This window comes from Daucus carota, chromosome 2 (genome assembly GCF_001625215.2).
Source record: "Daucus carota subsp. sativus chromosome 2, DH1 v3.0, whole genome shotgun sequence".
NCBI lineage: Eukaryota > Viridiplantae > Streptophyta > Magnoliopsida > Apiales > Apiaceae > Daucus > Daucus carota.
In genome coordinates, this window is record NC_030382.2 from 54,880,546 (window position 1) to 55,020,451 (window position 139,906).

At 33.1% G+C, this 139,906-nt stretch overlaps 18 protein-coding genes, 3 long non-coding RNA genes and 1 pseudogene across 57 annotated transcripts in view; 15 read left to right on the forward strand and 7 right to left on the reverse strand.

The window, feature by feature from the left end:
• Positions 1-1,426: 1,426 nt before the first annotated feature.
• LOC108206248 (transcription factor bHLH112) lies at positions 1,427-4,294 on the reverse strand. Its single transcript, XM_017376484.2, has 7 exons — positions 3,754-4,294; positions 3,003-3,519; positions 2,753-2,866; positions 2,558-2,623; positions 2,383-2,448; positions 2,185-2,232; positions 1,427-2,035 (listed from the first exon to the last, which is right to left on the reverse strand). The coding sequence occupies exons 1-7, from the start codon at positions 4,086-4,088 to the stop codon at positions 1,892-1,894; spliced, it is 1,290 nt and encodes a 429-aa protein (XP_017231973.1). The 5' UTR covers positions 4,089-4,294; the 3' UTR covers positions 1,427-1,891.
• Positions 4,295-14,729: 10,435 nt separating this feature from the next.
• LOC108209857 (uncharacterized) lies at positions 14,730-21,140 on the reverse strand. Of its 17 annotated transcripts, none has more exons than XR_010289257.1 (13): positions 20,414-21,135; positions 20,291-20,341; positions 20,098-20,207; positions 19,823-19,949; positions 19,439-19,656; positions 18,944-19,036; positions 18,662-18,733; positions 18,504-18,575; positions 18,210-18,283; positions 16,758-16,821; positions 16,543-16,630; positions 16,370-16,444; positions 14,730-15,117 (listed from the first exon to the last, which is right to left on the reverse strand). It is a non-coding gene; the product is annotated as an uncharacterized LOC108209857 (long non-coding RNA). The 17 variants fall into 17 exon arrangements; XR_010289256.1 differs by having other exon boundaries at positions 15,028-15,375; positions 20,414-21,134; XR_001804734.2 differs by lacking the exon at positions 14,730-15,117 and adding an exon at positions 17,778-18,104 and having other exon boundaries at positions 16,218-16,444; positions 16,758-17,006; positions 20,414-21,140.
• Positions 21,141-22,670: 1,530 nt separating this feature from the next.
• Positions 22,671-23,309, forward strand: LOC108207805 (uncharacterized). The gene is made up of 2 exons (XM_017378235.1): positions 22,671-23,091; positions 23,260-23,309. Exons 1-2 carry the CDS (start codon positions 22,671-22,673, stop codon positions 23,307-23,309), a joined length of 471 nt encoding a protein of 156 aa, XP_017233724.1.
• Positions 23,310-24,847: 1,538 nt separating this feature from the next.
• On the reverse strand, positions 24,848-25,850 carry LOC108207806 (transcription factor DYT1). Its single transcript, XM_017378236.1, has 4 exons — positions 25,644-25,850; positions 25,382-25,558; positions 25,087-25,266; positions 24,848-24,919 (listed from the first exon to the last, which is right to left on the reverse strand). The coding sequence occupies exons 1-4, from the start codon at positions 25,779-25,781 to the stop codon at positions 24,848-24,850; spliced, it is 567 nt and encodes a 188-aa protein (XP_017233725.1). The 5' UTR covers positions 25,782-25,850.
• A 4,696-nt stretch (positions 25,851-30,546) lies between these two features.
• On the forward strand, positions 30,547-36,400 carry LOC108207908 (nuclear transport factor 2). Of its 2 annotated transcripts, XM_017378338.2 has the most exons (10): positions 30,547-30,686; positions 30,930-30,979; positions 33,199-33,440; positions 33,881-34,184; positions 34,279-34,460; positions 34,551-34,701; positions 34,796-34,917; positions 35,037-35,099; positions 35,455-35,518; positions 35,906-36,400. In XM_017378338.2, the coding sequence occupies exons 2-10, from the start codon at positions 30,973-30,975 to the stop codon at positions 36,097-36,099; spliced, it is 1,329 nt and encodes a 442-aa protein (XP_017233827.1). In that variant the 5' UTR covers positions 30,547-30,686; positions 30,930-30,972; the 3' UTR covers positions 36,100-36,400. The 2 variants fall into 2 exon arrangements, with proteins under 2 accessions (XP_017233827.1, XP_017233828.1); XM_017378339.2 differs by lacking the exon at positions 30,547-30,686 and having other exon boundaries at positions 30,838-30,979.
• A 6,105-nt stretch (positions 36,401-42,505) lies between these two features.
• Positions 42,506-45,271, forward strand: LOC108206819 ((R)-limonene synthase 1, chloroplastic-like). The gene is made up of 7 exons (XM_017377236.2): positions 42,506-42,769; positions 42,857-43,121; positions 43,223-43,595; positions 43,769-43,987; positions 44,058-44,196; positions 44,368-44,616; positions 44,704-45,271. The coding sequence occupies exons 1-7, from the start codon at positions 42,539-42,541 to the stop codon at positions 44,995-44,997; spliced, it is 1,770 nt and encodes a 589-aa protein (XP_017232725.1). The 5' UTR covers positions 42,506-42,538; the 3' UTR covers positions 44,998-45,271.
• Positions 45,272-50,262: 4,991 nt separating this feature from the next.
• On the reverse strand, positions 50,263-54,605 carry LOC108205788 (uncharacterized). Its single transcript, XM_017375860.2, has 6 exons — positions 54,344-54,605; positions 53,253-54,180; positions 52,991-53,169; positions 51,479-51,515; positions 51,123-51,190; positions 50,263-50,986 (listed from the first exon to the last, which is right to left on the reverse strand). Exons 1-6 carry the CDS (start codon positions 54,430-54,432, stop codon positions 50,539-50,541), a joined length of 1,749 nt encoding a protein of 582 aa, XP_017231349.1. The 5' UTR covers positions 54,433-54,605; the 3' UTR covers positions 50,263-50,538.
• A 5,420-nt stretch (positions 54,606-60,025) lies between these two features.
• Positions 60,026-62,038, forward strand: LOC108208501 (F-box/kelch-repeat protein At3g04660). 2 transcript variants are annotated; one of them, XM_017379032.2, is made up of 2 exons: positions 60,026-60,246; positions 60,748-62,038. In XM_017379032.2, exon 2 carries the CDS (start codon positions 60,768-60,770, stop codon positions 61,926-61,928), a length of 1,161 nt encoding a protein of 386 aa, XP_017234521.1. In that variant the 5' UTR covers positions 60,026-60,246; positions 60,748-60,767; the 3' UTR covers positions 61,929-62,038. The 2 variants fall into 2 exon arrangements, with proteins under 2 accessions (XP_017234521.1, XP_017234523.1); XM_017379034.2 differs by having other exon boundaries at positions 60,753-62,038.
• Positions 62,039-62,618: 580 nt separating this feature from the next.
• Positions 62,619-66,396, forward strand: LOC108206474 (uncharacterized). Of its 6 annotated transcripts, none has more exons than XM_064088301.1 (4): positions 62,620-62,809; positions 63,048-64,797; positions 65,844-65,910; positions 66,128-66,396. In XM_064088301.1, the coding sequence occupies exon 2, from the start codon at positions 63,082-63,084 to the stop codon at positions 64,444-64,446; it is 1,365 nt and encodes a 454-aa protein (XP_063944371.1). In that variant the 5' UTR covers positions 62,620-62,809; positions 63,048-63,081; the 3' UTR covers positions 64,447-64,797; positions 65,844-65,910; positions 66,128-66,396. The 6 variants fall into 6 exon arrangements, with proteins under 6 accessions (XP_063944372.1, XP_063944371.1, XP_063944373.1 ...); XM_064088303.1 differs by having other exon boundaries at positions 63,048-64,049; positions 64,697-64,797; positions 65,844-66,396; XM_017376788.2 differs by lacking the exon at positions 65,844-65,910 and having other exon boundaries at positions 63,048-64,049; positions 64,697-64,797.
• Positions 66,397-68,402: 2,006 nt separating this feature from the next.
• LOC108208308 (putative F-box/LRR-repeat/kelch-repeat protein At1g11620) lies at positions 68,403-71,840 on the forward strand. 3 transcript variants are annotated; one of them, XM_064088305.1, is made up of 2 exons: positions 68,403-68,581; positions 68,775-71,840. In XM_064088305.1, the coding sequence occupies exon 2, from the start codon at positions 70,299-70,301 to the stop codon at positions 71,553-71,555; it is 1,257 nt and encodes a 418-aa protein (XP_063944375.1). In that variant the 5' UTR covers positions 68,403-68,581; positions 68,775-70,298; the 3' UTR covers positions 71,556-71,840. The 3 variants fall into 3 exon arrangements, with proteins under 3 accessions (XP_063944375.1, XP_017234317.1, XP_017234316.1); XM_017378828.2 differs by having other exon boundaries at positions 70,277-71,840; XM_017378827.2 differs by having other exon boundaries at positions 70,282-71,839.
• Positions 71,841-72,502: 662 nt separating this feature from the next.
• LOC108208623 (transcription factor bHLH115) lies at positions 72,503-95,026 on the forward strand. 2 transcript variants are annotated; one of them, XM_017379159.2, is made up of 5 exons: positions 72,503-72,780; positions 73,518-73,580; positions 73,766-73,843; positions 73,957-74,119; positions 74,214-74,600. In XM_017379159.2, the coding sequence occupies exons 1-5, from the start codon at positions 72,635-72,637 to the stop codon at positions 74,475-74,477; spliced, it is 714 nt and encodes a 237-aa protein (XP_017234648.1). In that variant the 5' UTR covers positions 72,503-72,634; the 3' UTR covers positions 74,478-74,600. The 2 variants fall into 2 exon arrangements, with proteins under 2 accessions (XP_017234648.1, XP_063944379.1); XM_064088309.1 differs by lacking the exons at positions 73,766-73,843; positions 73,957-74,119; positions 74,214-74,600 and adding exons at positions 94,106-94,183; positions 94,289-94,451; positions 94,582-95,026 and having other exon boundaries at positions 72,509-72,780.
• LOC135150850 (uncharacterized) lies at positions 78,632-82,856 on the reverse strand. 8 transcript variants are annotated; one of them, XR_010289266.1, is made up of 9 exons: positions 82,666-82,856; positions 82,453-82,558; positions 81,473-82,382; positions 80,868-81,354; positions 80,730-80,786; positions 79,955-80,661; positions 79,642-79,851; positions 79,446-79,479; positions 79,120-79,338 (listed from the first exon to the last, which is right to left on the reverse strand). It is a non-coding gene; the product is annotated as an uncharacterized LOC135150850 (long non-coding RNA). The 8 variants fall into 8 exon arrangements; XR_010289269.1 differs by adding an exon at positions 78,632-79,097 and having other exon boundaries at positions 79,277-79,338; positions 79,955-81,354; XR_010289267.1 differs by adding an exon at positions 78,632-79,113 and having other exon boundaries at positions 79,277-79,338; positions 79,955-81,354.
• Positions 84,815-87,589, forward strand: LOC108207808 (cysteine-rich receptor-like protein kinase 44). Its single transcript, XM_017378239.2, has 7 exons — positions 84,815-85,645; positions 85,724-85,864; positions 85,937-86,064; positions 86,185-86,395; positions 86,534-86,771; positions 86,886-87,036; positions 87,120-87,589. Exons 1-7 carry the CDS (start codon positions 84,871-84,873, stop codon positions 87,456-87,458), a joined length of 1,983 nt encoding a protein of 660 aa, XP_017233728.2. The 5' UTR covers positions 84,815-84,870; the 3' UTR covers positions 87,459-87,589.
• On the forward strand, positions 88,383-91,709 carry LOC108208621 (cysteine-rich receptor-like protein kinase 10). 2 transcript variants are annotated; one of them, XM_017379157.2, is made up of 6 exons: positions 88,383-88,533; positions 89,817-90,410; positions 90,499-90,639; positions 90,793-90,917; positions 91,051-91,261; positions 91,371-91,709. In XM_017379157.2, exons 2-6 carry the CDS (start codon positions 89,948-89,950, stop codon positions 91,592-91,594), a joined length of 1,164 nt encoding a protein of 387 aa, XP_017234646.1. In that variant the 5' UTR covers positions 88,383-88,533; positions 89,817-89,947; the 3' UTR covers positions 91,595-91,709. The 2 variants fall into 2 exon arrangements, with proteins under 2 accessions (XP_017234646.1, XP_063944378.1); XM_064088308.1 differs by having other exon boundaries at positions 90,502-90,639.
• Positions 95,027-101,178: 6,152 nt separating the features above from the next.
• LOC108208617 (cysteine-rich receptor-like protein kinase 10) lies at positions 101,179-111,474 on the forward strand (annotated as a pseudogene).
• Positions 105,858-109,409, forward strand: LOC108208625 (uncharacterized). 2 transcript variants are annotated; one of them, XR_010289273.1, is made up of 4 exons: positions 105,858-106,019; positions 106,108-108,699; positions 108,787-108,820; positions 108,940-109,409. It is a non-coding gene; the product is annotated as an uncharacterized LOC108208625 (long non-coding RNA). The 2 variants fall into 2 exon arrangements; XR_010289272.1 differs by having other exon boundaries at positions 105,858-108,699.
• A 3,220-nt stretch (positions 111,475-114,694) lies between the features above and the next one.
• On the forward strand, positions 114,695-117,913 carry LOC108208619 (cysteine-rich receptor-like protein kinase 10). Its single transcript, XM_017379152.2, has 7 exons — positions 114,695-115,551; positions 115,629-115,769; positions 116,080-116,204; positions 116,335-116,545; positions 116,736-116,973; positions 117,104-117,254; positions 117,382-117,913. The coding sequence occupies exons 1-7, from the start codon at positions 114,768-114,770 to the stop codon at positions 117,718-117,720; spliced, it is 1,989 nt and encodes a 662-aa protein (XP_017234641.1). The 5' UTR covers positions 114,695-114,767; the 3' UTR covers positions 117,721-117,913.
• A 2,064-nt stretch (positions 117,914-119,977) lies between these two features.
• Positions 119,978-123,511, forward strand: LOC108208620 (cysteine-rich receptor-like protein kinase 44). The gene is made up of 7 exons (XM_017379153.2): positions 119,978-120,913; positions 121,413-121,544; positions 121,823-121,950; positions 122,103-122,313; positions 122,408-122,645; positions 122,785-122,935; positions 123,037-123,511. The coding sequence occupies exons 1-7, from the start codon at positions 120,109-120,111 to the stop codon at positions 123,349-123,351; spliced, it is 1,980 nt and encodes a 659-aa protein (XP_017234642.1). The 5' UTR covers positions 119,978-120,108; the 3' UTR covers positions 123,352-123,511.
• A 2,097-nt stretch (positions 123,512-125,608) lies between these two features.
• Positions 125,609-129,027, forward strand: LOC108208618 (cysteine-rich receptor-like protein kinase 44). Its single transcript, XM_017379151.2, has 7 exons — positions 125,609-126,541; positions 126,785-126,928; positions 127,062-127,189; positions 127,352-127,562; positions 127,699-127,936; positions 128,084-128,234; positions 128,340-129,027. The coding sequence occupies exons 1-7, from the start codon at positions 125,767-125,769 to the stop codon at positions 128,697-128,699; spliced, it is 2,007 nt and encodes a 668-aa protein (XP_017234640.1). The 5' UTR covers positions 125,609-125,766; the 3' UTR covers positions 128,700-129,027.
• Positions 129,028-129,087: 60 nt separating this feature from the next.
• Positions 129,088-131,827, forward strand: LOC108207809 (cysteine-rich receptor-like protein kinase 10). Of its 2 annotated transcripts, none has more exons than XM_017378240.2 (6): positions 129,088-129,846; positions 130,096-130,415; positions 130,496-130,706; positions 130,788-131,025; positions 131,212-131,362; positions 131,448-131,827. In XM_017378240.2, the coding sequence occupies exons 1-6, from the start codon at positions 129,276-129,278 to the stop codon at positions 131,751-131,753; spliced, it is 1,797 nt and encodes a 598-aa protein (XP_017233729.2). In that variant the 5' UTR covers positions 129,088-129,275; the 3' UTR covers positions 131,754-131,827. The 2 variants fall into 2 exon arrangements, with proteins under 2 accessions (XP_017233729.2, XP_063944376.1); XM_064088306.1 differs by having other exon boundaries at positions 129,675-129,787.
• A 4,751-nt stretch (positions 131,828-136,578) lies between these two features.
• On the reverse strand, positions 136,579-139,562 carry LOC108210162 (cysteine-rich receptor-like protein kinase 10). Its single transcript, XM_017381439.2, has 6 exons — positions 138,633-139,562; positions 138,288-138,404; positions 138,018-138,211; positions 137,235-137,445; positions 136,906-137,143; positions 136,579-136,767 (listed from the first exon to the last, which is right to left on the reverse strand). Exons 1-6 carry the CDS (start codon positions 139,450-139,452, stop codon positions 136,605-136,607), a joined length of 1,743 nt encoding a protein of 580 aa, XP_017236928.2. The 5' UTR covers positions 139,453-139,562; the 3' UTR covers positions 136,579-136,604.
• A 192-nt stretch (positions 139,563-139,754) lies between these two features.
• LOC108210164 (cysteine-rich receptor-like protein kinase 10) overlaps positions 139,755-139,906 on the reverse strand; it is a 3,681-nt gene continuing 3,529 nt past the window's right edge. The window contains exon 7 of the mRNA XM_017381441.2: positions 139,755-139,906. This exon is cut by the window's right edge and continues 357 nt beyond it. The gene's annotated coding sequence lies outside the window, so the exon portion shown is untranslated.

Consider the following 139,906-nt stretch of genomic DNA (forward strand, 5'->3'; position numbering starts at 1 on the left):
GGGACACTACGCATGATTAATGCGAAGATCTATGACCTTGAGCAGAGTTGCAATAGACTATTGCACGCTTTGAGCCTTTGATAACAATAAGAATACTTGAACCAGGCCCAAATAAAGAGCTAGGAAACATGTCTCCATGTCTACAACTCTACGAGACTTGTACAATTATACTCAATGATACTTGTTTCAGCAGTCCTAGAAACCTTTTAACAAACTGAATCAAGCGTTGGTTGGCGTCAAAGCAATTAGCCAAAAAGAATTATGGATCACCGAAAAGGGGATACAACACATGATTAATACAAAGATCTATGAACTTGAGCAGAGTTGCATAGACAGATGCACGCTTAGTTAAATTCAACACTTTATTTTACTACGAAAGAGCTGTGCATTGACATGAAACGCCAGAGAATCAGCATTTAGAGCCAGGAATTAAAAGTATCCAGTAAGAAAACAACCATTGTATCGATATAGACATTTCAATTGAAGCAACGCCTCATCAATTAAGCATTTTGTGGCAAAGATCAGATTCAAAGGTGAATACAGAAAAGATAAGTACCCTCATATACAAAGACAAATATAGAGGTGTTGCATGTTTAGCAAATAAAGAAAACAGTATAATAACATGACAGAGCTTATTGTAAAGTACGATTGCAACTACTTAAAGCCAGCCAGCCACACACCATGATGCCCTCATGCTTTTTCTTTACTTGATTTCTTTATATTCACAAAAATGAAGTATTGGATTTCAAGTTTCGTAAAGAAAAATCAGGAACAAGAGGTACAGATCCCAATGCTAAAAAGATACACCAGGTGGGTATAATTCCCATCAGTCAATCATCTGAAAGCTGATAGCCTGATATAAAGATACCAAACAAGAAAATTTTATCAATGTTAAAGTACCTTTCTTATTTTATTCTTGTTCCTTTTTTTTCTTTTTGGCTATCCATGTTTATTTTGCCAGAAAGATTCTTGATTACTGTATTAAGTTAAATTAATGTTTATAGGAATAATTTGATCTTTAACAAGAGTGTAGCTGAAGACGAGTCTGAGAGAAGCAAGCAATTAGGCTACATCAACAAATAGTAACGAATTTCTTAGTCCTCTCAAGTACCCTACTACTGGAGATACTGTAATATGAAAACAAGAGATTTGGTCACATTCAGCTATATTCTCGCGTAGACCACTCAGAGATGAAATGTGTGTGTGGATCACGATTACTTTTATTATTCACCCAAGTAGTGGCAGGTCGATAGTATGAATTAGAATGCAATGAAGTACGCGAGTAAATGATTTACACGAGTTATTAGTTGAGGATTAGATAAATTAATTATGATTTATGAAGTTCCTGTATTGTATTTTAGATGCTTGCATATGTCCATGCATTTGCAGGTTAATTAGCATGAGAAACACATTCCAACAAAAAAGATGAAAAGAAGAAAGCAAGAGAATAATTGCATATATGGAGGAACCCTACTAATAATTGTAATAAACAAACCAAAAGTGAGACACAAGTCTGCATCTTTCTCTTCTTTGTCTCTCAAATGAAAATGTAAAAGCATAGAAACAGGAACAGATAAGTCTTTTGGTTTACACCATATACAGCTTGTACTGCTAAATTCAGCTCATCACCTACTACCAATCATGGATTCCTGCTAAATTTAGCATCCATTCCTGTTCCTAATCCAACTCGATCGTACGTGTTGCACGTAATATTTATTTAATTACAAACTAATCCACATTAATATTATCCTTCTTCAGTAGTAATACCTAATCAACCATTTTCTACTTGGAAGATCTTTCTCTAGTTTGATCTCTCCATGCAGCTTTTTAGTTGATCCTTCCATGTTAAGTTGTAAGTATTCCAAAATATAAGGTGGAGGCTCTAGCTTCTCTACCTGAAGTTTTTTCCAAATGTTGGTGTCCAAAAGTCAGCAGTTGTCTCTGATGCAACTGGGAAAGTGCTCGATACAGGCACAACGCATAGTCCTCGGCTTCTTAATTCTTGATGATCTGCTCTTTTAGGATCACCCAGAGTCTGCCAAAATGGAATCAACATCTTTCACATTATTAATGATGAAACAATATTTAAAGCCAAATGTAAATTTGTAGACATATTTGTACCACTTCTACTTATCTACTATATATGTTAATTTGGTGGTAAAGAAAAATAGGAAAGTCAGTCACCTGTTCATGTTGAATGGGAGATCCTCTTTTATATGGATTAATTAGAACCTAAAATTGTTCAACGGAGCTTAATTAGATACTGTACACTTAATTGATAACTTAACATCACATGATATAAAAGAAAATAGATTATAGAGAAAATATTTATTTTTCTATCGCATGCATATATATAGAAGATTGCACGATGATGGAACTCACAGTGACTTGATCATGAAGGAGCTTGATGTACTCGATAGCTTCATGGAGAACTGATGCTGTGTCGGTCTGGTCGAATAGAACATTATGATTGCAGTTAATTATATTTGCAACAAAGATTTTGATTATATATCAGTAAGTTTGGGAAGAAAACATAAGAGCCAAATTAAAATTCTACCTTTCCGAAAGGAGAGACCAATTGCTGGAGGGCTGTTACCCGGTCCCCAAGCTTCTCTTTCCTTACCTAATAGCACAAATTTTACTAAGTAACTAAATTTCTCATTGAAGTATCTATGTAGCACGTATCAACTCTAATGCTTTATATATAGAAGAGTTTTTCACTCCATGCCATATATTGCGAGAGCATTTTTACCTTAAAAGTTGGTAGTGGTGATGGCGTTTCCATTCTTGGTCTCTTAAATACCGGTTCGGTACTGCTGTTGTTCTTCACCACCTTGCTCATGTCTCGAATTCTTTCATTGTTAGGCTGCAAGCAATGACGTGCACTAATTTTAACACTTCATAAGTCCCAAAACCCTAATCTTGTCTGTTTTTGTCCGTGTGCTTGAAAGAATCATTATATGTGTTTGTGTGTCTGTGCAATTTAAATATTAGACAGATACCTTTACACCGAGATTGGAGCAACTGAGCTTCTCTTCAAATGTTGGTGGCAAGAATTTAGACTGCAGTGGAGTACTGAAAAGGCCATTACTGGATGCACTACTCCAGGTTGAATTATCTAGTAAAGGCGCTTGTTTTGGCAGTGCTGGTGAAGGCTTGTGTAATGAGGAAGAAAGAAAGCCATTTAACTTTTCTTGATAAAGGTTAGTTGTATCCGGATAATCCATTGACCGATTACCAAAAATCGTATCTTGATCAGAATTAGTATCAAAAAGGGTTTGTATTAAGGAGGAAGTATAACCATATGAGGATGAATTCACTGGAAAACCTTGATTTGTTGGCCCTTTATAAGCATCCAAGGAAGTAACTTCGTCGATGGCAGAAAAGTTTTCAGGGCTCCAATCTTTCTTGATTTGAGAAAAATGATCAACACCAACAGCTTGTTGATAATTTGAGCTTGGATTTAAGCTATCTTGTAGGCTATGCTGATAATTGCACTCATTCCTCTTGCTATCATGACTAAAGCACCACAAAAAAATGAATCATAGTTTAACTTCTTTGCTTTTTTTATAAGATTACAAGGAAATAAGTCCAAATATATATACAAAGCAACTTGTTATATTAGCTGTAAAAGTATGTATGGACCATGAACAAGTTCAGTGGAAGCTAAAGTTAGAACAATAATTGAAACCAAAAGAACAAAAGTTTTTTCATCTGTACTCGTGTGACTAAAGATTACATAAGTAAACTTACAATAAAGCTTGATTCCAGTCTGCAGTTGTTATCGACGACGAAAGCCCGTTATCCATCAGGTCTAAGCCAGAATTCACAGATAACAAATTCCCTTCAACAGAGTCATGATTCAACGGTTTTTGAGTATCTTGGAAAAATATAGACCCTTCGGAGTTATTTGCTGAACCAGATTGATCATCAGTGCTGGCCCTTGCTTTCGTATCCAAATCAGCTGGCCACGAAAACATGTCCATGTTGTTGATGATCGGAGAACAAACCGATGATCCGAAGTTGCTTTGGTATGGATTCATCCACCAGTTTTCTGCACAAACCCCAGCCTGAAATTTATCTGCCATGCTCAACTTTTCTTGTTCTTGGCTTGTGTGATCTAGTAAGTTGAAAATTTTCAAGTGAGTTTCATACTTTGGACCCTATTATATATAGGTAGATTTCACAAACATATGTGATAAGTGTGAAGCTGTTGGAATGTTTAAACAAGATATAGAATCTGGTTGACATTTAAAGAGACGATGATTAGAAATATACAAGGACAATTATATTTGGAGTACGAATTTTCAATAGTTTAATTTTTATTCTTTCATCCTAACTTTAGTTGTTTACTTTGTTTATTTTTAGTCTCACTTTTGTCAAATGAAAATGCTTATTTGAGCTATTGTTGCTTAAAAATAAAGGGATGTGGCATGATTTTTTGAACTTGGATCTGGCCGCCTATGTCATGTTTTGGACGAATATAGTACTCTCTTTTTTAATCAATGGCTGAAAATTTTTGTGCTAACGAACCAGAAATTCTGGACCATTGACCCCTCTAGTTTACTTTTTAATTATAAATATTGAATAATGGACTCCAAATTTGTCTATATCGACAGGTTTTAGGGAGATATAAAGTTAGATGAAGAAAATAATAATTTACTATTCCCTGATTTAATGTAAAATAGCAATAAAAGTTAATTTCTCAAATTGTGTGTTTCAGTTAATCTTGAGTCCTTTGTATAAACAAATTAAGCAACGCAACAAATTTTGGATAGCTAGTTAGTAAACTTTGTTTACATATATATAATCAAAAATCTACTAACACATATATATTTCTGTCGGAAAAAAAAAACTACTAACATCAAATAAACCATAATTATATAACAATTGTAATGCTTTCAAATATATTAATATAAGTAATATTAATTAGTTATCACATTAATGGATTTGATTCTATTTTTATTTATAAAATCTCATCTGATGAGGACCTAGTTTTGATACAAATAGAATAAAAGATGAAGGCCTAATAACAACGGAGGGATTATGATTTCTTAGAGCATCTCCAACGGCGTTGGCTATAATCGTTGGCTAAATTAGACCTGTAAGATATTATGTAAAATTTGCTGAACCTGTAAGACATTTTGCTTCAATGGTAATAGCTATATTGGTTGGCTATAATTTAAAAATAGTATGTTATTAATATTTTAAATTGTTAAAATAGAATATATCAGTTCAATATGGTAATAAATTATGTACAATCTTCCTACAGATTTTCTTACAGACCTGTAGAGGTTCGACAAATTTAGCCATCCATAGGAGGTTGGCTAAATTTATAGACAACATGTGAGCATGGTTGGAGTTGAATTTTTGGAGCTGTTGGCTAAATTTTCTTAATTTAAGTAAGCCAACTCACCTTTTAGACAAAGGTTTTAGATGGTTGGAGATGCTCTTATGACTCAAAATTACATAATATTGATAGTTAGAAATGTATATTTTATAATAATAAATTTTTGATTAAATTATGAATTATTGTCATAAACGGCATAAATGTTTAATGAATATCGATCGGGACTAACAGTAGACGTCCGGCAATTGGCCTCCGAATTGTGAGTTTCCCACCAGAAATTTATTTGTTTGACAATTACACTAACATCAGTTTTGGTTGACTTCTAAATTAGTCAAATCAGGTCAGCTGCGAAATCTTTGTAATAGTCGAAAACTTCAAAGACTAGTGTCAAGATTATTAGTATAATTCAGCTATTTGCTTATTTTCCCATGACGTGACATATATATACCGATAACATAATTCGAAAACTCCCTCCATCCCCTGAGTTATATACATTGGGGAATGGGGACGCGGCACGGACTTTAATGCACCCGTAAAGTATAGTTCTATAACTTATTTTTAAGATTTTTTTTTTCTATATAAAAGTTTGAATGTTATATTTTTATTCAGAAAAAGAAAATTTTAAAAATAAGTTATAGAACTATGTTTTATAAGAGCATTGAAATGCGTGTCGAGTAGTGAAAAAGAAACGTATAGAATTAAATGGGACAGAGGGAGTATATTTTATGAGAATTCTGGGTCCAATTTAAATTTTATATATCACAATCAATTAATAATATCAGAGTTTAAATGTTTTCAAATTTAAAAATCTAATAAATCAAATCAGTGAAAATATAATATATATATATATATATATATATATTATTCATTTAATTTTTAATTTGTTTTTGAACTTTCGTTTAGCTTTATATTTTGTTTGTGCGGTACCTCTGACTCGGTCTTGGTCTAACATACATATAAATTATTTAGTTAAAAGTATAATAAAAATATATATATCATTATAATAATTATTTTGTAACAGTAATTAATTTTATAATAAGAGAAAATTACACTTCCAATTCAGAATTGCTAAAATTAAATTTTTTACGGTAATGATTACATGAATAAAATTAGATGTAGAACAATTCAAAGTTTATTATTAAAGTTTATTATTGTATTTACATGTATAACTCTGATTTATCTTTCATGAACGTATCCTTGCTGAAAAAGAGAAGAGTGGTTGGTGCCTTTCCACTCTTGCCTGACGGCCTCAACTAGAGTCCCCCGAACTCAGGCGCATTCCCTAATTCGACTAAATTTGGATGCAGAAAATAGTAATGATAAGCTTTACTCTCAGCAAGGTAAATTGTTTACTCTTATTATTTTTTCTGTTTGTTTTGGACACGTTTGCCAACACACTTTCTATCGTTAATATTTTTAGTTTCATATTAGTATTGAATATAAAAACTTTATCGTATTAAAATACTCATAAATACGAATCTAACAAGATCACTCATAATTATATCTGGTCGTATAGATTTGGCGCAAGTTAATCATTTATCTCATGTTATGAACAGTCCCGACATTTCAAGCGATGAAAGGGACGGAGTATATGTTACTGTAATATGAGTACTGACCTTTGGAGGTACAAATGTACAAAATCTGTGGCAGGTGAGATTAACTTACTTTAGCTAGGTAGAAAAACGTTATAAAATACACATTCTAGATGGTCCGAAAGTACTATAAGCTGTTGATGGTAATTATTTTATTATCCTCAGCATAGTTGATTCACATTTAGAATAGAAAATACAAACATATGGGCACGGAACGTATGTTGTGAATTATATATTAAACTTAATTAAACTGAAAGTCAAATACTAGTGTTTGCCATCTACTATTTGGAAGTTATACATTGTCATTGCATGCAGATATATCTTTAAATTAAGACGTACGTGGACTTGATGATTATTCATTAAATATATACTTTCAATGGTCATCAAGTGACTGATAAATTCATAAATTACGTAGATAATATTCCCAGACACAGAATTTGAAAAAAGTTGCCGGAAAAACAAATTGGATGACATAAGATAATAGGGAAAAAATAGTTAGCTTTGTGACAATTAATCATATATACTTAATACAGTTTAATTAACTAACTGCAACTCCAAGTGTAGTTATATCTTATGTCATGGATCATGACTCTTCCTACCGTAACCTAATTCTTACGAGATGGTTGTTTGAAAATGCAATAACTACTGTTACAGAAAACAAAGTGTATAAGGTATAACGTATCCATTCAGAACAATTATCACCTGCCATCTAAATATATTCTAAATGCCTAGCTTAATAATGCTTAATCTAGCTAATCGTCTCTAGGGTAACCCAATTATAATGTACTTGCTTTGACAATCATATAGAACATAAATTTCTTATGTTTACTAGTATAATCGTTGATATAAGCTAGAGTAGTAAGGCCCTCCTCATTACTAATTAATCACGCTAGTGAAATAGTGCGCGCAACGGCTAGTGTATATATCTATGAGCAATGTACACTCTAAGTTGTGCTTGGTAAAACACAAATATACCGGTGCTAAATATATCTCTATAAATATTTGGTTTTATTGATGTCATGGTGATGAACGAGTTATGTATATAAGGTGACAAAATAGAGAAGCAATGTAGACAAAGTAGTGGAAGAAAGGCGAGTGATGCGTGGCCTACAAGGTCACGAAATGTTGGTAGGAGGTGACTTGATAAATGAATATATAGATGGAGCTTGGCGTGAGTTTTAGTCTCTTTACAGATCGATGGACACAAATGCTAGTGGTCCGGACCCTAAATTTCTGACCGCCTTCTCCAACAACAACCTTCCCCGCTCTGTCGGGAATGATCCATATATACGATATTTCTCCTTGTAACTCTGTACATACATTTCGACAGTGTCACTACCGGTTACCATTTTTATATCAGTCAGTGCATAGACACATGTACACCCTTTTCTGGTATACTCGATTTTAATTGTTAAGCGCTTTGTTAGAGCAAGTTTGAGTGATATCACTACAGGAAAAGCGGTCATTTTTGACCGTCCATCTCTGGTCGAAAATGACTAATTTCAATCTTATATGATCGAAATTAATCATTTTCGATCGCAGAATGTGCGGTTGAAGTTAGCCGTTTTTCTTGTAATGTATGATGTTCTAAATTATAACGTGCTGATAGAAAAAATTTGATCCAATAATATCTAGTCTGGTCTGTTATTTTTTGACCATCCTTTTAAGCCTTACTTCTCTTATTCTACTATATATTTTATAATAAATTATTATCTTTCTCTCTATTTTAGTTTATCTTTTAATGATGAAAGTAAATTTTTAGTGATAAAATATTAAATATTTAGTAAGTTTAACATTATTCAAATTGAAATTAAATAAATAAATCTTAACTTATTAGAATATAATTTTTCATATTATATTTAAAACTTGAATTAAAAAATTACTGGACACTTTGTCTAATACGAGTCATTATATTTTTCTGGTCCCATACATGCATGTGCCGGCTCATGTCTTGAACGCGTTTCTATATGCACGATAGGTCATAGTCAATATTGTTCGAAACGCTGCAGAAACATCCACTTCAAGCTCGCCGCCCATGCATGCCTTTGGCTTCTGGTGTCCCAGAGAGTTTGTTAAATTTTCTTCTCTTACTTTTGTAGCCACAATTTTCTTTCACTTGATGTCAAGAAGTTGACTCCATTTCTTTTTGTATTACGTAAAGTTGACTCCATTCTCGAAGACGATTGTGTTGCACAACAAATAAAAGTTAAAACCATCGGCCACGACCCACAAACACGTTTTAGTTATGATTACATATCGGGAAAAAGTTGATGAATGGAGAAATAACGGTGGAAAAAGAAAAATTAGTCACTTCGCGAAATTAAATAAATGGGTGAATATTTGATAATAAATGGGCACTAGGAAATAGTTATTTGCATAATTCCATGGGCACGCCATATTTTAATCTTTCAAAAATAATGAGTCATTTTATAAACGCGTGTTAGGGAAGTGGTACAGAACCATGGATTACTCGTGTTAAGTATTATCCGATTTTGACTCACCCAATTTTAAAAAAAGTGTTATTAGATATTAATTCTTAATTCAAATTATTTTTACAAAATATGTGTTAGAACAGTAGATTTGTAGATAAAATGTAGTGGATATATGATTAATTTTGTTAATAAGCAATAATGACGTTATTAAGCAATATTTGGCGAATATAATATTAAACTGGGTCGTCTAACTCTTTTATAAGTACATCTCTATTATTTCGTAAATCTGAGATGAGCACGATCAATATAATAATGAAAGTTTGAAGAGCTTAGTTAGAGGATTGAACAAGACAAATGGCATGCGAAAAAAGGTTATGATTAAAGTGAGACAAATTAAATTAAAGTAAAGGCCGTAAGCTTCCTGTTTGTGCCGTCCTATCTACATTAAACTTTAAATTATTAATTTGACGGGGATCAAGGAAAAAACCTGCTCTAATCTTCTTGCCTATATGTTTCTTACCTACTACTCTCCTGCCCTCCAATATTTTTCTCATTTTATATTCACAAATTGTACGCATTATGTTGTTGAGACTTGAGAAGGAGGCGTCTCTTTCATTACTAGTAATTCATATATAATTTTGTTTTATTTTGTTTCGTTTATTTTCAACTTATATCATTCAATTTGTGAATATGGCAAGAGCTGTTATTATTATAAAACTTAAATGATCATATTTACAAATATTAAATCATCGTTATATCCCGGTCGTCATGGGTGGAGAGGGTGGTAATCAGATTGACTAATGACTATGATGTACAATGTGCCATTTTTTTTGTTCTACTTACTTGCCTCATCTATTTTCCGCATCTAATTATTACCTTCTACCATATTCATGTTTGAGCTGAATCTTTTTTTTTTTTAAATATGTAATAATAGAATATCTCACATCATATAGAATTATTAGATAAAAATTATTAATTAATATTATAAATAAAAATATAGAAATTATGTTGAAGAACCTCAACCCCGATAGTACATTACCTTGTCTGATTGGTTATATTTGTCGAATATCTATAGAACCGGTAAAAAATCTGGGAAAAGATTCAACATCATTTGTTATCATATTCAAATGATATATTTTACTTACAATAATTTAATATATTAAAATATATTATTTTTAAAATATAGTTTGGTGAGTACATCGAAACACAATATATTACATGAACGTTTAGATAATAACCTGCATGTACAATTTAACCAACTAATTTTAAAGAATCATGCTAGATATGCTAGCTCTTATACTCAAATACATTGAACAATTTTAGCTCTGTTAGTGTTCAAACTTTTATAATTATACTTTTATAATTGTAATATAAAACAAAGAAATAAAAAAAGTCAGGCGAAGTGGAAAACGAGTTGAAAGGAATAGGTTGCCGACCTCCTTAAAGTCCATCTTAGCAAGTCAATTGGTTATGTTGCACGAGCAGGAGGGATAAGATGGAGTGGAGCAGTGTAAGTATGAACTAGTAGGAGTCGGGAGAGAGCTAACATAGGTCAATTTCTTTTTAATTTAATAAAAAGTGAAATGAGTTCTGAAGCCATTGACTTAAGATTGTGTTTAGGTTCCATAATGGAGTTGGGGAACGTGAGAGATGTTGGAACCACTTTAAAAATTCAAAAATATACTTAAGAAAAAGATTTCATATATTTTTCTAATATTATATATTTAATAATTATATAATATAATAATAATATTCAAAATTCAACCAGAAAAAAATCGAATTAAATCATTAACTTAAAACGGAGGAAGCATGTCATTGTCAAAAAGCACACAAAAACATTTTCCATGCTAAAGAAAAAAAAATTAAAAATCTAATATCCAAGAAAAGCCATGACTCACATATAAAGCTAAATAACTGACAAATGGGGAGAGCAGTAGACATTAGGCAGGGATCAATTATAGTAAGGAAGTTGGTAAATTAACTGTTCGAACTGGTTGCCTTATATGATAAACAACTAGTGAAAAAAGCCGCGCTTCGCGGCGGCGATAAATTTTGATACAAATCAATATTATAATAGCATAAAAATTATTTTGAGTCATCTTCCCGTTAAACATGTCACTAATAAAAAATATTATAATTAGTATAGAAAATTGTTTAAATGACCATCATGTCAAACACAATACTAATAATAAAATTACTTCGAACTCCCCCTCCCATCAAAGATAATATAAATCCATAATCATTATTTTAATGATAAAATTAAATATTATAATTTAGATCAAAATTAGTTTGAGCTGCTCTCTTGTCAAACACAATACTCATAACAAAATATTATAATTTAGATATTCGTTTGAGTCGTTTTACTGTCAAACACAATACTAATAAACATTATTCTAATTATAATAAAATTAAAGATTATAATTGGATTAAAATTATTTTGGACCGTGGTCCCGTTTTAACGAAAAAAATATATTATAACATAGATAAAAAAATTATTCCAGCCACTTTCCCGTCAAACATAATACTAATAAAAAATTTATTATTATTTAGATAAAAATTATTTTGGGCCGCCTCCCGTGGCCGTCAAACACAATACTAATCAAGAATCATTTACATTATCATAAAATCAATATATGATTCCTATTTTATGTATCATATTATATTTGTTAATTATTTTATTTTATGATTTCTATTTATTAGTTAAAAATTATTATTCTTTTATGGTTTTAATTTTTTTGCTATTAGTTCTTTTAATGATAATAATCTTTACTATCCTTTATTTTATATTCAAAATTTAAGAAAATCATAAAACTAAATCGAAAATAAAATATGTATTATCTTACAAATCTTAAATATAAATTGTATTTTATTAATGATTGTTAGTTTAAATTAAATATAATCCTATTCCTTTTAGGATTCCTAAATAAGAAAAGAATTGTATTACCTCTAGAATTCAAAAAGAAAAGAATTGTATTGACTTTTGGAATCCTTGAACCTGATTTTTTAAATTATAATTATATTTCCTATCCGAAATTTAAGAAAATTATAAGAAGAATTTTATTATTTTTAGAATTCAAAAAAAAAACTATATTATCTTTAAGATCCTTGAACTTTAAGATCTCAAACATGTTTTCATGATAGTGATGCTATCTTTTTGATCATCATTATGAAACGACTACAAACCTATTTAGACAATTTGTGATTATATATAATTTGAAAAAAAAAACTAATAAAATAAGATTACAAATCTTATAACTTTTGAAAATAAGAATTGTATTTTTTTTAATTATATTTGTTCTATAATTGTTATTTTGAATAAATGGAATCCTACTCTTTTATGAATCCTAAATAAGTAAAAGAATTGTACTATCTTTGTAATCCTTTTATCTATAGAATACTTGAACCTGGTTTATAGATTATAATTTTATTTTATATCCAAAATTTAGAAAATTATAACTGAATCGAACAATTCTAGAGACGCCAAGTCAACGTCCTGCTTAATTTTAGATTAGAATTTTATTTACTATCCAAAATTTAAGATTATAATTTTAGTTTAAATTATAATTATATTCTATCTAAAATTTAAAAAAATTATAAGACTGAATGGACGTCATACCTGCACAGGACCAGACTGCTCTTTCTTGATTGGACATGCAAGCACCACTCCCTGTCTCGTATGTTAGTTTGGGAGCGTTGGAGGCTTGCAGCATTAGAAAAAATTTCTTGAAATGGCTCGGGGTTTGGTCAATCTTAATAGTAATTAGTAAGCAAAAATTCTTGTGGGTTGTTCGACCCGGAGTCATTCGTGGCTCACAATGGCTCGAACCTTTTCCTGATGGGCTGCTCGAGTGATAGGATCATACTATTTTTTTATTCTTAAATAAGTAAAAGAATTGTACTATTTTATAATTTTTGAAAATAAGAATTGTACTTCTGTAATAATTTGTATATTAATGTATAATAAATAATTAGAATTGTATTACCTCTATGATTCCTAATATCTTGATTCTTTTATATTATCTTTAGAATCTATTAAAAAAAGAATTGTGTTATCTTTAGAATTGTATTAAACCTGAATTTTTAAAGTATAATTATATTTTTTACCCGAAATTTAAGAAAAATTAGAAGATTGAATCGATCGAACAATTCTAGATATCATCTTTAGAATTCAATAAGAAAAAGAGTTGTATTTACTTTTAGAATTCTTGAAAGAATTGTATCATCTTTAGAATTCAATAAGAAAAATTCAATAAGAAAAGAGTTGTATTACTTTTAGAATTTTTGAACTTGACTTTTTGAATTGTAACTATATTTGAAAAATCAGAAGACTGAATCGAGCAATTCTAGAGACACCCGCATCCTTCTTTATATATATTGATTGATGATTTTTTTAAATATAATATCTCTTAGATACAGTATTGAAAATTCTAAATAGTATCTTAAACAACAAATAGTTGTTAATAATTTGTTAAATGTTAAATTATCTGCCAAAAGGCATAATTTTATAAATAAGGGCTTTGCAATATTTCCGGTTCCATGTATTTGAGCCATATGGCTTGTAGATATCATATAATATAAAATAGTTTAGCCCAAAGATCTGGTTAATTACTGGCCCAAAATGTGGCCCACAATCCCATTAATACAACAAAACCAGACTGATCCACATTTTACAAAGGCTTGCTTTGTCTGTTTTGTTGGGCTCAGAGTATCTAAAAATTACAATACCCATTCTTATTTCTCCTTTTATATATGACTAGCAATCTTGCCCGTGCTTCGCACACGGGTAACGCTCGTATTTTAATATATAAGTAATTGATTTTAATGTGTTCTTAGTTGTGATGTAAACTAATATTTGCTTCGCACACGGGTAACGCTTGTATTTTAATATTTAAATAATTGATTTTAATATAATGGGATGTTTTTTTTAACGTTTGTATTTATAGTTTAATGTGTTCTTAGTTGTGACATAGACTAATACAAATATAATGGGATGTTTTTTTTTTACAATGCAGACTTATATGCCTTACAAATTAATATTTGCTCTAATATTTTTTGGATGAGCCAAAGTCGAACCCGGGTCTCTCGAGACAACAGAAGATAAACCCACCACTTGGCCTATCTAATCGTGCTCGGGATGTTTATAACGCTGCGAATCACATTTCTTACTCTTTGACCCACACTCTATTATTAATCTTTCATTGACGTTTAAGTCATTACACGAAACTTAATATAAGATGCTGTAGACGGCCGGAAGAATAGTCTTCAAAATTCAGGCCAATAAGCATAAACCAGTGAGGCATATACAATTCAACCGATCCATGATATCATGAATAAGCTATTGTAATCATGCGAAAATAGATAAATGTAATATTTCAATTACCAGAAATTCTCCCCCTCTGGATGGAATTGAAAGTCTGAGATGAGCCAAGAAGGCTTCTTCTGCTGGAATGATTTAAACATAGCAGATTATTTTTCATAATTGATAGTGCATTCCAGCAAGTTAACACATCTACTTCCTCTTTGGCGGTGAAAAGCTTTCTCTCGAGTATTCAGACCGAGACATTCTTGTTCATGAACACTGGTATTATAAACCATCAGCTAATCTATGCTCCTAATATATGGACTACTAAGAATGGACAGTGCTTAAGATGAATTAAGAAAGACAGAAAAACTAATCCAAGCGACGTCTGATTGTAATGTATCTAACTCGAATCCTACATAAGCTTTAATGCAGGATCCATAGCTGCATAAAATCATCACTGAAATGTTATCAGTGAAAACAACAATAAATAAAACAATACTATTCAAATCTGATTACATATGCATTGTAATTACACATTCTCGGAGACATGAACAAAGCCTGATTGTAACGAAGTTCACGCTGTCACTTCCTTAACAGTGGAGAATAAGTGCAAAGAGTAATGAAATAAGTCATACTTCTCCTCATGACAGAAGTAGTTCATGTGACATATTAGGATATAAGCTCAAATGAGTGTGTTTGCTGCATATTAAACAATTAAACAATTAGAAACTGTTTAAATTGCCTGTAACATGAGATCTTAATTTGTAAAAGATGAGCCGTGAACTTGCAGATTTTTTCAGCTCAATCTGTTATGACAGGCCATGTATGACCCTAGACGAAACACTATAAATAACTGCAGTGTTGGAATAAACAGTTTGTGCTTTGTACGTCCAACTATTGCATGCTTAACTAAAGCACAAACATTTTTAGTAAGAACATGAGTAGTTTGATTCTCTAAGCTGCCTGCCCACAAGAGGATGGTATAGTGAGATGCATTAAACTGTATTTTTCTTAGTCTTGCTGAATAAACATTCCTATTCTCCACTCCATATTACTTATCTACTTCCCAAAACAACTGTGCATCAAGAGCAAGGCAAGTATCCTCTTTATCAGTAATATTTATGAATAAAATTCATATTGATTCCTTAATTGTACAATGTGGACCACTGTGCAGATGACTTGAAAACACTGGTGCACACAACCAAAATTCAAATCTGGTGCTGACAATTATATATACTGGTTTTTAATTTCTACCTATTAAAGTAACACTCACATAGTCAATGCTACATCTTAACTTGGCTGGATGACAAAAGATTTCTTATAGAGTTGAATCACGACTGTAGTTGAACAAATTCTAAATTCCAACATATGTAAAAACCAATGTCTTATTTTCTAATGCTATTTTGTAATGTCCTGAGGTGGTATTCATTTAGTTTAGTTTTGCTAATCAGAAGATCATATTATTTTAAACTCTGATAGGTACTGGGATTAACTCTAATATGCAACAAAAGAACAGGGTAATTTAACCAACCGCAAAACCATTCATCAAGAATATAATAATAAATAATCCGAATCATCATTCAATAAGTTCTGTAAAAACATAACTAATAATTTAGTTAACTAACATCCATTGCGAATAGATTCAAATTTCGAATAAGATTGAAAAATTAGCCACTGAGGTTGCGAGGATGACCTCCCCATCCAGTTGGAGCAAGGAGTGTTCATTTCCAGCAGACCTTTTGCAAGGAGAAAGTTACGTCTATTTTTCCTATAACAAAGCATTCATACAAATCACGGATAACATTGTAGACACAAATATCCATCCAAACAGAAGTTATAAAGCTTAGATTTTCCAAAGAAGCTTACCAATTTAACTCTCTTTGAAGAAGACCTAGCAGTTCCCGGGTTGTCGCCGCCTTGTGAGACTTTGACGGCAGAGGTCTCAAAGGCAAATCTGTTCACATATATCTGTCATATGTAATAGTATACTAACTCTTGTATATTCTAAGCTTGGTGCTGGCAAGAATCACGATGACAGTTGAGAAGATGATTCGAGGTGAAAAATTCCAAGTGTCGCCTACCTTATCCTTTTCCTCTTGTGCAGTCAATGCCTGATCACCCCATATAGTCACAGTGCTTGAGTACCTGGACAGTCATAGACACATGAGACGAAATAACCCATAAAGAATTGTTCATCAAGTAGACAGTGGTTAGTAGACTCGAAACACACTTTCCTTTCATCTGTTATCCTGAACTTAACGATATTTCTCGGTCCATAACTGTATCGATCTCCTGAACATGGTGGTAGTTCTCAATAACTCCAATCACATCTGTTTTTGCATGACAGATAAATTGCCAAATAAATAGAAGTGTTATAATAGTGTAGTGCAATCCTTTGTACACCGAGTGCTGTGTGGCTAACCTGTGAGAATTCGGGATTTTCTTTATCTGGATAAGATTTTCTTAATAAAATTATTATATATATATAATTATAAATATAATATATATAACTATATGACAAAGAATCTCATTTTTGATATAAAAATTTCAATAATTTTAGGTGAGTGGTAATTTAATTATATAATAAAATTTTAGATAGTGTATATTATTTGTATTTATATTTATATTTTTATTAAATATCATAATATTGAGGATATATTTACATATAGACATCAACAAAATATGACTTAAAATATAAATAAATATTAAATTTAAATTTGAAATTAATTTAATAATACAAATAACCTCAATTTAAAGAATATGGACAAAGATATATAATATATATTGAGAAAACAATTTAGAACAACCTGTTCTTTGCGCGGGTTAAAAAGCTAGTTAATTCTTAAGGTGCAACACATTCAACCATATTATATGAATTCACTTTATTTTTTACTACTTTTAATCTACCCATATGAGTTATTTAAAGTGTGTGTAACAATTTAATATTTGTACACATGCATCGATATAATTAATCCGATACTAAAATACATTATTATTATTATTATTATGATTATAATGTCAGTGAAGTACCTATAAATCATAGTCAGAATGATTTTGATTTAGCAAGTATGTCGAAAACGTGAAATATTAATGGAACTTACTAAACCAATAGATTGTGACATGGTTTTCTTGAAGAATTGTAGAGGATTGTTTTAGTCTGTTGCTATCTCTATATAATTCTTCCCATCACTTTTCCCCCAACTTCTTTAAATGGAAGGTAGTGGAGCTCGAAAATTGATGCACCATGGAATTACATTAATTCAATTGTGTCTAAACAGATTTAAGAGCTGGCACTGGTGGCTTTTGGTATCAATCGACACTTCCTTTCTTCTAGCTGGTCAATGTGCTGCTGTTCTACTTGGGAGTTACTCTCTTTTGTTATATATTATGCAACTTACATTTCAAAAGCTTCTAATTGACATAAAAACCTGTGAGAAAAAGTAATAATAAAACTATCTGTTTGCCTCCCAAATACCTGCTAATTCTATCTTAATATGCTACCTGACAATAAAACTTGTGAGCAAAAGTAATACCATGTGCTTGAGCCGTTTGCTTGAACCCACCAATCTGATTAATTCGTTCGGTGTAGCAGCCGTAATCCCAGAACCTGTCATAATAGTAATATTTTTAAGCATGTTAAAGCAAGTCGGAAACCTAAGAACTGAAAGTGGATCATAGAATTGTTACATGCTACAAATAATCGAACATAGTGATTGAGAACAATACGTGAGTTTAAACCAGATAAATGTGTGTCTAAACCAGATAAGTTTCATGTAACAAAATACTACCACATGTTTGTGGTTGTTGGTCAGAATAGTTTTTTTTACCTGCAGCTTCGGAGTGTTGGTAGGGTACAGGGTAAGTCTTGCCAGCAATAGTTGGAGTTACTAAACGTGAACCTGGATTACAAAGAATAAACAGGATCATACTGTTAAGTTTTATATTTGAGATCGACACATGAGTACAATATTGTGTGATTATGTACCCTTATGTTGCTGTATTCGGATGAGCATTTTCACGCAAATCAAAGAAGCCTCATTAGCAGATGAATGAGAACCTGGATTACAAATCATAAAAAGTAGGAACTTGTTAAATTAGTGGATATGAGAGCGATACGTGACGACAATATCATGTGATTATGTACCAATCCATCACTCTGATGAAATGGTATGCTTGGTGTACCATGTCTAATTGCAAAACCTAACATCACAGTCATATGCAAAGAATGTTAAAGCGAGAAAATGTACTGAGCTGTTAATATTTGCACCTGAACATTGCACGGAGTGGGAAAGTTGTTGGCAAATCTTATCAGCATGAGTTGGAGTTTCAGAACGCGAAACTGGCACTGTCCTGTTAGATGCTGCAAGTAACAAAAATCATTGTTTCTGAACCATACTTGACGAAGAAAAGACTACGATGTCCCAATCAAACCATGTATTGTACTATCTTTGATAGTTCGTATGTCAGGTAAAGTGGGTGATTCTAAACGCAAAACTGGATCATTTTGATAAATGTTATATCTATGTAAGAAACTATGTACCAATATCACGATCCCTTCTGTTGGCTGCAGAAGGCTATTTTATGTGAGTCATTATTTTGTACAAAATCAAAAAGAAATCCATGTATGAAAATATAAAACACCTTTGCCCCAAACTAATTACAATTGCAATTGACAATGAACTAAAACTAAGAGACTTAACTTTTAACTTTATAATAATAAAAATGATTCAAAAACTATTAAAAAATGGAATTATGTACACACCTAGTGGATGAAGTGCAGGAATCAGTCACAATTTTCAGGATGATTCCGATCCGGTGGTGATATTGTTTTTTAATTTCTAAATCAGCCTCAAAAGAAGTATGTCACATGAATAGAAAAATGCAAATTAGTTGGATCACAAAGAGTATACTGCAGTGGTTGGGGAAACAAAACGTCAATAGGATCAGTATGATCATTATGTGAACAACGTCTCCGTTGTCCTGTCATCAACAAAAAAATGCAAATGAATGAATGTCACTGCCTCACTGCAATTTGAAATTCAAGGAGGAATCGTGCCTGAAATCGTGGCTCGAAATAAATGTCTAAATGAAAAATATTAAGTATCATTAACAACACCATTAGAACACTACATATTACGGCCAGTACCTGGTGGCTTCGAATCAAGTGCAACACCACGACCAATTACAGAGCTTGTAGTTGGAATGATACTTGGATATATGGAACATAGGGTGGTCACGCTTGGAAGACGTAGTGGGAACCGGTGTTATACTGCCTACAACACACAAAGTTTCATATAAATGGATATCATCCGATGAACATGCTTTCATGTTCATTTAAGCAGAATTGTATGTATGCTGGCAAAAAAAAAAAGCAGAATTGTATGTACAACAATCAGAGAAACAGTTTTGTAGATAACATACCACTGGTAAACTGTCCAGTATATGGATAACTGTTCTCAGTCAATTGAGTAACGTCAATCCCATACTCATACTTGTTAGAAGCGCAAGACATATCCTGCGTGTGACGTGTCCTTCATCCGAAATCAATGAGTTAAAAATCGATGCAAGAGTAATATTAGGATTACACAAACATCATAGAAGAAGGTGAACTCACCATTACGTACTGAAGAAGGAGACAGAGTGCCCAAAGGAACACGCTTACGACCTGTTTGTGATAAAACCAGAAGTTACAACAGCACATAAGTGGTGAGAAAGCACAAACCGGCACAATACAAACCTTTCTGCTCCACTGAAGAAAACATACACAAAACAATGATAGACTCAAAATCAGCAGGCGGTGAAGACGGACAGCAGTTTTGAATCAGTTATGCTTCCATCGTGGTGATACCTGCTGCCTGCAAACTAAGTTAAAAAATAACTGCCCGGACATTTTGTAACACAATGAGAAGAATATGCAAACCGACCATTATCCATGGCCACTACTCTGAATGTGGATCGGAATGAGAAGAGCGTCTCGTTCTCAGAAGATAGCCTCGTCAGAGGTGTGTGGAATTTCGAAATCGCTCGAGTAACCGGCTGCTGAAACTACGGACTGGCATAACTGAACAGCAAATTGAACAGTACATTGTAGCATATGGGTACAACAGTATATAAGAGTGATCTGCAAACTAAAAACCCAGATCCAAGTAGAACCATACAGCAGTAAATCATAATGGTCTCATCATACCTACTATATGTATACGGTGAAATCGAGAGAGAGAGATGAATACCCTTGAGAAATCACGGGGAGCAACACCGGATAGATAAAAGGAATGGGCGGATGAGATGAAGATGAGGAAGAAGATGATGGAGAGATAACCCGGTTGGAAGTATGAAGACCCATCTTAGAGATTCGATAGAGAGAGCGCGCAGAGAGATAACTCAAGGAGAGTAACCGGCTGCTGAAACTACGGACTGGCGTAACTGAACCGCAAATTGAAATAAAGTTATTGGGTCGCCCGGTGCATTGTCGGATCATCCAGCAACCAATGCAAAGCAGTAGTAAAATGCAGCGGGTCGGTATCCGCTTTGTAATGGATGCTCCAAGTCGCTTGGCTAATTACGCTGAACACCCTGCAGGCAGTTAAATTTTCTTTAAAAGAAAGGGTAGAAAACGTCATTTGGCAGCTGCTTTGTATTCACAAATTAGGATTATATAGATCATATTCGGTTATTCACGCCAGCAAATGATAAATTCGGTAATAATTACAACGGATTTGACATTTAATCAGACCATGTCTCCTTGATAATGGATAAATTCCGTAATAGTGATTTTTATTTGATTGCCCATACTTGCCGATAATATCAATGTTGTGTTGTGTGATCGGAGGGTATGATACAGATGATACAGACTAAATATCTATACATATGGTGTTAAGTAGGAATGTTGACTAACCTAGCTGTTCGCGGCTTAATAAAAATTTGGTTCGTTAAGAACTCGAGGTGTCTATTTGAGAGAATTTATTAATTAAAAAATATAAATGGGGTTTTCACCTGAGTATATATCTGTGTATGTACATGTATGGTTTGTTTGAACAGAAACAGTGCCAGCAAGTGCTATTATATACTTATATATAATAAATAATAAGCATGGTCCTCTGGTCCAAAAGCTTATCATCCGTTGGATCTTATATTGAACAAATAAGCACCGTTAGATTGGAACAAAATTAAATTCTGTTCTAGAAGGCAACTGATATCTACTTGCATGTTTATAATTCCTTTTCTGAATCCAAAACAAATTCTGTCTTTCACATGTATATGATTTTTTTTAATCCTAAATAAATATTTCCTACCAGTTTTATTCGTAGAATCATATAAATCTCACCGTCACAATTTTTTTATAATATATTTTAAAATTAATAAGCCGGATTTATGTGAGGAACAAATACAAAAACTTTTTCTTAATCCAAAATAGATTCTACCTTCTTATTGCATATTTATGATTCCTTTTCTTAATTCAAAACAAATTATGTTTATCAATTTTAATTTAGAACCATATAAATTTTTTGAAAAATATTTAAATCACATTATAATAATTTTAATATAAAACACATTTATTTATATAATCTAATAGGAGTTGGCATAATGTATTCCACTCAAAATATATTAAAATTTGATAGATAGAATTTAATACTTTGGCATGATACATACGAGAAAAGGAATTGCTTGATTAAAATAATTTATTTGAAACCATTAATGGCTGTGATGATGTATTTACCAAAGTTCTAACTTACAAACAAATCATAATTTCGAATTTTATTTTATTGAAAATTTTAATTTATTATTTATAAATTAAATTTTTCCACACCATTTAAAATATATTTAAAAAGTTTATAAATAATTAAAAAACTCCCGTGCCTTGCACATGCTATAAGCTAGTATCATTAAACACGTGTACAGTAACTAAAACATATAGAAACTGCAAAATCAAAAATATGTATTATATATACATGCACATACCCCTTGCAAAATCAATAAACAGGTAAAAACACACCATGGCTTCCTTTCATAGTCACCTTCTCACAGTTTTGCTAGTTTCCTCTTTTTACTTCTGCACCTTGGGGTCACTTGATAGCCTGCTTGAGATCTACGGGTTACCAAGAGGCCTCTTTCCCCAAAACGTGAAAAGCTATAGCCTCGACCAAGATAACATCCTTAAGATTGAACTAGAAGCACCATGTCTTGTTATGTTCGAAACATATGTGTTCTATGAAAAGGTGGTCAGAGCGAATCTCACTGAGAGAAAGCTCTTAGGGGTCAAAGGATTATCAAATAAAGAGCTCTTTATCTGGTTACCGGTCAATGCCGTTGTAGTTAACTACCCTACTGCTGGTGTTGTTATGTTTGACATCACGGTGGCTAACAAGACCATACCCTTGTCCCATTTTGAGAAACCTCCTTCATGCAGATCTGAAGGTATAAGCACACGCAAATTAATTAATAATTACAGATATATCATATTACATTTGTGATTTTGCATGAGGTCTAATTTGAGATTGGTGCCCAATTTGATTTGGCAAGATATTGCATAAGAGTAGTGGCTTGGAGTAGATAATTAATTCTGATATATGTTGAATGGCGCAGGTCAAATGCCATTGAAACCCAGAGAAGGTGGCAGTGGGGTTTGGATTTGAGAGAATGAAGAAGGGGTCTAGTTCCAGTATGCTAGCCCGTTTTTCTTTAATATCCTTAGGAGGATGTTGAAGTGACTAATTTCTGGAAATTATAAAGTGTTTAGAACAAAGAAATTGTTGGAGTTATCATTTCTATAAAGTATTAATAGTTTTGATCTTAAGAAAAGATCTCTTGCAGTAAGGTTGATCTTGGTAATTAAGCGTCATGTATTTCTTTTGAAGTTTTGCCTTCATCTCTTGCCAAGTAGCTATTGAATAGCATGTTGTTTGATTTTCACGATGTGCAAGTCAGAAAATAAACTTTTTGGAGTCTGTTTAAAAGTGATCTTGTTCGTATATGCATGCTTAATTGGCAGGAAACAAGTTTGGTGCTGTCAAAGAAAATAAAAGGATAACTTTTTGCTACTTTTTAAGTTGATTGAATCATGAAAATTTGGAACATACTATACAGTATTACGCAATTTGTACTTATCTTTCACGCATAGATGCATGCCTCTGCACATGGAAACAATTTCAAAAGAATGAAGTTACACGGGGCAGTTCTTTTTTATTAGTTTATAAAAGTCCCCAAGAGTTGCTCAATAAATCGGTTGATTGGAATAGCGAAGTGTTATTGATTTTGTTAAATTCATATTTAATTTAAATATTTAAATTTTATATATGTTATAATATTACATAATAATATTACAGGAATTTACATAAATGTTTCCATATACATATGATTATAAATTATATATGTTATTGTCACATATTATATTTTATACATAAATTAGATCGAGTTTTTGTTCAAAAATAAATTTGTTTGTCTATAAATTTAAATGTAAACCATAAGAATAATTGAATTTATTGTTTTTATAATTCTTGAAGATATTGAGTATGTAATTAATATTTAAAATATCAATTTTTTTTCTTTTGTAAAATTGATATTTTGCTAACTTTACTTAAATATGTGTTAGATTATAAAAAATAATTTAATATAATAATTTAGCTTTATATATACAATATATAGTAATTTTCATTATGGATTAATATATTGAAATTGCCAAAAAAAATGTACATAAATTTGATCCCATAAACAATTACAGATATTCAAGAAGTGATTAAAATGTACATATTCTTTTCAATTTTAGTTGAAGGATTGATCTAGGTGTTTGGTTTTCATACAGAAAAAAAATGAAAAAATTATATGATTATTTTATATTTCATTCTTCCAATATTACATAATTACAAAAGATTCAAATACATTTTATTTATATTTTGCAAATGAATATAGTTTTTAAAAAAATATTAAGATATAAAGAATATCAAAATTAATTTGATTTACAAAAATTATTTTCTATTTTTAACAATATGTTACATATTATTTTTAATTTTTAGTGATTTCAGACATAATTATAAATATTTCCTAACATGCTGCAGTTCTTGATTATTTGAACACTAGGCTGAGCATGCCATGCATGCAGTTCTTCATTATTCGAAGCATGTTTTTAGTAAATTAGCTACCATACCGATCGATCTGTCTCTCTTGGTAGTTCTAGCTAGTAGGTAGTTACGATTTCAAGCAATAACTCTTTTATTTTTTCAGTCGCTTGCATTCCATCCTCCATGACCTGAAATGAGGAAGAGAGAATTAAAGATTGATGCATTTTTCAATCTGTTTGCAGATTGGCAAAGGTCAAAGTCTTAAAAAATGTTCAAGCACAAGCTACACTAGCATGAAAAAGATAACCCAGATTCACAATATATATTCACTTCTCTATTGTGGATATTTACATACCTCTATGTGTGAAGTAATAAGAACTGCCCCTTTTGAGGTAATGGCACTCATATCAATAGGAACAAATCCAAGGACATTCATGGCTTCGAATATTGTAGTAATTAGTCCACCTCTTGTCTTCTGGAAAAGTAGCTTTACCCAGAGCTTATTTGAATCAATTTTGGACACCTTTACTTCAGGCTAGGTTTATAGTAAAGCAAAATAATTAATTTTGATGTGTGCTCACAAGCTAGAAGACATGCATGCATATACATTTGCAAACAGTTTGGTGTGATAAATACTAGTTCAGAATCACCTCTATTCCCCAGTTCTCCATTTCTTGTGCAGAACCAACCTCAGACATCTCCATCTTTTGTTCATGCTCATTACTTGTCGCCTCCATTGAAAGAATTTCATCACTAAGCTCTTGTACGTGGCTCTTAAGCTCATGAATGTAACTGATGGCATCTGTTATTATGGCTGGCTTGGTCATCTGCAAAAGTAAACAAACCGCTTTAAATTTAATTCATTATATAAGGAAAAAATCTGTTTATTAAATAAAGAGAATTGCTTATTACATTCGTGATCTTTGGAACCAATGCTCTTAGCTCTAAGAGTCTTGAGCCTAGCTTCTTGCGGCGTTTCCTCTCCGCCATAAGGTTTGGGGATTTGAATTCAGAATCCTGATCATCTGAGTGCCTGCTGCCTATACCCATTATCCTCTCAAAGTTTGCTTCTTAAACCAAGGAAATTATTTAGACACAATAAGACTTATATGGAGAGGAGTGAGGACTCTTTACTTTAGCTGGAGAGTCATGATTATATATGCTTTGCGAAAGTAAGCTAGCAGTTAAGTTAAATGGCGTGGATCAGTTAATTTGTTTTAGCAGATGCTCCTCATAGAAGAAACATTGATTTTGTGTGTTTGTGGGTCTGCAATGCTGAGAGTATCTTCTTGTTACAGTTTGTTGGTAGTCAACCTCCTGCTTAATCATCACAATTGTTATTTCGAGATTTCATTAGCTAGTAAGATAAGCGCGCTGATCACTTTGGCATGAATTAAAGTGAGAGACAATTAGTTACCTCCTTTAAGTCTTAAGTTGTTGGTGGTCAAATATCACAAGTTGCACATGACTTGAATTGAATTTCTAATAAAATACTTATATCTAAAAAGTATTCAAAAAAAGTTTTAGAAGCTATTTCATATCCATTCATTTATGGTGGAAGATAAATTTTCAGCAAATTAATATGCAAAAAGTAGTAAGTTGTTTGATCGACCGGATTAAGGAGAATCTAATATAGGAATTGTTATGCAGAACCTCTGGTAAGTTTTATACCAATATAAAACAGCACAGGCAAGCGTAGATAACACAAGATTAAGTTCTTTGCATAGTTTTATAACATCTTAAAGATTATAAAATTATTGAGGTGTTTTTATTGCATCTTAGAGCATCTCCAACGGTCTTGGCTATAATCGTTGGCTAACGGTCGTGGCTATAATCGTTGGCTAAATGGGAGCTGGAAGAGCATCTCCAACCATCTAAAACCCTTGGTTAAAAGGTGAGTTGGCATACTTAAAATAAAAAAATTTAGCCAACAGCTCCAAAAACTCAACTCCAACCATGTTCAGTTGTTGTCTATAAATTTAGCCAACCTCCTGTGAATGGCTAAATTTGTCGAACCTCTACAGATCTGTAAGAAAATCTATAAAAAGATTGTACATCATTTATTATCATATTGAACTGATATATTCTATTTTAACAATTTAAAATATTAATAACATACTATTTTTAAATTATAGCCAACCAATATAGCCAGTACCATTGAAGCAAAATGTCATACAGGTTCAGCAAATTTTACATAATGTCTTAGAGGTCCAATTTAGCCAACGATTATAGCTAACGCGGTCGGAGATGCTCTAAGACATTATGTAAAATTGCTGAACCTGTAAGACATTTTGCTTCAATGGTATTAGCTATATTGGTTGGCTATAATTTAAAAATAGTATGTTAATAATATTTTAGATTGTTAAAATAGAATATATCAGTTCAACATGTTAATAAATGATGTGCAATCTTCCTACAAATTTCTTATAGACCTGTAGAGGTTCGACAAATTTAGTCATCCATAGAAGGTTGGCTAAAATTATAGACAATAGCTGGGTATGGTTGGAGTTGAGTTTTTCAAGTTGTTGGCTAAAATTTTATATTTTTAGTATGCCAACTTATTTTTTAGCTAAGAGGTTTCAATGGTTGGAGATGCTCTTAGGACGCTCGGTGCCCCGCGCACAAAAGATTTGGAATTTAAAGACATAACGTTCTTGATTTTACATACTTTGATCTATCATTAACAAGCAAAAAAAATCCCAAATTTTTATACTAATGATGTGGCAAAAAAAATAAAAAATTGTGATTAGGTGATTGATATATATAAGGGACAATGCAACCAATCAAACGACACATCAACTGAAAAAAAAACTTAAAATAATATTTTGAGTACCTAACATTCTCCTACCAATAATCATTTCTTGATACATTTCTTTTGCCATATAATAACAATGATACGTTCTGACGCATGCATCAGGCCATCAGTGATATACTTGGATTTTTTTTTTTGAAAAGCAAGTCATATATATATTGAATCTCGGTAATCTTACAATTGAGGCATGTAACCATACAAAGCTCAAATAAGGCCTCACAAAAGAGCAATACAGAAACTTAATTTAGATAGCAAGAAGTTCCGAGATCTAAACTGCTAAAACAATCTAACCACACTAGGGGAATAGAGGGACGGAAGAGGAAGTAGCAGGGATAGTGAGGTTCAAAGCTTTCTTCCTGCTGAGACCCAGGGCATGCAGCACTTCATCGACGCTGACAAACTCACGACCACCAAATAGTAGTTCATCCAGTAGTTCCATACGAGTAGGCTTCACTTCATTGAGAGTTCCAGCTGCTGCATGATGGAGAAGATCACATGCACGCAGTCCTTTCTTCACAGGACCATTAAAGTCCACCACCTTCTGCTGAAAGATTCCAGAAAATTCCCCAAGTTCACCCTCTTCCATGATCCTGATGGCAGAAGGAGAGAAAATCCCTCCATTGTTGAAAGCCATGCCCTCATAAAACTTTCGTTTCCCTTTGTTCACCATCGCAGAAACACAACCAGCATTGAGAGAATGATGCACAGCAGATGAGGAGTTACCAGCGCCATATTCCACATTGACTCTCCTCTTTTTTGCCGGATTCGGAGGGGGGCCATCAATCACCTCCCCCTCTCCCATATTCAAAGCCAGTTCATTTATGGGAGCAGGCAACACTCGCCCCATATCCCGTTCCAGGAAGAAGTCTAAATCACCCACCCTTGATTTAGCCTCAGCAAAGCAAGTCAAGTTCCGCATGCCATAAGAAGCAAGGTACTCTGCAGTACTGTTCATGTGAGCAGGAGCCCAGGAAACACAAACAACTGTGGAACCTTCCTTGAAATGGTTAGTGTACAGCGTGTTGAAAAGCCTGTACACTTCCAGTTGATCTTCCTGAATGCCAAAATGATTCTGTACACGGATTGCATCGTATACATCTCGGTTGGTTGTCTCGATATGGATCTTCTCCCAATCTTTCTTAACTGCCTGAACACAAGCAGCTTGCAGGCCAGCCATGATGGCTTGCTCCTCATTCAACCCATTCATAGGCCCTAACGCCTTCCATAGTTCAGCACCTCCATCGTTTCGAACAATCACGCCCACTGCGACGGAGTTCCCATTAGGTAGTGGCTCCGGAGCTATGATGCAGTGCACGTTGATCTTAGCAAACTTCTTTTCAGGCACCTCCCAAATGTTATCCATGACAAGGAGAAAAGGAGAAAACTAGGAGAAAGAAGATAATAGAGAGGCAAAGAGAAGAAAGGAACTGTGGAGTATAAAGGAAGAGGGAACAGCCCTTGAAAGAAAAATGGAGGCGCCTCATAACACAACAGATAGACAGCTGTAGTCTAGAAAAACCTGAAAGGAACTAGCTGCAGCATGAAGAACTGGGAGATAAAACTAAGGAACAGAGGTCAGAAGTGGACTATCTGCAGCAAATCTCTCAGAGCTATGATCTCCCCTAAGAGCTAGCCGTCACAAATTTTCGGACGCTCAAACTTCATCAGTGTGACATTGTCGGCTAATACAATCACAAATACTAATCCATCTATTGGATTGTATACCATTTTCTTTTCAGAGACATCGTATCAATTATATACATATCAAAAACAATAAATTTTTATAATATAAAAATTTAACTACACTCACTAACTTCTTCCATTACATCCACTTTATACCTTAAATATTAGTAGGTCCCATCATTTTATTTACACTGCACTCATTTTACGGTCACACCACTTCACACACTTTTCTTACTTTTCTTACTAAATTACATTTTTTCTTAACTTCGACGCCCCTTTTCACATGTATACTCCTCAATAGGACGGAGGGAGTAGTAATTTAAAGATTATGCTCAACATGGTAGTAATTGTTTAAATGTGTAATTAGAAAGATAGTATTAATGCTAGTAGTAATTTTTAATGTAACCTACTTAACTGTTTTGTGTTTGGATAATTAAGTTTTAAGTTTAACATTTAATGTCTTTTTAAATTTTTAACTAGATTTGTTAATAAATTTGTCCCCTCTCATATATCTATTCGAAGACAGTATTTTCTGCATGACTGCATCCGAGTTCCCGTAAGTTATCCTAGGTCATAAATTAACTATAAATCACTTTTGTTATTATATTTTTTAATGATTCATAAATTATTAATAAGTCAAAATTACCAAACAGGCATTTTAAGTTCCCAACTTATCATATATGTTACGACGCTAAATCATGAGTTACGTTTCATAAGTAATAAACAGCTAAATCGGCTCCTAGACTTTAAAGAAAAAGATAGCTTAGTTACATTATTTATATAATAAATTTATAAGTTAATTTCTGACTTGTCATAAATAACGTTAGAAGTTAAATATTTTTTAATAATTTAATTTTTTGAAATTTGTTTTTATAAAAATATAAAATTTTATTTTAAAATACAATTTATAATATTTTATTATATATTAATAATTTTATATTTTAAAAACATAAACACCAAAAAAATATCAAAATATATAAACCAACTAATTTTCACTTATAATTAATTTTTAAATGTAAATAATATTTATCCGTCAAAAAAAAATGTAAATAATATTCTAAACATTTTATTTAAATTAGGCCAACTACCTCGTTATCTCCGGCTATCCTCGAGATTTTCATAGAATCCACAGTATCATACCACTATCTACATCAACTACTAAATTAATAACTACCCAAAGTCGACCACTAGTTATTATAGTTTCTTACGTGGCACTACCCTGGCTAGATTGCACGCTATTGGTCCATCATACCCCTCAACACATACCATAATGCAAACATTAATTTACCTTATTTTTTTACCGTCGTTAAAGTAAAAATTACAAGTGCCCCTTTTTTTTGACAGCGACCAGCGTCCCTTGAACACCATATAATCGAGCAATAGACTAAAGCCTATTTTTTCTCGTACCCTTGTAATCGGCAATCTCGTCTCAATTGAGGTTTATTTGCCTGTCAACTTCGGTACACTCTAGTCACCCTTTTCGGTCTGTTTATTTATTTTTGCATATCAACCTACTTCGTATCACTTTTTTTTTGTTAATCTTGTGTTAAAATTGGGGTTTTTTGTCTAGCGATTTTTTTTAAAGAGGGGTTCTTGATTATCTAACGAGCGAACTATTGGTTAATGGGGCATGGATTCTTGACATGTATTTTTTACTGTTTTACTGTTCTGATCGTATTTTTTGTCCTGATTTTTGATTGCAGGGGTTTTGATATCGGACTATCTCAAGAAGTCGCTAGATAATTCATGGAAGGTATAAGTTCTAATATTTCATTAAAGAATTCTGTGATTTGATTTTTGATCTGTTATTGATTTGATTTTTGATCTGTTATTGATTTGATTATTTCAAGGGTTTTAGATAAAGATCGCCTGTTTAGCTCGAGATTTTGTGTGCGTACTTGTTTTAGTCATGTATAGTACTTGAGATATGCAAATTCAGTTCACAGAGAGTTCATATTTCTATAGATTCTGATTATCTTCTTTTTTTGGTATATAATTGATGTGAAGAATTTGTTTCTGTGCTGATGAATTTGCTATGCCAGATTCGTATTTTTGTCCTTTGTACAATATTTGGCTGAGAAATTGCGTTTTTATTGTTTAAATCTTCTTGTCACTCAGATTTTGGTCTCAATTTTTTTGTTTCATGACTAACTCATCAAACTGATTGGTTACATAAAAATTACTGAGAGTGCAAGTTTACAAGTGTGCATGTGTGTGTTAATGCTCATGTAATTAAGGTTTTATGAACCACTATAATATCTATTATGCGTGATGTTTGATATGAAATCTTGGTTCGAGGAAAAATTATTGTGTCTGTTGATTTTGATTATCCCCTTTCTTGTTTTTTGAGTGGCACGATTGTTGTAGATGATTCATTTTGCTGCTGATGAATTCTATTGTTATCTGTTCTTAGTCGGCTGATTTATTGTGATTTTATTCTTTGATCTTCTTTCCATTGAAATATTAGTATATATGATTGATCGAACCGACGAGTTATATTCAATTGTTGGACAATATGAGTGTGCATGTTTGTGTTTATGTTGCCGCAATTTCAGAAGTAATATGTTATTTTTTTTTGTAATTAAAATGATATTATGATAGAAAATTAGCTAGGTAGACTGTGTTGCAGAAATTTATTTTATGAAGAATGTTGTGGTCTGTGAGTATGTTTACATATAGAATTAGTTATATACTATGTTACCCGGACTCGGCTAAAAGTGTCCAAACTGGATACGTGATTGAGTGTCGGACTTATGTTTTTTGCTTAAAGTAAGTTTCGGAGTGTCCATACCCATGTCGGAGTGTCTAGTATCCGACACGGGTACTCGAGGCAAAATGAAGAGTCTGGGTAACATAGGTTATATATGGTATTTTCAGTAATTTAACATGTTGTCACATAGGTCATCATTTAAACTCTTTTGCAGAAAAAATATTCAAAAATTTCTATTTTATAAATTTGTGACAACAGATGGATAAATTTGGGAGGTTGAAATATAGAGGAACCTCTTACAAGCAAAGAAAAAAACGTTATTAAACACACAAATGAACCTTTTACATATCTTACTTAACTATTTACAAATGTGTTAATGAATAAATAAATGAGGCAACTTTTTCCTGTGCCCTAGTGTTGTTTATTGCCTGTATGAAGTGAAGTGCCTCTAAGTTGTAGCAGATCTCTACATACGGAGGATTCGGCAACAAAAAGATTCATCTCCTAAAAAAGGAATGAATTCAGTTTTTTGTTAGTTTCCTGTCAATATTCCATTCATACACATAAATCTGCTTAATTTTTCATTTATATTATTTGCAGGGTTGGTTTATTCCCTTATAGTTGACACTATTAAAACTACTCTCTGGATTTGCATTTTGCACCAGATATGGCTTGCCTAGTTATATTCATCTCCTGTTCTTTTTCTTAAGACGTACGTGTGGTTTGGACACCTACTGATGTAGTGACATAATTGCAACAATCATATCTTCTTACGAAAACACATAGTAAGCAATAATATGATGCAAATAGCATGAAAAAGCTCTCATTTTCGTCACATGGTTTTCTTTTTGTGTGTACAAATTCATTACTACATTTCTATTGGACTAGTTCTTGATGCTTGTCTGTGTGTTTTAGTTTTATGCTTGTTTCTAAACCTTACTCTTTTAATTTTCTGTGTGCATATTTTTGGCAATATTTTAGTGTTCATGTTAGTTTAGGCTTAAATGCTAAATCAAATGCAATATTCAGGATTATGCAATTGCGGTGTTTTACTGCCCTTTCTGGCATACAATATTTTGCCAGTTAGTTTCCATGATTGATGAAGTGAACGTCGATGATGATAATGTTCCATTTCCCTTTTCTGTCTCTGTCCCTTTTAATATATTAATATATTGTTATGATGTTATCTGTTCATGAATCTTATGACAAATGGGGCATATATAAACCCATTTTCTTACAAGAACCTGTTATGAAATTCGTAGAGATGAAACTAGAAGCAGCTCTAGAATCGCCAGCATTGTCCGTTAACGAAGAAGTGGTTGCAGAAGTTGCTCAACAATTGCCTGATGAATTGTCCCCTAAACAAGTAGCAGATGCTTTTGTGCTCCAGTACTACCATATTCTTCGTGAATATCCTGACCATGTTCATAAGTTTTACAAGGATGCTAGCATCATGTCACGTCTAGGATCTGAGGGTATGATGCTGTCAGCAAATACAGTGCAAGTAAGTTCAGGATGCTACTTTTAAGATAATGATTTTTTATTTTATTTTTTACTTTTTGTATTGAATACACCAGCTATAATTTAAGTCCAAATTCTCTATTAGTTCTAATTTTCACTAATTGGCAGAATTGTAATTTGTGAACACATAACTGCATTTTTTTTTTTTGCACTCACAATGCTCTCACATATTAATGTATAAAGTTTGCCTTCTTTTTCTAATGCAAACAGTTATGTATATATAACTGACTAAGAACCTTATAAGCCTAATGTAACGATTATAACATAAAAGAATAAAAAACACAATACCAGGGTGCACCATTATTGCACCTTTAATGTGGACACGTGCCTTTTCATTTATGTAAATTTATTTTAGCATAGAGTCCTACATTTTTTATCTTTCAATTTAAGTCGTAGAGTTACAAATATATTATCTTGTTTCAGGAAATAGATGATTCAATATTGTCCTCCACATATAAGGAGTGGGAACCTGATATGAAATCTGTGCATGCCCAAGAGTCCATATTGGGCTCGGTGATTGTTGGAGTTACAGGAAGTTTGTCTGATAAGTATAATACCAAGAGAACCTTTGCACAGACGTTCTTATTGGTTCCTCAAGAAACTGGCGGATTTTATGTCCGCAATGATTTTATGATGTTTTTGGACATGAATGATGAACCCACAGAAACAGTGTCAGTTTCCGAGGCAGTCCCAGCTTCTTTAACATCTTTATCACTCAAAGAGTCTGGTCTGTTTATGACTTTAAAGTTATTTCGTTCAAGTGATTCATGTTAATGTTTATTAAATATTCTGTAAAGCTCAATTGATACATTTCTTTTCAGATGTTCCTAGCAACGAGGAAAAGAGAAGCTCTGTGTTTGACCCAACCCCAAAGGAGGCTCTTGAAATTCTGAAGAAAGATGGCGCTCCTGGTAGTTTAAAGACGAAAAGTGAAATCTTAGTCACTAAACCTGTTGAAAATGCTCAAGAAGATGACCCTAAGAAGATATCATATGCCTCAATTGTGAGCTTATTCTTTCGATGTTCCAACTAATGCACAAAACATTTTTTAGTTCAATTTTTTTCTATTATCAATCTTCTACTAAATCTGTAGCTGGCTAAAGAAGTTTCCTTATCAACATCTGCCGATGTATCTTCACCTCCTGTCACTGTCTTGCCAAAAGCTGCACGCATGGCCCCTTCTAAAGCATCAGCGCCTCCCACCAACGGTACTTCAAGCGTAAATGGCAGCTTAAGTGCAGAAGGTAGTTTTAGTTGTTAAGTTTTCAGTGAAATTATACCTGAGTAATTATTTGACATATTGTTAGCTCCTCCTTATTCAAATGTTTGTGTCTGAAGCACCGACGGGGATTCATATCAAGAATTTAGTTCCTGACGTCACCCAGGAAGACCTTCTGAAAGCGGTCCGGAAATATGGCATTGTGAAACCACGAAGTATCCGGATCAGAGAGTATTCAGAGGTACAATGGGTTCACATACATGGCGCTTCACTGTCACAGTCACTGTGTTCAAGTTTCTAATCAGAGTATAATGTCTCTGTAATTTTATTTACAAGCTTAATATTGAATATTATATGCAGGATGGATATAGGTATGCTTTTGTGGAGTTCGAGTCTCCTATATCTGCCAGCAGGGCAGTAAAGGTATGAACTTTAACCATTTAATTCTCCTTTCTGATCTTGTTGTTTCTAGTTTAATAGCTGATTACTTGAGGATTTATTATGGACTTTATAGTGATTTTACTTTTAAATATTTTCCGAGTTTGTGATCTTCATATTGATCAAGTCTAGTGTCTAGTTAAGTAAGATATAATATATTAACTGCGACGACTATTATTTTTTTTGATCATATGTGTATTTATATCTTCTAATGTATCATTTATTAGTAATAAATGTATGAGCTCTGTCACATTCTAAAACTAATATCTCATATGTTGCATTTTTGTTTCACACCCTGCCCTTTGCTCAAACATTTCAATTCCCACATGTAAAACTGCAGGATGGTGAAATATCGATTGGGGGAAGAAAATTTGAAGTCCAATACAAACGGTTGCCTAATCAAGGTAATAAATATAAGAGGTGCTATAGTATTTCTCTGCTTTCGAACTTTCATTTGCAGATTATACTGGGAATTCACTTTTCACGCGACCTTTGGCTTATTATTTGGACATTAATACAATCAACATATTTTTGATAAAAATCCCAGACTGTTTATCAACAAGGTTGTAGGTTGCTTGTTGGCAAAAAATTTACTGTAGCATTATGCGTTCACTTTAACACATTACAAGAACAAGAGCTGCAAGAGCTGCACACTTACTGCACCCGTCACAGCCCGTCCACAAATTTTTTCCCAAGTTCATATCTATATAAAACAATGAAAAATGTAATTCACAAATTTTTTATTTATATCAACATCATATTAAGAGATGACTGATTATCTTTTAATGCAGGGGTAAACCATGGTAAGTCCGGAACTGGTGGACACAGCAATGACAATTCTTGGGGGCATGCTCTGGAAGGCTGTGGCGGAAGTAATGATGGTGAGTCTGGCAAATCAAACTGGAGGAACTCAAGTCAAAACCAACGTCATGGTGGGTCCTCTGGTGCCGCAAGGCAGAATGGCGGTTCAAGCATCCGTATGTAGCAGAAGCATGTGCTGGCCCTGTAGCTCAAGCATGATGATCTATATTCTTCTGCAAAATTTGTTTTGAGTTTTACATTAGGCATACCATCTTTGGGAAATGACTGATTTGTAGCATTTCTAGCTTAGCACAGACATGGAAAATGAATCCCAAACCCCCGCCCAACAATTGAATTAAACACACAGCAACAGTTGCATGCTTGTGTTGGCATAAGATGTGCAAGGCTTCGGAAAAAGCCTATTTGAACTTTAAAATTGCTAATTGACAGCAGGTTTGTTTAATTGGTATTCTGATTGATCTTTATGTTATTTTTGGTTGGGGTGAATGAATACGGAAGGAATGGAATGAAATTTGCATTACATTATGGACAAATGTTTATAAATTTCATTCCTTCCTCCATTCCCATGCTAAAGATCACATTCATGGCATAAATAACGCAAAATTTTCCGCAGTATACTGGGAGGTAAGATTTCTTCGTTCTGGCTTGGCCTGCAGACTGCAGTGGAAGGAGTGCATAAATATAAGATCCTGGACCTTGAGGTTTTAGAGTAACTGATTCCTTGACATGGTATCAGAGCCAGGTTGGCAGAGGACTCAGGTTCGATCCCTGCCACCCCCAATATTCTCACAACTAATACCTGGAAAGGGACACATATGCCGCATTATCGTGTGCTGTCAGATGTGCTTTGTTCATATCTTGAGTTGCGCATATTTGTTTAGAACTTCTACATATATTAGATCGGAGTGGTGGTCTGATATAAATTTGGCAAAATTCAACATCCATTTTGAAGTCTTGCGACATTTCTTTTTAAGTGTAATACGAATCTAGTGAAATTCAGTGATATATGAAGTTTTGTTTCACATTATTTTTCTGTATTGCACAAGATAATTGGTTAAAATTCAGCAATGCATGAAGTCTTGTTTCATATTATTTTTCAGTAGTGGACAAGATAATGGGTTAACATTTTGGAGGACAGACTTTATTAATTTTTCTATAAAAATATGTTTTGCATTATATTTAAATATATGAACCCTAATTAAAATTTCAAAACGCCTTAACATTCCTGCATGAGTAGAAATTTTGTCTGAATTTCCGTAAACGTTGCAGCAATGTTAATTTGTCTCATCCGAAAGTATTAGAACAGATACTGATAAAGCATATAAATCCGTATTGTCAAAAAAATCATAAATTGCAACAGATAAAATAATTTGCTAACGGTTACTGTTCTCGTACAGCGGATACCAAAAATTGGTGATAAAACAATGAGGGTTCACATTATCGTGTTGACTTGTGTCTTGGGCCTTTGATTGTCAGAATTCTAAAATGAGCGTGCTGTCTTTAATTGCGCGGTATGGTGTTTTTATGGGTTATTATTTAAATTGTTTATTTAAAATATTAATAAGATATATTATTATGATTTATTATATTATTTAATATTCTCTTCTGATAGTTTAAAATGAATATTTTGTTTGTTTAATAAAGTATCTAATAATTAGGTTAAATAGAATTTATTAAGTTTTGGTGGATGCACTCCAGGAAAAGTCAAATTTATTATTTTCGACCGACTTCGGTCGAAATTATAATTTCGCCCAGAAACAGTTGAATTTAAAATTTCGTATGGATGTCATGAATTTTTTTTAAATTCAAAGTGCGGGAAATTTCCCGGCGCATAGATATTTCGACCGGATGTTATTTTCGATCAAGTGCATGGGGGAAAATCTGGAGAGTTGTTTTCGACCGGCACTAAATTCGACTAATTAACCAGTCAAAAATAGCCGTTTTTGTTGTAGTGATGGTTAATCAATCTAATAATATCGCCTAAATGATTTGATTTGGCTTTCAACATTAAATTAAATCTAAAAAATTTAAATAAAGATGAATATCGAGTTAAATCATACCGACTATAATTTTATATAGTATATTTTTTAAAGAAAATTTTATATAGTATATTGTATATATTATATTATATAAGTTTTGATCTAAAATTCCAGAATTTTGAATAATAATGTGTGGTGACTGGTGAGGCATGCAAGGTCAAAAGTATGGTCATGTATCGTTAAATTTTCTCCCAGGTGAGTTATATATAATTATATATACGCATTTCGATTTTCTATAAAATATAATTTTATAATATTTTTCTGAAATTTAATTTTTTAATAAAAATCTAAACATCAAATATTGATGCAGAATGAGTGTTGTAAAAAACGGTAATTATCGGACTTAATCGGTGAATTCACGGAACATGGATTAATCGGTGATATTGAATTGATCGGGGATTAATCGGATTAATCAGTGATTAATCGGAGATTTAATCAGTTCGGCGAGTTATGGAACATGGATTAATCGGTGATTAATCGTGATTAATCACCGACTTTTAAAACAGAGTACAAAATAAATAATTTTAAAATGAATTTTAAAACTATACTTTAGAAACGTCTTAAAAAACATGTCAAAAAATAACATATACAATTGAATAAGACAGAGAGAGTATGGGCTTAAAGTCCAACATCCTTTATAAATATAATAAAAAATAATGTCCTAGTGATTTAGGACATTATCCAATGCATCAACTACAACAACATGTCTTATTATTAAAATAATGATATATTTGAATTATTGTTGGAGGGAAATGTAAAAGAAAATGGAGAGGGATGTGTTGAAATTGAAGAAAACTAAATTTTATTGATAAAAATAGTTTAGAGCATGGATGGTGGTGTCTCGAAAATAAAACATTTGTTGAAATCATAAAATGTCATAGTGTTTTTAGAGAGCATTGAACCATTTATTTGTTTCAAATATCTTAAATTTTAATTTAGAACATCAATTTAGGATACACATGATTTTATATTATATTTACGGAATTCAATCTTGTGTACTCCAATAAGATAAAGAAACGAAAAACATGTGTAAAAGGAGAATCGTGATTCTGGAGTAAAGTAAAATATAAGCCCGTGATTGAGGAAAAGTCATTTAAATTTGTGATAAAATATATAAATTACTAGGAAAATCTCTCTGGTTTAAAGTGATGTCAATAACTTCGGAGAAAAATATGAATCCCTGCTTGAGAAAAGAGCATTTTAAACGTGCAATAAAATATAAAATTTATTTGAGAAATCTCTTGTTTCAAATGATGTCAATAATTTCGAGGAAAAACATTAGCCCGCAAATGAGGAAAGAGTATTTAAATCTGTATCTCTCAAAAAAAAATTATTTAAATCTGCAACACAGTACAAGTTATTGTTCTAGATGATATCAATAATTTCGGAAAAAAATATAAACACGCGCTTAAGGAAAGAGCATTTCGACCTGCAACAAAATTCAAATGTTATTTGAAAAACCTGTTTTGTTTCGAATAATGTTAATAATTCGACTGTGGCCTCATATATAGGATTACAAGTTTTGCTGTGTATAGGCAAAAATTTCATGCATATCTCATAATTTGTCCTCCATTTTCAAATTCCGTATTTAGACGTTAACTAATATTGAATTTATTTAGGATTTGTCTCCTCTCACCATTACTATGGGGCCATTTGATTTAATCTGAAAAGAGTGATTTATTAATTAAAATAAAAAAATGAATTATAAGTGATAAGTGAATTTGATTTATAAGTTATTAAATATGTTTATATAATTTAATTTATAGATTAATTGAGTGTTTGTTAATTTAAACTTATAAAAAAAGATCAAATTATAAAATTCAAGAAACTGTATTAATAAATAAAATTTATTACACATTAAAAATTTAAAAATTTGATAATAAAATGTGAAGCACTAAAAAATCCAAAAAAACTAGAATTTCTGACATCCGGCTTCAATAAACTAAAACAAAACACTTCTGCTTAATTTTCAAAATAGTTTGCAAGAAGAAGAAGCAATTTAAAGTGCTAAAAAAAATTTATTTGATTTGCCAAACGTGTCTTATATATTTGTTTAAAATTGATATTATTTTTGAAACAAAAAACTGATACTTACTATTTAATAATATATATAATAAATTAAAAACCACAAACCAATCCTAGCTATTAATCTAATGGCAATTCACACATGCAATAAATTTGCACCCTACCACACATATTCCACAAAATCCATCCGTTTTTATTTGAATTTTTCTATCAATAAATTAGTTTTTTTTAATCCAAGTTCACTGTAATTTTCTACGCGTACTGTATCTTGATGTGATGTAGAGAAGCCTTAAATTTAATTTAAATTCTTTAATTTAGTAAGATTTGTAGCGGAGTAGAGGCATATTATGATATTCATGTGGGTACGTACGTCACTCAAGTAGAGAATATAATATTATCCACATATTTAGAAGAGGTTTTATATAAGTTATCACTCCCAGCCGCCTCCCTCCTCTCTTCCTCTTCCATTAGGGTTTGTCGAATAAATCGAGGGGCTTGGTGTTTTGCGGTGGAAACCTCCAACCCTTTCATTATTTATCTCTTTTTAGTCGTGATTAGGTTTATTTTGTGTGGATCTGTTGAAAGCGAGTTTGTTGATATTTTTGGTAATCTACAAAAACTGTATCGAATCTGGGACGGTGGTGATTATTGCAAGAGCTCACCTTTCACAATCAAAAATTGTTCATCATTCACGGGTTTACAATTTCGGCATGTCTATAGCTGTTATCCGGCATGTACATAGCTGAAGGCAGGTCTATAGCTGGTGTCCGGCATGTAGAATTGTAGATAGCTGTGCCACTTCTCCAATCTCGATTTATGCGATTGGTGTTTCTGAACATTGGGCTAACAATAGTTTTTATGTGATATGATCAATTGCGATTTTACTGTTTCCAGATATTTTGGTGCAATTTAGATAGCTTGGGACGTCTTTAATTTCATTTTTAGCTTTAAGAATTTTTAAATTCTATGTGTTAAACGATCAGTAAACAAATCATCTAATTGTTTTTAACATATTATTTTTTCACCACCTAGTTGTATCGACAGTTGGGGTTTGTGCCGGCTGTATTACATTCAAGTAAATGAAGTCTTCTTGCATTGTCAAGAAAAAAGTAGAGAATATAATATTACGTAATAATTTGAATAATTTGATAATCATATTTCAGTTGACAAAGATCCGAGGTGCTTAGCACACCAATCTTGAGGACAGCGACCTGATTCGTTCTGCTCCTGTGCCTGGCAGCCTGCTATCCAAGTGTAAGTGTGTAACCTACTTCAGTGTACCCAGCAGTGTATTTATGGGACAAGCCCAACCAAATTTTAGAGATTCTTTTTTATGAAGAAGTAAACAAAAATTGTAAAAATGTATAAACATTACTCCCTCCGTCCCGGTCAATAGTATACAGTGGAGGACGAAGGTGCGGCACGGATTTTAATATTTCAATATAATATAGTTCGTAAATTATTTTTAAAATTTTCTTTTTTTTATAAAAATATAACATTTATATTTTTATACAAAAAAATAAAATTTTAAAAATAAGTTATGGAACTATGTTTACAACTTACAAGAGGCTTAAAAAGCGTGTCAAGTAATGAAAAAAAAAACATATACAATTGACTGAAAAGCGTGTCAAGTAATGAAAAAAAAAACATATACAATTGACCGGGACAGAGGGGTATTGTTTTTAGGAACACATGTTTCTGATTTTTATTTGAAAATTGCACCAATCATGTTGTTAAATATCTTGATAAAATACTAATATGTTTGAATATTGTCTTGGTTGATCTGATAAAAAGATATACCTGGTAAAAAAAATATTAGCAATATGTCATTTTTTTTTAGTTTTGGCCTTTAGGACAATTCCAATCTTGGATCATCAAATTATCCAAATTTGAGATAGGTATCAAATTTTATTCCTGTGATCAAGATATAAATTCAAATACATTTATCATTATTATATTCATATATTTTGATTTTTAAACTAATTTCATTATTAATTATAATGATAACATCATTAACAACTACACAAATATAAAATGTTATAAAATAACTCGGAAAAGTAAAACGGTGCATAACAATAAATTATCGACGACTAAGTTGATAATTCAATTATTATTTAAAGTTGTAATATATTATCGTTGAATTATCTATGTTGTATTATTTTGTTTCATTTTTTTAATTTTCATGTATTCTAAAATTTTATATATTTTTAAATTTTAGTTTAAAATAATCATTATTTTAATTATATTTTAATTTTATTTAATTTTCTTTTAACAAATATTAACAAAATTATCAAATAATAATAATAAAAAGTAAAAATATTTAAGTATTAAAAATTTTTGAATGGTGATTCAAATTTAGATAAGGACTATTTACATTCAAAATTTGAATTTTAATCCATAGTGAGAATGGTTTGGGACAATAATATTACACCAAATTTGAATTTTTAAAGTTGGCCGTATATCTTGTCTGCCTATAAAAATGCAATACTAAGTTCCCAATTTCAAGTAAAGCACATAAATCTTACTGTCTCTCTAACTATGGCTGCCAGTACTATAGTCCACATTTCTCCCCTAACTATTGGTTCTCAATCCACCCTTCCGAGGCTCACTCCTGGTATAACTAAATCTGTTACTGCCTGCAAGTCTGTACTCATCAGATCCTCCATGGGAATTTCTGTTACACCAGAGCCTATTATTAGGCGATCAGGAAACTACCAGCCTTGCATGTGGGACAACAAATTTTTGCAGTCTTTAAAAAGCGATTACACGGTGAGTTTTTGATTTTCTAATATGATTATCTAGTATGTATTATGGTTCATGCACAGTACTAATGAAAACTATTTGAAATCTAAAAAGGGAGAAGGATCGAAGGAACCAGCTTCTGAATTGAAGGAAGTAGTGAGGTTCATGTTTAAGAATGTGGTTGAGCCTTTGGATCAACTTGAGTTTATTGATCACTTGCAAAGGCTTGGAGTGGCTTACCATTTCTTCGACGAAATAGAACGTGCCTTGAAGAAGATACATAGTGATGATACTAACAATGACAAATGGGAAAGGAACTTGCATGCAACTGCTCTTAGATTCAGACTTCTCAGAGAACATGGATACGATGTTTCTCAGGGTAATAATATATGTACATAGCTAGGCTCCTCTTACAATATCAGAACTATGCTATATATGCTAAAAACTGTGTGCCTTCTATTATACTTATAATTTGTGCAGAGGATTTCAAGGGGTTCACAGAAAATGAGAGATTCAAAGAATCTCTTGATGAGGATGTCAAGGGTATATTGAGTTTATACGAAGCCTCGTACTACTCTATTGAAGGAGAGTCACTGATGGAGGACGCTTGTTGCTTTGCAAGTGAAATCCTTAAGGAGCGCGTCAACAGCATTGATGATGTTGATCTAAGCATGCGAGTGAAACACGCTTTGGAACTTCCACTTCAGTGGAGAATTCCAAGATTCGAAGCTAGGTGGTACATGGATATATACGAAAGAAGTGGTGATATGATCCCAGAGGTCCTAAAATTTGCAAAGCTAGACTTCAACATCTTGCAAGCTTTAAACCAAGAAGAACTCAAAGATCTGTCAAGGTACATAAACATGCAGACTCATCTTGTTTCATTATCCTTATTATATTCTGTTTCTACGTATTCATTAGTTTTGTTTCTATTATTGTGCTTTTTTTTTTTTTGGCCAAGATTATTGTGCTTTGGAACATGATTAACATATATACATAATTATGGTGTAACTTTTGTATATGTAGGTGGTGGAATAAAACAAGCCCGGGGGATAAACTTGAGTTTGCAAGAGATCGATTGGCGGCATCCTTTTTATGGGGTGTGGGGATCACTAGTGAACCTCAACATGGTTATTGCAGATTACAGATAACTAAAGCAATTCAGATTATTTCGGTAATAGATGATGTTTATGATGTCTATGGCACAGTGGATGAACTTGAACTCTTTACTAAAGTCATTGAAAGGTTTGTGCTTTTCCTTGTGTTTTTTCTTCTAATACAACTATATATGCACTGATTACTTGGAAAACTTCAGATGGGATATAACTGCGATGAGTGAGCTTCCGGACTACATGAAGATATGCTTCCTGTCGCTTTACAACTTTATTAATGAGATGGCTTTCGACATTCTCAAAGAGCAGAACGTGGACGTGCTGGCTCCGCTGAGAAGAACAGTAATCTCCTGTGCAATCTCATTTTTCGTGTTGTACTAAAGCACTCAGCGTGGTCACACGCATGCTGAGTGCTGTGCTAAAATATGGCTATTTCGCGATTTTCAAGCTCTGCTAAACAATTCAACATGACATGTTATCGCGTTCTAATTTCACGTTTTGTTTATGTTGTAGGCCATTAATCTGTTGAAACACTACTTAGTAGAGGCGCAATGGTACCACAGTGGATACAAGCCTTCACTAGAGGAGTACTTGAACAATGCATCCACAACTATTTCAGGCCCTGTTATAGCACTTCAAAGCTACATCTGCACATCCAATCCTATAAAAAAAGAGTCCATTGAATTTATAGAGAAGATCCCAGATATTGTACGCTTAGCATCTGAGATTTTTCGACTTGCTGATGATTATGGAACTTCATCGGTATGGAATTTTGTTTTTTTTTTTTTAAAAAACCCTCTGTCTATTTTTTATCATGTTAATAATTTGTAATTATCTGCATGTGTGTAGGATGAGTTGGCCAGAGGAGATGTTCCGAAATCAATACAGTGTTACATGTCCGACACAGGTGTCTCGGAACAAGTAGCCCGAAAATACATGAAAGAATTGATGAAGAAGAAATGGGCAAAACTAATCCAGTGCCGATACTCTAAGGACTATCCTTTATCTTGGCAATTCGTTGAAATTATTCTAAATCTGGTCAGAACATCCCATTGTGTCTATAATGCTGGAAATGATGGCTTTGGTGTTGAAGATGAAGAGGCCTTGTTTTCGCTGTTTATCGACCCCATCGATATTGACTGAAATAAAGCAAGATATTATGAGCCAGCAACCAAATAAATAAGAGTGTCAAAAATAAAGCTTCTAATGCACTTGCTAGTTGCTGTTGTTATACTATTTGTCTATTATGAATCAAAGATTGTTTGCGTCTCTGTTATCCCACTTTGTGATTCTACCTGTATTACAAATGATCTGTGTGCACCATTAGATTAAGATACTTTGCTGTTCTCGCGCAAAGTACAAAATAATTTTAGCACAATCTTTCTTGATGATTCAATATAATTTGTAATTCTTCTATTATATATTTAATACTGATTATATACTTGTATTTATTATTCTAATTATAAATATATTTTATTAAAATATGACCAAAATTAGTTTTTTTATTTCGATTCTTACTTAAAAAAACATGCACATGACTAGAAGAAGAGAACGAATTTAGTCATTACATTTGGTCTAATTATTGTTGGAATATAACTGGTCTAGATCCATGGACACATAATTTTTAACATATTAATTTAATTATTCGATAATTTTCAAAGTTTATTATACTATTTGTGAATATATTATTATATATACATATATAATTAATGATATACTTGTATTTTTACTTAAATAAAAATAGATTTTAAAATATATGACAATTATTTTTTTACTTCATTTGTTGTTATTTTTATTTCAAAAACATGCCTATTATAAAATGGTACTTTCTATTTATATCTATGTTTTCATTGGATATAAGAAACTAATTATATTATTATTTGACTTTCATATTTATACTTATTCAATTATAGTATTATAATTTAATTTTATAAATAACAATAATGAGTTACTTTTTATAATTAGTAGGATCAAATCTTATTCAATTAATTTAATAATAATAATAAGTTTGACACACTCACGACATACCACTACCTCTGTACCACATACCATGTCAACCGCATTAGTCTAAAATAAACTGATGCAATATTAACTAAAAAGAAAGAAGTAAGCATTGTCAGTTTTATTTTTTTACACAATCAAGAAAAATAGAAATTATAAGAATTTCTACTTCTCGCAAACAAACACCACTTATATCTAATTTTTAATTATAGAAATGGAAATAAACAACGCTTTCAAATAATATTATTATATTTTGTAATATATATGTAATCAAAATAAAAAATACAAGCGCGCGAAATTAAATGCATAATAATAAAATATTAAACTATACTCAATATAATTTAAAAGTTATTAATAAAACCTAAATATGTGTGTGTGTTTTTTAAAACTTACGGTGCTTTCCTCGTGTGATATACAAGCATGCAAATTATTCTCTCCAACTTTATGACACATATTTCTAATTCAATTTAAAATCTTTTTTCTAAATTTATATCATAATATTAATGATATATTTTATTTAAAAGACTTAAAATAATAATTTTAATGAGCTTGCTTTAAAAAAAATAATTTTAACAAGCTTTACCTGTTAAAAAGTCAAAAACATACACCACTACCTTCGTATAATCGTATATCATTACATCATAATATCATATATCATCCTCTACATCATGCATAGTACCTTTACGCAAAGTACTTTTGGTGCACAATTGTTCTTAAATCTTACAAGCAGAAGGGATCAGATTAGCAGGTTGAACCCATTTCAAATGTGGACATTTTACACTCGTTGAACGAATAAGGCTGGCAGGCAGGCTTGAGCTAAAAAATCTGAACAATATGATGGGACTGCGTTGACCTGACTCGCCGACTTGGGTTAAGCTGTAATAAAAGAGTAAGGGGCGATTGACGGACTCATATTTTATGTAATTTATAATTTTATAACGTTATAAATAATTATGTATGTTATAATCATATATGATTTTTTTTATAAAATTTATAATTATTAATTAAAAATTCTAGTAACGTGCCCATTGAAGTTACTAAAAGGCTCTAAAATCTGAGAATTTAAGGGCGACAATTTTGGATAACAAGTCGTGTTCATGTCAGTAATTAGGACGATTTCGGGTCAAGTTAAATTCACTTAAAATTGAATAAAACTAAAACTTGAAATTATTAGAAATGAAATTTTATTTCGGGTCAATCAGGTCACTTTCAAGTTTTGTGTCGATAAATTAGGTTATAGGTTGGGTCGGGTTCGGATCAGATTTCGAGTCGTGTCAGATATTGCCGCATGGCCTTGGAAAAGTCTCTAGCTATTTTTATACTATTCTAATTATCTTCGTATAATCGATATAAAAACTTCAAAAATTATTTTATCACATATATTTATACCCCACTGTGTCACATAATTTAAATATACTAAATATATTTCATTCTTTATTTTCAATATTTCATATAAAAATATTTAAATATAAAAGTTTCACCAACAACAAAAAATTAAAACAATAATGATACTATATTTATAAAAAATCCCTCTTCCCCGTTATAAACCCCAATGAAACGAGAAACACGGAATAATGACGAAAGGAATTCATAACCCAGAAAGGTGTGATATTTCTAAAAAGCAAATGCAAACAGTCAAGTCGCTGTGTCAGTCAAGTCCACCAGTTTTCCAGGTCCTGAATGACCTGACAAAAATATTATTTCCGTTTCGAACAGCCCCTAAAAAGATGACACATTTTCGCAGTAACGTTTGCCCAATGCCAATAGACAATAGTCGAATTTTTTCCCAACACGCAAGCGAGGGCTCCCTCACATTACTGACTACCTTAAATTAAAAACTTACAAATCTAATATAATATAATATTTTATTATGATATAATAGAATATAATATAATATAATAATATATCAAATAATATTATATTATTTCAAATAATATAATGTAATATATCAAATGATATTATATTATAATATAATACATCAAAATAATAATATTATAATAAATTTTGATATTATAATATTATTTAATATTATATAATACTCCCTCCGTCCCAGCAGATTCTTTACAGTTTCCTGTTTGGGATGTCCCATCCAATTCTTTACATTTCAAAACTTACCAAAAATAGTAAATGGGTCCCACCCCTTCCCAACTTTTCTTCCCTTTTCACACTACTTTTACTCCACTAACTCTCTTTTATACATTAAAAATTAATGGGCTCCACCACTTCACCCACTTTTCTTTCTCTTTCCCACTACTTTATACATATTTCTTAATCTCCGTGCCCAAACCAAACGTAAAGAATTGGCTGGGACGGAGGGAGTACTATTTTAATATAATATTATTTTCATACAAAGTTATAAGAGTTTGTTAAAAGATGTTTTTGAGAAGAAAAGAGGTGGGTACCAATTAGGGGTGTACGCGGGCCGGGTTGGTCCGGTTTAGGTTTTTTATTGACCCAACTTATTAAATTCGGTTTGCTACTTTTCGAACCCAACCCATTAAAATTAATTTATAATCTAACCCAATTTGTCATAATTCGGGTTGGGTTGGGTTGGGTTGGTTCGGTTTGACGGGATACTAACTATTAAATCATATATTTTGCAGTTTTAAAATTGCTACACAACCTACAAATTATAGAGCATTAAAACAAGCACGAACTTTTAAAAGATAGTAGCTTCACTATTGAACTCTCAAAAGGCAAGCAGACGAATGACAAAGGTGCAAGAAAGATATTTTAAAAGAAACTCGAGGAAATATACTAATGTTATAATTCAGTTTTATCACATTAATGTAATAATTTCAATTGGGTAGTTATATTTTACATATATACAATTTTGTTAGGTATATATATTATATATATAATGTATTCTTATTAAAATACCCTCGGGTTGGGTTGGGTTGGCCAAATAAAATCTAAAACCATTCCCAACCCATTAAAATCGGGTTGGAGTCGATTCAATCCAATTAAAGAATGGTTTAAAATTTTCGGTTTGGTTCGGCCGAAAATGGGGCCGGTTTGGATCGGTTTAAACGGCTTGGACAACCCGTGTACACCCCTGTTACCAATTATTCTCAATTTTGTCCGCCCATGTGAAGGTCGGACAAAACAAATGCATGTTGTCAACTCTTGGAATCAATTTGAGAAACTGTCCCTATTCTGTCCGCCTGTGTGAGGGTCGAACGAAAATGGCTAGTAGTGTCCGTCTGAGAACCCTGATTTAGGGTGGTCATTCGAAAAATTAGGTGGTTAGTTATGAAAAATTTGGTTCAGGGTGGTCAGAAAAGTGAAGGAGCCCACAAACGAGCAACCACACCGCACTAGTAAATCAATAATAGCATAGAGATATCACTTGCACGAGCATTTTGTTAGGTTAACCAAAAATCGTACCGAATAATCGAATTTTTTTTCGATCAACCAAATTATATATTCTGGTTCGGTTTTTGATAGCAGAAATTTTGAAATTCAATTTAACCGCGGTAACCGAAAAATAACGATTAACCGAATTTTTAATATCTAATATTATATTATTAGTATTAATAATATATACTATCAGTTATTGATAGATAATGGGCATGTTTGGTTGAGAGAAGCAGAAGCTGTTTCTGGCTTTGCTTCTCTTGACCCGTTTGTGTAAAGAAGTAGAAGCACTTTTAAGAAGCTGAGAATACTAGCTTCTCTCTCAGCTTCTGCTTCTTTTCCAAACACTTTATTAACTTATTTACTTCTCACTTTTACTCCACTTCTTTACCATAAGTAAGAAGTCACTTTTTTTAAGCTAACTCAAACGGCCCCAATGTCTTACCTTTTATAGTGGTTACTAGTTTATGTATTATAGAATAAAGTGTTAATCCACCGGCTTCACTTGCAAACACTCTTCAGTAGTTTCATTTGCAATTCACTATGCTAAGATTACTATTAAAAGACAAAGCAATGCATGAGAGCCACTAGACAATTTCTACCACTAGTATTTTGCTTAATTTTGGACAAGATTACTACCGTCTACCGGTGGACAAAGCAATGCATGAGAGCTCGAACTTGTGTTTTCACTTTGCTAATATTACTACCAGTAGACAATTTATACCGTCAGTATTTGCTTAGTTTTGGATAAGTGAATTATTAGTTCTATAAGAATGCATATAACTTTGAATTTGTATTATTCTTATCAACTATCATCTGCAGAAGATATCAGCGGTATTTAAATTTCGGCTATTAATTTCGGTTTTCAGTAATAGCTGAAATAATAATTTGATTTCGGTTACAAATTGGGAAAAAAAAATTCGGTTCAGTTTTTAAAAATTCGGTTCAGTTTTTGGTAGCTTTTCTACTTATTTCGGTTCCGATTAACGAGAAAATTTTCAGTTTCGGTTAACCGAATGCTCACTACTATATTACAATAGCAACTTCATGAAATCCTAAACCAAATTTTCATCCAGGTAAATTCTAAAAGAATCTGATGAGCAATATCAATTTTGCTTCTCTGAAAAAACAGAGATACTTCTATAGTCATTGCCAACAGAAATACTTTTGCTTTAAAAACTAATATATCTTTTCATGCTTCCCAATCTCGAGGCGGCAAGGGAATATGGCATGGGTAAGTAAAACCCGAACCACATGAACATCATTCCCAGCAAGTGTCATTGATTGGATCACAATCATAACAACAGTCGTCTCATTACACTAATGCTAGTAACCATTAATCTGAGGCCTTGACTGGGGACCAGTGAGTCGAGAAAAGGGAATTTGGCCACGGCCAGGAATGCCTCTCTGTCCAGACAACCGATCAGCTGTCTTTGGATCAGAGACTGATCTCGAGAAGGCTTGGGCTAGCTCAACTGCCGAAGCTGCTTTCCCATAACGTAGTCCAGTAGGTGACGACGGCTGCTCAACAGGCTTCCGCCAGGTTTCTGGTGATGGTGCCCTCTCCTGTGGTGGCTTGTTTTTCTCAAGGTCCCTGCTACTTCTTTGATTCTCACTACGCCAATTCTTCCTTTGCATATCTGACTTCTCAACATCGCCACGAAGAACTCGCCTATCAATATTCTTTCCATTCTTGTAATCAAGAGGGGTATTTTCAGCTTTCCCATTGTAACGAACCGGCAATATCTCACCTCTGGGCACATCTCGCTTTCCACTAAAAGAAACAATATACATAAAACATTTTGTCAACCAACATATCAAAGCCTAGAACCACAGAGTTGGACTTGAACTAGAAAATGTTTAAAATTAAGTATGCTACCAAGCTAGTACTGGACTTGAACTAACCATACCTATTTAAAGGAGGAACCTGATCATAATTATTAGAATCAACATCATAAATGCCTCTCTCTTTCAAAACCTGCAAGAAGAATCAGCGCCTCAACAAGTCAATCAGGAAACTTGAAACATGATTGGAAAAAATTTAAAACTAGTATAGTTCAGCTCAACTACTTCAAAACCAATCCTCGCGTCTCTTCTCTGTCTAATTATTTTTTATAATAATTATGTTCCTTTTAATAAAAATAACAATTAATCAATTACTTGAGCAGAAATAAGAGAGAGATATTGCTGGTAAAGATCATAGTTTTATAATAATTCAATTACTCATCAAATACGTACACCTGCCACTGCAGGATCGACCACTTACCAGTTCTCTCGGACGAGCGCCACCAAACAATGTGTTCCTGCAACATGATGAGAAACTATTAAAGGGAAGGGCAAAACAATAGTATAATTGGCATGCTAGCGGGATAGAAAATCTGGGTATAGGTATCATATGGGCCCAATGCTCATTTGGCTTTAATTTCTAACAAGGATGAAAAAAATCAACCAAGTGACAAAAATCTACCAATTTGTCAGCTGTGTGATACATGCACCTCATATACTTCTTGGTCTTAAAACTGTCGCACGAGAAAAGCTTGATATTACTATTGGGAATTGCTCATTCCCCTTTTTAGATCTAAAGCATGCATATATTTATCATAAGTAATTTTGACATGGCTTATTGCCACCAGGAACCAGCTTCTTAGAATTTTAGATAAAAAAGTCATACAATTTCAAATATGAAGTACTATTAATATATTGTCGAAGTGCAAACGCAAAGTAACGTTACCTGGAAAAAAATCTACTCATGAGATCACATGCCAAATTTGCACGACAAAATTAGCATCGCAAAGAGATGACTAATCCGGATACCAATCATTTAGCAATAAAGCTAAACAGAACTAACAGGGCCCACCATATTTGTTAACACATAAAGGTGATGCTAGGCGCTAGTCCACTGCCTAACCAACTAGGCGGTTAGGCACCTGCCTAGGCAGCCATTAGGTGGTTTATACATTTAACTATATACGGTGTAATTTTTAATATGCATATATTTTAATGTTAAACTAAACAGAAAAAGTGTAGTTATACTACTAAAATATTGCACACAAAATACAAAACATGTCTATACTATACATATATGTATGTGGGGTTTGTAGAGATTAAAAGAAAAAACCAATAATAGAATAACCTGATAAAATACTTTCGAATGATATCATTGGCACGAGATGATTCTTTCCTCTTCACAACATTGTAGACTGTTTTACTTTTGACAGTTTTATTGTTGGCAACACAACAATATTCTTTATAACTAATTTATGGTTGGACCAGGTCAAAAATATATTGGGCTGGGTAAAAACGAAATTGGGCGTAAATTAGACAAACTAAACACTAGGCATAGCCGATGCCGTGGAAACTAAGGCGGGTGGGACGCCTAGCCAATTTTTTGTCGCCTAGGCGACACCTAGACAACTATGGGCCACACTTCTGAAAAGATAATTGTTCTTTCCACATAACTAGAGTAAAGTCATATACTTATACAATTTTAATGAGACATCAAGTACACAGATGTTACTCGTTACTCTACAATGGAGCGAAAACTATAGAAAAGATTTTAGTTCATCCAATGGAGCGAGAACTATAGAAAAGATTTTAGTTCATCAGTATAAAATATCTTTCCTTTCTGACAAAAAAGAAGAAGTTTTTTACTCCAGAATTGGAATCAAAACAGAACATACATATACTGGCCTCAGTCTCATGTTGCTATTAGTCATCGTCTAAATTATTGAAACTGGCTAAGATATATTGACATGGGTTATAAGAATAGTTTACAAACCTTTTTGTTTCAATGTTTCTTTCGAATTGATCCAGAGGCTGCATACGGGGCTTCAAGTTGAGTTTTGGACGATCTTGTACCCCCCTAACACTATCAGGGTCTGACTTGAGGGTATTAACCCTTTCATATGCTTCATTAACATGAGACTGAGCACCAGGGTCTCTAGGCTTTTGACTAGACTGCACAGAGAGTGAGAAAGGATTAAGTGAGCATACAAAAAGACAAAACTGAGACAGATAAAGACTTGTGTCTCTAGTTATACCTGCTTATAGTTAGTCGGAGGAGCCTCCACTGTTTCTGAAGGTCTAGAGTTCGGAAGTAGATTCATTTTAGGCCTCTCAGATAAAAATTCTGGGTGCACTGTTTGTTGCAATTCTGCTCTAACAAAATTTCCAACAACCCAAGATGGTTGATGCCCCTCATCATAAATCCGGTTCTCCTGTACATCTGTGTAAATAGGTGACACTGCCCTCTCATAGACCGGCAAAGTCCTGCCCCCAGCATTGATCCAATCATCAACAATCAAACTCTTTTCTATCTGTCTCACCAAAACTGCTTCATGCGAGTTTCTCCCACCTAGCACATCCACGTTATCAAACACATGCCCATCTAACATACCATACCCTTTATACTGTGTCTCAGTCTGCGTCTCAGGATGCTTAATAACCTCGATATCAACCCGATTACCCTCCGACAACAGCTTAGACTGCCACCTTCCCGACGACACCTTCTCAAGCGCACTAGCATGTGCTAACTTCGTAGCTACATCCATAGCCGACCAAGAACCCACACCCAGATCCTTCCCCACAACTTCCCTCCTCACCGTCCACGGATTACCCCCCACCCTACTCACTTCTTCCTCAGCCCAACACCCACTCAACCCAGGATTCGTAATCGGCCTACTCTCCCTTACAAACTCCAGCCCACTATCCACTCCACCAACCAAACCACCCCGAATACTCTCATCACTAACCGTCCTCCGAGGACCCGAAACCCCATCCAACGGAGTCCGCTCATCCTCATCAAAATTCCTCCCAATGTGACTACCACCACTCAAAAAACTGCCCTTATCATTAAACCCCCTAACTGAACCCGCAGACCCCGGCCTCAATCTATAATCACCCCTCCCCATCACCTTCCCCCACGCATTCGGCCTATCCAACCCGACCCGATCGGACTGCCTCACAATCCTAATCACACACAAACAAACACAAATTCACATCGATCACACCCAACACATCTACATACACTAATTAATCACATAAAGTGAATATTAATGAAATCAATTACGCAAAAAATCAATCAAACACACAAAACATATATATAAATGTATGTATATGTTGATATACTTACATGCCAGGAGCAGAGGGGAGGGGGAGATCAGAAGGAATAGAGCCGCCGTGAAAATCTTTGAGAGTCATTGTTGCTTTCTTCTTCGCCATTTGTGCGTAACTGATCTGTATGTATATGTGTATGTATTATATACAATCGAATAAGAAGAAGAACAAGGGGAAATAATAAAGCGAACCAGTCACGAGTACATATGTTCTAACGAATCTATTTCGAATGAATTCTCTCTCTCAGCACCGCCACCAGACAGAGTTCGTACGGTGCCGTTTTGACGTGCTGTTAATATCAATTATCTTCGCTGGTTTTATATTAATCACCGAAGGTACTTAATCAGAAATTAATCAAGTTAGATTAAAAATTTCTTTCAAAAAAAAAAAAGTTAGATTAAAAATATTTGATATAGTTTCGTTTATTATAGTATGATAATTTATAGTGATTAGTCAGTTTTTTAAAAATAGAATCGGAAAGGCATCTTGCATGGGATCAATCGGATATTAATATAGAATTAAAAATTATTAGAATCATAAGTGAAAAAAATTGGATATTTTTATATAAAGACGCGATTAGATTTATCATATTGATCGGGTGAACAATGACAATTTTTTGAAGTTACATTTTCATTATTTTAAGGTTAAATTGGAATGGAAAAGGACGCAATTCATGATTTTTAGCAAAGCTAATTTTGTTACAAATAATTTTGAAGTCACATAACAAACCAACGACAAATGAATTAGTGATAATGATACGGGAATTCAGACTATTAGTGTTAGTAATATATGTGAATTCAAAGTATTTTGAGTTTAATTTTAGCCCGTGTTTTATGATTTTTGTCTTTCTGTTCAAATTATTTATCTGCATGACAAAAATGAATTGAGAAAATAAAAATTATTATATAAATTCAAGATTTTCGATGTATCAAAAAACATGTTTAGATAATTTGTTGATTTTATCATATAGAAGATGATCACTTAAAATTTTGATATTACATCACTTATTTATTTGATTTGAAATTTGTAATATGCTTATATATATTAGGTCTTTTATCACGAGTCGTACGTCTTTTATCATGGTCATCGATGACTCATGAAGAAATTTAGAGACTTATATTCATCATCTGCAAGTTCTAATCTCAAAAACTTAGAATAAATAACGAGCGTTGAAGTTTTGATAATTTTTTTTTTGATAATCTACGGTACCCTTTGCAATTAGTTAATATATTGGGATAAAAAATTCATTTAATATTATATAATTTATGCCCTTTTTTATAACAATTTGTGTTTATTTTTTGAATTGTGTGTTCTCTTTTCCAATACAATCGCCCTCAGACATTCTGAGAGTCATGATTACTTTCTTCTTCGCTATCTGTGTATAATCAATTTGTATATATAGGTGTATATGTGTATATATACGCGTGAGTTCGCATATAATTAGAATTCTCACGTGTCAACAAACAATAATTTAGAGTAAACATCGTAACTAAAAATTATAGAATATTTACAATTTTTTTTGTTACATTAAATGATCCAGAAGATATAATCACAAATTTTGCTACCTTCGGAAGTCGAACCTGTAATCAAGAGAATGCAAGTCCCCTCTTTTAACTAGCTTAACCAACTCTTGCGGGCAATATTTACAAAATTATCTCATATAATGAAACATTTTCCTTAGTATGTTTGTCGAAAGTTAAAAAATAATTGACTAAAATAATATAATATATTAAATATGTAAAATTTGCTCAACAAATGGTATTAGATATATTGAATGATTTTTGTTTAAATAATATATTATTATTTTAAATTATTATGGATAAAACATATCAATTGAATATGATAATAAACTTTCTTATAGTTTTTATTTATAATAGCGTTTATTTATTAGTTTGGAGATTCTCTAGCATTGTTTTGCTAAAGTTTTTTGGGTAGCTCATACTTTCCAATTATAGTTCTGCAACACAAACACTTAATGATATTAGGAAAATTTCACACGTGTAAAAGAGTTTTCGAAAGATATATAAATGACTAATTTATTAAAATATCTCATTAATGAATTTACCAAGTTCACTCGAGACGTATGCGTTAGGGTCTCTATAGAACTAGGTTTACCACAGGACTCCCCGTCTTTATGAATATAATATGCTTTAGCGTTTAGCATCTGTTCGTCTTCTGGAGTGTATCAAGCAGCGTTTTCTCGATCAAAAACCAAAAAAACAGCTTCTCGATCGGGTAATCAGTTTCTTAATAATGTTTGATTCCTGTTGATCAAGATTGTCATTGTTGAAAAAGTAAATTTAAAACTATAAGTTCCGTATCCAAATTTTGTTCTTTTAGGTTGTCCATTCCTGTAGTAAACAGTACTTTAATTCATGAATCAAGATTTTTTGTTCAACGTACGAATTACTTTTGATTAAGTTATGTCCATGGATTGTGTTTCTCTAACATTGGTATTGATATGAATATAATTGTTTTTGGTTTTTTGTTAAGTTATGCAATAGTACAAATGTTTACAAGTTCCTTGACTATTGCATGCATAATGTTGCAGAACATTTTTCAATTGTTCATCTTTCATGTTGATCATGGCTAAGAAGAAACAAAGTGAATCTGTTGCAACCAAAAGTACTATGGTTCTAAGGCCACGAACACCAGCTGCTGGGAAGAAAGGTACAATGGTTCTAAGGCCACGAATACCAGCTGCTGGGGAGGAAAAAATAGAAGGAAAAGCTAAGGGAAAGAAGACGATAGGTAGAGGAGTGATACGGATTGCTGATTCTGGAAAATGTGAGATCTCTAGGAAGAGAAGGGGTCAGGCATATGAGAATAACTCACAAACCGCTGAAAAAATGGTGAGAAGAGTGAAAGGTATAAACAAGAATTTTAAAGAGACTCCCCTTAGTATTCAAAGTCCTGAGCCGAAGAAAAACATTCACACAACCGGAAGTAGTATGGTTTTAAGGCCGCGAACTCTGAAGGCCAGAGCAGAGTTGGCTGTCAAAGTGGATGAAAAGACCAAGAGGAAGATTTCTATGCAAGTTAATAAAAAGAACGATGGAAAGAAGACTGTGGCGACTGGAAAGAATAAGATTGGCAATGCCATAAAAATTGGCACTTCTGCAAAGAGAAAACTTGCGGCTGACAAGGGGAACACTGAAATTGCCGGAGTAACACACAAAAGAAATCAACGTGTGAAGAGAAAGAAGACTAATATTGTTGTCACTAATTCAGTGTTCCCACCTGAATTGATTATGGAGATATTGAGCTGGTTGCCATTGAAGTTCTTTGGCTCACCTATGGTTGTATGCAGGGAATGGTATGCTTCGATCCAAGATCGGCATTTCATAGAAAATCAAATGAACAGGAATTATGACTATACTGAATCCAAGGCCAGAGAGGGTTATAATGTTGTCTATTCTTGTGATGGCCTGAAACTTGAGGAGAATACATCCACAAAGAAGTATTGCATTCGCAACCCTGACACCAAACAATTCCTTGAATTACCTGATCCACCCAGTGGTAGCTATGTTATAATGTTCGTGTACGTTCCTCTTACACTTAACTATAAGGCTGTCTCAATATATGCTGAAGCAAACAACATTCAGTGTTGTGATTTGTCTGTTGGAAATGATGAGTTGTCATGGAGACTTCTTAAAATGCCATCTACAGGCTATCTTGAGAAAAAGAGAAAGAGATTTTCAATAATTCCAACTAACGATGTTGTTCACTGTGTTCGTGTTTTTGGGAGCGATGATGACATGGTTGAAGAAGTAGTATCTCTTGATTTAGGAACTGAGAAGTTTACTGTCACAAATTTGCCAAAAGGTCAGTACAAAAACTGGAAAAAGGTTTGGACTATAAATTTCAAGGGTAAACTAGCTTTACTTGATATAATAGGAAGTGAACTTTGTGTATTGGTGCTAGAAAATTACAAAAAACAGAAATGGGGCAAAAAGGAACCTTTAGTTCCATTGGAATTGATGAAGACACTCGAAGATGAGCATGGCACAATTTTTCCTTATACTGTTGATGAATCTGACACATTGTGGTTCTGGGTGAAAGATGCGAAGAAGTACATTTCTTATGATATTAAAACTAAATATATTTGTTTTGAGCATGCTTATGTACATAGCCTTGTACGCTTGAAAGGGATGCAACCAGAATAGAAGATGCCCACACCGGTGGCTCGGCAACTCATGACTCCACCTCAGAGGTATTGATCTATATATGATATTTTTAATGTATCTGGTTTCTCTTTATAGGTACTAGCACTGACTTTGTAATTTAAAGCATAAGATCCACGGCCTCTGTTTTTTTCCTCATAATAACCATATTGTCAACTTGTAATCTTATCATTCTGCTTTCTGATTTTGGTTACAAGTTTTGGTTTGCTCTTAACTATATGCGTAAATTAATTGTATTACAAGTTGGCATATCAAATTTTAATGTATTATAAGATTATAATTTGCAGCGTTTTCCTAAATCTATATGCTGGATGCAGCTTCTTGGTAATACACAAGAACATTTTATATCTGGTTTGTTAGCATTACACTAGGTTAAATCAGATTTGGTGGAAAAAAGTGTTTTTTTTCCTGCTGCCTTTTAGAAATTGTATTGATTAAAGAGTATATGATGGTATATATCTTTACTGTGTCCTCAACGTGACTAATAAATTCTGTTGATTGTATCTTGCAGAACAGGTATATCTGGTAATTACGGGCCATCAGATTTCTTTCATATTATCTTGATCCTTTAAAGCTTTGGTGTTGGAGAATTGAGAGACTGCAACTAAGGACCAAAATAAAATTTCCAGACCAGTACATATAGGTCCAGGATATGCAAACATATAACATTTACTCGGTTTTGGTTGATTTTTATGTGTCCTGGACAGGCTTTTACATGCGGTAAAAATATGCCAGTAAAGATATGCCAGTAACTTTATATTCCCAGAAATCTTTTCTTTATATGATATTACGTATTCAAATAAAGTCTGTCAACGGTGATCTTCACAGCAACGGTCGAGAAGTTTTTTCCCTGTATCAATCTCCACATGTTTTTCTGTTATAATGCTATGCTTCATTATTTTTGCTCGATTACTAGTTGATCGTGTGTAAAGAATACAGAGTACGACAGATATCCTTGGCAGTCGTAAAGCTCTCTTTTGCTAGCTCATAGCTAAATTGTCCTTCACGATTTGTACCTCGGACCCATAAAAAAACGAACAAGCAACCTTAGGATGCCGACCTATTTTGCAGATTTGATAGCTATGCCCAGATTTTGTGGGGGAAAAAGAACTCCTAATCTGTTTTATGTTAATAAAAATATAGAAATAAAAAATATGTTTAGATAATTATAAAATCATGTTATTTTGTGTTATATACTTATATAATAACTCTCATAGAGACCTATTTATGAGCATTTCTTTTAGAAATTAGTTAAGTGTTCAGTTGAAAATTTTATAATATCTTTAATCTATAATATATGATTTCTTAATACATCAAAATAAAAAGGTATTTTGTATATTACAAGAGTTCAACTTCAAAACAAAAAAAATTGTAATAAATAAAATTTAAAATAGCAAATATTAATGATATTTATAAATATTTTATTTTAGGATTTTATCTTCATTTAGATGAGTTGGAACATAATGTATATAGGCCTCTTAGTTATCACATTTTTCGGATAAGTTATCACTGCTATTTAGATGATTCGGATGAGTCAAAAGATAATTACAAACAGCATATCTTATATTTTAGATTGGTGTATATATAATAATGTAAATCTAGTTTAGTACCGGAACAAATATCACGATTAAGCTATCTCTGTTACGGGAGAAATCTCAAGTTTGAAAGCTAATATTGTCTTGTGAAAACGAAGTGTGCGGGTAGACGATTTCTCTTGACATCTCTCACTTGATCAGTAAGTGCTGCATGAAACTTAAACTAATTAAGCCGTATGTATTATTATTGCATTGATCTATAATCTTGTTACTAGCTATTAGTTTCCATAGGATAATTGTTTATACTAGTATATATTGGTTGTCTACTGCTTGTGTTTTTAACTTCTTATTCAAATCAAATCAGAGTACAAATAGAATTCCTCATTCTTTAAAATTATTATTAAAATCGTGATTTGGTAGATGCAACTGATTTCTAATGACAATATTTGAGTTGTTATTACAAATTCTCGATAACCAGCAAGAGGTTGTGGTGGTTCGAACAAAGAGTGGAAACAATCTGCATTTTCTAGCTGAGTGTTGTGTTAATATTAACTCCAAACATCATCTAATTTGACTCGTCACTGGCTATCTGTGCAGGTTATAATTTGTGGCTTTAGAAAATGTGTTCTATCTTTTTCTAGTGGTTTCTCAGTTTAATCAATTAATCTTGCTTATCAAATCACATACTATATATCTTGCAGAACAGATAAATCTGATATACATGGGCAACATTAATTCTGCCTCTAGGCGTAAAGCTTTGGCATTGAAACATAGCAAGAGAAAGACGACTACGACTAATATTGTTGTCACAGATTCAATCTTCCCACCTGAAATTATCATCGAGATATTAAGCTGGGTAGAAATAGAATGCCATGGTACACTTATGCTTGTATGCAAGCATTGGAATGCTTTGATACAAGATCGCCACTTCATGGAAAAGCATATGAGCCGTGCTCAGAGAACCGTGAGAAAGTTTGTCTACTATTATAAACCTGATGTTAAAACTAACAGAGCTGAAGAAATTGTTCTGCGCAGGTATTATAGGTATGTGTATGCTTGTGATGGCCTGTACCTTCTGAAGAATGTCATCACAAAGAAGTATTGCATTCGCAACCCATTCACTAAACAAGCTCTTGAGTTACCAGATCCACACGAGGGTATCCGTGGTATTGTCTTCTCTTACGTCCCTTCTACAAGCAATTATAAATTTGTGTCAGTATATGATGATGAAAGGGGCACTGAATGTTGCGAGGTTCTTTCTGTTGGAAGTGATGAGTTATCTTCCTGGAGAGTCCTCAAAATGCCTAAAAGAGATTATCTTAAAAAACAGAGAAAGAAGTTTTCTGTAGTGTCAACGGGTGATGCTGTCCACTGTGTTCGTGTAATTGCACGTGGCGCTGTTATGGTTGAAGAAGTGATATCGCTTGATCTAGGAACTGAGAAGTTTACTGTCACAAATATTCCAAGTGGTCTATACGAAAGCTGGGAGAAGGTTTGGCCTTTAAATTTCATGGGTAAGCTTGTTTTGGTTGATAGAATGGGAGCGGATCTTTGTGTGTTGGAGCTCGAAGATTACAAAAAACAGAAATGGGGCAAAAGGAAGACCTTAATTCCATCAGCTTCGATGAAGGCCCTGGAAGATGAGCATGGCACAGTTTTTCCTTATTCTTTCGACTTTCAACTGGCAGAGGTGTTCTGGTTTTGGGTGAAAGACACGATGTTCATTTCTTATGATCTCAGAACTAGAGAAGAGAACGAATTGGAACGCCTAGAGAAAGAAGGTTGTGAAACAATGCATCCACTCCAACACAGCCTTGTGCATTTGGAGGGCATGCAACCAGAAGAGAACCAGAGAAGACATCCACACAGTCCCTGGCACTGACTGCTAATAAACCTTGTTATTTTTCATGAAATTTTGTTTGTCTGTTCTTGTTTCATTCCTTGTAGCACGACCTTTGTGATTTTGCATTTTATGCGAAAACCTTTTACTCTCATTCGGTGATGAACAATATTTACTTCTTAAAAGTACATTACGGTTTACTCCCTCCGTCCCATTTTAGTTGTCACATTTGGTTTTGTGTCGGTCAAATTGACCCATGTTTGACTGCAATTTATTAATATTTTATCAATTGAAAAAATAAAAAAAATATGTCACCGGAAATAACTTTTAATCTACTTTAAGATGTAATTTTCAGATTTTTGAAATAATGAAGGAGTGACTTGTAATCTTTGGTCAAAAATTAGTCAATTTGACCAACAAAAAAGGAAATGTGACAACTAAAATGGGACGGAGGGAGTAGATTATTAGTTTTGAAATATAATTCGTTTGATTTTTTTAACATATATTTTTAAATTTTTTGAACCGCATATTTAAATTTGGTATTTTAATTTTTTTCTAAATTATAATATTAATTATACATTTTTATTAAAAAATTGAAATAATAACTTTTACCATACTTCAAAAAAATATTTTATGTGACAAAAGATTAAACTGACTTATATTTCAGGGGTATTACTGTAATAATGATGGGCATCGAATTGGAAGAAAAATAATAATAATAAATATTAATAATGAAGTCACAGAATTTGATCGATCGCTCGATTCGTATGCATCCGGCCTCCGGGGTCTCTACTCTATAGAATTAGGTTTGCCAGAAGACTATCAAAAGCTTGAGCGTCTCGCATCCGTTTCTCTCCTGGAGTATACGCTGCAGGGTTTTTCGATCCGAAACCTAAATCACCTGCTAATTATTTTTTAATCAGGTGGGATTTTTTCATTCAAGAGTATCATATAAGAAAATATTTTTGAAACTGGAAGTTTCATCTCCAAAATTTGTTTCTAGGTCTTGTATTCCTTGTCGTACATAGTTAATTTAGATCATATTCTGTAAAAGTACTTGTGTTTGTCCAACATAGTATTGATACATGTTCTTGGTTTTTTTGCTATGATATGCAATAGTATGAATGTTTACAAGTCTTGACTATTCCATATATATTGCAGAACATTCGTCGATTGTTGACCGTTTATTTTAGTCATGGCTAAAAAGAAACAAAGTGAATCTATTGCAATCAAAAGTACTATGGTTCTAAGGCCACGGAAATTAATTGCTGATAGGGAGGAAAAAGTACGAGGGAAAGGAAACAAGACTGTAGGAAGCGGAATGACGAAGAAGACTATTCGAAGTCCTAAGCCAGAGAAAAACATTAATGCAACCGGAAGTACTATGGTTCTCAGGCCACGAAAACAAACTGAGGAAAAAATAGAAGTAAAGGGAAAGAAGACTGTAGGAAGCGGAATGACACGGATTGTTGATTCTGGGATAGGTAAAATTGGTAGAAAGAGAAAAGTTATGGCATATGAGAGTAATTCAAAAACTGCTGAAAATGTTGTGAAAAGAGTTAAAGCCATGAACAAGAACATTAAAGAGACATCACCCACTGTTCGAAGGCCTAAGCCAGAGAAAACCATTCATACAACTGGAAGAACTATGGTTTTAAGGCCGCGAACTCCGAAAGCCAAAGTAGAGATGCCTGTCAAGAAGAATGAAAAGACCAAAGGGAAGATGTCCGTGGAAGTTAATAAAAAGGTTGGTGGAAAGAAGAAGACTGTGGCAACTGGGAAGATAAAGATTGGCAATGCTGTAAAAATTGGAACTTATGCAAAGAGAAAACTTGCAGCAGATAAGGGGGACATAAAAGTTGGTAGAAGTATAACCCACAAAAACAATCAGCTTGTGAAGAGAAAGAAGACTGATAATGTGGTCACTAAATCAATATTCCCAGCTGAAATTATCATGGAGATATTGAGCTGGTTGCCAGTAAAGTTCTTCGGCACACCTATGATTGTATGCAAGCAATGGTATGCTTTAATTCAAGATCGGCACTTCATAGAAAAGCAGATGAGCAGAAATTTTAGCTATACTGAATCCCGGGTAAGACAAGGGTATAAGAAAGTCTGTTCTTGTCAAGGCCTGAGACTTGAGAGGAATACATCCACAAAGAGGTATTGCATCCGTAACCCTAACACCAAACAATTTCTTGAATTACCGGATCCACCCACTGGTAAATTTGATATAATCTTCCGCTACGTTCCTCCTACATGTAACTATAAAATTGTCTTGATATATGATAAAAACAACATTCGATGTTGTGATTTGTCTGTTGGAAATGATGAGTTGTCGTGGAGACTTCTCAAAATGCCTACTAGAGATTATCTTAAAAGGAATATAAAAATATTTTCTACAAATTTATTCCGTGAGGTTGTTCACTGTGTTCGTGTATTTGCAAGCGGTGATGACATGTTTGAAGAAGTAGTGTCTCTTGATTTAGGAACTGAGCAGCACAAAGTTGCCAGAAGGTCAATACAAAAACTGGGAAAATGTTTGGATTATAAATTATAAAGGGAAATTAGCTTTAGTTGATATAATAGGAGATCAACTCTATGTATTGGTGCTAGAAAATTACAAAAAACAGAAATGGGGCAAAAAAGAACCTTTAGTTTCGCTGGAATTGATGAAGAAACTAGAAGTTGAGCACGGCACAATGGTTCCTTACAGTGTTGATACATTTGAGACACTGTGGTTCTGGGTGAAAGATGCCAGGAAGTATATTTCTTATAATACTAAAACTAAGTATATTTGTTCAAAGCAGTATATTTATGCCCAGAGCCTTGTACGTCTGAGAGGGATGCAACCCGAATAGAAGATGTCCTCACAACTAGTGGCTCGGCCATCCATGGTGCCACCTCAAAGGTATTGCTCTATTTATTTATTTAATTTATCTGGTTTCTTTCTATCTTAGAAAGAACTTTGTGATATTATGCATAGGATTCATACCCTCTGTTTTTCCCTTATTATGGTTTGTTTATGATATTAAAAACTTATTAATCTTATCGATTTTTGTTACAAGTATTTTGGTTTGCTCTTAACTATATGCACAAATTAATTGTGTTAAAAGGTAAAAAATCAATTTTTTATGTAGTAAAAGAGCTTATAATGTGCACTAGTTTTTTGAATTTAGTTGTTGTATGCAACACTTGTGGTAATATGAAAGAAACGCTTCTTATATCCGATCTGTGAGCTGTATATTACATATTTGAAACTCAGGATTGAAAGCATGTTACTTGTCTACAGAAACTGGATGTTTTGTTTGCTCGCTGCTAAAAAAACTCAGATGATTGGAAGTTAATGCCATTAATGTTGTAATGAGTTTCTATTGATAAATTATATAATATTAATGGAGGATGTAGATAGCCAAGATTTGTATATTTTCTCCATTTCCCGCCTGCGAGGTGTAGTCCCTTTTTAACTTTTTTCCCCTCTTGAATTCATTCTTTCATTTTGAAATATACCACGGCAACTGTGATGTTTACGTTTTCCACTTAACTTAATCATAAGATTTATTCAAGATAAAAGGTTTTTCCCTTTTTGTGTATAGTAATCAGTGATCCTGTAAAATAAATAAATCTGTAGCTATATATAGTTATCTTATTTTTTTTACCCTGCCTAAACTAAAGCCTACATATATAATCCTGCATGTTAATTTGTGAATGTTTTATTACTTGCCAATAAAAAATGTTAGATAATATTTCATTATTTCAACTTCTCAAGTATATATAATTTAATATAGTTTACTATTTCCTTTTGATATCTAATAGTTCTTAGTGAGTACAAAAATAAAGAATTAGTGTGCCTATACGTTGGTGTTGGGACTAAGAATTTAATTGTGTTGGGACTTGCAATTTTTCTGTTGGGAGTTTCGATTCAAATAGTTGATCCCAAGCCCATTACATGAGTAGGTGCTTGTAATGGCATGTACTCGATAGGTCACGGTTCTGCTCGTATGCCTGGCAAAAATGAACACAGGTGAGTCTTGCCTGTGAATTTATATTATTTGATATTAATTGTCATGCAATGTAGGTAGTTTGGTCATGGCCATCAATGATTTGGTAAAAGAATAGTCTCCCCCGGCACCGTCTTCTTAAAATTTGCAGTATTATTTAAAGAGTATATGCTAGATGGTATGTCTTGTTACTGTGTCCTGGATGTTACTAGTACTAATGTCTATTTTTTCATCTTGCAGAACACATATATTTAGTAATTCATGGGGCACTAGAAGGTTTTCATATTATTCAGATCCTCAAAAGAATATTTGTTATGGAATCAAGTGACAGCAATTAAGGAAAAAGTGAGGAACTTTGAAACCAATGCTTGTAGGTCCAAGATATGCAAACAAGCACAGAAGTTTGTGGAATTGTTATATGATGTGTTATTGTTTGGATTAGAAATTTATTAAATGAGTCTATTCATAACTTTATCTTAGGATTTCATATCATTTTTATTTTTCGTTGATCCTCACTCTATTATTCTTCGTTCCAATTTAAAAACCAAGGTGATAATATGTGGAGTATAAATAGATTGTTGTCTTTAAGTTTTCTTTTTGAACCAATGTTTGACGGGTAGAAAATATAATAGTTACCATCAGTAAAAAATTCAACTCTTATATCAAATTAAATTTTAGAGTCTATACTTTTATTTAATTAATATTAATATTTAAAAAATGGAATTATGTTTAAATGTGATATTTGCTAACATCTTTTTAGATAAAATGGTTGGATGGTAAAAATAATTATTTTTAGTTGAACTTTAATGAATAAAAATTTTGATTACAAATTTATTTAGATAAAAAAAAATCAAAAACAACATTCATAATTAGTAAATTTTTATGAGTTAAGGAAATGGATTTTTTCTTGTGGATTAAGTATTTACAGTAAATTTTATGTTATTGATCTATGTTAAATAAACTTATATTTTCAATTAAATTAAATCAATATACTTATATAAAGGAGAAGCGAGGGGCGTGTAGGTGGCGTCTCTCACATCGCTCCGTTTTATTTTTCTAATTTTTTGGAATTTTTGGATGAAAAATATCAAAAATTAGAACTACCTTTTTTAGTTTCGGATATATTAGAAGCAAGTTTCAGAATCTGATTTTGTTTCAGATTATTTATGGAATATAGTAACTTGAAAATTTTAATCTGATTTTGTTTCAGATTATTCAATTATGGGAAAGACAGATTATTTATGGAATATAGTAGCTTGAAAATTTTAATCTGATTTTGTTCAGATTATTTAATAATGGGAAAGAGTAGCAAACAAGTCTCTCTCCACCTATAAATACCCGTATAGATCGTAGGATTTTGGATTATCTAAACACAACCTCCTCTCTCAATACCACAAACGTACCTGATAGTTCTCTTACTCGCTTTTTAAAGGAGAAGCGAGGGGCGTGTAGGTGGCGCCTCTCACATCACTTCGTTCTATTTTTTAATTTCCCGAAATTTTTGGATGAAAAATATCAAAAATTAGAAATACATTTCTCTTGCTCGATTTCTAATTCGTAGGTGTCGTTCTTCTGCAACGATAAGTGAAGGCTGTTATAGTAAAGGTTTTTGCAAGCAAATGTAGTTATAGACCGTTATATTGGAGTCGACAAATCTAAACACGGGAAAAGAATATAGTCTTGACAGGATATTGATGGTTGATGTCAATAAATTAACTAATAATGATGTATGTTTGTTGATTATTTTTTTATAATATTTGTTTTGTTCATCGGACATGTTTGTTGTTGTTAATTTTTATATTATTTACTTTGTATACATGAAAAAATTATTCATGCATTATCTATTTGCTCCGTTCAAGCAACTTTTAAGAGGGTAGTTATATTTAAGTTAAATGTTTTTGTGCACAATCAATCTAAAAAAATTGGAGGAAGGTGACAATGTAAGAACATGATTACTTTTCCAAAAAAAACAAATAAAATTAATATTCGTCATACTTTAAATTGTTAATTACGTGTATAAATTTATTTTCATTTTTTCACCATGAATTATAGTCCAATTTTGCAATTTTATATATTAGTATTTGTATTACATCAAGATTTTTATAATATAAATTTATTTTATCCTACAAATATTAACTTGAAACATTAATATACCTTTTATAGACAGTCATAAAATTATTTTATTCTACAAATATTAATATTAGATCATTAATATAATTTTTATAGGCCGCCGCAACGCGCGGATTCTCATCTAGTTATCAAATATAATAAAAATAGTTCATGATAATTAAATATTAAATAAAAATTAAATAATTTGTTTAATATTTATGTAATATAATACTTCTTCTGTCCAAGCCGGTTCTTTGCATTATTTTGTTTACACGAATTTTGAAACTTTTATAAAACATAGTTGCGTAATATTTTCTTAATATTTTCTTTAAATAAATATGTCCAAACTTTTATTTAAAAAATTGAAAAAAAAAGTTATATAACTATAGTAACTGTACATATAGTAATTTGGATAGGAATAGTTACATATTTTGTTCAGAATTTCCGTCGATTCCTGATTAAAATTTTGATTCTTGGATTAAGCTTGCATTGGGCTTAGGGTTTAAGAAAAGCAAGCTCTGAATACCCGGTGTATTAAAAAACCCTGCAATTCTGAAAGCTTTTGTTGTCCTCTGTAAACGCAGTGTAAGTTCTGAAACTCAAACAGCATTGATCTTACTTTGCTATTTATGTTCACAGTACATAGTTGGTCGAGTATCCCAGATATCTTAGTTGTAGGGCTGGCCCTCCTATGTATCAATCTTGTTGGGCTCTTTTTATGCTTATATATATTGATCCTTTACGTGAATGGTTCTTAATCAAATTGGTATTGAAAAAGATTCAGAAGGCTGAATATGAATGAATAATTCATTTAGTGAGCGTGGTTGGATAACAAAAGTGGCAAGCGTACTTAATCTGTGAGTACTCATCTCCAATAATTAAGAAGAGATTTGACTTAGGTATAGTTTCATGCCAAAAATGGTTTATATACTCATATATCGATACATACTTGTTTCAAATAGTATAGGATCCTCTAATAATTTCACTAGAATTGAACTCTAATAGAGTTATAGAGGTATATTCGATTCTGATTTCAGGAGAGGAGATACAAACAGATAAACTCTAATAGAGTTATAGAGGTATATTCGATTCTGATTTCAGGAGAGGAGATACAAACAGATAACTAATACAGTAAGAGCATCTCTAACGGTGCTCCTAAATCACTCTTTAAAATATAATATAATATGTGACTCGTAGTGAGTTAAGACATTGAAAAAGATGACAACTTCAATACTCCTCTTTCTACCTACTCTCTATTCATATTTTATTCATATAAATGAGAGAGAAAAGTGAAAAGAGAGAAAGGTGGGATGTGAAGTAGGAGAAAAGTTTAACATAATATTCATGAATAAGAAGTTAGGAGCTACTAGATGTTCTTTAAAAGAGAGGAGAGATGATAGGCTCTTAAACTTTCAAAGAGCTTCTAGGAGCCCATTGGAGCACTATTTTTTGATCTGCTCTTTAAATTTAAAGATAAGAGCTTGTTTAAGAGCTCCATTGGAGATGCTCTAATATAAGGTTCTTAAAAGACTCAAAGTTGTAGTCCCTATATTTAGGCGGAGTTCATGAGTTCGAAGTTCGAACCCTCCGAAACCATATAGATTTATGCCACAAAATACTGTGAATTGTCTTTTTTTGTTCATGTCCAGGTTATGAATATTGTGTTGTTGCTATTTACAATTTCATTATTGAAATACTGAGCTATATGCTATAGAAAAATGACTTGATCATGTATGTAAATAGTTTTTGGCTTAACTTAATCGACCATAAAAAATTGTCTGCTTTAATTATAATATTTTAGATAGACTGAAAGACTTGGGAAGTATGGATACGACCTGCATTCCTATAGCTGAAGTTGTGCTAAAATTATCTAGCGGGAACTAATGAAATTTATTAGCCGTTAGTACTGGAACCAATAATTCGCTGGATTCTAATATGAGCATTTTAGCTCATGGCATGAGTGGATGCTTGTCATTTGCAATGGTAGGTTCTAGGCTTACACTGCTCAGCTCATGACCAGATCTGGTCATGTTGAGTTCTAGTTGTATGCCCAGAACAGAAAAGAAAGCAGAACTCAACTTTAAATGCTACTATAATCTTATTAACTGGTCTTGTCACTGCCTGTTGTATGATTTTTTTGTCCTTGGCTTTAGTCGTGATCCTTATTGAAGATATCGCTCTATCTTTTCCCAGTTTTTTTTTTCATTTTAATTGATCAAAGAGACAATGCTAGAATGTTCAGTGGTTGTTGTACCTTATGATATCACTCACCTTTTGCAGAACAGATAGATCTGATTAACATATGAAAAATATGAAATTTTCCTTGTCCTCTGGATGGCCAAAAGCTTTGGCATTGAAACTTATCAAGGGAAAGATGATTAATACTGTTGTCACAGATTCACTCTTCCCACCTGAAATTATCATCGAGATATTGAGCAGGGTGCCAATAGAATTCCATGGCAGACTTATGCTTGTATGCAAGCAATGGAATGCTTTAATACAAGATCGCCACTTCATGGAAAAGCATATGAGCCGTGCTCACAGAAATGAGAGAGAATTTGTCCTCTATTCTAAACGTCTTGTTTCAACTAACATAGGCAATGGAATTGTTTTGCGTAGGAGTTATAGACATGTGTACAGTTGTGATGGCCTGTATCTTCAGAAGAATGTCGTCACAAACAAGTATCACATTCGCAACCTATTCACTAAACAAGCTCTTGAGTTACCAGATCCACACAAGGGTAGCCGTGATATTGTCTTCTCTTACGTCCCTTCTACAAGCAACTATAAATGTGTGTCAATATATGATGATGAAAGCAGCACTGAATGTTGTGAGGTTCTTTCTGTTGGAAGTGATGAGTTATCTTCCTGGAGACTCCTCAAAAAGCCTAATAGAGATTATCTTATAAAAAATGGAAAGAAGTTTTCTGTAGTGTCAACTGGTGATGCTGTTCACTATGTTCGTGTAATTGCAAGTGGCGCTGTCATGGTAGAAGAAGTGGTATCGCTTGATCTAGGAACTGAACAGTTCACCGTCACAAATATTCCAAGTGGTCAATACAAAAGCTGGGAGAAGGTTTGGCCTTTAAATTTCATGGGTAAGCTTGTTTTGGTTGATAGAATGGAAGCGGATCTTTGTGTGCTGGAGCTTGATGATTACAAAAAACAGAAATGGGGGAAAAGGAAACCTTTAATTCCATCAGCTTCAATGAAGGCCCTTGAAGATAAGCACGGCACAGTTTTTCCCTATTCTTTTGAACAAGCAGAATTGTGGTTTTGGGTGAAAGACCGGATGTTCATTTCTTATAATGTCAGAACTGGAAACCGTTATTTTATGTGCCCACCAAACTCAGGTGATAAACTTGTGGAAGCAATGCATCCTTCCTATCGCAGCCTTGTACATTTGAAAGGCATGCAACCAGAAGAGAAGACACCCACGCAATTGCCACCATCAAGTGCCGGGGAAGGGCGATGGCTTAACCTGAAGAGAAATTGTTTATTGTTTATCTGTCTTTATTTGCTCATTTTCATTCCAGTCTATTCTGCAATATTTTTGTGATTTCTCAGAGGATGCCTCTGTGGTTTTGGATACAAGTGTCTTGGTCTAGCTTTTACTAATCAACTGTGATTTCAAAAACAAGTGTCCTGGTTTATTTAAATGGAGTGTGCCTCATGTTTTAATCTGTATTCTGTCGTGGGACGACTAAATAAATAATATTTGCATCTTAACCCCATCATTCAACAATGTGTGGCTTTCATCTATTACTCTTTTAGTCAGCTTTGCTCAACTGGTTTACCAAAAGCTTATTATCTGTATTATTACTTCGAATATTATATTATCTTTTAACATATACTATGCGTTTCTCCCTCTAAATCTTTTATACTTCTAAATCGAGTGCAGAGAACTAAATATTACTCCCTCCGTCCCCTTGAATAGTATACATTGGGGGACGGGGACGCGGCACGGACTTTAATGCTCGTGTAACGTGTAGTTGTGTAATTTATTTTTAAAATTTTCTTTTTCTGAATTAAAGTTTGGATGTTATATTTTTATTTAGAAAAAGAAAATCTCAAAAATAAGTTACGGAACTATATTTTATAAGAGCATTGAAATGCGTGTCGAGCAGTTGAAAAGAAACGTATACAATTAAATGGGACAGAGGGAGTACTCCCTCCGTCCCCCGTGGTGTTTACGTTCACTGTTTGCGCGCATTTTGAGGCTCCTATGAAGTATAGTTGTATAACATTTTTCTAAAATTTTCTTTTTTTGAATAAATGTTTAAATATCAAATTTTTATTCAGAGAAAAAAAATTTAAAAAATATATTATGGAACTATATTTTAAATGAGTGTGGAAAAACGTGCCGAAAAGTAGCGTAAAGAAATGAGGGGGACAGGGGAGTAATAGTTTTCTTTATCTTTTTATCTATTATTCTTAGTGAGTTATATGTATTAAATTACTTCACGTTGTCAAAAATGCTGAAAAACATATTCTCACGTGCAATTTCTTACAACTTGGAAAAACTAAACGCCCGCCAGCAGCAATACAAAGCTTACTTATCAACTCTGTCCAACCAGACAACCACCTCCCACCATCATCACATATAGTTCTCTTCAGTTTCCTCTGCCCCTCTCCGGGATGTTGTCGACAGAGGAGAATAACTCGAATTGGATGTTCGGTTATGGATTGCTAGACAGTGTTCCTGTTCCAGGTGGTGATTTTCCTTCTTTTCAAGCTCATTTTCAGTGGCACGCCAATGATTTTACGGATACTACTGGACTAAGGTTTTTTCTTGTCTTTCCCGGTCATCAAAGATCATTCTATTTCTGTTTAGGATTTTATGAATTTCATGGCCATTTGTGTTTAAAATTTGGTTTATATTAATTTCATACTGATTTAGCTGTTTGATAATCTATGATTGTATCTTTAAACACATTACACTCGATGATTTAGGAATGGTTAAACTGGCATATAAAATCCGAATTTCCATAAAGCTTATATATTCCTTTTTGTTGAATTTCAGTGTGTTGGCTTCATTCCTGTCATCAAAGTTTTTGATATACATTTCTGCTCTAAGAATCTGATCTTATTTTTGTTGTGCTTGAAATAATTTATCTGATGCTGCGCAATATGCCTTAAATCTTACATTAAGGAAATTTGACATGTTTCTTAATGCTATTCCTGCTAATTTATCCCTTTAAAACTGTAAAACTTTAGTGTTCTACTTGCCGCGGCTTTTATTTGGTTAGGCAAAATTATACAGGGTAAGAGAAAATGTACGATAGGTTGGCTCATCATCAGAAACCTAGACCACTTTGTAGGAGGCTGCCAATGGTGAGTTAAAACAGAGTGAGTGAGTAACAGACCATCAGAGCAAATGGATACATATTTGTTTTCCTAATCACTGTCTTGCCAAGTTATAAGTCAAGGGACACTGCTGAAAGTAGATACCGAAAATTGTTATAAGACCATCATGGCATCATGTATATGCAATCTAAGACTCTTCACTTATCGTTCCCAGTCCAGAATTTGGTGATTCACTTGGAAGTTCTGATGCATTTAAGGAGCATGGCTCCAGAAAGAGGTATGCATCTGCTTATCCTTATTCACCAGCCCACTTATCTGTATCCCTACTATTGTTAGAGAATTATAGGTTTTGGGATTTATTTATTTTGGGTTTTATGTGTTTAAAAGTAGTAGTTAGCTCACTTCATACTCTGCTTTAGATCTGATTTACTTGTATTTAAATTTTATCTATTTTCTATATAGGATGAAGTCTGGATCGTGCAGTATATCCGGCTCCAAAGCATGTAGAGAGAAAATGAGAAGAGATCGATTAAATGATAAGTAAGCACTCTGTCAATCAGTTTATCTTCTTCTATGTTATCATCACTCTTTCCTCTGCGCTTCCATTGTATCACTATGTGAACTTGACCTTTGGTATTGTCTCAACTCTCAAGGTTCCAAGAACTAAGCTCTATACTGGAACCGGGGAGGACACCCAAAACCGACAAGGCTATTATATTGAGTAATGCCATCCGAATGGTTAATCAGTTGAGGGATGAAGCTAAGAAACTGAAGGAGTCGCATGATGCTTTGCAAGATAAGCTGAACGAATTGAAGGTGTGCTTGTTTACAATCTGTTTATACCTCTTGTTTGGAAGTCAAATTGGATTACAGCAATTTTTTCTAAAAGGAACAATTGCATGTGTATTAGGCTGAGAAGACAGAACTTCGAGATGAGAAGCAAAAGTTGAAGGCAGAGAAAGAGATACTTGAACAGCAAGTGAAAGCTTTTCACCCTCAGCCAGGCTTCTTACCCCCTGCAGTAGTTCCTTCTCCGTTTGCAGGTGCTAGTCAAATTTCTGGTGGCAAGATGATGCCATTTATGGGCTATCCTGGAGTTCCCATGTGGCAATTTACAACCCCTGCCGCAGTCGACACAGCACAGGATCATGTACTCCATTCTCCAGTTGCCTAAGTTTAACCCGTGCCAAGAACTATCTTGCTCTTAAATCTCTCTCTTTTTTTGCCTTTTACTTCTATGTGTAGCTCCGTAAAATGTAATTGGCACCACAAAACGCGGTTTTTAATTTTCGCGGCGCGGTTGCGGTTTGAATTTTTCACAAACCGCGCGGTGCGGTGCGGGTTGCGGTTTGACATATTAGTAGTGCGGTTCAAACCGCACCGCACCGCAATATTATATATATATATATATATATATATATATATATAGAGGAAAGTTCTATGGAGACCGTATTTTTATCGGAGACCTCGGAGACCACGTATATTCTGCAATCAAAACACTGTAAAATACATTATTTTGTAAAATATGTTCTACAAATATCATGTATTCATTAAAATTGTTGAAGATCATCAATGTTTAATAAGTAGATAATGCATGTTTTGCAAGTTGAACAAATGTTCTGCAAATTAAACATATTTCATAGAACAAAACATTTTGTAATGTTCTACATGTAAAACTTATATGATATTCAAGATTTTAAATGTAATAATGATTTCGGAGAACATGATTTGTAAAATTATACGTTTTGCAATGTTTTTATGAAATATTTTACTTGCAGAACATATGTGGTCTCCAAGTCTCCAGAAAAAATGTGGTCTCCATTGAACTTAACTCTATATATATATTAGTAATTGTCAAATGAAATTATATTACATACATATATATTATTTATAATTATGTTATATATATTTGTTAAATCTCTTTAAATAATAGTTAATTATTATTTTATCAATCTCGCTTTACTATTATATCAAATTTGTGTGAAATGATTATATTATTATAACATGTTTTTTTGTAGTTAGTACTCATATTTATTATCATATTTACAATTTTGCTTGTGTTGTTCAGTAGTTGTTGTAGTTTTGAAATGACAAATATCAACTAAATTCATTAAAAAAAAGTTTTAATTATTGTATATTTAAATTTTATTTCGAACTCGAATTAAAAATATTTAATCTTAAACATACAAACCGCACAAACCGCACCGCACCACACCGCATTTTTGTGGTGCGGTTTATGCGGTTTTTATGATAGCGTGGTGCGGTTGCGGTTTGAGTTTTCAACCAAACCGCATGCGCGGTTTGGTTCGCGGTTTTAGCGAAAAACCGCACCGCCCGCACCGCGATCACCCCTAATCCTGTATATCAATGATATTGCTCCAGTCTTTTTTTACTAACAGATTTTGTTCAGGTCCGCTTGAACAAACTACGCATCTGAGATATGAAAACCCCAGATCTTAAAAGTAGACGTTAAGGGGCGTTGAATGGGAATGAAAATCAGTAACTCATGGTTGTGGATTTAACTACCAATCGAGAATGATATTCTCATTCCATATAACAAAATTGTTGATTCAAAGACCAGCATATTAATTTGAAATTTTGAATCTTGTTAACCGAAGATGAACCAAACAGCCCCTGGATTAGTAGATTCGCAAATGAAAACCCCAAAGAGGAAAAGATTTAGCCACCGGTGAGAAATTGGAGTCATATTTTCTTTCCTGTTGTTTTCTAAACAAATCTTAAGTTCCAATATCAGTTACTGTAGATGTTAAATATAACGGTTTTTCTATCAGGAAAATTTTGTGCTTGGATCATTTTGATTGGCTTGGTGGACCCCCCTGCAAATACACCAACCACACCAATCAAAATCTCCTATATACAAAAATTTCCGCCCTTAGCATGTGCCCATGGGCACACACTAGCCAAACCGTAAATATAAATATGTAAATCGCATGATCTGAACCGTGTTCGAATAAATTGAAGACAACTGACGAGTACTCGAAAACTGGTCCGGACACCGGATTATCAATCGACAAAAACTCGTGGAGAAAAATCAGGCGGCATAAAACAATTTAAACATACACTGAACATTATGTATCGAAAATATTGTCTCGTGTAAGCACTTACTGTGTAAATTTACCCACACAAATAAATCACCATAAAGACAATCAACACAAGTTCATACTAGAAGCGGTATCGCTTTTCCTTATGGTGATGAATTTGTTTGGGTAATCCTCCACAGTTCCCGTGCTAATTCTACGACAAAAGCAGCTCCGTCGGAAAAGCCTAAAATTGTTTTGGTATATAAGTAGAAGCTTTGGTAATGAATATCATGAACGGTGTTGGTATTTATAGGAGAGGAGAGGAGAGGCTATCAAGTGTTCTAGGGTTGAGCTCGCTCATTTTGAAGGAGGCTGAGATCTAGAATTGGCATTATTCATTGTTACTGCTCCTACTAGTTTGGTTTCCAAGAAAGATGCTCTAATTTGAATGCTTTGTCAAAAGCAACGTTGGGTGGATCGCGTTGGTAGGGAATCATATCGATAGAGTTAAAAGTGTTACTCCCTCCGTCCCCATCAATTGTTTACATTGAAGGGGGACACGGAGACCAAGATAATATATGAAAAATGAGTAAATTCATATGAAAAGTGGGTAAAGTGGTGGGATCTATCAATATTTAATAGTAGATTTGAGATAGTGGAGGAAAGTAGTGGGTGTAATAGTAGTTTTTATTGTTAAATACTCCCTCCGTCCCTTTTTATATGTCCATTTTGAAAAGAAAAACACATACCAAGGAATAATTGATTGTATAAACTTTTTCATTAAATACCACTAATTAATATCTTGAAAATGGTGGAATACCCCTACTTTATGTCTTAGAAAACATGAATTCAACCAAGTTTTAAATAAGTCAAGCCTTGAAAATTGAAATTATGGAGATATATTTGAAAAACTATCATTAAATTAGTTTTGAAAGTATAAATGGACAGATAAATAGGGACAAATTTTTACATCCAAAATGGACAGATAAATAGGGACGGAGGGAGTATGAGATAGTGGAGGAAGATAGTGGGTATAATGATGGGAAAAACTTACTATTTATAGTAACGTAAAGAAATGAGAGGGACATCCCAGTAACGGTAAAGAAATGAGAGTGATAGAGGGAGTAAGTATCAGCTAGTTTACACTTCACTGATTGTGTTCAAATTTTTTAATTAGATCACTTATTATAAATTTGACTCAAATAAGTTATTAATTTAAAAAATTTCATTCTATCATTAGTCGATATTTTTTAAGTATTATATATTGAATTTCACACATTTTTTATGAATGTTACTATATCCAAATAAAAGATTTTCGATTTCTAGTATTTTAGATAATATTGTTAGATTTTTAATATTTTATCAATTATTTATTTTTAATTTTTTGATTGTTTTGTTTGATTTAAATAAAAATAAATAATAGATAAACTTTGAAAATCTAAAAATATTTTCTAATATACTAGGTATTTTTGCCCGCGCTTCGCGTGCTCTAAGTGCATCCATTAAGATTTTGCTTTTTTTTTTCTTTTAAATCATATATTTTTATATTGTTTTGTTGTTTTGTTGTTATATATTTTTATATTGTTTTTTTGTTATTGTTTTGGAAATTAGTTACATCAAAACCCTATATATATGTTAAGAGAATATTTTTATAAAATTTATAAATATTTTATTTAATCAATTATAAATTTTCTATTACTTTAATTTATTTTATTTATAAATGACATGGGTCAAATTAAATTAAATTACTATTTTATTATTATTATGAATAAATATTATATACATCATCAAAATATTATTTTATTAAAAATAATAATTATTTTCATGTGAAACATTGAAAAAAGAAATTAATTTTTATAAAATTCTATTAAGCATTATTTTATTTATCTACATGTCTATTCAAAGAAAAGCTCAAACATTCTACCACACTTAAAAAATCACTTTTTTGGACTGAATAAAATTACAATATACAATTAATAAAATTAATACAAATATTCTCTTAAATGATGATATCAAATAAATTACAAACTCCTAGACCAAAAAAAAGTAAATTACAAACTCAATATTATTTTAAATGAAATAATATAGCTATCTTTCTCCATGTCTCGGTCTATATTTCTCTTTTGCTAAGTGGCATTCGCTACTTTATATTTAGTCATTCAGGTTCTTTTACTGTCATCTGATCAAGCTATTGCTGATGCAGCCACTTAAGATTCTCCGATATAATAATAAAATTCTGATATCTTACCCAGAAAAAAAGTCACTGACATTCATATCAATGGTGTAGGTCTAGACCAAGCAGAATCCATTCATTCATATGAATTTCTATAATTAGAAGATTTTCTGTCTTTGTTGGTTCCATTAGGCAATCACCTTCATGTAACATTAGTAAGATGCACCATATAATCAGATAACATTAACACACGTAACAGAATGTATTCGTGCAAAGCTAATCTAGGAACCGAGGTCAAACTACTAATATCTACTACAAAAAATCTTGTATAGCTCGACCCCAGAGGAATTACATGACCATCATTATGGTATTACTTCTCTCTTCTTTCATTTTCTCAACAACATTTTTCTAAACTTGTCATTAGATTTCGGCTGCTCGTCTGCAACTTCCCCGACCACATCAGGTTTTGTGTTGATGTTGCTAGTATAACCAAGTTGCCTGACATTCTTTGGAGCTGCAAAAGTATTTTTGCCTTTCATCTGCACCTCTTTCCCTCTGAACCCTTGATCAGGATGAGGACCTTGTGTGATCAAAACCTGATGTGGTCAAAGTAAAGTACTACAGAATACATGTGACTTTGTCCAGAACAAACGTTGTCTAAAGCTTGTAGGATAATGTTCAAGTTAAAATTCTATATTGGAATGGTTATTTGCACCATAAAAAAAATGAAATTGATGAGTTGGGAGTATAAGACGATACCTACTTGTGCATCTGCCTGCAGAATGAAATCCTGTTGACCGAATTACTCAGAATATAGCTACCTGTGCTTAATCAGAATTAACAAAACTATAATTCTTATTTAAAGAGATATTGTGTAATAATCAATCGAAACAATAGTAACCGATCATGGGGATAGGAGAATACCAACCTGTGGACGACAATAAGATTCAAGAATTAGAAATCTGGAGAAGAGAAGATTATTATCAGTTTCAAATTAAATTGTAATCTAGATCTTGTTAAACATGACAAATGATTTGAAATACCGGATAAAAACTTATTTGTAGTGATTAATATCGCATTTTTATCTGAAACAGAATTAAGAAAAAACAAAAAACAGAACATACAGGTCAGTAGTCTATCCAGGCCTGAAGTCGGATGCCCGACAGTATGGAGTACTGACCACACCTTGAAAATAAAAACACAATTCTATGTTCAATGAAATACAACATCCGTAAATGATGATCAACAACAAACAATAACAATTTGATTGTGCTGATGTTTTCCAAGTAGTACTGATGTCTTCTCCAAAGTCGAAGAAGAAAACAATAGAACACCTATTTATTAGATAATACCAAAGTTAAATGTCATAAAACAATAAAAGAACGTCTTACAAAAAAAGTAAAAAGAACCGGAAAATTACTAAAAAGCAGTGCTCACTGAAATATCCTTGTAAAATGAAGAAGGTAATACCCCTAGCCAATTAAACTCCCAGCCAATGCTGCGATACCCCGGAACAATGCAGAAGCCATGTTCAATTTTCCTGCTGAGAACAGAGCGAACTTCTGGTATCAGTGAATTTATCTTGTATTTAAGCTAACTTTTATCGAGAATATACCATGGTGCATACTTAATTACTAAAGTATCATATCTATTACAAACTGGGTTTTAGGTGACCAATTTCAAAATAAGAATGACCTGCATACCAGAGTGATGATTATGAACCATAAAACTTGAAGAAGAAAATGGCTGTTGACAACGGAATGTGCTTCTGTCTATTGCGTACACATGGAATGTTGATGCTTTTAATACCTGATTCGTGTAGTCGTGTCAAAACACCAGGTTGAGGTTAAAGGAGAACCTGGAGATTCAGACATGTTGTGAGGTGCATAAATCTTCATGCTTTGCGAAGAGAATTGCTTCTCCTCATCATTGATCCCCGGAACGTTAGAGTGCTACTTGGAGTCCTACACTCTTAAGGATTTCTGATTCATGTAGTCGTGTCAAAACACCAGGTTGAGGTGAAAGGAGAACCTGGAGATTCAAACATGTTATGAGGTGCATAAATCTTCATGCTTTGCGAAGAGAATTGCTTTTCCTCATCATTGATCTCCGGAACGTTAGAGTGCTACTTGGAGTCCTACACTCTTAAGTGAACATGAAGATTGAAATTAGTATCGGATCATATAAGATAAAAGAATGATGGACTACTAACCGGAAGTGTTCGGAGACACGTGAGTTCCACCATTAGTATACGGATAAGTCACATAAGCTGCAAATGAAGGAGAAGAGAAAAAAATTCTTAGTTATATGGTATAATTTGAGTATGATACTGCGTAGAGGTAAATGACACCTTCTTCTGTTCCTGTAATATTTTTGGTTGTGTTGTCAGTTTCATCGCCAAATCTCAGTGCCAACAGTTTTTCAACACTTGACCTCTACCTATGCATCTAGAGCTGCAGATGATATAAACATTGTGAAATTTGGCAATGTACATGATCCTTCATACCAACCTTAAAAAAATTACCAACTAATGGCGCTTTGCGAGGAGCAAGGAGAGGTTCTTGGGAATTTATCATATTGTTGACACCTGGTCTAGGCATAATTAACTTCCAAAAGTTAATTATGCCTAGACCTCTGCCTCTTCACTTTTGAACTGATAAGTGTAGGTTTAAGACGAAAAATTCACATTAAATTTTTACTGTAAATTGAATAGTAGAATGAAATATGAGATGATACCTGAGTTTATTGTGTTTTCATGTCTAGTTTCGAAATCAGAAGCATTTGATTGGAGACTACTGATAGCAACAAATCTAAAATCTAATGATAGCAGCAAATTCCTAAATTATGAGAAACTGAATCACTTAAAGATTATTGTAACAAAGGAAATTAAATTGGATTTTAATTGGAGAAAAATTGCTAAAAGATGAATCATGACAAATCGGAATCCTTGTATACCTGTTGGTTTTTTCCGGTTATTATTGCTGGTTAGTAGCCATGAAACTTCAAGTATTCCTGTAGTATCCTCACATTGTCTGTTTGGCCACAAAGAAAATAAATAACATAAATTTCAATAATAACAAAATTGCTAAAATATGAATCATGACAAACCGGAATCCTTGTATGCCTGCTGGTTTTTTTCGGTTACTACTGCTGGTTAGTAGCCATGAAACTTCAAGTATCCCTGTAGTATCCTCACCATTGTCTGTTTGGCCACAAAGAAATTAAAGAACATAAATTTCAATAATAATAAACCTTGAACAATATTAACTCCTTACAAATTATTTTTCACTGCATTATATAAAAGATTATATACACAATTAGCTAAAACTATATTGTAGGGATATGAAATTGTTCTCATATCAGGTGCAGGAACATCTGTCACCAATCAGATCATGTATCTACTGCATAAAAACTATGCTAATTCATTCTAGCTCAAAAATACTCACCTCCTCTTGATTACATCATATCCCTCTTTTAGCACCACCGTAAAGTATCCTAATCACTACTCTTTTCCAAGTCATTAGTATGCTGAAGCATTCACCTCGTCATGATCAACCAACAAACATCTATCAATCAAGTTATTTTTGGCCATTTACGACCCAAATAGATTTTAATTTCGATATGATTCTTATATTTATACTACAAAACATTTATACTTTTTAATGTAGAAAGCAAGAACCTTATACCATTATATAGAGCATGCTAAAAGAGAGAACAAACATAAGACTAAGCAGAGGCGGGTAACGACCTACATTACTCAACCAAATAGAATGCAACAAACTAAACACTTACAGTTTACACATGTATGAGCCCAACTCTCCCTCGATGATTATTAAATTACCTTCGAAAGTTTAATTAGCTGTCACTATATCAAAAAAAAATAAATTCTATTGGTCAAAAAGAATTTAGGAACACAAATGTTTGAAAATTATTACCATCATGTTGCTGAAAACTTGTTCGAGCATTTCATCAAACATTTGACCTGCACACTGCAAACTTGTTCCTTATCAGTTTATCATTGTCTCCATCCATATCTGCAAACTGCAATTATAAGTTTAGGATCGAACAAAGAAAGGATGAGGAAATTAACGGCATTTCAAAGCAATGGTAATAAAACAAAAAAAATGGAGATGAAAATTCATACTAACCCGATATTAGACAAAACTGTAGCCAGAATTGTAGAGATGGAGATTGCTTTGTTTATAACAATGAAATTTGAAATTGGTTTGTTGTTACAAAGGACACGGCCAACAGAGACAGAGGATTGCTGAGGAAGCCATCGGCAAGTGGAAGATCCGTACCGCTTGGTTTGAAAATGTTACCATTGTCTGTGTTCTGTATTCTAGATGTTTCCCGTAAGCTTCGTAAGTATATAATAAAGTACCGTATATACGTGTGTGCATATAATAAAGTACCGTATATACGTGTATTTAGTGAAATCTTTTTAAAGAGATTAAAGAGATATACATGTACACATGAAATCAATTAAATTAATCAAAATAAAAAGGTAATAAATCAAAATAGCTAATTAACAAATTTAATGGTGTAATAATATATTATTTTTTAAATGTAATCTTGTGGAAATTTTTATAGCGGTATTTTAATTTTAAATATTTTAAGAATAGGCGATTAGTAGTTCAAGAAGTAAATTAACTTTTCAATTTTTGAATTTTGAATGCAATATCGTAAAAAAAAATCTTTTAGAGTGTTTCGGAAGTCTTTCCATGTTTAATTCAAAAGCGTTAGGAAGTTAATAATTAATATAGTGAAATTTGAATTTTGTATTTTGAGTATAATATCATACAAAAAAAATTTCAGAGTGCTTTGGAAGTCTTTCCATATTTAATCGGAGGAAATAGAAAGTGAATAATTACAATTAAAGGTAGGCAAATATACAGATTTACACGTATATATGATATCAATTAAATTAATCAAAATAAAAAAGTAAAAAATCAAAATAACTAATTAACAAATTTAATGGGGCATAACATTACCTTTTTTTAATGTAATCTTGTGGAAATATTTTAGCTGTATTTTAATTTTAAATATTTTAAGAAAAAACGATTGGTAGCTTAATAGGTAGCTTTACAGTTTTTGAATTTTGAAAGCTATATCATATAAAAAAATCTTCTTGCTTAAGAAGTCTTTCCATTATTAATCCGAAATAAATAGGAAGTTAATAATTATTTTGAATTTTGAATTCGATTACTCATTATGCAATGAAGGCATGTGTATATTCGGATATATCACATTTTCAAATGCTAGCACCGATTATGGGATTGATTTAGCAAGTGTAATACATAATAAAGTCTACTATTTAAACATTTCCATACGTAACACGCTTTTATATGTAAAGCTTATGTGTTTGGTATCCCAAGCATTAATACGAATTAAAAAAGTAGAACAATATAAAAATTCAATAAATCATAGCATAGCACACTTTTAATACCTTCAAATTAGTTTTCTACAATTAATAATTAATATATATAATTACAAACGGGTTAACGGGTCGGAGCAGGCAAAAAAAAAGAAAATTACCGAAGTACCCTTATTTTGTATTGGAAAAGCAAACTATCCACTAGCGCTCATTAAGATAATATAGATTAGAACTTGGAATCTTTCATTTGGATGTAATACCACTCATAGAAAATGTGTGAAACTCAATATATAATATTTTAAAATTTTCGACTACAATAAAATGATATTTTTGATAAAAAAATTTCAAATAAATGACTAATTTGAGTTAAATTTGCAATAAGTGACATACTTAAATTTTTGAAAGCAGCCGTAATCCTAAAGTTAAACTGGGCCTTCTTTACGCCAATTTCAATTTCATCTAATTTGCCGTAAAATACTTCCACCGTCCCGACGTTAACTTTGAACAGCTTATTTAAGATTCATTAACCACGTAATAATATAATATATATTAAAATTTTGCTTTTAAAATTGAGTTTTAGCTTCTTGCGAACAGCTTTTGAAATTAAACCCCCGAATTAGGAGCTGAGATGTAGATTGTAGAAAGAGGTTACCACAACCCCTAGGCACTTTCCTCTGGAATTGAAATCTTCAAATCATTGAACCAAACTGATGTAAATTCTTATTCAACTCAAACAGGGTCGCATAGAAGGCACTACGGTTTTGGAGACACTTCAACTAACATTCAACAATATATATACTATTAATTTATTTATCTTCCGCAGAGACGCGCAAACTGACTCCTCCGCTAGCAAGGACCTGTATCGCTTTAAATTAGATGAAATCATGAAAATATGGACAATACAAACTGCAAACTGCAAACTCGCAAGTCGCAACCCGGAGTTTTTGTAAAAGATTAATAACACAAGTACACAACGATGCTAACACGTTGTCCTGTAAAATGTACAATCATTTTTAGTGTCCTGGTATGTAGTATTTCACTTGGCCACTCTGATCGCTTGGGTTACTACTGTACAAGTGACGGTAACTACACAAGTAACAGTATTTACAAAAAGAACCTTGACAGTGCTCTAGCCAATCTCTACTCCGCTGCAAACGCGAGCAACTCCGGTTTTTATAATGCTTCTGTGGGAGAAGGCTCGGACAGAGTGGATGCATTCGTGCTCTGTAGGGACGATGTTCAACCTGATATCTGCAGAAGCTGTGTAAAAGACTCAACAGACATGCTAAGAAAGTCGTGTCCTAACCAAAAGGAGGCTTTCGAGTGGTACCAAGAGTGCATGTTAAGATACTCGAATAATTCTATTCTAAACAAAGTTGTGACAGAGCCGACGTGGAGGCTGAGAGGAGATTATGTAGAAGACGGGGCTCAGTTCAATCAAAACCTTAGAGATTTGCTGGATGATTTGAAAGCACAAGCAATTCAAAGGAAGTTTGCTACAGGCAAAACAAGGGGTCCGCAATTTAAGACCATTTACGGGCTTGTGCAGTGCACCCCTGATTTATCTTCAATCCAGTGCAGTAACTGCCTTGATAACGCTATCGGATATCTCTCAACATGTTGCAGTGGAAGAATAGGGGCGCAAATATTGAAACCTAGCTGTAGGCTTCGGTTTGAAGTTGTGCAGTTTTATAATGAGACAACTGGCACTGATGCACAACCACCCTCCCGGTCACAGCTGCCTCGACCAGGTAAACTAATGAGTTTCCTTGGCATATTTCCGGATTGATTAAAATTTATTGAGTAAATTTTCTTCAACATTTTTGTAGTTGCTGGAAAAGAAGATAATAGCAACCAAACCTTAATTATTGCTGCTGTTGTCATTGTTGGTTGTGCTATACTCCTGCTTGTTCTAGTTTGCATCATTAAAAGAAAGAAAAATCAGATGACTGCTACCGGGACATTGCTGGGTAAGTGTTATATTGCAGAGTTTTCAGCATACTCATATATGTCGGTTAAGTCACATAAACTTTGTTCTTCAGATGACAGTATGGAAGATATGAATAGCACTGGATCTTTGCAATATGACTTTGGTACTATCGAAGTTGCTACCAATCACTTTTCAGATAGAAATAAACTTGGAGAAGGTGGATTTGGAGCTGTTTACAAGGTAAGCACAGAGTCAAGAGAAATACGACTTTAATTATCACAAGAGGCAGCATAATACATTCACTAATAGCTTATTTATATGAAAGAAATTACTTTGCTAAAGTTATTTTCCTTATTGCAGGGTACACTTCAAAATGGCGAAGAAATAGCTGTTAAGAGGCTTTCTAATGGTTCGAATCAAGGTCAGCAAGAATTTCAAAATGAGGTCATATTAGTAGCAAAACTGCAGCACAGAAATTTGGTTAGACTTCTTGGTTTCTGCTTTGAAGGAACTGAAAGGCTTCTTATCTATGAGTTTGTGCCTAATGCAAGTCTTGATCACTTCATATTTGGTACTACTTGTTTACCCTTATAACACTTCGGTTAAAGTTTATGTTATCTTTCAATAATGAATACCTATGTTTCTGCCAAAATTCTAAGATACTAAATTAATTAGTAATTAATGGTGGTATATGGTTTGCATGTCAAAGATTCAGCGAGGCGTTCATACATGGACTGGGAAAAACGATACAAGATCATATGTGGAGTTGCTAGGGGACTTCTTTACCTTCATGAAGATTCTAGACTAAGAATTATTCATCGTGATCTTAAAGCAAGCAATGTTTTGCTAGACACAGAAATGAATCCTAAAATTGCAGACTTCGGCACGGCCAGGCTATTTAATATGGATGAAACTCAGGGAATTACTCGCAAAATTGTGGGAACATAGTAAGTCTTCTATCTAATCTTACCATTTATGGCCAAAAAGCTTAAGAATTATATATTTATTTCCACTATATTTTAAAAACTAAATTTGTCAAATAATTTATCTGTACATTGCAGTGGATATATGGCACCAGAATATGCATTCTATGGACAGTTCTCGGCTAAGTCTGATGTTTTCAGCTTTGGCATATTAGTTCTGGAAATAGTAAGTGGTCAGAAGAACCATAGTTTCCAAAACGGGGAGAATGTAGAGAACCTTGCAAGTTTTGTAAGTTGTGTCTTAAAAACATTTCATGATCATTTTCATATATCAAATGCTATATCATATTTGATCATACTAAGTTTTTTCAGGTCTGGAAGAATTGGCAAGAAGGAACTGCATCTAACATTATAGATCCGGCAATAAAGAATAATTCAGCATCCATACGCGAAATGATAAAATGTATTCACATCGCGTTATTATGTTTGCAAGAAAATGTTACAAACAGGCCAACTATGGATTCAGTGATGCTTATGCTTAATAGCTTCTCTGTAGCTCTTGCAGTACCTTTAGAGCCAGCTTTCTTTATATCGAGCAGCATTGATCCAGAGCTGCCATTGCTTGCGGATGATAATAATTCAAGAGTTAGCGACAAGTCTAGTGATTACTCTATTAATAGAGATCCAATTACCGATCTCCATTCACGATGATTATTTCACTGGTGTTCCTTTGTTTTTGATAGATTGTTTCCAACTTTGATGGTGCCTACTTTCTGGTTTAACGTAATTTCATTAATTGAGAATCAGAATCAGTTATCCATTATTCGTGACGGTTTAAATATAATTACAGTTGTCTCGACTTTCAGAAATCAGAACTGCTGCGGTCTTTGTTTAGTTTTTAAATTAAAACGAATATAGAAAGTAATAAAATTCCGATTCAACTCATGATTTTAATCACACGGATTACAAAACAAAAAATCTATTATATTCTTCTTTTTATCTCAAAAACACTATATTCTACAATACAAAAGATATATACAATATTTAATAATAATTATTAGTACATGCATTATTGATATAAATTAAATTTTTATTATAATATTATAATCTACTTTATAATATTAAAAAAATCAAGTGTAATATGAATAGAGGAGGGCCAGCTATGGGAAAAAAGGCAGTAGTCCTACGATTAAACAAAAGGTAGCATTCTTAGTATTTCTGATTTACATAAACAGATTAATAATGTAAAAACTGAAAAAGCCGGAAGTATTCTCCAAACTAGGGTTGTCAAAAAAATCCGAAAAATCCGATATCCGTCAGAAAAATCCGTTACCGTATCTGGAAAAAAAGCGGATATGATCCGAATTCGAAATAAAATGGATATTATCTGTATTCGAATCCGGGGATTGCGGATACGGATATGGATATAGGCGTATCCGTATCCGAAAATATCCGTATCCGAAATTATTTATATATATATTTATTGTTTATTATATATTTAATTTATTTTATTTTATCACATAAATTTTGAACAAAAAATAATATTTAAAATAAAAAAGAAATATTGACTTAAAAACAAAAAGAAAATATAAAGTACATAAATTAGCCCAAAAAAAAAAATTAAAGTACATACATGCCACGCTTCGTTTTAACCCTAAGTTCCACTCCCAAATCTTAAAATAGGTTCATTCTCTCTCCCATTTACAATGCCAGAATCAACACTTTCTTTACTAATTGAGACTGACATTTTTTCTGCTCAACTTCACCGTCCCAAATCTCCCTTCAGGTTGGTGTTGATTTGTGTTTCAGGTTCTTGGGTTTCAGAGTTGATGCCTGAGATTCATTTTGAGATTCAGTTTGGTTTTTGGTTTTTGGTTTCAAGTGGGAATTTGAAGATCTAAAAATTTTTGGATCTTGATTCTTGATTAATATCGGTATATTTAGTTTTTGATGATGTCCGAAAAAACGGATCTGGATATTATCTGTATCCGGATAATATCTGACGGATACGGATACAGATTCCAGATAATATCTGGCGGATTCGGATACGGATATGAGCAAATCAATATCCGTATTATCTGTTTGACACGTATAACTTGATTACCACTTCTTTATAATCTAAATTTTAATATTAAAAATAGCAAGCTCCAATTAGATCTATAAATATACCGTCATCAATTTCAACATCGTTTATTTGTCTCATCATCTCATCTTGCATATGAAGACATACGTGTTAATTTATTCTATATTTGTTCGACTCAATTTTTTTTTTTTAGATGTCGTATGGCTGTCCTTCTCTTCAAAAAATAGCAAGCTCCAATTATGAGGTGTACACTTCGTCAAAGGTAGAAAAGTGGAAAAAGTAATCAACCTACTAAGTACTGGTACACAACACGTGTGAAAATATATGAAAACTCAGAAATACGTACAATCTCAGTATCAATGAATGTAATATTCATAGGAAAAAAAGCAGGACTAGGTGAAATTGAAAAGGACTTTTAAATGACTTCAGAAATTATAATACGTAGTAGATACTATGTTGTTTCTTTTGCATATTTTGCCTTGACCGCGACTTGGTATATGTTCTAGTTATGGCATGTGTTTAAAGAAGAGTAGGCATATTGTTTGGCAACTTCCCTGAGGTCAGTAACAGTCCTGTTCACATATCAACTAGCTGCAATAGTGTTTAAAAATTAAAAGGGTCACTGTTACATAATTTTTAAGACTCTTGAACGAACATTTATCAGACTATCAACTTAGGTAAAAACACGCAATTTGACTTTCTGGCTAGCAACTATAATCTTAACCAAAATTTGGGGACTTTGTTGAGTTGGAATTACTACAAATTTGCTAAACCCTGTAGTGTATTCCAAAGAATCATAATACAAAGACACTAGTTAATGGCATTTCACATTAAGAGTTTAATCTTTTTTAGTGTTCTAATAGGGTGTATCTGTGTTAGCCAGTCCGATTATTTATTCAATGTCTGTGGATCTAATGGTAACTACACAAATAACAGTGTTTACAAAACGAACCTTGACAAAGCTTTCGACAACCTCTTATTTGCAGCAAACACTAGCAACTCTGGTTTCTACAATGCCTCCTTTGGTGAAGAATCCAACAGAGTTTACACGCTCGTGCTCTGCAGGGGTGACGTTCAACCTGATATATGCAGAAGCTGTGTAAAAGACTCAATTAACATGCTAAAAGAGCAATGTCCTCACCAAAAGGAGGCTGATGAGTGGTACCAAGAGTGCCTCTTAAGGTACTCGAATACTTCTATACTTAACACCTTAGTGACAGAGCCAACTAGGATGCACAGTGGTACCGTTGCAAGTGATAAGGCTCAATTTAATCAAGACCTCAGAGATATGTTGGATAATTTGAAAGCACAAGCTATTCAACAAAAGTTTGCCACGGCAAAACAAACGACACAGGATCGGACTATATATGGGCTTATGCAGTGCACTCCTGACTTGTCTTCGACGCAGTGCAGTAACTGCCTTGATAAGGCTATTGAAAATATTCCAACATGTTGCAGTGGAAGAACAGGTGGCCAAGTATTAAAACCTAGCTGTAGACTTAGATTTGAGATTGGACCTTTTTATGATGGGACGCCTTCGGTTGATATACAAACACCTTCGGCTAAACAACCTCCTGCAGGTAAATTAAGAACTACATTTGCATATTTTTGGATTGATAATGCTATCTGCAACATGTTCAATTTTTTTTATTTTTTATTTTTTTGTAGTAGCTGGCACAGATAATAATAAGAAGCAAACTATAATTATCATTGTTGTCGTCATTGTTGGTACTGTTACACTCCTGCTTGTTCTATTCTGCATCTATAAAAGAAAGGGAAAACCGAGGACTGCTGCTGGGATATTGCCCAGTAAGTTATTTAAATTACTGCATCATGTTGCTTTAGATGAATTCCAAGTAACTGATACTAATATCTAAACAAACAAGCTAATATCGCGTTTGTGGTTTAATTTTCTCCATGAAATGCAATGTTTCTGCAATTACTTTTTCCTATCTTCTTCAGAGGACATGGTGAATTTACAGACCATCCAATCCATTCAATATAACTTTGGTACTCTTGAAGTTGCTACAAATTGCTTCTCAGGTGGCAATAAACTCGGACAAGGTGGTTTCGGAGCAGTTTACAAGGTTAGAGCCCCGAATTCTAGTTAAATAGTTGTGGAAAGAGGCAACGAAATACAGCTAGTCTTAGTTAAACTTTTTTATAGTATTATTTCACTTCTGGTATAGTTATGTTTATGTTGTCTATTTATTATTACAGGGTACACTTCAAAATGGTGAACGAATAGCTGTTAAAAGGCTTTCTGCAGGTTCAAATCAAGGTCAACAAGAATTTATAAACGAGGTCGTCATTGTGGCAGAACTGCAACACAAAAATTTAGTTAGACTTCACGGTTACTGCTACGAAGGAACTGAAAGACTTCTTGTTTATGAGCTTTTGCCGAATGCAAGTCTTGACCACTTTATACTTGGTATGTATCTGGAATTCTGGATGGTCTTTTCAGTTGTAACAGGTACTCCTTGGAAATAGAGTACCTAAATTTCTATCAATAACAATGATAACATATATTTATATCACAGATTCAGGGAAGCGTACATGCATGAATTGGGAGATACGATACAAGATCATAAATGGAGTTGCTAGGGGACTTCTTTATCTACATCAAGATTCAAGACCGTCGATTATTCATCGTGATCTCAAAGCTAGCAATGTTTTGCTCGATGCAGAGATGAATCCTAAAATTGCGGACTTCGGCATGGCAAAGCTATTCAACTTGGATGAAACTCACGGAAGTACAAGTTAGGAAGGAAAAGAGACCTACGATGGATTCAGTAGTGCTTATGCTAAATACCTTTTCTCTCAGTCTTGCTGTACCTTTAAAACCGGCATTTTTTATCCAGAGTACCATTGATCAAGAACTACCATTGCTTGCTGACAATATTAATTCCAGTACCGGTAACAATTCTAGTAACGTCGAAGATCAGGTAATTGTTTACTCTATCGACAGGGCTCCGGTTACTAATGTATATCCCCGATGATTAACTAATACGAAATGTAAACCGAATGCATACATGTTTTTAATGGTCTGTAAAGCACCTGGGTAACTCTGTCAGCTATCGATTCTTTAACCTTTTTTTTTTTCAAATATATAATAATCTTCATTATTTAATTTTGAAATTTTCTTTCCTTCAATATTATTTTTATTTAGGAAGGAAAAAATTAAATAAGTAATGAAAAATTAAAATAATTTGTAAAATTATATTTATATAAATCTTTAGATATTATGTCAAATTCTTGGTTCAAAAATCTGGATGACAGAACTTTCGTTCTTGCATACTTTATTATAAAATAATATAATAATATTCGAAAAAATATTTTAGGAGTACATGACCCATTTTATATATGAAAAACTTGAAAAACTTGTAATAAAAAAGTCCAAAGAAGAGTTGGAAGATTAAAAAAAGAGCACAGATATATACAAATTATGCATATCGAGTCTCCGTGAATTATAATAGTTTATAAATTATAATGAATTGTATTTAATTTCGATTTTACGTGAATTCTACATGAAATATATAGATTTAAGTAATATTTAAAAATCTCATTTATCTTGGTGAAATTTCAAAAATCTTAAAATATAAAATAAAGCATCTATCAGATTTAGATTCTAATGAATACCATCAAATTTTAAAATATAATTTTAAATATCTGATTGAAATATATTAAGTTTTGTATTATTATTTAAAATTTTAATTAATTTTTTAATTTTTTTAAATCAAATTAAATATATAAAAATTTCATAACTAAAAATAAAAAATAAAATTCCGATTAATACATCCTTAAGTGTAGACCTGTCAATGGATCGGGTTTGGATCGGATCGACCTAAATCCATATCCATATCCATTTAATTTAGCGGATTCGGATCGGATCGGGACCGGATTTTTTTTACGCCGATCCATATCCATATCCATTCGGATCATGGATGTCGGATCCATTTACTTACTACTTATATATATATTTTTTATAAACCTTTAACATTACTTAAAATACAAATAAAACCAGTAAATAACAATGTTAAAATTTAAATTACAAAGTCAAACATTACATCTCAAGTCTCAAAACAAATTACAAACTAAACTGTTCTTAAATAAAATATAAAAAGATCTGTAAGTTTTCAAACCACCGACACTCTAGGACTCAGGTCACCAAACTAGATGATTAGCAGAGACTGGGCCTGAATTTGTAGTTGATTTTATATTCAAATAATCAGTAATGTATGTTGTAATTTGTAAATACTTATCAGGAATAAAATATATTATTATATAATATTAAATATATCTAAATATATCTTTTATATATATATATATATATATATATATATATATATATATATATATATATATATATATATATATATATATAGGGTTGCACTCCACACAGAACACCTTAAAAAAAGAACAACACAGAACACTATCATAACACTTCATTTTTCATAAAAAATGATTTGTTAAAGTTATAATTACATAGTTAAGTAGTAATTAAACTTGATATATGAATTCTAACATCCAAACTCATCCAAGTTATTAATATGAAATATTATAGAATCCAGACTACAATTCAGAATAGAATCATATAGATATATCTTTTGCACGATTATTTTACATAGAATCATGTTATTCTTAATTTATATTTATTGTTAAACATGGTGGATACTATTATCATTCATAATAAAACGTTATTCAGCTTAAAATTTGAATTTAATTCAAGTTTTAGATGATATTCTATATTTGATTCTAAAGTGTTCTGTGTTGTTCTTTTTTTAACAGTGTTCTGTTTTGAGTAATGGCCTATATATATATATTAACCGGATCGGATCACACTAAATCCATATCCGGTCCATTTATTATCAGATTTTTTTAATCGAATCGAATTTCGGATCGGATTTTTTTTTTTTTTACCTATCTGTTTTCCTAATCACTGTCTTGCCAAGTTATAAGTCTAAGGGACACTGCAGAAAGTAGATACCGAAAATTGTTATAAGACCATCATGTATATGCATTCTAAGACTCTTCACTTATCGTTCTCAGTCCAGAATTTGGTGATTCACTTGGAAGTTCTGATGCATTTAAGGAGCATGGCTTTATCCATATTCACCACCCCACTTATCTGTATCCCTATGATTGTTAGAGAATTACAGGTTTTAGGATTTATTTATTTTGGATTTTATGTGTTATAAAATAGTTGTTAGTTCACTTCATACTCTGCTTCAGATCTGATTTACTTGTATTTAAATTTTATCTATTTGCTATATAGGACGAAGTCTGGATCGTGCAGCTTATCCGGCTCCAAAGCATGTAGAGAGAAAATGAGAAGAGATCGATTAAATGACAAGTAAGCACTATGTCAGTCGTTTTTTCTTCTTCTATGTTATAGTCACGCTTTCCTTTGTGCTTCCATTGTATCACAATGTGAACTTGACCTTTGTGTTGTGTCAAGGTTCCAAGAACTAAGTTCTATACTGGAACCGGGAAGGACATCCAAAACCGACAAGGCTATTATATTGAGTGATTGCATCCGAATGGTTAATCAGTTGAGGGAGGAAGCTAGGAAACTGAAGGATTCGCATGATATTTTGCAAGATAAGATGAATGAATTGAAGGTGTGCTCGCTTAAAATCTCTTCTGCCTCTTGTTTGGGAATTAAATTGGATGACTGCAATCTTTTCTAAAAGGAACAATTGCATGTGTATCCTTTTATAATCTTGAATCATGCTGGAGTTAATTTTGTAGGCCGAGAAGAATGAACTCCGAGATGAGAAGCAGAAGCTGAAGGCAGAGAAGGAGGTACTTGAACAGCAAGTGAAAGGTTTACACACTCAGCCAGGCTTCTTACCCCCTGCAGTAGTTTCTTCTCCATTTGCAGGCGCTGGACAATTTTTTGGTGGCAAGATGGTGCCGTTTATGGGTTATCCCGGAGTTCCCATGTGGCAATTTACACCCCCTGCTGCAGTCGACACAACGCATGATCATGTACTCCATTCTCCAGTTGCTTAAGTTTAACCCCTACCATGGACATAAAATTACCCAAAGACAGGATGAACTATCTTGCTCTGAATCTCTTTTTTTTGCCTTTTACTTCTATGTGTAGCTCCGTAAAATGTCATTGGCTAATTGCTTTTGTAGACTTTGTAGCTAAAACTCAACTGCAATCCTGTATATCAATGATTTTGCTCCAGTCTTTTTTTACTAACAGATTTTGTTCAGGTCCATTTGAACGAACTACGCATCTGAGATATGAAAACCCCAGATCTTAAAAGTAGACATTAGGGGGTGTTCGGATGGGAATGAAAATCAGTATCTCATGGGTGTGGATTTAACTACCAATCGAGAGTGATATTCTCATTCCATATAACAAAATTGTTGATACAAACACCAGCATATTAATTTGAAATTTTGAATCTTGTTAACCGAAGTCATTAGCAATGAACCAAACAGCCCCTAGATGAGGAGATTCGCAAACGAAAACCCCAAACAGGAAAAGATTTAGCCACCGGTGAGAAAATGGAGTCATATTTTCTTTCCTGTTGTTTTGTAAACAAATCTTAAGTTCCAATATCAGTTAGATGTTAAATATAAATATGTAAATCGCATGATCTGAACCGTGTTCGAATAAATTGAAGACAACTGACGAGTACTCGAAAACTGGTGCGGACACCGGATTATCAATCGACAAAAACTCGTAAAGAAAAAGTAGGCGGCATAAAACAATTTAAACATACACTAAACATCATGTATCGAAAATATTGTCTCGTGTAAGCACTTACTGTGTAAATTTACCCACACAAATAAATCACCATAAAGACAATCAACACAAGTTCATACTAGGAGCGGTATCGCTTTTCCTTATGGTGATGAATTTGTTTGGGTAATCCTCCACAGTTCCTGTGCTAATTCTACAACAAAAGCAGCTCCGTCGGAAAAGCCTTATATTGTCCTAGTAGAAACTTTGGCAATGAGTATCATGAACGGTGTTGGTATATATAGGAGAGGAGAGGAGAGGCTATCAATTGTTCTAGGGTTGAGCTCGCTCAATTTGAAGGAGGCTGAGATGTGGAATTGGGATTATTAATTGTCACTGCTGCTATTACTTTGGTTTTCAAAAAAGATGCTCTAATTTGAATGCTTTGTCAAAAGCAACGTTGGGCGGATCGCTTTGGTAGGGAATCATATCGATAAAGTTGAACTGGGCTTCTTTATGCCAATTTCAACTTCATCTTATTTGCCGTAAAATACTCCTTCGGAATTTAACGTTCATTTACCGTATAATATATATTTTTTTATTTTTAAATTTACTTTTTGTAAATAAGTTGAAAAATGAAATTTTATTTATAAAAATAAAATAAAAGATATACTCCTTCTCTTCCTTTTTATATGTCCATTTTTAAGAAAAAAAAACACGTACCAAGATATAATTGTTTCTTTCAGAAAAATTTTGAGTGCCGCTTATTAATATTTTGATTATCCCTAATCAATATCTTCAAAATAGTGGACCCAACTACTAAATTTTAAATAAATCAAGTTTTGAAAATTGAAATTATGGAAAAAAAATTTGAAAAATTATCATTAAATTTATTTTGAAAGTGTAAATAAACACGTAAACATGATTAAAATTTACTTCAAAACTAGACATGTAAAAGAGTCTGGAAAGAGTAGTAGGTAATTATGCGATGAATGTATTTAAATCGTAGACACAAATTCAACCAATTCATCTACTTTGCATGTATAATTAGTCTTCTATTATTATTATTTTATGACATTATATCCAATGTGTATATATCTTAACAATATCATGATTTATGCATAAGCATCATGATATTCAATGGGTATAATTACATAATTATTATGATTATATCGTGTGTCAACTTTCATATTTTTAAAAATATTTTAAAAGAGTACAATGTCTTTCTTTCTATTTCCAGCGATGCCAAAGATGAGAATAGCTTTGGAAGCAACAAAGAAATGGGAGTGATCCTTGATGAGTAATTTGAGAGTGAGTGAGAAAACAAGAGCAGCCGAGAACACTTTAACCTGATTGCCTTCACACTCATGCCAACAATTTATCACCACAATCAAATCAAAGGTTCTCATATTTGTAATGATATATTTGGATTTTTCCAAATTTATTTATTATCTTGAATTAAAACAAAAAGAAATAACCATTTTTAAGCATATCCAACTTTGAACTTTGTATCAGCAATAGAATATATAATTTTATTTTTGTATATTCAATTATTAATTAAATATATATAGATAAAAACAGAGTACTGATATATGCGCATCCTAATTTAATTTATGCACACCCGCGCCTTATTTTATATCAAATTACGCTTGTCCTATATCATTTCAACCAAATATTTTATTAATTCAAAGGGGTAATTTAATACAAACTAAATGAAAAGATGTGTATAAATAAATTTAATGTGTGCATAAATCAGCATCTTAAAATATTAAACCATTGATAACTTTTAATTAAGTATATAACACAAGCACGATTGGATAGCACAAGTGGTGGATTTATCCTTTGTTGTCCTGGGAGACCCGGATTCGACTCTGACTCACCCGAAAAGTATTAAAACAGATACTAATTTGTAAGGCATATAAGCCTTGTCAAAAAAAGTATATAACACAATTGTGAAACACACCAATGCATATCTAATCTAGATTTCTTGGCTGATGACGAAAAGTGAAAAATAAAGACTCAATTCGCACTTTGATATGTAATATTTGTTATTTTTAAGTAATTATATTAGATTAAATTTTATTTTCCTCACTGTAATATTTCATAATTTAATAAATCTTATTTTAATATAACAACTTTTTTATTATTAGTAAAAGATAGAAATATTAATATATGAATAATTGAAATAATATATATCAATATATAACTTTGAATTTTAAATTAAAATAAAACATATTTTCATCTAAATTTTATTTAAATTTAAATTAAAGTAAACTTTCATATTTTCATCTAAATTTTATTTAAATTTAAATTAAAGTAAACTTTCATTGCGGGGGACTTTAGGTTTTCCAGGAAATAAGAAGTGGGCGCAGTAAAGACTAAAGAGTAAAGAGTCTCTAGGTGGACTACAGCTCGTTTGAATGAGTTTATATCTGATAAAACTGATAGCTTAAAATGTTATGTTTAGGTAATTTTGACTTATGATTGGTTATGAGTTATTAAAAATATAATAATAAAAATAAAAATAATTTATGAACAACTTATGATTCAGGAGTAATTTTTATTAAAAAAAGAGTTAAAAGATTTAGCCACCGAAAAAGTACATCAAACTAACTTTTGGTTTTAAGCAAGTTTTTGGTTTATTTCTGAATTTAAAGTAACTTCTGACTTATTACAAACAGATATTTTTCAATTTAAGATGGATTTAAGCCCGTGCAAACGCCCTCAAGATTACCAACTTTGAATTTTCCTCTGCCTATCTGTTATGTTACTCCTGTCTTCATCAATAATAAGAGACTCTCCCCTGCAAACAACTGAGGATAATAATAATAATTGTTGGAGAAAAGGACAACTGAAGTCTAGAAATTCGCGGAAGTGTTGTTTAAATTTTCTATATAATCTTTCCTTCTTTAATATTTTTTTTGTCAATACTAAATTCCTATGAATACGCAATTACGTATACCTCAGTATACCTGTAAAATATTAAATAAAACGGACAATCTTTGATTAGAATATTTATTTTTACGTCACAAATTTGTGATTTTTCTTTTTATTTATGTACCCAGTTTAAATTGTGTGATAATTTCTTTTAGGCGTTTTACACATACCATAATGTGATGACACGCATATATGATCGGCCAACTATTATGAATTTATTTATGCAATTGTTTAAGTAATTTGGTTAGAATAATTATTAGACTCAATTTGTTTGGGTGGCATAGATAGGGTTGAAATCTTAGTACTGATACTAAAATAAATATTAATTTAAGATATTTTGTTAATAATATTTTGTTAATTAATCATATTCATATAAAATAATTTTGATGTAATACTTAGTAATTGAATTATACATTATTTTTTATTTGAATATAAATCATAATCAATTTTTAAAATAAATATCAAAAATCAGATACATAAATCTAATAGGATTCATTTGATATATCCCGCCTTTCCCGGCTTGCATTATATATTAGCGAATGTACTTCAGTCCACGACTTGGTATAAGTATAGATAATATCTGGACAGGTTATATTTGGGAGAGAGAAGGTAGTACGAAAATAACTTATAAATATATTGATCAGTTAAAATAGATATATAAGATATTATTTAAAATTTGATGAATTCATATATGTTTCGATGTTTCGATATTAATTATATTTGTTAATTATAATTTAAAAATAATATATCTATGTACATGTTTAGTCATTCCTACAAGATTGATCATAATAATAGAACAGGGATAGTATCGTAGTATGATATTCAAGTCATAAGCAACGTGCATAGCATCGTATTATGATGCATCATATTTTATTAGGGATGACAGTTTTACCCGATCCGATGGATACCCGACCCGTTCCGATCCGATTGGGTCTACCCGAACCCGATTTTTTTGGATCTGGATCTGGGTCTGGATTTTATTGTTAGACCCGAAAGAGTTTGGATCTGGATCTGGATCTCAGGTATTCCGAACCGAGACCCGACCCGAAACCCGATTTAAACCCGATTCGAACCCGAAACCCGATAAAAACCCGATACAATATATTATATAGGGAAGTGCTCGAATACAAACTAAGTTAGTGTACAAACTACAAACTCAATATAAGCCCTTGGATGAATCTAATCCAATGGTCCCGCAGGGGCAACCACACACCAGTTAATATACACCCTGTCACACATGATCCGCAGATTCCCCTCCGTTTTTAATTTGAATTTTCCCGTTAATCGGTGAACTTTTTTTGAAATCCGACTTCACTGTATTTTTGTTCATCTCGCAACGATCAATTTCCATACCATATGTGCTATATTTCGAATTGATTTAGAGACTTTTTAATTTTAGTTTGTAGTTTGTACGCTAAGATGGTTTGTACCAGAATAGGACCCATATTATATATATATATATATATATATATATATATATATATATATATATATATATATATATATATATATATATATATATATATATATATATATATAGGCAAGTGCTCAAATACAAACTCCTTAGTGTACAAACGTACAAACAATCACTAAATGATTGAACATAATCACTAAATCTACCAGGAGGGTCTGATGGAGAGATAAGGGGAGGGGAGCACTTACGGGGCGGCATAGCCGAGTGGTGGTGCCGCGACGCCGGCGCAAGGGCAGTGCTAGAAACACGATTGAGGGAGATGAGAAAAGCAGTGGTGAATGTGTGTGTTTGTGTGTGTATAGCACTAATCGGTGATGGAACAACCAGAGAGAGAGAGAGCCGCTAGCAGTGGTGGTGGTGGTGGTTGGTGGTGGTAGGTGGTGGGTGGTGGTGAGAGAGAGAGAGGCGCTGGGCAGTGGTGGTTGGTGGTGGATGGTGGAGAGAGAGAGAGAGTGGCGCTGGGCAGTCGTGGTGGTGGTGGGTGGGGTGGTCGTGGTGGTGGTGATTGGAGGTGATTGTGGTGGCGGTGGTGATGGATGGATGTATGTATTTGTTAAATTAAAATATGCTAATCACTAAATATTATTGTCATAATCACTGGTTTGTACGTTTGTACAGTAAAGAGTTTGTACTGGAGTAAGACCCTATATATATATATATATATATATATATATATATATATATATATATATATATATATATATATATATATATATATATATTGTGTTTAATGTAAAGTATATATATTGAAATATTGTGAATTATTAGGTATGAATATTAACATTTTACTTAATTTTATATGCTCAATACAGAATTTATATTCATTTCATTAGTATTTTTCTCAGTTATTCTGCATTAAAAAATCTAAATATAATAAAATATAAAATATAAATGATAAGTTGAATGATTGTATACAATTAAGTTAACATGTTTCACGTGTTTATTGTTTTAGACGAAACTTGTAAAACCTTTTTTATGTTCCTAAATTTTAAAAAAAAATCAATCATCACATTTTTTTATAGATATATAATTTTTATTTTTTATTTAATTTTATTTTTTAAATACCCGAATTAGACCCGAACCCGAACCGAAATCCCGAAAAAACCCGACGGATCGGATCTGAATCTTCATTTTCCAGACCCGGATCCGAACCCGAACCGACCCGAAATATAATGGATCGGGTCTGGATCTCAGAAAACCCGACCCGGCCCGTTGCCATCCCTATATTTTATTCATCCTCGTCTTATTTATGTAACGCAAAGTTTGACTTCCCATCCATTTTCTTGAACATGTGAACCATTTCAGAGGCCTAATCACAAGTCCAAAACTGGCAAACCCGGAGTTTATTCCAAGATCAGTGATTCAATGATCTAATGGCCTCTAGTGTATCGGTATTAATCATTTTTAGTCTTCTTATAGGCAGTATCTCTGTTAGCCAGTCCACTTTCGTAACCAATGTCTGTGGAACTAATGGTAACTATACACGTAACAGTATCTACAATAGAAACCTGGACAGCGCTCTAGCCAACCTGTCTTCTATCGCAGAGGCTAGCGACTCCGGTTTCTATAACGCCTCGGTTGGCAGGGACTCGGACAGGGTTAACGTACTCGTGCTTTGCAGAGGCGATGTTCAACCTGATATATGCAGAAGCTGTGTGAATGACTCGATTAAAGGGCTAAGAAAGCTATGTCCGAACCAAAAGGAGGCTGTTGAGTGGTACGATGAGTGCATGTTAAGGTACTCCAATGATTCGATTCTTAACAACTTAGTCACTGATCCGACTATGCTGTTATCTAATGTGAATAATGCAAGTGATATGGTTTAGTTCAATCAAGACCTTAGAGGTCTGCTGGATAATTTAAAAGGACAAGCTGTGGAAAAAAAGTTTGCTACAGGGAATATAAGCGGCCGAATTTTTTGACTATTTACGGGCTGATGCAGTGCACCCCTGATTTATCCTCAACGCAGTGCGGTGATTGTTTTGATGAAGCTATCAGAGATATCCCATCTTGTTGCAGTGGAAAAGTAGGTGGCCAGATCATGAAGCCTAGTTGTAGACTTAGGTTCGAGGTTGAACGTTTTTATAACGAGACGATCAGAGTTGATGCACCACCCCCACGGCCACAGGTTCCTCCACCACCATCATCAGTGCCTCCTCCAGGTAAAGCTTTCTTGCTGAGAAATGAATTTCCATGGCATATTAATTAATCCTTGAACCCTTATATAGTTGTTCATATGAAGGCTTGGGTCAAATTTAAATAGTTTTCGACCTCTTTCAAATTTTCTAGTATGTTTTACAGGCAAAGGTCTGTCGGCCTACTATACGCCTGTTTGGTTAGCAGAAGCAGAAGCTTCTGCTTTTCTTGATCCGTTTGTGTAAATAGGTAGAAGCACGTTTAAGAATTTGTGAATACTAGCTTTTCTCTCAAAGCTTCTATTTTTTTCCAAACACTTAATTAACTTATTTACTTCTCACTTCTATTCCACTTCTTTAATTTAAGCAAGAAGTTACTTCTTTTGAATTAACCCAAACAACCCATGTACAGTAGTGATGGGACTTTTATGAAGGGAGTGTTTAGTTTGATATGATAGTTTGCCTGAATCAGAAATTACTGGTGCTTCAGCGGATAGCTAGTCACCCAGCAAGGATTATGATTGAGCCAGTTTCTCCCTGCTTCTCGAAAAAAATTAAATCGTAGTAATCGACTAGACTTAGAAATTGCTCTCTATTGTTTCTCAACTACTTATAAATTTGTGCTTTGTGCAGGCAAGAAAGATGGTAATACCATGCGGACGGTAATAATAGTTGTTGTCATAGTTGGTTCTGCTGTACTCCTGCTTATTTTGTTTTGCATCTGCAGAAGGAAGGCAACGCAAAATAGTGCTACCGGGACTTATCTGTGTAAGTTTCGTGTTATTACTTATTATCTTTATTTAGAACTTGCCCAGATTATAAAGTGATAATGTTATTTGAACCATTTAAAGTCTATGTTAAACAATTTTTTTTTGTGTGTCGTGTTGTAGATGACAATGTAGAAGATATTAGGAGCGATGAATTCTTGCAATACGACTTCACTACGATAGAAGTTGCTACAGATTTCTTCTCAGATGTCAATAAGCTTGGTCAAGGTGGATTTGGAGCTGTTTATAAGGTACACTACGTCATAGATGGGCTAATGAAACGCTTAATCTAAGCACGTGTTACAATAGCTAGGCATATTTTGACATAATGAAACACTACTCGAGACGTATTACAATAGCCAAAATGCGGTGTTACAATAGACGTGACAGTGTTGCAACAATGTAACGCCACGTCCAACTGTTACAATAGTTTATTTAATTGATTATTTAATTAATTAGTTAATTAAATAAATAAATAAATAATGGGCCCCACCACTTGTGGTCCCCACCTGTGGCCCACTACTGCTGACGTGGCAGTGGTGGGTCCCACGTTATTTGCATAAATAAATAATTAATTTTTCAAAACAATTATTTATTTAATTAAATAAATATTTAATTATTTAATTAAATAATTTATTATTATTAAATATCCACCACTTGTGGGCCCCACTACTGCTGACGTGGCAGGTGGGTCCCACAAGTGGGGCCCCACTACTGCTGATGTGGAAGGTGGGTCCCACTAGTCGGGCCCCACTACTACTGACGTGGCAGGTGGGACCTGCTGACGTGGCAGGTGGGTCCCGCTGACGTGTTTGTGGGCCTCTTTCCTGCTGACGTGGCTATGGTGGGTCCCACCTTGACTGATGACGTGGCGCTACTATTGGCAGGTGGGTCCCATGTGGGCCCCACTCCTGCTGACGTGGCAGGGGGTCCCACATGTGGGCCCCACTCCTGCTGACGTGGCAGGTGGGTCCCACATGTGGGCCCGTTTATTGCTGCCCCCGCTGACGTGTTTGTGGCCTTGTGGGCCCCTTTCCTGCTGACGTGGCTGTGGTGGATCCCACCTTGACTGGTGACGTGGCGCAACTACTGTAGTATAGCTAGTAAAAATTTTGTAAGGTTTGGGAATTGAACCCATGACCTCCCATGAAAGGGTAAGTGTTTTAAATTGCATAACTTATATATAACCTAAGTTTGTTTTCAAAATCATGATTAAATGAAACCTTGATTAATTAATTATTCAATTAATTAATTAATTAATTAATTAGTGGGTCCCATATGTGGGCCCCTCGTTACTTGAATGAACAACTAATTTAATTAATTAATTATTTATTTAATTAAATAAATATTTAATTAATTTATATATTTATTTATTATAAATAAATATTTTAATCTCTTTTAAGACGATCCAACCGTACGGATGATATTAAATATCCTTCTAGTGTTGGGAAAAAATAATCGAAAAATAGAATGCCTGGGTTATGTCGTATATCCGCAGTATACATTGTGTGGCACGTGATACTTGCATTGGGAATCGTCATGATTTCAGTGTTCATCTTTTTTAATGGCTTTTAAGACGATCCAACCGTACGGATGATATTAAATACCCTTCCTAGTGTTGGGAAAAAATAATTGAAAAATACAATGCATGGGATGTGTCGTATCTCAGTAGTAAATGTTGTGTAGCACGGGATACCAGTATTGGGGATCGTGATGGTTTCACTGTTCGTTTTTTTTAAATATCTTTTAAGACGATCCAACCGTACGGATGATATTAAATACCCTTCCTAGTGTTTGGAAAAAATAATCGAAAAATATAGTGCACATGTTGTGTCGTATCTCAGCAGTATACGTTATGTAGCACAAGATACATGTATTGGGGATCGTCATGATTTCACTGTTCGTTTTTTTTGAATGTCTTTTAAGACGATCCAACCGTACGGATGATATTAAAAACCCTTCCTAGTGTTTGGAAAAAATAATCGAAAAATATAGTGCATATGTTTTGTCGTATCTCAGCAGTATTCGTTGTGTAGCACAAGATACATGTATTGGGATCGTCATGATTTCACTGTTCGTTTTTTTTTGAATGCTTTTAAGACGATCCAACCGTACGGATGATATTAAATACCCTTCTCAGTGTTGGGAAAAAATAATCAAAAAATATAATATTTGGATTGTATCATATTTTAACATAAAACCATATTATAATATTATAAATATATTAAAAATAAATAAACAAATTGTGTCTCAAAAATAGAGGCGGGATAGTTTCCCCCCAAATGAAATCATGTGCGGTATATTCCCCCGAAATCAGCTAAGTCCTCATTTCTATCTCTCTGATCTCTCTCTTCCATCTCACTCTTTTCTCCTCTCTCCTCTCTCTGAAGATAGAAACGGTCCTCACTCTTGGCGACATCTCCCCTCACCTCGCTCTGACCTCACCTCGCCTCGCCTCGCTCTGACCTCACCTCGCCTCGCTTCGATCTCACCTCAACCGTACGAATCAGGGTTTGAAAATTAGGGTTTCAGAATTTGGGCGTTTTGAAGTTTGGGGGTTTAGATCTACGTTCTGTTATCACCACTCCTTCTCTGCACCCTCAGGTACTACTCTCTCTCTCTCTCCCTTTCTCTTTGTCTCTGTCTCTCCTTTCAATCTTTCTGTCTCTCTCTCCTTCTCTCTCGCTCACTATGTTGCTTATTTTTATATATGAGTCATGATAGTCTATGCTGTAATGTTTTGTTTTGTTTTATGTTATCTGAAACAGAGATAGGCACTGTTAGTGCTGTCTCAACAGTGCCATCTTATGATCCTATTTATGCAGGAAGCCACTAAATCTGAGTCCCTGGTCAGGAAACATATTACATTAGAATTTGCTTCATTTTCTGATAGAATAAAAGCAGTTGCCGAAGCTCCTAACTACCTTTATAAGAAAAGCTATATTGGTGGAGAGCAAAAAGAGTTTATTTGTTCTATATCTAAATCGATGTGGCGCTAAAAGCAATTGGTATGGATTTCCTATTTCTTTAGTAGACACTTCCCCATTTTTACTTGGGTCATGGTAATAATATATATTAATCATTTTTTGTCAATAATATACATTACTTGCATTGTTTAGATGATGTACATCTCTAGGGTCTGGTTTGATACAAGAGACTAAGACAGTGCCATTGGTGTAAGCTTCCTAGTTAATATGTGTTTGTAAATAACAAGAATGGATTTTAAAATTGATTCTAAAACAGCTAAATTATATCTCAATACAGTACCTTTCAGCTTGTAAAGCACATAGACTTTCTTCTCTTAGAAAGAACAAGCGTATGTAAGTGTAAGGAAAGGGAGGATGATTTAGATTCTCTGAAATCAAAAGGAGAGGATTGCAGAAATCTGGTATGCCTCACCCTTCTGCCTATCTCCCTCTCTGATCTACCCTTTCTATATATACGTGCACATAGCTACAGGATTGCAAGCTGAAATTCTCCCAGGTCTTTTATATACAGTATTAATAAAAGATAACCACAGTTCCTCAAGACTTCTTATTACTGGTAGATATGTTTCCTTTACTGGTGTCTAAGATTACCAGATGTCTAAGATTGCATTCTAGGAGAAGAATTTTGCTCAAATATATCTATTACTTGAAGATGTCCCTAACGCTGCACGTATTAATTTGTAAACTACAAACTGAAACTTGCAAAATATGATCAGTCACTCTGTAGCTTGTTAGATTTTTATATTTTAATACTTAATGGTCATTGTTTTGTCAAATCTTCTTGACGATAAACCATAGATATTCATGCTTCAGTTTTCTTTATGAATCCTGTCATTATCATCTGCATAATTTCTTTTGCAGATTAGTATTGGTTTTGTCTTTCATAATCCTATAAGTTAACTGGAAGTCAAAAGTTTTAATTACTAAAATAGTAATTATTGTAAGCTTCACTCTTAAACATGTCGGATTTTAATAATAAAGAGCTGTCATTTCACCTTGACAGTGTGGACTCTACAAGTGGTACCATCAAACTGAACTCTTGCAGGACCTCCAGATTCACTTTAATCCGAAACATATATATATTGCATTGATTGTTCAACTATATATGCCAGTTCTACATGCCTGCCATGAAACTTTTAATAGATTACTCATGAAACTAATTTATAGTATGTAAGTTATAGTATTAAATTCTGCAGGTTTCCTATCGTGTTTCACCCATTTACATACGTATCTTCCTTTCTTATCAGCATGAAAGAGAAATCTCTACGGTTGAGGATCCTTTTGATGCTCCAACATATAGTATCCCACAGAAACCAATGACATTTACTGAGGAAGCTTCATACAGTCTTTATATTCTTGCAGGTCTTGGAATAGCTGCTGACGCAGCCTATGGTATTTTCTCGGAGCTTATATTTACCCCAAAAGAGTAAGACGTAATTACATATCTAGCATTTTTAGCTAATATTAGTAAAATCTTCAAAATTGAGGATTTCGTCTTTCTTCATTTGCTGAATTTAATACATGCTTATATACACTTCAGTTGGTCCACCTCTCCCCTGCTGCTTTGTTAAGGTTTGTAAAATTACATATGTAATATATAATTTGATTTCACCAGTGGTAGTAAGCATGTCAATTGAGAGTATTAGTAGCAGAGTAATGGTCCTCCTGACTAAACCATTCCTGCATTTCACATTGTAGAAATGAATTTAATGAAGTATTAATTGGTAGTGTTGGCGGACATAATTCACTGTCTTTGAGGTGTATTTTAAAAAAATTTGTATCAACTTGTGTTATAGCCAGGGAATATAGTACAAAGGTAAGCCTTCTTTTTAATAACTTTACAAGTCCCAGAAAAATTAGCTAGGAATCTCATTATTAAATATTTCACATTTTGGCTTCATTAAATAGTACGACATTTTGGCGCTTTTGCAAGTTCAAGTTTTTGTGTTACTCTGTAGATATAGTTTATTATAATCTGTTTCTAGCTATGATGCACACTATGAGAAACAAATTAACATACTTAATTTAGTTGTTAGCATCGCTTTTTAAATCTATTCTTCTAGTGTCATATTGATGTCTTAAGTTTAAGTAACAAGTACTATTGATCTATTAGAACTAAATCTATTCTTTGTGCAACATTATAGTATATGGCCATCTAGTTTGCAGCTTCCACTTCATAATAATTTGTAATTGTAGCCGAATAGTAAAACTTTAGAAATGCATATGTAGGACAATAGCTTCTGATAGAAATCACATAATTTATAATAACGTGGAATTTATGAAAAAAAATAGATATTATTTACTAAGCAATAACTTCTATTACATATTTTAAGTACTTACACGTAGCACGAAAAAATTCAAAATAATTTGATTTACCTAATTCTCATTTTTAAAAGTTAATCTTATTTATTTATCAATATTTCATATTATATATATATTTTTTCTGAAGTACAATAATTCATATTTATTTAGATATATTTTTTTATAAATATATAAATAAAAAATTAACTATTATCACCTAAATATATATTTTTGGGGCCCTTTTACAGTTGGGGGCCCCAAGCGACCTCTTAACTGGTCTTAGTGTTGAGCTGGGGGTGGAGATGAATATAGTTTTATTAGTCCTGTTCCTGATGCTGGAAATTCACAAATCCAATCTTTTTACTAAGTTACTTAAGGTCCCCTGCGTGAATGCTTTCCTGTTATATACTTCATTTTCTATTAGATACCTACTTTCCTGTGTTTGTCCTATGTAGTTCTATATGAGCAAGCATCATTGACTGGCTATTGACCTCATGCCAACTTTTCAATTACTTCATATTGCAATTCCTTGAAAAAAAAGTTTGAAGATAAGATCACTGAGTTTCAGGTTAGTTTATGAATATGCTGGTATTTGTGTCTTATGTAATGTGTTAGTACTTTACAAAGTTTATGATTTGGTTTCGTATGCTTACAGACTCTGAGGCAAACCATTCATCATGTATCGAGAGGTGGTTCAAAGACGTGTTTTTACACGTTTTCTCAAGTTTTACCTTACATTATTTTCTTCTGCATCTTGTGGCTTTAGATTCTAAACAATTAAAAAATTTCTGCCTTTTTGATCTTTCAGTGATTGATACAAGAGCTGACCGGCTACTCCAGTTCCAAAATCTAAGGTCGAGGAGCTGAACGCAAATATTACTTAAAGTGAGCTCAACGCACCGCTTCTGGAACCACTCATGGCACCACTTCCGGCACCACCGATTCTTGAATATAACTGTTTCTGCGATTACCTTAGTTACTATGAATTTGTCGTACTTAATTTTGTAGTTAGATTGTTTTGATGTTGTGTTTCTTAAATGGTTTGGATGAGATTGTTTTATGTTGGACTTGCTGGAGGATGGTTGGATATTTGTTGTACTAGAGTTTGGTATTTGTAGTTTTAGCTGGATGTTTGGTGGGAAGTTTGGATGGATGTTTGTAGGATTATTTGTATTTTTATTGGGAGTGTTACAAAAACAATGCAGGCATTGCAGAATTTTTCAAAATATGTGTTACAATAGCTCATTTTAATGTTACGTTTGATTACTATTTGTGGTACATTAGTTGACTTAGTGTTACAGTAGACAAGTATACACTGTTGCAATAACACCTTTTTACTGTTACAGTAGTCATAATAAAAGGAATAAGCAGTGGGCCCCAAATGTGGTGATGTGGCAGTCCACTTGGCATTATGGCCCACAAAAGCTGATGTGGCGTAAAGCTGAGCAAAGTGGGACCCACGTGGCCCGGTGGGTCCCACAAGCTGACGTGTCTGGTGTGGGGCCCATAATATGAAGTGGCCCATATGGGACCCACATGCTGACGTGGCACTGTGGAACCCACATTCTGACGTGGCAAACTTGGTGGAATAAGCTAATGTATCACTGATTTACCGTTACAATATCCCTTTATAGTGTTACAGTAGGACGCTATTGTAATGCTTTTTAACTGTTACATTAGATTCCAGAATGTGTTACAATAGGGGGCAATTGTAACGCTCGCAAACGTAACGCCCATTAGTGTTACAATAGATCTATTGTAACGGTTTTTGGTCCTATCGTAACGTGATTTGAGCATTACAATTGGCTATCTATGGCGTAGTGGTAATAACACAAATAAGTTGAATACAAAATTGTTTATACTTTACAGATATAAGCTCACATCTTTTCATTTCTGATGTACCAGGGACTGCTGAAGAATGGCCAAGAAGTTGCCGTGAAACGTCTTTCAAGAGGTTCAAATCAAGGTGAACAAGAATTTAAAAACGAGGTTTTGCTGGTAGCACAACTGCAACACAGAAATTTAGTTAGACTTCTCGGTTTCTGTTACGAAGGCACCGAAAGACTTCTCATTTATGAGTTTCTGCCTAATGCAAGTCTTGACAACTTCATATTTGGTATGTGATTGTTCCTCGTCGTTCTTTGCTAATCCTTTCATTTGATTCCTGACAGTATTTAGTTACTGTCCTTCTCCTTGCTCTTTTATGTTAGCTCGCGGTACTATACTGAATTTTATAAATTAGCATTGCATGATTGGTTTCTACTGTAGAGTGTAGATTCGAGCAAGCGCTCAGTTCTGGATTGGCAAAAGCGATACAAAATTATAGGAGGAGTTGCTAGGGGACTTCTCTACCTTCATGAAGATTCTAGACTGCGAATTATTCACCGAGACTTGAAAGCTAGCAATGTTTTGCTAGATGCAGACATGAATCCTAAAATTGCAGATTTTGGCATGGCAAGATTGTTCGACATTGATGAAACCCAGGCAAATACAAGTAGAATTGTGGGAACATAGTAAGTTATCTAACATTATATATAATCAGGCACTTGTCACTAAAAGCTTAATTAGGATCATGCGCTATAGTATTTTATTTATCATTGTCTTCGGACAATTTGCTATCTTACATTGCAGTGGATATATGGCACCAGAGTATGCAATGTATGGACAATTCTCGGTTAAGTCTGATGTATTCAGCTTTGGCATATTAGCTTTGGAAATAGTAAGTGGTCAGAGAAACAACTGCTTTCGATATGGTGAGAATGTTGAGGACTTGGCCAGCTCCGTAAGTTTGATTATGTTTATGTACACTATTGCATTCTTTCTCAGATATCAATGATAAAGAATAATTGCATTTGATCGCGTTGTGTTCCTTTAGGCTTGGAAGAACTGGCGAGAAGGGAATGCAACTAATATTATAGATCCAATGCTACTGAACAGTTCTGAATCAGTACGCGAAATGATAAGATGCATTCACATCGGACTTCTATGTATACAAGGAAATGTTGCGGCAAGACCCACCATGGCATCGGTGATGCTTATGTTAAATAGCTTATCTCTCACTCTTGCAGTACCTTCAGAGCCGGCATTTTTTATGCACAGCAGCTTTGGTCCAGAAGTGTCCTTGCCTGAAGATACTAATAGTTCGATGGTGACTGACAAATCTAATAAAGCTAAAGATATATCTTCTGATTACTCTCTTGACAATGCTTCAAGGACAGATTTATATCCACGATGATCAGTTATAATGTGTTTAAATTGTTTGTGTACATGTTCAACTTTGATGTTTTTGCATTTAACATGCATATATTTTGCCTTCATTGTAAATTATTTATCCCAGACGAAATTATTTTGTAATATACTTATGTTGAAATATGTTTTACATACAAAATATAAAGGTTTCAAACTGGCTGCAACTTGCTTGTATGAAGCCGAAATCGCTGGTCATCGCCGAATTCCGATCAAGCGCATATCTGTTGCTCCCTCTATCTCATTTAATTCTATACGTTTCTTTTTCACTGTCCGACACACACTTCAATGCTCTTATAAAATATAATTTTATAACTTATTTTTAAAATTTTCTTTTTCTAAATAAAAATATGGGATTTTCTATGGTGTGCCCAATGGCACACAATAGTCCCTAACTTCAATAAAAATAGCTCCTTTTAATTGGTGGATGAATAATAAATGAGAATGGCCCCCCTGCATTCACATCAACTCCACCAATCAGAATAGGTCATTTTTATAGAATTTAGTGATTATTGTGTGCCCTTGGGCACACATTAGAAAGACCGTAAAAATATAACATTCAAACTTTTATACAGAAAAGAAAAATCTTAAAAATAAGTTATAGAATTATATTTTGGGTTAAATAGCTAATTCATCACTAACCTAACTGAAAACTCGCAACTGAGTAATGTTGTTGAAAAGATTTTCAAACACATCACCAAGTAATTAAAAACTTTCAAAATCATCATTCTCCATCAGTTCCGTCAAGTAGTTAACGGAAAGTTCAAAAAAAAAATTAAAAAAATCAAAAAAATTGGAAAAATCCTGAAAAAATTCAACAAAACCTGATTATTTTTTTTGAAAAATGTGAATAAAATAAAAGAAAATCAAAAAATTAAAAAAATAGAAAACAAAAAGTTTCAAACCTTTTTTTTATTCTTTTCAATTTTTCTAAAACCCGAAAAAAAAACTTGCCACCTAATTTTTTTCAAATTTTTTCAAATTCTTTTAAGATTTTTGAATTTTTTCAGAATATTTTTGAACTTTAGAATTTTTTTTCAGAATTTTTTGAATTTATTATGAATTTTTTGTTTTTTCTCCAAAATTTTCTAAATTTTTAATGTGTTTTTCAGATTGTTTTCAATTTTTTTAAAAAAAATTATTGAACTTTCTGTTAATCACTTAACGGAACTGACGGAGAATGATGCTTTTGAAAATTTTTAATTACTTGGTGATGCGTTTGAAAGTTTTTTCAACAACATGACTCAGTTGTAAGTTTCGGGTCAGGTTAGTGATGAATCAGCTATTTAACCCATTATACTTTACAGGAACATCCGTGTCGCGTCCCCGTCCCCTAATGTATATAACTCAGGGCGAACGAGGGAGTATTAGTCAAGCACTAACACCCTATCATTCCTCAGCCTTGTACACACCCCGCCCATTACATTCGAGAGCTAAGGGCATCTCCAACAGGAATCCAACATATTATTATGCTAAGGCAGTTTTATGCTAAGGCAGTTTTGCCCAAACCACTCTAATCGTGGATTGAAAAGTGATCCAAATTCGGATTAGTGAATAGTACTTGTCCAAATTTGGATATGATCCAAATCTTTTTAACATTAAAATATTATTACTTTTTTTGTTTTTGAAAATTATTTGATGATTTTGTTAATGTTATTAAGGATATATTAATAAAGATTAGAATATAATTAAAACAACGATTAATTATAAATTAAAATTTCAAAATATATAAAAAATTTAAAATACATAAAATTTCAGCAATTTATCAATCTCTATAGAAAAATTAAAGATAAAGATGTCCATCTTTAACTTCGAAATACACTAATTGAGCATTTGTGGGAAGAATATATTAATTCTGTGAATTAATATTTTAATATATTCTTTTAATACTTTTAATATATTTTTATATATCGTTTTATCTTTCTCGAATTATTTTGTGATATTTTATATTTGTCTAGTCGTTGATTGTATTATTATAATTATTGATGAAATTAGTTAATCATTTATTAAAATATTTAAAATCAAAGTATATGAATATTTTAAAGACGAATGAATTTGGATCTATATTTGGGTCACATGATTGGAATAAGATTTGGATCTCACCCTAAATTTGGATTATTTGATGATCCAAATTTGGATTTATGGTTGGAGTTGGCCTAAGATATTATCAGATTCAATAAATTTTAATAAGTATCATCTAATTTTTAAGTATAATTTTTAATATCCCGATTGAAATATTATTAGATTTTGTATTATAATTTAAATTTTAATTAAATATCTCAAAAATATTTATTTTTTAATTCAAATTAAATATATCAAAATTTCACAAGTAAAAAATAAAAAATAAAAACCCGATTAATACATCTTGAGTGTATACCTAGTCCAGCTCTTCCAACTACATGTCAAGTTTTCAACGCGCCTAGATGTGCAGAACTTCAGAATATATCAACACGCTCCTGTGCCGCTGTTTCTGTTCGACTGTCTCGTATTTATATACTATATTTTTTGTTCCACTCATTGATGTTTCTTTTCCATTTCACTCAATTTTATATAAAATAAAATTTCATCCACTACATTTTCACATCACACATATTTTATATATTAAATATTAATTTATCCCAGTATTATATCCACACTACACCTATTTTATAGTTTAATTCCATCACTTTACTCATTTCTTTATTTTTATTTATTAAATTATAATTTTTCTTAATATCCGTGTCAGATCCTTATATATAAAACATTAAAACTCCATGAAGGAGGGAATAACTGTTAAAGATGTAATACTGATAGTATATAAATTTGTTTTTAAACATAAGTGAGTAAATCGTGTATTTAATTAAATAACTGAAAGATTTTAGCCGATCCGGATTGAGACTAGACATGATTGGGTATTTTTATTGTTAAAAAATGAAAAATTAAAATTAATTTAATATTATATATGCTATCAAATATGTGCTTTTTATTCATAAAGATAAAAATATAATATAATTAAAAATATTTTTCTAAATAATCAATAATTTTTTTGACAGAAATGTTCATAAATTATTAATTTTCGAGCAAGGCAATAACATTATTTAAAAGTAGTAGCATTTGTTTTTCTCGGTAAACCACGTGTAATGTACCACCGTTTGTGTTCGGAAAGAGCGTAGAAATTGTTTGACAACTTCTCCCTTCACTAACACCCTTATTCAGAGCACGATTGGAAACGAAAATAAAAAACAATAATATTCCGATTATACTCATGGCTTTAATCACACGGGTCAACAAAATAAAAGAAATATTATATTCTAGTCTCATCACTCTCATCTTCTGCCAAGCCGCGCAATTTGACCATTCTAGATTCGAAGAGAATAAAACCAAAAATAGAAACTTACAATTCAAGAGATTATGGTTGTAATGTCGTATCCTGTAACATTGATCATTTTTGGTATTCTCATATGCAGTATTAATCTTAGCCATTCTATTATAATTGTCACAGTATGCGGAACTAAGGGTAACTACACGAGTAACAGTACTTACAATCGAAACCTGAATGCCGCTCTAGCCAACCTCTACTCGGCTGCAAGCACTAGCGACTCCGGGTTCTACAATGCCTCCGTTGGCCAAGGCTCTGACAGAGTTTACGCGATCGCGCTCTGTAGAGGCGACGTTGAACCTGATATCTGCAGAAGCTGCGTTAAAGACTCAATTGCATATATAACAGGGCAATGTCCTGACCAAAAGGAGGCTGTTGAGTGGTACTATGAATGCATGTTAAGGTACTCGAATAGCTCGATACTTAATAACATGGTGGCAGAGCCGACTAGAGCTTTGGTGAATGGGAATAATGCAAGTAATCAGGTTCAGTTCAATAAAGACCTTAGAGATTTGGTGGAGCGTTTGAGAGGACCAGCAGTTGAGCGAAAGTTTGCCACTGGGAGTATAAGTGGACCGGACTTTCTGACAATTTTCGCGCTTATGCAGTGCACACCTGATTTATCTTCACTGCAGTGCAGCGACTGTCTTAATCGGGCTATTACAGAAATTTCAACTCGTTGTTATGGATTAGGATGCCACTTAATGAAACCTAGTTGTAGGCTTAGGTATGAGTATGAACGATTTTACAACCAGACGACGACAACCAATGCTCCACCACCAGAGCTGCCTTCAACACCACCATCAGTGCCTCAAGGTAAATCACAAATTTTCCATAGCACTTTTTCAGATAATAACATATCCTCGTCTAATTTCTATGATTTTTTTGTGTAGTTGCTGGTAAAGGGGATAATAACGTGCCAACGGTAATTATTATTGTTGTTGTCATTGTTGGTTTTGTTATGCTCATGCTTCTTGTGGTTTGCATCATTAAAAGGAAGCGAAGGCAGAAGACTACTACCGGGGGAATGCTCAGTAAGTGTTACTATGTCTTCTGTCCGTTTCAATGACTTGGATAGATTGAAGAATAATATCAACTACACTTTCTGTAACTAAGATACAGTAAAACCCCGAAAAATGAATAATCTCATCAAATTAATAAATTTATCCAATCCCCATGGGGTTCAATTATCGAGGTTTTACTTGTATTGCCGTGCTGAATTCAAGTTAGTAATCTTCTCTGAAATTGGAGTAAAAGCTAAAGAGGTCACAATTGCATTGGTGGTCTATTATGTTCCCAGCAATATCGAGTAGTTGATTTATTCTTTTGTGTCTTGTTTTTCAGTTGATATGGATGATGTGAACAGCACCGAATCCTTGCAATACGACTTTGATACTGTTGAAGTTGCTACAAATCACTTCTCAGATAGCAATAAAATCGGAGAAGGTGGATTTGGGGCAGTTTACAAGGTAAGAACAGAGTTCAAGTGGGTCTTTACTTATCAGAAGGGTCAATATAATACAAGCTATAATACTTTTTGTAAAACAATTGCTTCTCTAAAGTTATCTTATCTTTGGCGTTGTATGTCCATTATTACAGGGCACACTACAAAATGGTCAAGAAATAGCTGTGAAGAGGCTGTCTCTGGGTTCAAATCAAGGACAACAAGAATTCAAAAACGAGGTTATTTTAGTGGCCAAACTGCAGCATAGGAATCTAGTCAGACTTCTTGGTTTCTGCTTCAAAGGAAATGAAAGACTTCTTATTTATGAGTTTGTGCCTAATGCAAGTCTTGACCACTTTATATTTGGTATGTTTTCTATTTATGCTTTGATTTTTGTCACAATTTTTTATTTATGCTTTGGTGATGGCCATTTTTGTAACTTATTCAGTATGAAGTTTAGGTTATCTTTTGAAAATAAGTACCTATATTCCTGTTACATGTCTAAGATACTAACTTCATTGGTGATGAATAATGATTATGGTTGTTTATCTTAAAGATTCAGTGAAGCGTTCATATATAGACTGGGAAAAACGATACAAGATCATAGGTGGAATTGCCAGAGGACTTCTTTACCTTCATGAAGATTCAAGACTACGGATCATTCATCGAGATCTAAAAGCGAGCAATGTTTTGCTCGATGCTGAGATGAATCCTAAAATTGCTGACTTTGGCATGGCACGGTTATTCAATTTGGATGAAACTCAAGGATCTACGGATAGAATTGTGGGAACATAGTAAGTCTTCTGACCAATTGTACCACTTTTGGCTGAAAGCATCAGATTTATATATAGTAGTAGCAATTATTTATTTCTGCGGTTTTATTAAAGTTGAATTTCTTTGGACAACTCTATTTGTGCATTGCAGTGGATATATGGCACCAGAGTATGCAATGCATGGGCAGTTCTCGGTGAAGTCTGATGTATTTAGCTTTGGTGTATTAGTTTTGGAAATACTAAGCGGTCAGAAAAACCATAGTTTTCGAAATGGAGATGACGTTGGAGACCTTACAAGCTTTGTAAGTTGTATTAATGCTCATAGAGTTCATGCATCAACTTCATATACTGAATGCATTCAATTAGCATACTTGATCACATTCATAATATAATGCAGTTATCATATCTGATCATACTAACTTCTCTCAGGCCTGGAAGAATTGGCGAGAAGGGACTGCAACTAATATTATAGATCCAGTACTCAGAAATAATCCAGCATCAATACGCGAAATGATAAGATGTATTCACATCGGATTACTATGTGTGCAAGAAAATGTTACAAACAGACCTGCCATGGCTTCAGTGATGCTTATGCTGAACAGTTTTTCTCTCACCCTTGAGGTGCCTTCCGAGCCTGCCTTCTTTATACCGAGTAACATTGATCCAGAACTGCCATTGCTTATGGATGATTCCAACTCAAGAGTTAGTGTCAAATCTAGCGATTACTCTATTGACAGAGCTCCAATCACCGATACATATCCACGGTGATTAATTACATTTACACAAGTGTTTGCTTTTATTGGTTTGTTACTGATTGCGTTCAACTTTGATAAGAAATTCTTCACCGAGGGTCAGGTATTAAAATTTTTGCCCGGATTTGAGAATTATTCTGCATTCCTGGAACTTTTATTTTTAATATCATGTACTCAAAATGTCAATATAAATAGAAATTTTTATTTTATTTTCGTGTCCCCTAAAAAGTTATCGGGTCAACTACACAGACAACAATAAGAAGCTTGGTTAATATGCATTTGGAGCTATTTTAACTCCAAAATTTAGTCTGTACCCCGACTTTTACTTTTATTAGTTTATATAATTTAGGAATATTTATAAATATACTGATTTTTTAGAAATTATTTACAAATATACTGTCAAGTTAAATTTTTTTAAAAAATACAATTTTTTTCTAAATTATTTACAAAAATACAACTTACAACTTCTGCAACCTCAACTGTTGCAAATTAAGTTGCATTGCAACTGTTGCAAATGAAGTTGCATAAGTTGCAAATGAAGTTGCAATGTTGCAAATGAAGTTCATAAGTTGCAAATGAAATTTCTCATTTGCAATGTTGCAAATGGTGTTGCAAAGTTGCAAGTCGTTGCAACTGTTGTCAAATGTTGTTGCAAATGAGGTTTCAGAAGTTGCAAATCGTATCTTTGTAAATGATTTATAAAAAATGGTATTTTTAAAAATATTGAAAGTTATTTTTGTAAAAAATTTCAAGATGTTAGGCAGTTATGAAAAAAACCCTAATTTAATAGGAATATATTTAGGATCTTTTGGATCAACTCAAAAAAAATGTTTATTGCTTATATGTGAAAAATTATTTTTAAATAAAAATTAATTTTAAATTAATTTATTGAAATTTTTTGATAGTTATAACTTAACGAGTATAAAGATTATGAATATAATAATAAAATAATATAAATTAAAATGATCTTATATATTTTTAAAAAATCAAATTTAAAAAATAAAAATAAATCATTAAAAAATTGAGGATTTCAAATCCTCATATGACTTACAAATTGGAAATTGACTTATAAATTTTTTACACAAATAAAATACTTTTGACTAATATGGCTTTTGATTAATAAATTGATTTCTTTTTATCAAAAAAATAAACTCAGAATAAAATCTCAGTCAAACAATCCTTATCTTTACTTTTATTTCTAATAACAAAAAATAAATTATGTCCATTTAATTGTAAAATTAAAATCAAACTAGATTTAAAAACTGAAAATCATATGCTAAATTAAATTTTAGATGTTTATTAATAATATAACTTTCATAAATATTTATCCATATAATTAATATAATTTGGGGGATTAAATTGGATTATCTAGATAAAGACTAAAATTCTTTCAGAAAAAAATTAAAGACTAAAATAATTCTGAGAAGAGATGCGGATTGGCTTTATCTGCAACTGTCCAATGTTCACAAAACAATTTAAAAAAAAAATCACAAGATTCACTTGCAAGACTAGTATTCTGAAACTGATAACCACCACCCTTGGCGGCTGGCCTCTTTTAATTTTTCAACTCGTCATTTACTGCCACTCAGAATTTTCAAAAGGGTCACTTTACAAAATACTTTTCTACACCACTTTAACATTATTCAAGTAACGGGCATATACAGGTTTTGATATTTTTTATAGTTTAGCTGGCATTTGGTTAAATCAGATTTATTATTGTGATAAAAATAAAGTTATAATTAATATTATATATATTTCATAAGAGATTTTCAGTATGTTAAAAACAATTTTCCGCTAAAAATATAAAGTCATTTTCATCTATAATTAATATATTTATAATATTGTTGAAAATGGTCGTTAATGGTCAGAAGTCGCTGTTTTGTCATTATGGTACATTGTTGCATATTCCTTTCTTAAAAGTCAACTTGCATAAAAAGTATATAGAAAATAATATCAATATTGCTAATATGAAATGAAACTCAATTAAGCAGGATTATGATTAAAATAAATATTAAATAATAAATCTATCTTATTATTTATTAATAAATAATATAATGTTGCTGAATATTGTAATATATGAAGATAGTATCTTGTTTGAATTATAAAAAAACTTCTGATTGTATTTTCGAATTTGAAATTTTCGTTAGATCACGACAATTTAGAAAGATTTGATTATTAGGACAATCTTACATGCTAATATCTCCTTAACAGTTTTTGATGTACACAAATAGAGATGGAAAACATGGATGGAAGCAAATTCATGACATAGAACATCAAGCTCTTTATTGGCTAAGGTGCACGCTTTTGACTCCTTCCCTAGCAAAGACTATTCTATTCTGTACATCCATATTGGATATCTGAGGACAGTACTTAACCAAATTAGCAGCCACAGTTCAAAAGATTAATGATACCAATGGCCTCTTCTTCTGCAGCATCCATAATTTTTTTTACTATTTTCGCAGGCATTATTTCTTTGAGCCAGTCCAGTTTGGTAGACCACGCCTGTGGAACTAACGGCAACTACACAACCAACAGTCTTTATGATAGAAACCTTGGCACCGCGCTAGCCAAACTCTATTCCAACGCCAACACTAGCAACTCCGGTTTCTATAACGCCTCTGTGGGCAAAGACTCGGACAAAGTTAATGCGCTGGTGCTATGTAGGGGTGATGTTCAACCCGGTATCTGCAGAAGCTGTGTGAGAGACGCGGTAGACAAGATAAGGAAGCTGTGTCCTAACCAAAAGGAGGCTGTGGAGTGGTACGACGAGTGCATGTTAAGGTACTCCAATGATTCGGTTATCAACAATCCAGTTAATGAGCCGACCAGAGAGATGTTCAATGCGAAAAATGCAACTGATGCGGTTCAGTTTAGTAAAGACCGTAAGGCCTTGTTGGATGAGGTGAGGGAAGAAGCAATTGTGCAAAAGTTTGCCACAAGGAATATGAGTACTGGAACAGATGGTAAGAGTACTATTTATGGGCTCATGCAGTGCACCCCTGATTTAGACATAGATGGCTGCCATGACTGTCTTGATGATGCATTGGAAGAAATTGCGGATGGAAGTGGAACAATTGGAGGACAAGTATTGAAACCAAGCTGTAGGCTTAGGTTTGAGATTACGCCTTTTTATAACGAGACGACTATAGTTTTTGCACCATCACCACAGCCACAGCCGTCTCCACCACCACCATCATCGTCGTCTCATGGTAATTACTCATTTACACCATGATATGTTGAAATTTTAATGCATGTTTTGCGGATAGGAGATTCTTGAACCGGAGTTTTACTAGTCCATAACAAAGACTATGATTCTTTCTGTTGCATGTAAATACAGTGTCGGCAGAGGAGGGAGTGGTCTTGGGCCAGTCCTCAAATCCTGATTTTTTTTTTTGTGGCACATAGACTAACTGCTTACATTTTCTAAATATCTATTTGCATAACTTTTCAACTGATTAGTTATAGCTTGCATAAATAATTAGTTATTTGTTCTTATTACTGACTGAATTTTTAATAAATACAAAAAAATCTAATTTTTCTCACAATATTATTCCAATAAATGATATGAAGAGAATATTCTGAAATTAAGTTCCAACTCCATATTCCCCATTCCAATTACCACCCTGCGGATCAAACAACTTGTCGCAGACCTAACAAATTTCCTCTGTAATTTCACTTGTATTTATCAAATGTTTCTACTTTGTGCAGGAAAAGATAATATCACACGAATAGTAATTATAACTGTTGTTGTGATTGTTGGCTTTGCTGTTCTCCTACTTATTTTGGTTTGCATTTTCAAGAAGAAGCCAAAGCAGAGGACTGATACTGCAACTTTCCAGAGTAAGTTTTGTGTTGCTAAAACTAAAAACTTTTGCGAATTCATACAGCCTCTCATGTGTTGCTGCAGCGTTACACAGATTCCTATCGAGTTAAAAATATGAATTTATGAATGTGGCCTAGAACAAAAAATAACACGCTGACATATTGTTATATATACAACTGGTCGTTACGAACTTACAGATATCCTGTATATGAATTGACTTGGCACCTTGCAGTTTATCATTTTATCTCTGGGTAATGCATTGTTATGTTTCTTGATCCTGCGTGTTTTGCTTCAGCTGACAATGTGGAAGAAATAAGAAGCTCCGACTCCTTGCAGTATGACTTTAATACAATAGAAGTTGCTACAAAACACTTCTCACCTAGCAATAAGCTTGGACAAGGTGGATTTGGAGCTGTTTTTAAGGTAAAGAACCTATATGTGCTCAAGTCAGTATTTCAAATTTACCAAAACTAAGAAAATATGATTTTATTTGATGTTTTTCCTTGTTAAATTTGGCATCCACAGATATTTTACAGAAATATTCTTTCTTCATGTTTGCTTTTCTAATGTAAAAGGGGACGCTGAAGAGTGGTCAAGAGGTGGCTGTGAAACGCCTTTCAAAAGGTTCAGAGCAAGGTGAAGAAGAATTTAAAAATGAGGTTTTGTTAGTGGCACAGCTGCAACACAGAAATTTAGTTAGGCTCCTGGGTTTCTGCTACGAAGGAACCGAAAGACTTCTCATTTATGAGTTTGTGCCTAATGGAAGTCTTGACCGTTTCATATTTGGTATGTGATTTTGCATATTGTTTTCTCTTCAACTACAATTGTTTATGATATATTAGATTCGACAGAATCATGATACATGAGTTTGCTACTGCAGAGACGACAAGGCGCTCATTCCTGGACTGGGAACAACGATACAAAATCATAGGAGGAGTTGCTAGGGGACTCCTTTACCTTCACGAAGATTCTAGACTACGTATTATTCACCGAGACCTAAAGCCAAGCAATGTTTTGCTAGATGCGGATATGAATCCCAAAATTTCAGATTTTGGCATGGCAAGACTCTTCGGCGTGGATGAAACTCAAGGAAATACAAGTAGAGTAGTGGGGACATAGTGAGTTATACAATCATTCTGCACCCTTGTGTATCAGTAATCAAAAGCTTAACAGTCAAATATATTACTAAATTTACTTTTGTCACTTATCTTATATCAATTCGATGTACAATAATTAATCTTTAGTCGTGCATTGCAGTGGATATATGGCGCCCGAGTATGCAATGTATGGGGAGTTCTCAGCCAGGTCTGATGTATTCAGCTTTGGTGTATTAGTTCTGGAGATAGTGAGTGGTCAAAGAAACAACTGCTTTCGGAATGGCAGGAATGTCCAGGAACTGACCAGTGCTGTAAGTCCAGTTAGACAATAACCTTTTTCACTACTTTCATGCATGTTAAATATGATAAAGCTGTACTATCTATCAAATTACATCAAGTTGTTTTCTCTCAGGCTTGGAAGAATTGGCAACAAGAAAGTGCATCTGATATTATCGATCCAACGCTTAAAAATAGTTCAGAATCAGCGCGCGAAATAATAAGGTGTATTCACATTGGGCTACTGTGTGTGCAAGAAAATGTTGCGGAAAGGCCTACCATGGCCTCGGTGGTGCTTATGCTGAATACCTTTTCTCTGGCTCTTGCATTACCTTCACAGCCTGCTTTTCTGTCACGCAGCGGCAGTGGTTCAAGGGTAAGTGAGAGATCTAGTCAAGCATTGGATCACTCCATGGACCTTGCTTCAATCACTGAGTTACATCCCCGGTGATAAATTAACAAGTGTGTGATGTTACAAGTTTTGATGGATTGTGTTCAACTCTGCTGTTGTACCTGTGTGTATATTTTTTACCTTCACTCATACTTGGTACTTATGAAGTGTATATTTTCATCCGCAAATGTTTATAAAAGATAACTGAAAATTGTCAGCAGCACTCGTTTTCTAATCAATCATATAGTTTCTCGTTAACAGAAGTAACTTTATTTACGATTAAATGACATAAATTAGTAAATCAGTTGTTACTGTGTACACAGTTTCAGCCAAGGTCTAGCATTTCATCAAAGATGAGCAAATGCCAAATGGACACACAGAATCCACTAATAATTTTATAATCTTCCCCGTCAGCAATCAGCATCACCACAGGCTGTCTAACGTGAGACTACTAATGTGCCATGAAAAGCATGGCTTGACATTGAAGCTGCGATAAGTCATGAATTGTACATTGTCTCTAGTGCAAATTGATTGAATCGGTGGTTCTAGACTCTAGATAATTCAGTACCCGGTACTTTTGACAAGCTTGCACTTCTAATATTAAAGAACTAGCACGCAAATGTTGCAATTTTAAAATAACCTGATTCATACGCTCCTGGTTGTCTATCAAACAAATAGTTATATAACCATTTATTTGGATTACCATGTAGTAATTTTGGTTATTGTGGTCCATGAGTTGGCCAATTCGATTAAAACAAATTTTGGATAAAATTAATTCAATATAACTTATTTTAGAATAATTTAAATTATACTTAACTAACAAGTTTATAAATTTATTATGCAAATTTTGTTCAATAAATATATATTTTATACATGACGCTTTCTAATTTATTTAATATTTTGACATGTTTTGTATATCTTTTTTGACACTTCAACTATATAATAAGTAGTATAATATAATTAATATTTTCTAAAATTAAAATTTTGATTATTATTTAATTTATTAAATATTTAAATAATATTTTAAATTATATGAGAATAGTTATTAAAAAAAGTTAATATGACATCTAAAAATGATTTATACAGAACAGTATTTTCTCTATATTATACGACTACTCCTGTTTGTTGGAGGGACCACAGTCCACAGGTGAGAAAAACTTATTCGCCGCCAAACCCACTACACTGTTCAGTCCCGGAATTGAAAGTACATAAAGTTTTTGAAAAAAAATCATTTTATTATGAATATCCAAAAATATCTCAAATATTATTGTTAGTAGGCTTGTCAACTGATTGATATCAATTATCATCTACAAGAATCTATAATCGAATACATATATTTATTTGGAATATATCTCATCTCATGAAAATCTTATCTAAGAAAAATGGAACCTAGTTATATATTTTTGTATGTGATTTGTTTTGAAATGATATACAAATTTTAGTTAGCATTTTTGAAAAATTATTATCTCATATTATGAAAATTGGAAATTCGCCCGTAGGATTGGTTCAGCTAAGAGGGGACAAGTATCCTCTTTCGACAAGCTATTGCGCGCACCCGAAAGGAAGCGGCTGCGGGTTCCTACTTAAAAAAAGAAGTTTGGAAATTTAATATATATGAAGGTCCTGCGTAACACTAGTGTTTATAAAATTTGGAATTGATACTTACAATAGCATATACGTACATTTTTGTTTTTCTGAAAATGTTTATAACTCTTTTGTTAATATTGGCCAGTGATTATATTGTATAATAAAAACATATTTATAATATTCTGGATATTAATATTTCCGGGTTTAGGTTTATTCAGTGATATAAGTAGTAATTTATTAATTTCAGTTTTCGTTCAATTAAAATATAATTTAGTTGAGTATTTCATCCGAAAATTTAGATGATAATAAAGATTCAGTCAATCGGATCCAAACCCCGCCATTAACACGCCTTGTTATTACAATTCTTTGAGCTTAACTAATCCAGTTTTTTACTACGTGGGTGTTTGGGTTGGACTTATAAGTCCATCTTCTGGATTATAAGTTATGAGCACTTATTCGTACCGTTTGTGTAATAAGTCAAGAAGCAATTATAAAAAGCTAGGAATGCTAGCTTTTGTTTCAGGACTTCTACTTATTTCTCAAACACTTTAATCACTTTTAAGTCGTATCTTGCTTCTAACTTCTACTCCACTTATTTATTTCAAGCAAGAAGCACTTATTTTAAGCCCACGCAAACGGCCCCTACGACTATCTTTCCTCCTACTCCAACTTTTACTACTTTTTATCACATCGTGCCTTTTCAAATCTGTTTCATTATCAAGAGCTTCTGTACAAGAATGACCTGGAGCTTGACTTTTCAGCTAGCAAAGACCATTCTATACACGGAATATCTTCAAACATTATGCAGTTAACAATAAAAAGACCATCTTTGGTTAAGCTAACACTTGAAACTTGCAAGCCAAGAGTTCATTCCAGACTAACAATACAATGATAACAATGGCTTCTCATGTTGCAATTCTAATCATTTTTAGTCTTTACATAGGTATTATTCCTGTTAGTCAGTCTCGTTTCGTAGACAAATTCTGCGGAACTAATGGTAACTACACAAGCAACAGTGTTTACAGTAAAAACCTGGACAGTGCTCTAGCCAACCTCTACTCTGCCTCAAACACTAGCAATTCTGGTTTCTACAATGCCTCAGTGGGAAGAAACTTTGACACAGCTAACGCGGTGGTGCTCTGTAGAGGCGATGTTCAACACGATATCTGCAGAAGCTGTGTGAAAGACTCAATTGTGAAGCTAAGAGAGCTATGTCCTAACCAAAAGGAGGCTGTTGAGTGGTACGATGAGTGCATGTTAAGGTACTCAGATAATCCGGTTCTTAACAACCTAGTTATTGACCCAATCAGCTCGTGGTGGAACGGGAGTAACACAAGTCATGCAAATCAGTATGATCAAGACCTCAGAGCCTTGTTGGATGATCTGAAGGATAAAACTCTGCGACAAAAGTTTGCCACAGGGAAGAAAAGCGGGCCAGATTTTCTGACTATTTACGCGCTTATGCAGTGCACCCCTGACTTAGATTCAACACAATGCAGTGACTGTCTTGATGAGATTATCAGAGCTATTTCATCGCGTTGCTTTGGAATAGGATGCCAAGTAGCGACTGCTAGCTGTAGGCTTAGGTATGAAGCTAATCGTTTTTATAACGAGACGATTACTTTTGCTGCACCACCACCGGAGTCATCAGTGCCACCTCCTGGTAAATTTTTCCAGCTCACCACAGTATAAGATGATTATTCTCCACTTCATAAATTTGGAGTTGTCATACATCCCTAAGCCCTTTTTTATTACACATGTTACCTAAATTAGTATGTCGAATCAGTTGGCACAGTATTAACATACTAGTATAAGCATAGCATACTAAGGTGTAACCATAAGTAAGGCACAGACCCATATTTTCTTGTATAATTTCTCTTATACCAAGTATTTGTTCTTTGTGCAGAAAACAATGATAACACCAAGAGAACGGTGATCATAATTGTTGTTGTGATTGTTGGGGTTGGTTTGATAATATTCTTGTTTATATCTGTCTGCATCAATAGAAGAAAGCAAAAGCACAGGACTCCTACTGAGCCGTCGCAGCAGTGTAAGTTTTGTGTTTCCAAAGATTTGTAAACTCAAGTAGACTTGGGCTCTATAAACACTGGCTCTGGACACTTAATATAAGTGCTTATGCAGTGCTATGTTTGTCTATCTGCTTATCTATGTCTTTGCTTCAGATGACAAAGTGGAAGACATGAGAGGAACCGAATTTTCGCAATATGACTTTACCACAATAGAAGTTGCTACAAATTACTTTTCAGATGAAAATAAGCTCGGACAAGGTGGCTTTGGAGCTGTTTATAAGGTAAAAAAAAAACATAGATGAGTTCGAATAAAAACTGTTCAGATTGATGAGCATATATTTCGGTAATTTATTCTTTTCCTGCATAATTTGTCATCTGTTGAAGTTTGCTTCTTCAGGGATTTTTACTTGTCGCATCTTTGATCATTTCATTTCTAAAAACAGGGTATTTTAAGGACGGGTCAAGAAGTGGCTGTCAAACGTCTTTTAAGAGGTTTAGGTCAAGGTGAACAAGAATTCAAAAACGAGGTCATGTTAGTGGCACAACTGCAACACAGAAATTTAGTTAGACTCCTTGGTTTCTGCTATGAGGGAAACGAAAGACTTCTCATATACGAGTTTGTGCCTAATGCAAGTCTTGACCAATTTATATTTGGTATGCAACTCTATGTTGATGGTCTTAATTCACCAGTGTGTTTGTATTTGTACATAGTTTCCATTTGACAATATATGTTTATGATGCAATTATAAACTTAATTGAAACATGATAAGTTGTTGGTTCTCTTCTGCAGATTCGACAAATCGTTCATTATTGGATTGGAAAAGACGATACAAAATCATAGGAGGTGTTGCTAGGGGACTCCTTTACCTTCACGAAGATTCTAGACTACGAATTGTTCACCGTGACTTAAAAGCTAGCAATGTTTTGCTAGATGCAGACATGAATCCTAAAATTGCAGATTTTGGCATGGCAAAATTGTTCGAAATTGATGAAACTCAAGGAAATACGAGTAGAATTGTGGGAACATAGTAAGCTATTTAATCATTTCGTGTCACTATGCAAGAGTATAGCACCCAAAAGTAAAATGATCATCTGCATCAGGATATTCACTTTTATTGTAGATTTTAAACAGAATTGAAGTGCAATTTTAAGTTTAAAATCCGACTACATTGCAGTGGATATATGGCGCCAGAGTATGCAATGTATGGACAGTTCTCAGTCAAGTCTGACGTATTCAGCTTTGGCGTATTGGTTCTGGAGATTGTAAGTGGTCAGAAAAACAACTGCTTCAGAAACGGAGACGATGTTCAGGACCTCCTCAGCGCTGTAAGTCCGACTATACACATGCTTTTTCAGTACCTTCATTCATCATCTCTATAGTATCAAACGGTTGTAGTTGTTACCAAATTTGATCCTGCTGAGTTCTTTCAGGCTTGGAAGAACTGGCAAGAAGGGAAAGCATCAAATGTTATAGATCCATTACTAATAAACAATTCAGAATCAGTACGCGAAATAATAAGATGTATCCACATCGGGCTACTATGTGTACAAGAACACGTCGCAAATAGACCTACCATGGCATCGGTGGTGCTTATGCTCAATAGCTTTTCGCTCACTCTTGCAGTGCCTACACAGCCAGCGTTTTTTATGCACAGCAGCATTGATCCAGGTGAGTCAAGTGCTGAAGCTACTAACAATTCAAGGGTGAACAGAACATCTGGTAATGCTGAAGATAGATCAGCTGATTACTCTGTCGACAATGCTTCAATCACCGATTTATTGCCACGGTGATAAATTATTAAGTGTTTGATACGTAATGTTGGTTTTAATTTGATCGGTTAAAGGGTAACTAGCAGCTCAAACCCTTGTTGGGCCTCCTGGCTTCTCCAAACTTACTCTGGATCACAATCGAATTGAATTTGCTAGAGATCGGCTTTATAATTTGACTCTCCAACATATGATGAATATGTTGATTAGGTCATCAAATTCATGTTTTGTTCGAGTTTGCGTCGCCGTTACGAGTTTGATCATTTATTCATTTCTAAGCTTGTACAGAAACTAAGCATGATTGATAGAACAGTGGTGGGTTTATATAATTATATTTTTCAAATTTTTTTAATGCATATGGCAAGCTTAACTTAACAAAAGTTTGATAAATCTTTGGAATTTTTGATAGTACTATATGTTACACTGCACAATCACGTTAGAGCTCAACTCTATGTAAGTTCAACTTGCTCGAATCGTACTCAATTTAGCTCCACTGCAAGCGTCCCGTTCCAAAATAATCGCGACAGTCTCTTTAAATCATTTTCCAATGTCTCTAGTGATGCCTCTGTGTTTAATACAACAAAAGGAAGTTATCCAGACATGGTACATGGTATGTTCATCTGCAGAGATCATGTCTCAGCCAAGACCTGCGAGGACTGTGTTCGCGCTGCCATAAAGGAGATTTCGGCTAACTGTCCACTTAAAAATGATGCAAGCATATGGTTTGATAAGTGTTTTGTTCACTATTCTAATACATCAACCTTCTCTTCTTTGGAGAAGGATCCTTCTTTTATCTCTACCGTAGAGAAGGATCCGTATGTGTGCATGTCCAATCAAGTCCATAGTAGCGATCAACCATCGTGGTTTAAGGAACAACTGTCAGCCATGCTTGCCATTTTAACTTATAAAGCAACTTCTGATCCTTCTAACCGCGTGTATGCTGAAGATGTAATTGAAACCGGTTTAGCAAAGTTCAATGGAATTGTTCAGTGTAAATCGGATTTGCCATCAAAAGATTGCTTCAATTGTGTGTCTGCCGCAGCTAATAGAGTTTCATACTGCTTAGCTGGAAAGAATGAAGGAATTATTCTGAGCCCAAACTGCAGCACAAGGTACGAGCTGAACTCTTCCACGCAAGTAAACTCAACGCAATCGCCTGCCCCTACCAAAGGTGAATGTTTTCATTAGTTTTGAAACTCTGAAACTTTTTTTGTGAAGTCAAAGTACAAGATACTGATACTGTATATATCTCTCTTTTTAATTTTTTGTCGGAAAAATTTTGTTAGCAATTACTAGTGTTAAGTGACCAGTTCTCTTAAACCCTTAAGGTGCCAGAGGATAGGCTGTTTACCAGGATCATTACATTCTAAATCATTTATTAATTGGTTTGATGATAAAAGTTTGGATTTCCATGTTTTAGGGAAAGAGAGAGGGTCAAAGATTACGATCAGTGCAAGTGTATCTGCATCATTAGTACTGCTGGCTCTGCTGGGAATCTGTTTGTATTACTATTACTCCAAAAGAAGTAAAAGAACAGAGAATATTATACCATCTCATCAAGAGACCGAAATGAGCAACACAGAGTTCCAGTTACTTGGCTTTGACGATAGTTTAGTTTCAGAAAACCAAGTGGATATTCTAGATTTTCCAGTGATTGATCTAGATATCATACACAAGGCAACACAACAGTTTTCTGAGGCAAACAAGCTTGGGGAAGGAGGTTTTGGCCCAGTTTACAAGGTACATATAACAGTGGTGGTACATATAACAGTGGTGGATTACATGAAATTTAAGTAAATGGTATATATTGTAAATTGCAGGGTACATTAGTGGATGGGAAGCAAATTGCAGTTAAGAGGCTTTCAAGAAGTTCTGGCCAGGGAATGAAAGAATTCATGGCTGAAGTCACTTTAATTGCAAAATTGCAGCACAGAAATCTTGTGAAACTTTTGGGCTGCTCTTTGAAAAATAATGAAATGCTTCTTGTCTATGACTACATGTCGAACAAAAGCTTAGATCTGTTCCTCTTTGGTTAGACTCCTTCATAACTTATGGCTAATTAAACATATTTACATAATACATTAGGATTAAAGTTTTATGCATTTGTTTTAGATTCAACACGAGCAACACAACTAGACTGGAAGAAGCGTTTCAATATAATTAATGGCATTGCTCGAGGAATAGTATATCTACATGAGGATTCTCGACTTAAGATCATTCATAGGGATCTCAAAGCTAGCAACATTTTGCTAGATCATGAGATGAACCCAAAAATATCTGATTTTGGAATGGCGAGGATATTCGGGAGTAGTCAAAGCGAAGCTAATACAAATAGAGTTGTCGGAACATAGTAAGCATGAATTTCTTTCCAGTGCAAGCATTATTTCAGAAGCTAGAAAATAGTTTCTTTTCATTTTACTATTTCTTGATAAGGTTCTCGCACATTATTTATAATCTCAATGCTAAATGATTAAAAAATAGTAATCTTGCTTCTTGCCCACAGTAACAGTTTGTTATTTTTTTTTTCAACTAAAAGTGGATACATGGCCCCGGAATACGCTATGGAAGGAATATTTTCGGTCAAATCAGATGTCTACAGCTTCGGAGTTCTCCTGCTGGAGATGATCAGTGGGAGAAAGAACAATGGGTTTTATCTCTCAGGACAAGGTCATAGCCTGCTTGATTATGTAAGTTCCTATGACAATATTTTACGCTATAATTATCCTTTTCTTTTTATTTGTTGGTTTAGTCATAATAGTGTAAAATCTGCAGGCCTGGAAATTATGGTCTGAGGATAAAGAGTTGGAGCTAATTGACCCATTATTAACAAAATCGTTAGTGGTAAATGAAGTGCTAAAATGCATTCATATTGGACTATTATGTGTGCAAGATGACCCTGCAGAAAGACCTACTATGTCTTCTGTAATTGTTATGCTCGGAAGCAATCCGACAACATTTACTGAGCCATCACAACCATTATTTTTTATTGGACGAATCGCTCCATCAGCCCAGGCTCAATCAAATGAAATTGGATCTTCTGTCAACGGGGTTACTATCTCTAATTTCCCACCCCGGTGACTAGTTCATATTTTTTTACTATAAATTTGCTTTATTAACTAGAACTGAACAACTGCTGAGGTTGGTGTACCACACTAGTACTCCCTCCGTTTCTTTTTTCTTTTCTTATTTGTGATGTCGGTACTGTTTATAACATGAGACAAATTACTAATTTACATTTAATCTATAAAACTAAATACAGTCATGAGTGATCTTGTTAGATTCGTGTTCACAAGTACTTTAATACAGTGAAGTTTTTATATTTAATACTACTACGAAATGGAAGATATTAACGATCAAAAATGTGTATTGGCAAACATGAAAAGTACAAACAGGAAAAATATTTAGAGACGGAGGGAGTATTAAACATCAAGTTACAGGTTGGTTCCATAATCATGGTCTTTGCGGTTTTAACTTTTAATTGTGAACCTTAGAGCAAGTCCAATGAGTTATCTATATGATGTCCTAAACTCACATTTACGTAATGTGTTAAAAAAATCCACTCCAACACTATCCTAGTGTTATCGTAAATCACTAGCACAACCTTAATTCTCCAATCCATTACCTATCTATTTATAAGTAACCCTTAGCCATTACCTATTTAATATTTATGAATAAAATAATCATCTCTCTCCTTCTTTCCTTGTCTATTCTCTCCTTTTCCCATTCTCTCTCATATTTATTATTAAAATAATCTTAAGATAACAAATATGGAGATTATTATTGGAGTTTTTTTTTTTTTTTTTTTTTTGAAAATGAGAATGAATCTCAACAATATGAAACAGCAGTTCACCGTGATAATTCTTTCATTCAAGAAAGCTTATTATCTAACCGTCGGACATGCAAGATGACCGGGGAAATTTAGACAATAAAACTTTAATGTCCGAAAAGAAAAACCCGTCTTCTTCCAAGAATCCTGAGAATAGAAGAAAGAAAACAAGAATAATATAAGTCGACATATATAACACATTATATATATTATAAAAATAAAAGATAATATATCCAATAATTAATTAATATTAAAATCACGTGTATATTGCATGAGATGATCAAAATTCCCACAATTATGATAACTCATAATTGAGACAATTAAGCTCTTAATTAAGGTACAATTAATAAAATATTAACGCCCTTAATTAAGACACAATTAACGTCCTCAATTAAGGCCAATTAACACCTCAAATAAGGCACATTTAACTCCATCAATTATGGAGCACAAATTACACCCTCAATAAAGAGGCACAATTAACGCCTTCATTAAGGCACAGTGAAGCGCCTTCCTTTTTGAAACCGGATCGCATGCTGATCCCGGAACTACCGTCGCCGTCGTCACCCTCGGCCACCAAAATGGTATATATATTTAAATGCATTCATTTACAAGATTCAAAATTCAAATAACCCATAATTAGTACAAATATATTTAAATGCATTCATTTATAAGATTCAAAATTTGAATCTTTTAATTAATCTTCTAATTACTACATAAAAGTTCAAATTAAAGTATGAAGAGAAAATTCAAATTTTAAAACCAAATAAATTAAAATAGTCAACTTGCCATTCACAAAAACTAAAATTAAGACCTACATTTACTACTATTAAAATCAAATAAATTCCAAATTTTCAAATCTAAACTAAAATCATGCAACAAAATAAGTCAATCAGAATAATCTAATATCAAAACACGCGCTAATTAAGCACCGTTACACCACCTCCACCGTCACCGTGCAAGAACCGGAAAAACACAAACATTCATCATGGACACTAGCGAAAACTAAAAATCGAAAATGCGAATCCAAAACTCAAAAATGTAACTAATCATATGATATAAAAATGATTACAAATACCCAATCTCCTCCGAATCAGGCAAAATAGATCAAGAAATGACAAAATATGATACAAAACAACACATACACTAATAGATTCAAGCACACCACACCATTATACTTAATCATGAAAATTATGAACCACACCATAATAATATATACTATGAATCCATAAATAATCACATAACATAATCATGAAGTATAATGTATTAGAAAGATCGCACCTCGTCGAAAAGACTAAAAGCTTTCTGAAACTCGACAATCTTAACCCGGGTCCTTACTTGATTTGCCGAATTCAGCTATGACCAGCGGCTTCTTCAGAATGGTCTTGGCGTCCGTATGACGGCTTCGCATCCATCTCCCCATGAAGGCCATTTGCGCAGCTTCATTTTGGTTGGCCAGCCATATATCAGGGTAGGCGTGTATGGTGGCGAAGTCGATTTCTTTGATCAGATGGTTGCTGATGTAATCAATCCCGACTTGATAGCCCGGATTGAATTGTTTCTTCTCAGGCATCGTGTCCCCGTAGAAGCCTTCCATGCCGATCGTCAACAGGTGCTTCTTGTCGATCGATTTCACGAGACTTGCCATTTCTTGAACCCATCCATTTACGGTTCTGCCAGAGTAATCCACATCGCAACGGGGTTCGTTCATGAGCTCCCACGCCATGATTGTAGAAGAAGTTCTCTTGTGCAGCCCACCACCATGCTTTGTGATTTCATTAGCTGGTGAAAACATATTACAGATGGTTTTGTATTATTGAAATGGAGTGTTTTGCTAGGCAAGTTATGTGAATAGTCTTGATTATTATTGGAGTTGATACTAAAAATAACACCTTAATTCTCTCCCTCCAGGTTGACAAGCGGTTTTACATGTCTGTATGCATTTTGACTTTTTTTTTTGGGGAAGTATGCATTTGATCCTTGAAAGATAAATTAATTTTATTGTTTATTTGCAAAAATGTTTTATTTTTTTAAAAATTGTAAAAATGTTATCTTCTCAAATTTTTTAGAAATTTATAATGTTCCAACTAAATACAGACATATACAACTAAAATTAAAAGCGGACACTCAAAATCAACTCCAATTTTTATTGAAATAGGATGATTTCTGTTGCATTCGGTTTTACATTGTATTTCGAGTTACTTATAATTGCAAACAATATTTTGTTAAATATATTTACCAGATAGTAAAATTATAAAAAAATTTAAGAAAATATAATATTTTTGACAAATTTTATATTATTTATAGAGATGCATGTGTGTTTATGTTATAAAATATTTTATTCTTGTAACAAAATACTCATCTTATTAATTTATGTCTCGGGCGATTCACGGCTGTTCTTCGTATTTGAAAAAAAATTATTATATATATATGTATATTTGTTAAAATTTTAAATTTATACAAAGACTATAATGTGTTTAAATTAATATTTTTCTTAATATATATTATGTTATATTATAAATATAACATATTTATAATATAATATATAAATAATATATATTATATTATATATTTGTTAAAATTGCGGCTTTCAAATTTATAATAAGATTTATGAATTAATATATTTTTAAAGATATTATGTTATATTATAGATATAACAGATTTATATACATATAGGGATAAGTTCTATGGAGAGCACGTTTTGATTGGAGACTTACTACAACTAAAATACTCCCTGAAAGCATTGCAAAAGGTATTATTTTTCGAATCATGTTCTATAAAGATAATTATTTTATTGACAATCTTGCAAATTTTATACATTTGGCAAATAAAACATTAAAAACATATTATTTTACAAAATCATGTTTAGTATGCAGAACATTTGTTGATCTTGGAGAACATACATGTTTTGTTTGTTTAGCATAAATAATTTTCAACATTTTCAATGAAATAGTCATATTTATCGAATGTACTTCGCAAAACAATAAATTTGATAGTGTTTTAATTGCAGAATATAAGTGGTCTCCAAGGTCTCCGATGAAAACGTGGTCTCCATAGAAATTTTCTCTATTATTTAATATATAATATTATATTATATGTTATATATAAATTATTATACTAGATATATAATATATTATAAATATATAATTATCATTTTGTTCTCTTAATTTTTTGCAATCCAAATATGATTACCTTTTTTATTTTTGTAATATACAATATCTAGTAAATTTCAAAAATATTAAATTCAATTTTGAATTAATTGGTTATTTATATAATATTTATTTTTACCAAATTAAGTTATAAATTATTGAATTTTTTATTGTGAAATTATTTATTATGGGTTTGTATTTGCATTTTCAAGTTATGTTAAATTTTAGTGTATATTGAAATTATTTTAAATATTATTTTAAAAAAATCGACCTTCTTAAGCATGATCCTAACAAATTGGAATATGAAAAAATGTATCGGAATCTAATAAAATTGAATGGATCTTGGATTTAGATGATCGAACCTAAATACTGAATACTGTCCAATTACGCTCCTAATTGCTATGAATATTGTGCCTAAACTAAAGTACAAATTCAGATATAGTTCATGTATATAACTAGTCATCTCGTGAAAATGTTTGAGAGAAATGGATTACCGATCGTTAAAGGCGATACTGTGTCATCAGGCTTAACATAAGATGAAGTCACTACTTGTCCGTCAATGACGGATGATCCCAACTCAATAGTCTTTTGTTGGGAAAATGGCACAACTCGACCCAGGGAAAATGCAGGTTCTGTTGGCTGAGGAATTGGCATCGCATAGCTCCCCAGCATTCGAATCACACTAGACATTGTAGGTCTATCTGCAGGATCCTCTTGGACACATAGCAGCCCGATCTGAATGCAGTTCAGCACTTCAGTTTCTAGATAAGTATCCAGCAATAATGGATCCATTAGCTCAAGTCCTTGACCAGCAGACCATAATTTCCATGCCTGCAGTTTCATATTTAAGATATTTTAAAGCAATTTAAAATTTATGATTGTGTTTTTATAACACTCTTATGCATTATGCCATAGATAGAGAACATTGGACAGTCAAAATATGATAGCATTTTAATGTTATGAACTCACATAAGTAAGCAAGCTATGGCCATATCCTGTGAGATAAAAACGGCTATTCTTCCTTCCGCTGACTATCTCTAGCAAGAGAACTCCAAAACTGAAAACATCTGATTTCACTGAAAATATTCCTTCCACAGCATACTCGGGAGCCATGTATCCACTATTCAGCACCAGTTGATTAAATCGTTAGATAACATGATAAGATTGGATGGCTATTTATATCAGATGCTAACTTTACATGCCAATAGCTAGCAGTAAATTCTACTAGCTAAATGTTTATGTTAGAAAGGTAACGTACTATGTTCCAACAACTCTGTTCGTGTTATCCTCTATCTGATTTCTGCCAAATATTCTAGCCAATCCAAAGTCGGATATTTTTGGGTGCATATCAGAATCTAGCAAAATATTGCTAGCTTTGAGGTCCCTGTGGATGATCCTCAGACGGGAATCCTCGTGCAAATACAAAATTCCCCGAGCAATTCCATTAATAATGCTGAGTCGTGTCTTCCAATCTAGATGTGCTCCACTTGTGGTATCTATGACAAGATGTATGTTATCATTTTAATTTCCACCAAACGAGTTTTATAACGCAGAAATAATAGAAGTTTTGGAAGTTGATGATCAGACCAAAAAGGTGGACATCTAAGCTTTTGTTGGGCATGTAGTCATAGACAAGAAGCAATTCCTCCCCTTCCAGACAACATCCCAGAAGGTTGACAAGATTATTATGTTGGAGTTTGGCAATTAAAGTAACTTCAGCCTTGAACTCTTGTAGCCCTTGGCAAGAGTTTCTAGAGAGTCTCTTAACGGCAATTTCCTTTCCGTCCACTAGTGTACCCTGTAAGTGCATTTTCAGAGTAAGAGCACTGGAGATTAATTAAAGATGAACGCTCAATCAGTACTCTAAGTAAGAACACTCTGAAAGACACGTGCTTTACTGGTTTTCGGAAAACTAGACATGTGCTTTACTGGTTTTCGGACTCTGTTTTCAAATACTTGACGTTTGACTTTTTAGCACACAATTCTAAAAGTTTTGACTGCATACTTAAAATTATTATTTTTAAAATTTTTTTTTTGAATAAAAATATTAAATTTATACTTTAATTCACAAAAAGAAAATTTTAAAAATATTAACTCTAACTATGCAGTCAATGCACTTAAAAATGTGTGCACAAAAGTCAAACGTCAAGTATTTGAAAACAGAGGGAGTATAGGTTTGGGTTTGGTGGTCAATAGATGACTAGAGACTAATGCTAGGTTCCTATCTGGAGCACTCTTCGTTGGTAATTTAGGTAGATAAACATGTCTAAACTATGTAGACAACAACTTGCTCTTTAAAACTAGTGACTTCAAAGCTTGTTTTCCATAAAGAACTGTTGTGTAGATAACATATCTAACTATGTGATATACCTTGTAAACTGGACCGAAACCCCCTTCTCCAAGCTTGTTTTTCGGAGAGAACTGTTGTGTAGCGGTTTGAATTAGATCTAGCTGGATTAAGGGAAACCTATCAGATTCCACTATACTTTCTCCTTCAAAACGTCCAGACAAGTAGCCACCCTCTGTAAGGTCAAGTACTTGATCTCGTGCACTGTAATCCGTTTCTGCATATCATAATTATCTTACAGAGCAGTTTAATATCAAAATTTTAAGTTTTTTTATATTTAGTAACATCCAAACCTTCTATCCTTTTCTTTCTGTTGTAATAACATATACAACATCCAATAAGTACTATCACCAAAGTTGTTGGTAATATTGCGCTGATTGCAGTCACCAATGTTTTGCCTCTTGTTTTTCCTGAGAAACCAGGAAATAACTTATACCAACCTATTTTCTTGGGGAAAAAAAACATTTTTAACCTATTCAAGTTGAATCAGTTGCTCCCTCATACAAAAAAGAAAAAAAAAGTTGAATCAGTTGCTCCCTTACCAACAATTAGTCAATTATTGGTAAAAGAACTGCTTAAACATAAAAGAGATTAACTAAATACATCTGCATAGAATTTTTACGAAATGAAAAGCTTACTAATGCCGATATTGTCAGTGCTGTTGCTCGAGTCAGGTGATTGTATTGGTGGATTTTCAGAAAAAGGATACACCTCATATCTTGTGTTACAGCTTGGTGTTAGAATTCTTTTCCCTCTCTTTCCGTCTGGGCACAATGCAGTATCAAAATTAGCAACCCCTGATGTCAGACAATTTTGGCACTCTAAAGGTGATAATTCTGGTGTGCACTGCACCATACCATACAAGTTGCCTACACCGGTGATGTTCACATCAGCTTTAGCATACATGTGGTTGTCAGGATTGTTGATTGCCTGATCGATAATATTGTCAAACATGTCTCTCCGTATTTTGAGAAACTTTTTGGATTCTGTAAGATCCAAACTATTATATACACAAAAAACCGGTGTGATTTCCAGAGTAGAAACGAATGATTTATTTGAGTATCTTATCAAGCACTCATCGTACCATATAATTGCTTCTTTCTTAAATTGACAATCACTTAGAATCTTATCAGTTGCTGCATCAATACAGTCCTGGCAAGTCTTTTCTGAAACATCGCCTCTGCAGAGAAAAAGGCCGTATACCTCATCAGGATAACTTCCTTTCTTAGCATCAGCAGAAATAGAACCACCCCCATAAATAGAAAGAGTCGTATGAAGTAGGCTATCAAGATTCTTCTCGAATCGGCTACCAGCGGTGTAAGAAAATGTGTTGTCTTGACAACTTGTTTTTATGTGCATTTGTGCCGTGACCAGGCTATGCAACGTAACAAATGCTAGGAAAGAAAGCACGAAAGGTGGAAAGGATACCGAGGTCGAGAGAACTTGAAGTAAGAGCATGTTTACTTGCTTATATGATATACTCTTATCGTCGTCTTGTAGTATATGTGCATATCAGAGATTGGTTCTGGCTCTCCGTTACCTATCAGAGAGCCTCTTATTATTTTCCAAGAAAAAGTAGTTGGATTAAATATCAGCTATCACTTGACCGATACGAAAACGATAGTCAGCTGACTATTTTGTTTAAATGTGTAATTGAAAAGTAGGAGTAGCAGCATGCCATTTGAACAACTGCATCAACTAGGGACAGACTTGGAAAACATTAATTAAAATGGGACTTTTGCTTGGAAATATAAACCCCTATTGCGTATCTTTACTTCACGCCCCAGTAGCACTTCCTTCAATTCACACTTCCTTGGCTAGAGCATTAAACATCGTCAGATCAATGTCTAAGTATGTATACAAGACAAATTAGCGCAAGACTAAAAGTTTCTTTTAGCATGTGAGGGACTCT

Bases quoted from the DNA above. Each gene is read 5' to 3' on its own strand.
- LOC108206248 (XM_017376484.2), bottom strand. From the start codon at position 4,088: ATGGCAGATAAATTTCAGGCTGGGGTTTGTGCAGAAAACTGGTGGATG. The intron at 2,624-2,752 runs GTAAAAATGCTC...TTGTGCTATTAG, and splicing joins CACCACTACCAACTTTTAAG to GTAAGGAAAGAGAAGCTTGG. The intron at 2,036-2,184 runs GTGACTGACTTT...CCATTTTGGCAG, and splicing joins CTCCCATTCAACATGAACAG to ACTCTGGGTGATCCTAAAAG.
- LOC108207805 (XM_017378235.1), top strand. From the start codon at position 22,671: ATGGCTTCCTTTCATAGTCACCTTCTCACAGTTTTGCTAGTTTCCTCT. The intron at 23,092-23,259 runs GTATAAGCACAC...TGAATGGCGCAG, and splicing joins TCCTTCATGCAGATCTGAAG to GTCAAATGCCATTGAAACCC.
- LOC108207806 (XM_017378236.1), bottom strand. From the start codon at position 25,781: ATGGGTATAGGCAGCAGGCACTCAGATGATCAGGATTCTGAATTCAAA. The intron at 25,559-25,643 runs GTAATAAGCAAT...TTACTTTTGCAG, and splicing joins TGGTTCCAAAGATCACGAAT to ATGACCAAGCCAGCCATAAT. The intron at 24,920-25,086 runs GTATGTAAATAT...TCCTCATTTCAG, and splicing joins TTATTACTTCACACATAGAG to GTCATGGAGGATGGAATGCA.
- LOC108207908 (XM_017378338.2), top strand. The intron at 33,441-33,880 runs GTAAGTTCAGGA...ATCTTGTTTCAG, and splicing joins TGTCAGCAAATACAGTGCAA to GAAATAGATGATTCAATATT. The intron at 35,100-35,454 runs GTATGAACTTTA...GTAAAACTGCAG, and splicing joins CTGCCAGCAGGGCAGTAAAG to GATGGTGAAATATCGATTGG.
- LOC108206819 (XM_017377236.2), top strand. From the start codon at position 42,539: ATGGCTGCCAGTACTATAGTCCACATTTCTCCCCTAACTATTGGTTCT. The intron at 42,770-42,856 runs GTGAGTTTTTGA...AAATCTAAAAAG, and splicing joins CTTTAAAAAGCGATTACACG to GGAGAAGGATCGAAGGAACC. The intron at 44,617-44,703 runs GTATGGAATTTT...GCATGTGTGTAG, and splicing joins ATGATTATGGAACTTCATCG to GATGAGTTGGCCAGAGGAGA.
- LOC108205788 (XM_017375860.2), bottom strand. From the start codon at position 54,432: ATGGCGAAGAAGAAAGCAACAATGACTCTCAAAGATTTTCACGGCGGC. The intron at 51,191-51,478 runs GTAAGTGGTCGA...TTCTTCTTGCAG, and splicing joins GCGCTCGTCCGAGAGAACTG to GTTTTGAAAGAGAGAGGCAT. The intron at 50,987-51,122 runs GTATGGTTAGTT...TGTTTCTTTTAG, and splicing joins CAGGTTCCTCCTTTAAATAG to TGGAAAGCGAGATGTGCCCA.
- LOC108208501 (XM_017379032.2), top strand. From the start codon at position 60,768: ATGGGCAACATTAATTCTGCCTCTAGGCGTAAAGCTTTGGCATTGAAA.
- LOC108206474 (XM_064088300.1), top strand. From the start codon at position 63,082: ATGGCTAAAAAGAAACAAAGTGAATCTATTGCAATCAAAAGTACTATG.
- LOC108208308 (XM_064088305.1), top strand. From the start codon at position 70,299: ATGAAAAATATGAAATTTTCCTTGTCCTCTGGATGGCCAAAAGCTTTG.
- LOC108208623 (XM_017379159.2), top strand. From the start codon at position 72,635: ATGTTGTCGACAGAGGAGAATAACTCGAATTGGATGTTCGGTTATGGA. The intron at 73,844-73,956 runs GTAAGCACTCTG...TCAACTCTCAAG, and splicing joins AGAGATCGATTAAATGATAA to GTTCCAAGAACTAAGCTCTA. The intron at 74,120-74,213 runs GTGTGCTTGTTT...CATGTGTATTAG, and splicing joins ATAAGCTGAACGAATTGAAG to GCTGAGAAGACAGAACTTCG.
- LOC108207808 (XM_017378239.2), top strand. From the start codon at position 84,871: ATGCTAACACGTTGTCCTGTAAAATGTACAATCATTTTTAGTGTCCTG. The intron at 85,865-85,936 runs GTAAGTGTTATA...TTTGTTCTTCAG, and splicing joins TGCTACCGGGACATTGCTGG to ATGACAGTATGGAAGATATG. The intron at 86,772-86,885 runs GTAAGTCTTCTA...TGTACATTGCAG, and splicing joins CGCAAAATTGTGGGAACATA to TGGATATATGGCACCAGAAT.
- LOC108208621 (XM_017379157.2), top strand. From the start codon at position 89,948: ATGCTAAAAGAGCAATGTCCTCACCAAAAGGAGGCTGATGAGTGGTAC. The intron at 90,411-90,498 runs GTAAATTAAGAA...ATTTTTTTGTAG, and splicing joins GGCTAAACAACCTCCTGCAG to TAGCTGGCACAGATAATAAT. The intron at 91,262-91,370 runs GTATGTATCTGG...TTTATATCACAG, and splicing joins TCTTGACCACTTTATACTTG to ATTCAGGGAAGCGTACATGC.
- LOC108208619 (XM_017379152.2), top strand. From the start codon at position 114,768: ATGGTTGTAATGTCGTATCCTGTAACATTGATCATTTTTGGTATTCTC. The intron at 115,770-116,079 runs GTAAGTGTTACT...CTTGTTTTTCAG, and splicing joins TACTACCGGGGGAATGCTCA to TTGATATGGATGATGTGAAC. The intron at 116,974-117,103 runs GTAAGTCTTCTG...TGTGCATTGCAG, and splicing joins GATAGAATTGTGGGAACATA to TGGATATATGGCACCAGAGT.
- LOC108208620 (XM_017379153.2), top strand. From the start codon at position 120,109: ATGATACCAATGGCCTCTTCTTCTGCAGCATCCATAATTTTTTTTACT. The intron at 121,545-121,822 runs GTAAGTTTTGTG...GTTTTGCTTCAG, and splicing joins TGATACTGCAACTTTCCAGA to CTGACAATGTGGAAGAAATA. The intron at 122,646-122,784 runs GTGAGTTATACA...CGTGCATTGCAG, and splicing joins AGTAGAGTAGTGGGGACATA to TGGATATATGGCGCCCGAGT.
- LOC108208618 (XM_017379151.2), top strand. From the start codon at position 125,767: ATGATAACAATGGCTTCTCATGTTGCAATTCTAATCATTTTTAGTCTT. The intron at 127,190-127,351 runs GTAAAAAAAAAA...TTCTAAAAACAG, and splicing joins GCTTTGGAGCTGTTTATAAG to GGTATTTTAAGGACGGGTCA. The intron at 127,937-128,083 runs GTAAGCTATTTA...ACTACATTGCAG, and splicing joins AGTAGAATTGTGGGAACATA to TGGATATATGGCGCCAGAGT.
- LOC108207809 (XM_017378240.2), top strand. From the start codon at position 129,276: ATGGTACATGGTATGTTCATCTGCAGAGATCATGTCTCAGCCAAGACC. The intron at 130,707-130,787 runs GTTAGACTCCTT...CATTTGTTTTAG, and splicing joins CTTAGATCTGTTCCTCTTTG to ATTCAACACGAGCAACACAA. The intron at 131,363-131,447 runs GTAAGTTCCTAT...TAAAATCTGCAG, and splicing joins GTCATAGCCTGCTTGATTAT to GCCTGGAAATTATGGTCTGA.
- LOC108210162 (XM_017381439.2), bottom strand. From the start codon at position 139,452: ATGCTCTTACTTCAAGTTCTCTCGACCTCGGTATCCTTTCCACCTTTC. The intron at 137,144-137,234 runs GTCTGATCATCA...ATCTTGTCATAG, and splicing joins CTTAGATGTCCACCTTTTTG to ATACCACAAGTGGAGCACAT. The intron at 136,768-136,905 runs GTACGTTACCTT...GGTGCTGAATAG, and splicing joins AACAGAGTTGTTGGAACATA to TGGATACATGGCTCCCGAGT.